The sequence below is a fragment of the Primulina eburnea genome, chromosome 16 (assembly GCF_022965805.1).
Source record: "Primulina eburnea isolate SZY01 chromosome 16, ASM2296580v1, whole genome shotgun sequence".
Taxonomy (NCBI): domain Eukaryota; kingdom Viridiplantae; phylum Streptophyta; class Magnoliopsida; order Lamiales; family Gesneriaceae; genus Primulina; species Primulina eburnea.
In genome coordinates this window covers 6,424,969-6,568,626 of record NC_133116.1, presented here as the reverse complement: position 1 = coordinate 6,568,626, position 143,658 = coordinate 6,424,969, and the positions used below count along the sequence as shown (strand labels likewise).

At 34.1% G+C, this 143,658-nt stretch overlaps 14 protein-coding genes, 1 long non-coding RNA gene and 2 pseudogenes across 23 annotated transcripts in view; 10 read left to right on the top strand and 7 right to left on the bottom strand.

Annotated features, from left to right (window-relative positions):
* The window catches only part of LOC140817203 (uncharacterized), a 2,801-nt gene extending 1,947 nt beyond the window's left edge, over positions 1-854 (bottom strand). The window contains exons 1-2 of the mRNA XM_073176843.1: positions 606-854; positions 367-487 (exon numbers count right to left, since the gene is read on the bottom strand). Coding sequence (XP_073032944.1) covers positions 367-487; positions 606-727 — 243 coding nt within the window. The 5' untranslated portion in view covers positions 728-854. The remainder of the gene's footprint in view (positions 1-366; positions 488-605) is intronic.
* A 1,202-nt stretch (positions 855-2,056) lies between these two features.
* On the bottom strand, positions 2,057-4,481 carry LOC140816610 (glycosyltransferase family 92 protein RCOM_0530710-like). The gene has a single exon (XM_073175993.1). The coding sequence runs from the start codon at positions 4,112-4,114 to the stop codon at positions 2,300-2,302; it is 1,815 nt and encodes a 604-aa protein (XP_073032094.1). The 5' UTR covers positions 4,115-4,481; the 3' UTR covers positions 2,057-2,299.
* A 5,280-nt stretch (positions 4,482-9,761) lies between these two features.
* LOC140816870 (uncharacterized) lies at positions 9,762-12,095 on the top strand. The gene is made up of 4 exons (XM_073176356.1): positions 9,762-10,050; positions 10,488-11,012; positions 11,122-11,347; positions 11,471-12,095. The coding sequence occupies exons 2-4, from the start codon at positions 10,488-10,490 to the stop codon at positions 11,911-11,913; spliced, it is 1,194 nt and encodes a 397-aa protein (XP_073032457.1). The 5' UTR covers positions 9,762-10,050; the 3' UTR covers positions 11,914-12,095.
* Positions 12,096-14,225: 2,130 nt separating this feature from the next.
* LOC140816849 (uncharacterized) lies at positions 14,226-16,287 on the bottom strand. Its single transcript, XR_012114654.1, has 3 exons — positions 16,152-16,287; positions 15,216-15,774; positions 14,226-15,116 (listed from the first exon to the last, which is right to left on the bottom strand). It is a non-coding gene; the product is annotated as an uncharacterized lncRNA (long non-coding RNA).
* Positions 16,288-19,544: 3,257 nt separating this feature from the next.
* Positions 19,545-21,945, bottom strand: LOC140817081 (TORTIFOLIA1-like protein 4). Of its 2 annotated transcripts, none has more exons than XM_073176651.1 (4): positions 21,057-21,945; positions 20,843-20,932; positions 20,005-20,397; positions 19,545-19,890 (listed from the first exon to the last, which is right to left on the bottom strand). In XM_073176651.1, exons 1-4 carry the CDS (start codon positions 21,849-21,851, stop codon positions 19,768-19,770), a joined length of 1,401 nt encoding a protein of 466 aa, XP_073032752.1. In that variant the 5' UTR covers positions 21,852-21,945; the 3' UTR covers positions 19,545-19,767. The 2 variants fall into 2 exon arrangements, with proteins under 2 accessions (XP_073032752.1, XP_073032751.1); XM_073176650.1 differs by having other exon boundaries at positions 20,005-20,405; positions 20,845-20,932; positions 21,057-21,944.
* An 18,691-nt stretch (positions 21,946-40,636) lies between these two features.
* LOC140815858 (uncharacterized) lies at positions 40,637-53,646 on the top strand. 4 transcript variants are annotated; one of them, XM_073174856.1, is made up of 10 exons: positions 40,637-40,738; positions 40,892-41,843; positions 41,938-42,551; positions 45,017-45,161; positions 45,303-45,390; positions 46,420-46,481; positions 47,352-47,394; positions 47,468-47,579; positions 47,700-47,863; positions 52,699-53,646. In XM_073174856.1, exons 3-9 carry the CDS (start codon positions 42,423-42,425, stop codon positions 47,832-47,834), a joined length of 714 nt encoding a protein of 237 aa, XP_073030957.1. In that variant the 5' UTR covers positions 40,637-40,738; positions 40,892-41,843; positions 41,938-42,422; the 3' UTR covers positions 47,835-47,863; positions 52,699-53,646. The 4 variants fall into 4 exon arrangements, 1 of the variants encoding a protein (XP_073030957.1); XR_012114459.1 differs by lacking the exons at positions 45,303-45,390; positions 52,699-53,646 and adding an exon at positions 43,137-44,765 and having other exon boundaries at positions 41,938-42,770; positions 46,420-47,394; positions 47,700-47,720; XR_012114460.1 differs by lacking the exons at positions 46,420-46,481; positions 47,700-47,863; positions 52,699-53,646 and adding an exon at positions 43,137-44,765 and having other exon boundaries at positions 41,938-42,770; positions 45,303-45,518; positions 47,361-47,394; positions 47,468-47,542.
* Positions 49,486-70,246, top strand: LOC140815860 (uncharacterized). 2 transcript variants are annotated; one of them, XM_073174859.1, is made up of 11 exons: positions 49,486-50,258; positions 55,716-55,854; positions 56,120-56,256; positions 58,337-58,379; positions 58,451-58,562; positions 58,678-58,814; positions 60,263-60,694; positions 61,042-61,180; positions 61,764-61,870; positions 63,376-64,606; positions 70,204-70,246. In XM_073174859.1, the coding sequence occupies exons 1-6, from the start codon at positions 50,249-50,251 to the stop codon at positions 58,810-58,812; spliced, it is 576 nt and encodes a 191-aa protein (XP_073030960.1). In that variant the 5' UTR covers positions 49,486-50,248; the 3' UTR covers positions 58,813-58,814; positions 60,263-60,694; positions 61,042-61,180; positions 61,764-61,870; positions 63,376-64,606; positions 70,204-70,246. The 2 variants fall into 2 exon arrangements, with proteins under 2 accessions (XP_073030960.1, XP_073030961.1); XM_073174860.1 differs by having other exon boundaries at positions 49,487-50,258; positions 56,120-56,247.
* LOC140815859 (uncharacterized) lies at positions 50,547-54,589 on the top strand. 2 transcript variants are annotated; one of them, XM_073174857.1, is made up of 6 exons: positions 50,547-50,708; positions 50,972-51,047; positions 51,579-51,794; positions 53,613-53,646; positions 53,719-53,854; positions 53,959-54,589. In XM_073174857.1, exons 1-6 carry the CDS (start codon positions 50,694-50,696, stop codon positions 54,091-54,093), a joined length of 612 nt encoding a protein of 203 aa, XP_073030958.1. In that variant the 5' UTR covers positions 50,547-50,693; the 3' UTR covers positions 54,094-54,589. The 2 variants fall into 2 exon arrangements, with proteins under 2 accessions (XP_073030958.1, XP_073030959.1); XM_073174858.1 differs by having other exon boundaries at positions 50,909-51,047; positions 53,959-54,586.
* Positions 70,247-80,756: 10,510 nt separating the features above from the next.
* Positions 80,757-82,217, top strand: LOC140815847 (probable galacturonosyltransferase-like 9). The gene has a single exon (XM_073174829.1). It carries the CDS (start codon positions 80,860-80,862, stop codon positions 82,048-82,050), a length of 1,191 nt encoding a protein of 396 aa, XP_073030930.1. The 5' UTR covers positions 80,757-80,859; the 3' UTR covers positions 82,051-82,217.
* Positions 82,218-83,812: 1,595 nt separating this feature from the next.
* LOC140815846 (formin-like protein 4) lies at positions 83,813-86,934 on the bottom strand (annotated as a pseudogene).
* A 6,785-nt stretch (positions 86,935-93,719) lies between these two features.
* Positions 93,720-96,436, bottom strand: LOC140815848 (two-component response regulator ARR5-like). Its single transcript, XM_073174830.1, has 5 exons — positions 95,744-96,436; positions 95,560-95,636; positions 95,392-95,469; positions 95,194-95,264; positions 93,720-94,359 (listed from the first exon to the last, which is right to left on the bottom strand). Exons 1-5 carry the CDS (start codon positions 95,916-95,918, stop codon positions 94,014-94,016), a joined length of 747 nt encoding a protein of 248 aa, XP_073030931.1. The 5' UTR covers positions 95,919-96,436; the 3' UTR covers positions 93,720-94,013.
* A 10,053-nt stretch (positions 96,437-106,489) lies between these two features.
* LOC140816449 (uncharacterized) lies at positions 106,490-110,601 on the top strand. The gene is made up of 8 exons (XM_073175721.1): positions 106,490-106,618; positions 106,733-106,811; positions 107,062-107,192; positions 107,449-107,486; positions 107,593-108,368; positions 109,202-109,282; positions 109,617-109,679; positions 110,313-110,601. Exons 2-8 carry the CDS (start codon positions 106,758-106,760, stop codon positions 110,367-110,369), a joined length of 1,200 nt encoding a protein of 399 aa, XP_073031822.1. The 5' UTR covers positions 106,490-106,618; positions 106,733-106,757; the 3' UTR covers positions 110,370-110,601.
* A 3,030-nt stretch (positions 110,602-113,631) lies between these two features.
* LOC140816762 (snakin-2-like) lies at positions 113,632-114,495 on the top strand. The gene is made up of 3 exons (XM_073176189.1): positions 113,632-113,777; positions 113,949-114,003; positions 114,167-114,495. Exons 1-3 carry the CDS (start codon positions 113,718-113,720, stop codon positions 114,349-114,351), a joined length of 300 nt encoding a protein of 99 aa, XP_073032290.1. The 5' UTR covers positions 113,632-113,717; the 3' UTR covers positions 114,352-114,495.
* Positions 114,496-115,345: 850 nt separating this feature from the next.
* Positions 115,346-118,125, top strand: LOC140817356 (DNA polymerase lambda-like; annotated as a pseudogene).
* A 906-nt stretch (positions 118,126-119,031) lies between these two features.
* On the top strand, positions 119,032-120,451 carry LOC140817355 (uncharacterized). Its single transcript, XM_073177009.1, has 2 exons — positions 119,032-119,047; positions 119,838-120,451. The coding sequence occupies exons 1-2, from the start codon at positions 119,032-119,034 to the stop codon at positions 120,449-120,451; spliced, it is 630 nt and encodes a 209-aa protein (XP_073033110.1).
* Positions 120,452-124,954: 4,503 nt separating this feature from the next.
* On the top strand, positions 124,955-125,926 carry LOC140817063 (protein PLASTID REDOX INSENSITIVE 2, chloroplastic-like). The gene is made up of 3 exons (XM_073176627.1): positions 124,955-125,290; positions 125,389-125,484; positions 125,707-125,926. Exons 1-3 carry the CDS (start codon positions 124,964-124,966, stop codon positions 125,887-125,889), a joined length of 606 nt encoding a protein of 201 aa, XP_073032728.1. The 5' UTR covers positions 124,955-124,963; the 3' UTR covers positions 125,890-125,926.
* Positions 125,862-130,289, bottom strand: LOC140817064 (uncharacterized). Of its 3 annotated transcripts, none has more exons than XM_073176629.1 (4): positions 130,010-130,272; positions 128,924-129,082; positions 126,588-126,668; positions 125,862-126,087 (listed from the first exon to the last, which is right to left on the bottom strand). In XM_073176629.1, the coding sequence occupies exons 1-4, from the start codon at positions 130,037-130,039 to the stop codon at positions 126,061-126,063; spliced, it is 297 nt and encodes a 98-aa protein (XP_073032730.1). In that variant the 5' UTR covers positions 130,040-130,272; the 3' UTR covers positions 125,862-126,060. The 3 variants fall into 3 exon arrangements, with proteins under 3 accessions (XP_073032730.1, XP_073032731.1, XP_073032729.1); XM_073176630.1 differs by lacking the exon at positions 125,862-126,087 and adding an exon at positions 126,094-126,448 and having other exon boundaries at positions 130,010-130,277; XM_073176628.1 differs by lacking the exons at positions 125,862-126,087; positions 126,588-126,668 and adding an exon at positions 126,690-127,032 and having other exon boundaries at positions 130,010-130,289.
* Between the last annotated feature and the right edge of the window lie 13,369 nt (positions 130,290-143,658).

Genomic DNA, 143,658 nt, shown 5'->3' with positions numbered 1-143,658 from the left:
AAATTAATGCCACTTTTACTCCCTTTAACTAATTTACCAGAACTTCATATCATAATTTAGGGCTGATGCTAGTAATTATCTGCCCATCTAGCTCTTTTAAAATCTATCATATTATTCTCCGCTTAAAGATAAGACTGCCTGATAAAACTAGAATGTTAAATCAAACTCTAGATTTATTAATAAAGGTCAGTAAACCCGACTAAAGATGACAGCATGTGCATAGAAGACCATAAAGTTTTTCTTTCTCGTGAACGACTTCTTATGATCGTTGTTTTGGATTTTATCGGTGCCGAATAATCGTCGGCGTCAACCTAATAGTTTTGGCTATCAAATACCCGGAAACTAAAATGAAACAGGGACCGAGACCTTTTCGGAGCGAGAGCAGGGAATGCAAGGACCAGAAGGAGAGCAATCAAACGTGACGTTTCCTCCAGCTGGTGTCTCTTTAATACCCATTAGAGTCCTTCTCTTAAGAACCCTTCTTTCACTGTAGATATGCAAAAATTTCACTCCAAGAACAAAGGAAAACATATAAATTCAAAAGTACATACTCCATACAGATCCAAACTGCAAAGGTTCCAGCAAAGGAAATTGAATAAACTTACGAATCGTGAGCTAGAGAATGATGAGTGAAAGAACATATTAGAGAATGATGATTGAAAGAACATATTAACATGAAGAAGAGTAGGAAAGTCCAAATTGCTGGGGATTGATTTGAACGAAGCATTTTCGCCCGTGAATTCCTCTCCTCTCCGCTTAGTCCCGCGATAGAAATCGCAGATCTCTGCTTTTTCTCGAATAGTTTTTATCAAACCCAATGGTTTTCTTTATTGTGTTTTTTCGCCCCCATATTGTTTCTTCTTTCTGCCATTAAAGTATATGCATATATTTTATAATTAGTAATCTCGTTATTTGCCATATTCCCGATTTATTCTTTCATTTTCTAATCGTCTCCAATTGTCATTTATTTTTCGTTTGTTTTTGGATTTGGTCCCCGTTAATTCGAATGTTAAAATGAATAAGGAATAATTCCCGATTTAGTCTTTTATTTTATCGTGACAAAAACTTGTGTGAGACGATCTCACGAATCGTATTTTGTGAGATGAATATCGATAGTGTTGACTCGTCTAAGAGATAAAGATTCGTGAGACTCTCTCATATGAGACTTACTATTTTATCTGACTCAACCATAAATTTTATGTAATTTTTTCCCAATTTAACCTAGTTTTTTTTTTAACTAATCGAAACATGTACACATCAGTAGTTTAACATACATAAAAAATTCATGTGAACGGTCTCACTGGTGAAATAATCACATCACATTATTATATTAATATAATGAGATGTCATAAACTCATTTTATATAATAACATGGTATTATTCAAATATATATACAATAAAATTATATAAGCAGTGTAATGATATAATCAAATCACGTTATTATAATGAGGTGTCATAGACTTCTTTTATATAATAACATAATATTTTATATTAAATATATATACAATAAAAATAAATAAACAGTAAAATAAATATTCTTACTTTTGAATATTATTACATTTTTCTTGTGTTTTGGAGATTTGAAAAATATGGAGAACCAAACATTCTAATATCGTGCTGATAACATGTTAAAAGAAAAAATTTACGATAAAAAGTAAAAATTTCAAACTCGCAAAATATATTAAATTACACACTTCATACAATTTTCTCTCTACTCATTTGTGATTTTTTTCACAAATTAAGAGAGCTGTTTATAAAATTTCTTTGAAAATAATCCAAAATTAAATATATCATCACATACTAATTTTAAATATTTACAACTCTTATTTTCAACATTCAAATATTCTAACTCCTGGTTTTCAACAAAAATGGGTTATTTTTCAATCTTCTCCCTTGTTCTCAAAAAGTCTTTTGTCCTTTCGTTTACTCACCATGGGTAATGCGTGGGATGTATATGTGGGGAATTGATACTTTTTATTAGATCAATTAAGGGAGAAAGACAAAAAACAAAAGAGAGTTAAATCTATATTCAAGAATCACAAGACCATAAAAGGGAGAAAGACAACAAACAAAAGAGAGTTAAATCTTATATTCAAGAATCACAAGACCATAAATTACACGATGTTTAGTTTCTCTAAAGTTTTCCAATCTGAGAAACGTATAGCCCTCTCTATCCTTTTTTTACTACAAAAAGCAAAACGTGTATAACAAATGTGACAAATTTTACAGACAAAAAATTAATGAATAATTTCACTAAGATCTTATCCTTTACAAATCTTCAAGACTTCAAAGCCTTTAATCAGTAGGAAGCATAACGGGACTCCCATGGCAGCAAACCGCTCGACAGATCAGCCAAATTCGACAAAACGAAATCCCGCAGCCCGAAGTCCCAAACTTCGCAAAACTTCTGAGGCCAGTCCGGCGGTTCGATGGCCTCGGTTCCCAAACCGGGAGCTCTATCTCTCGAGCCTTCTTTCTGATTTTCTTGCCAGTCGGCGACGTAAGTAGCAACTCTTCTGTAAAACTTCGAACGGAAAACCTCCCACACTTGGTATTTGTAGTGGTTTACTACGGCTGTACTCTGAGGTAAATTCAGGTATCTAAATCCCTTCTTTAAACGAAAATGGTGCACCACATTAAGTAACGTTACGTGTAGCGCATCTGGCCTGATGATGGATTTATGCCTCTCTGGACTTTGAAGGCGGCAAGTGTAACCTACAGTGACACCTTGTGATGGCGGTGAACTCAACCCAGAAGGCCCAAAACTATGGCAAGATGTCCTGATTTCTGCAATTGTAGGTGATGTAGATGATACATTTGCCACTAATGTGCGCAGAGATTGGTGACCAGCATACCCAAGATTCTTGAATCTTTGGTGCTTAGGCCTCGAGTATGGGAAGTAGAAGTATTCATCTACGTCCATAAAAGAAACCCAATTACATTCGTCTTTTGCTCGCAATGCACAATTCGAGAATCCAGCTTCTTGAGTCTTGATCCATGGCCATACGTGCCTAGTTACATTGTAATTGTCACGATCGAGTTCTTGAATAACTTCATCGATACCATCGTCGCTGTTGTTATCATATATGAACCATCTTTCCACTCCAAGCCAAGAATGATACATGATCCATTCACGTATGGATGAAGCTTGGTTCCACACCATCGTACACGCACAAAGCTTGTACTTTCCCTCCTTTCTCTTCTTACCCTCGGATCCAAAGTTTGTAATCTTGGCAACGGATGGGACAATTAGCTGTCTGTGAGCTCGCCCACGGACATAAGGTGTCACTCCAATGGTGACTCGAATACCGTTAGCCTTGATAGGATTATTTCTAACACTACGTGGCAACGGACATCTCACCACTTCTTGAGCAGCACTCAGAGCCTTCGTTGTGAGGGTAAACGTCTCATTTCTTTCCCATTTCCCTAACCCGAAATGACAACTAAATAGGCTTGGATCAGACTCCCTATTTCCCCTCAACTTCAACCCTTTCACAAACACGACAACTGTATCCCCATCCAAAGTAGCTGAATAAACCACTTTTTCCCAAGAATTCAGAGTCTGATTATGAACCAAAACCCCATTATTATTACCACCTACCCTCAAAGTTACCAAAGCTGAATAATTCATATTCATAGATGGAAGAGGGCACCTCACAATTGACCGAAGTCCATCAAATTCATCCACAGAAATAACCCTTTTCACCGCAAAATCGCTTCCGATTTCACGATAGTGAACACACTCCAATCCCTCAACACCCATCTTCTTCATCAAGCCAACTTTCTTTCCACCACTCACTAACAATAAAATATGATCAGGGAACAGAACCATGTCCTCTATATTCCAAGGAAACAAGAAACTATCAAAATTTTGAACTGGCTCAACAGTTCTTGAACTACTAGACGACAACAAAGATAAGCTCGAAACCACTAAAACAGGGCGAAAAGCTGAAGCATTAAAGGGAACGGTACTGAATAAAAGATAAAGAATCGTGAGGGAACCGAGGCACAGCGCAATAAATCTTACAGACAACAGGTACGAATGACAGTAGAAGGACGGATAAGGTTGTCTGAAAACTCTTTTTCTCTTCCGGCGTTGATCCGAAAAATCCATTTCTTTTTCTTCCTAGTAATATTTGGAAACTCTTTATATAATCAAGATTTAAGAAATATTACGGAGACTCTTTCTGCAAATCTGTGTTTCTCGCCGACAATAACTCGCGTTGTGTTGTGTATTTTTCAACTTTGCAAACTGTTCGTTTTTGGCAATTGGGTGTGTGTCGGGATCGAAAAGAAAAAGGTTGGAATTTTCCGAATCTTGAGGTCGTGGCACGCGCCTGCGGAGTTGCTTGGAATGGGGAGAGGCATTTTTTTTTCTTTCCATCGAGAATTTTATGACTTATAGTTGTAGATTTTGGAATAGTAGTTGTGAAGTCGTGCGTTGTTGCAGAGTTGCAGGACGTATCAACCCAAGGGGAGGCTGTTCGGTTGAGCAAATAATTATTCTGGAAGAATATTAAAATTTTATTTTATTGTAATTTGTAATTCTATAAAGCACTCAATTATAAATAATGTACCATGTAGCTAATAATTTTGACTTATTCGTTATCATAGTATCTGAGTTGATGAAATAAATGAATCATGAATTCGATTTCTAATACCAACATATTTTAGAACGAGCTTGTCGTACAAGGTTAATCTAATTCGACTTATTATCTAACTGCACGCCAAAAATAGTTTTTACGAATTCTCATGTCATCTAAAATATTTTTGAGTTATTCGTAACATTTAATCGGAAAAAACTATAATTTGATTTTCAGCAAAAACTCTAATGAATTTCAAATATATTTTTGTTGATCAGATTTCATACAAGTAAGATCATAAACTTCAAATCCAATACTTATATTTTTTGTGTAGTATTTCATATTAATTATGGATTGAGTCTCATGTGACACCGTCTCATGGATCATAATCTGTGAGACGGGTCAACCCTACTCATATTCACAATAAAAAGTAATACTCTTAGCATAAAAAGTAATATTTTTTCATGGGTGATCCAAATAAAAAAACCCGTCTCACAAATACGACCCGTGAGACCGTCTCACACAAATTTTTGCCTTAATTATGATAAATTTCAATTTCAGCCAACAATAATGTCATTTAAAATTCATTATACTTTATATTACTGATGTATAAATAAGTTATGCACTAGTTTAAGATATGATACATTGTTTTATCGTAAAAAAATAAAATTATAAGCAATATCATTTTATCTCTCATAGTGCAACCTAAAGAGATGGATTTCAAATGATCAATTAACTTTGAAATCATTGATTTTTCCACTTGAATATGTCCAAATATCAAAACAACTGTTTCCATTATATAAAAATTGGTCGTCGCAAGTGTGGGGGATTCCGCTTGGGAGTCAGAATTAAAATTTATAATAAGCCAAGATAAAGTTAATGATTTTGAACGTTGTATAATTAATATTTTTTATAATTTAAAAAGTGGGTTATACAATTTTTCTTTTTTTATTTTTAACTTGTTGTCAGAGATGGAGAATATGCCTAGTAGTTTCGCAAATTACATACAGTGCATGAACAGGTTTAAATCGTTGAAGTCAATGGAATCGTAAAAAATTAAATAATGTTGGGTTAATTTAAAAATAATTGAGATTGAGACTTTTTGCAAATTATTATATAATTATATTTGTTAGCCTATCATTCCATTTGGTAATATATTAATTCGGCCTGCAGTATACTTAAAAATTAAATAAATGTTTTTAAAAGCCAAGGCTGCATTAAATTAAATATAATGGAGACAGATGATCCACTAGTAATTGTCTGTTTATTAATTAACTAATAAATAGTAATTATTGATGGTTTAATTTATTTGTCACCGTAGTTTGAGCATAGGGAAAAAGAACCCAAGAGAACCAACAAAGGCCACACAGCCTGTTCAGAATTATTTGGGTCGGTTGTTTATTGTATATATATATATATATAAGACTAATTCTTTTTAGAATGATATCCACCACACTATTCATATATATATGTCATAAGACTAATTCTTTTTAGAATGATATCCACCACACTATTCATATATATATATATATATATATATATATATATATATGAATAGACAAAAACTTGTGTGAGATGGTCTCACGGGTTTCATGGATATATATATATCCATGAGATTGAAAGATTGGTACATATTTAGAGTAAAAAGTAATATTTTTGACGTAGAAATTGTTGGACTTATATAAGCTTATTGGGCTTGTTCTTTGAATGGGAAATTGGACAAGCTAGCAAGGCCTAGTAGATGGCAAGTGAGAAATGTCCCACATTGCAAAATGAACATAGCATTGGTGAGTTTATATTGTGTTACACTTTATGGAGGTGTAACAATGATTGGTCAAGAGGCTCTCTCTCGCGCACACTGATAAAGGCTTGACTTGTGTGCAAGCGTACGAGCGCGACCTGGGTGCGTCGAATGTCGGACCGATCAAGGCAAAATTTCCCACCAAGGTTCACCTGGCTTTTGCTATTTTTATTTTCGAAAAATTTAAATTATGGACCAAGACCTTCGGTGTTTCAGCTCACCTTTGGACCGTTCGCCGTGGTGGTACCTCGTGCTACGGTACTGCTAGTTGTTCCGTTATATCCTGGGAAACAGACGTCCAAGTTCATCCTCGAAGCACATCCCGGAGGGTACGAATCTGTTTTAAGGACACTGTATTTCATACAGGCCTCGGTTTGCTTTATTTTAAGCATTGTGCAACTGTTTTGTTCGCGATACTAGTTCATTGGTTTTAGTATACCTTTCTGTTTCTCCCTTGCATTTTATGTAACAGAAAATAATAGAGATATGTCTCATAAAATTGATTCATAAAATAATCTTACATAATTTTTGTGTTCTTTAAATCTTAAATTCATTTAGAGTTATCAGTCAAATCACAAAAACTCATATGAGATCATATTCCGAGTCAATTTTATGAGACATATCTCTTATTTAATCTTCATTTTTTCGAATCGGGAATTCCCCATTTAATACCCACGGGGATTAAGTCTCCATCATACCCTTATACCCGGTTTTATCTAATTGGCATGAAAATTCTCATTCTGACTTCGCGGACATTAAATCTTATTTATCATCCTCGCTTCACAAAATATAGAAATGGTAACGAGGTGAGCCAAATTTGTCATCATCATCCTCGACTTGATATGAATTAAATCAATATTCTCATCACCGTTTTAAATATCGGTTGGATTAACAAAAAATTCTTCAAATTTACTTAAAAAATATTGATACAATAATTCAATTACATATATATATATATATATATATATATATATATATAACTTAAAAAATTCAAAATTTTGTAAATCATTATTTTAATGAACAAAAAAATGAACACTTAGTTATTTAGGTGATGAGTTGGATTGTAAACGAGATTTGAATTTTATGAAATTGAGTTTTTTTTTAATTATCAGAAAAAATCATAATTATTAGTAGTAGTAATGATATTATTATCGAGGGTCTCGAGAAAAATTTGAAAATGGAAATAACAAATGCATACATGCCCTTGATTTACTTAGATGTTTGAAAAAAAATCCCCAAACCCGCACCATTTCGGGTTTTCCCCACAGTACCTGAACCTGGGAAAATTGCCATCTATAGAGGAGATCCACTCTTGTCAAATACTATACATTATTCTTTCCCACTTTTCTTGAAACGTCTCTAACTCTTTTTTCTTTAAAATATACTACAATTTTTTTTACTTTTTGAAAATCATTAAGCTTCGGCCTAACTCTTATACATACTTTTTGTATCGTTAAAATAAAGTCACCATCTATTTTACTCAAAAATCAGTAATTGCAGTAAAATTCATAAAATCGTAAACGTCCAACTAAACCTAAAACTAGCATTTTCAAAAAATAGCATAAACATCATAAATCCGCTCAAAAATCATTCTTACTTCCAAAAATCATGAAAATATTTAAAGTACTGTAAAAGCATAATTGTATGGAAAAACTAGCAAGGGTCCTCGGGTTAGTACACTATCAGTCCAGTCAGTTCAATCATCCAACCTTCTTGTCTTAACAGTAAAATCATCACCTGCATAATTTACACCTAGTGAGTCTATTGACTCAACAAACCTTAATCATAGTAGCAAGCAATACATATACATCCACATGCAACTATGAATTTTTTTTAATAAAATAACTTTAACATGAACATGCATAAACTTAAACATTTTTTTCATCATATACTTTTCCTTTCATTATATACATATATGTATACATTTTCTTTTGAGGTGAAATCCGTTCATTAATTGTGATCATCATTTCATCTTTTGGTCGATTGATCAATTTCAGCTGTAACCATGGTACCAGTCGACGGGACAACAGTAACCATTTTTCCATTCTGTGCATTGGCCTATAGTTGGTGGGAACACCAGCAACCACTTTTCTATTACTAGGCCTTGGCCTATGAAAATTCGATTTTGGGTTCCCACGGGGATTTGTCCCGTAAATGGGTTCCACTAGGGTTTTGTCCCTCACAAATCCCTATTTTTTTACGGTCACAATTAAGTCACTTCATTCCAAACATTTTCAGCATTTCTATCACTTTATAAAATACATGCATAAATAATATTTTCTTTTTAAATCAAGCATGCAACTCTCTTTTAGCATTAATCATTTTTTCATTAAAAACTCACATAACCTTTAAAAATAAACATTTAACATTTATTACATCATTCAGGACACTGTCAAGACTCCTAATATTTTTCATATGTAAAATGATCGTTTTGCCCCTCAAACTTTAGTTTTCTAATTTTACCCATAAACCTTAGAAATTCGACTTGAATCCATCCAAACTTAGCATAACACCTTCGGAAACGCATAGAAACCTAGCCATGCACGAGATCCTAGCCCTTAACCGACTAGACCAGACCAGACCAGACCCTGACCAGCTTTCCTAGGACCAAGACTGACCCCTTAAGACCACACAAAGATTAGCGAGCCGTGCACGAGGACGTGCATGGTTCGTTCTTCTTGCGCGTGGCAAAGGTTAGGTTGTGCCCTAGCTGTGCGCCTACCCTTCCTAACCTCTCCAGCAGTGCATGGACCATAATGGCTCAATGCTATGACCCTCACGAGCCCAGCCCCTCTCCTGGAAAGCAACTCGCGTAGCCTCCTACTTTAATTATTCCGAAACCATGCCCTGGACTTCTTGAACCCCAAAAATCGTGCAGCCCCCTTCCATTATTTCCCAGCACAATTCCCAACACAATCTAGAACTCCTAACAGCCCTCAAATTGATCCCATAACAACCCTAGCCTAGCATCCCCTTGTACACATCGATATCATGAATTATATGGCAAGAAAATTCAAGTTTTTCCATGTGTATAAAAACGAAATATAAATAAGGATATATGTATTTTCATACCAACATATATATTCACACCTAATAGGATATAAATGATGAGAAAAGAAAGAATAATGTGTGTCTTTGTGTGATTCATGCACGAATATTCAAGCCTTGATGCGAGAGAACGTTGTCGGAGAGACAGGGAAGACCTTGCTGCATTTTCTACCTTTAAAATCACGTGAATTGAGCCTTGTACATGAGTGAGTGTGTATGTGTGGGTGTGGCTGCTAGGGAGAAAACCCTAGCGCAGCGTTTGGTACTTGGGATAGTGGTAGGATAACACTTGTAATCAAGTGTTTGGTATCATTTTAAGGCAAGCACTTATAACCCTGGGCCCGGGAAAATCCCACTGTTCCAACGTGAAAAACCAAGATTTCAATCCCCTTTTGTTGAAGGTATTGCTTGTCCCAGTCGCTACAGTACTCTTGACAGCCTATTTTTTTTCCCCAAATACCCTTCGCCCTACTTAAACCAAACTTCCCTTAAAGAGACCCATCTGCTATCTTGTAATGAAATGCGCAGCCGTCGTCTTCAGATGAGCTTTACAACCGAATGACCATTGAAGTCCTCTTCCAACTCGCAGACTGTATCTGAATTGCTCCAAATTACCAGGTAATTTTTGTGGTGAAAGAAATTAACTTAACCTGTCCTTGAATCTATTGTATTTGTTACAATGGAAACTACCATAACCTGTACGCGAAGTTATTTCTAAAATCGGAGATAATAGATTTATCTGATGTACATTATTACCTTTTTGAACGCACGGGAAGGACGACGGCAACAGAGCATTGACACCTACTGTTTTGTTTGTTAGTACTTTTTACCTCCCGCCTGCGTTTTTCCTCAATTTTTAAGACAGTACTTGAACTGCACAATTTTGATCTGTTCAATTGTGATCAAATGCATATGTTTCCACGCAATTGTCGAAGTGTATCATTGGCCAAGAAGAGTTCCCTTTACTAACTGTTGTTTTAATAATTTTCTTTTCACATTCTGCTACTGTGAATCTAAATTTGAATGTGTTCTCGTTGGTTTACTGTTGTCTCAAGATGGACATGAAACGTAGAAAACTTCTACTGCTTATAATGGTACAACAAATATTGTTTACAAATTTGGTGATGTTGTGTCTTCTAATCCGACGACGTCCGAGGATGGTTGCCCGTCGACACCGTGGCACTCGTAATACACCTGTTTCGTACAGCATGACACAAAGAATCAATGCTCAGTTTTGCCATCTGAATATGATTATTGATGCGGGTGATGTTCAATGTATGTTGAACTTGAGAATGAATCGAAATGCATTTGGAAGGTTGTGCTATCTTCTAATGCATATAGGAGGACTAACAGATTCTCGGTATGTCCGCGTCCAAGAGAAGGTTGCAATGTTTTTGTCTGTTTTGGCACACCATAAGAAAAATCGGGTAACCAGGCACGATTACATGCGTAGTGGACAGACAGTCAGCTTACATTTCCATGAAGTTATGCGTGCGTTGTTGAAGTTGTATACGCTACTTCTTGTGAAGCCTACCCCTGTGGATGAGACATGTGACAGCGAACCGTGGAAATGGTTTGAGGTAATATTTTGTTCAAAATTTGTTTTATTGTTACATTGTGGACAAACTGTGTTTTATTTAAGTAGTGTCTTAGTTAACAATACTGACCTCTTATGGTAATTTTTACAAGGGTTGTCTAGGTGCATTGGATGGAACTCATATCGGCGTACACGTTCGTTCCATTGACAAAGCAAAATATAGAACCAGAAAAGGAATTATTGCAGTTAATGTTCTGGGGGTTTGTGATCGAAATATGAACTTTATTTACGCTCTGACTGGTTGGGAAGGATCGGCCGCCGATGCAAGAGTTTTAAGAGATGCATTAACTAGGGATGATGCATTCAAGGTTCCAAGAGGTTATTTGTAAATAAGATTCTTCTCTACATGCTTTTATTGTTTACATACAAAATTTTGTATCAATTTCACCGCTAATTGTTCCTGGTGAGACTACTTGTAAGTGATTTTTACTTATTCTGCAGGTTCTTATTATCTCTGTGACAATGGATACGCTAATGTGGAGGGTTTCTTGACTCCGTATAGACGCGTAAGATATCATAGGGATGCCTGGGGCAATCGTGCATCAGCGCCACAAGATCACAAGGAGTTATTTAATTGGAGGCATTGTCAAGCAAGAAACATTATTGAAAGAGCATTTGGTTTGTTGAAAAAGAGATGGGCTATCCTTCGAAGTCCTTCATTCTACCCCTTGCATGTTCAAAACCAAATAATTCTTGCTTGCATTCTATTGCATAATTTCGTCCGTAATCAAATGCCTGACGATCCTTTAGATGAATACGAAGAAGAAGTTGGCAGTCCGATTCAGGATACACATAATGATTACATAAGCAGTTTTGAGTCATCGAACGATTGGGTTAATTGGCGAGATCAGTGTGCAATGTCCATGTGGAACACCTACCATTAATGTCTTTTTCTCTGTAATCTGATGGAGTGCCATATCTTTACATATTGTAACTAGCAACTGTACTTCTTTTCATAGTGAGCAGTGATGTTTGAAAAACTATATTAACAATACGATTTTGAATGTGTAGCATTTTCCTGTTTTCAATAAAAAATGTGTTGTTCACTTATTAACATTCGCAATTTATGCACTGACTACTACTGCTGCATGTACTTACATGAAGTATATTTCGTGACAGAATTTTCATACGCAGCTTGCGTGTAAAGATGGATAGTGTGGCAACTTCTGGTAGCGGCACTGCGAGGTGCAAGAAAGCAGACAAGACACGGCGAAGTTGGAGTGGCCGTGAAGAAGATGTGTTAATTCATGCACTGAAAGACATTACGACCAAGGGTTGGAAAAGTGAAAATGGTTTTAGAGCAGGTTACTTAACTTTGTTGGAGAATGAAATGCAGACGACATTACCAGGAACAAATATACGTGGGAATCCTCATATAAATTCGAAAATACATGTATGGAAAAAAACATATAGTACTTTGGTGACATTGTTATCGAAGAGTGGAGTCGGTTGGAATGACACTGATAACACGATCGATGCTACAGACGAGACTTGGGAATCAATTGTGAAGGTATGTGTTGTCCATTAATTACCTGATTTACACAATTGTAAAGAGTACTCATTTATTTTTTCTTTTGAGTGCAGCATGATCCAACTTTCAGAGCAATGCGGCATAAGCAGTGGACGCATTTCAATGATTGGGCTGAAATATTTGGAAATGATAGAGCTACTGGAGAGCAATCGAAGACTTTTGAGAATGCTTTACAACAAGTTCTTAATCTTGGTGAAGAAGTTCCACACGGAGAGTTCATTGAAGAGAAACGTACATATATCCCGTTCGATGGTTTTGATGATTCCATATCTGACACGCATACGCCAACATCGAAAACAAATGCAGGTACGTCCGCTAAAAGTAAAAAAAGGAAGCACGTTAGTGAGCATGATGAATCAATAGTCCAAGCAATCAACAACCTCGCTCACATAACGAAAGACACGATGTCACAATTGATCAAGGAATTTTCCGCCGATGACAAACTCTCGGCTGTTCAAGATACGGTTTTGGAGGCTTTGCAAGCTCTTCCCGACCTTTCAGAAGATGAACAAGTTGCTGCAGCTAAGTTGTTATTCAACAACCATAACGATTTGGCCTTATTCAAAAGACTTGGCGAACGTGGGAGGATTTGCTTGGTTAAGAGGTTGTTGCGTAGCGAGTAACGGTTACAGCCGTAAGTATATTTGGGAACAATTTCTTTTGATTTTGTGGTTAGCCATAACTTACCTATGGGTTATGTTGGTGGAGAGGAAGGTTGTATTTTGTTTTTTGGGAGCAATGGTTCTACACTTGGTATGCAAGCATTACATATCTATAATCGTGGATGAGATGGAGTATTTAATCTCATATTTTGATTAGTGCTTGCATTTGTGTTAGACTATGTACGAGTCGGTTAAAAGTGTTGTAGACCATGTACCACAAGTTTGACAGATGCTTAATTACACCTGCTGTCAATTTACATTCTCATTTTTTTAAGTTCCATAAATATATAGCTTCTTCCATTTGTTTCATATAATTGGCCTGCTCTATCAGTTACTTGGTTTCATTGTACAAATACTTCAATGCTTTATGGAAGCCTAAGACATATGTTCACATCCAAATCCCTTTTTGAGGCATTCTTTTGTTATTGCTACTGTTTATTAGCTCCAAATAAGTTCTCTTTGCTGGTTGTGTTATTTTTTTTTCTGATGTACTCGACAAATATTGTTGTAAGCATGTCGGATGTAGATGAACAACAAGTTTTTGAAAAATAATTTGTGTATTGTGGGTAATGCATAAAAACTTCAGGTTACCAATTACCAAGACATTCGTACTAAATAAACATCCATAAAAACAGTCTCGAGCAGTACAGATGGGTGTTTGAACGAATGTGCTTTGTTATTCTGGGTAATGCATCAAACTTCAGGTTGTAGATGTTTCGGTTTTGGTAATTAAAGAGTAAATTAAATTACTGACCGCGGAGATGGTAAAGGATATAAAAGAATGAAATTGGAATGGTCGTGTGTACACACAAACACTGTGAGAACAAGGAGCTAAACACATCATAGGGGAACCTGTCTTACAATATGATTTTTTGTATGTCTCGGACATCAAAAACAGAAGTCAATTAGCATTACCATTGGATATTTGCATAAAATTACCATGGACATAATAAAGCCTTTTACATTGGAACACCTTAAAACAACTTATATGTACATCCACATGGAAAACACATTACATATAATGTGTTCAAAATGGAGAATGGACTACACAGTCGTACATTTGATCCAAAATAAACCTTACATTATCAGACTGTATCTTACTCCAGCAAAAGAACAAAAGGATGTGGACATAGCTGCACATAACATTGGGATAAAAATGTTAAACAGTGGAGTCATCTGATGACAACTCAACAACAACAACAACCTTCTTTGAGTTTTTTCCAGTTGAGTCCTTGTGGTTCGCCTTGGACTCGAGTTTGACATCAGCGTTCAAAGTCAGTGATTTACTCATGGGCGGATCATGACACTCATGGACAGCATCTTTGTGAAACAACTTCTGCTTTTTCGTTTTCTTTTTACAAACAAGCTCATTTTGATCTGATACTTCATTGTCGCTGCACTTAAATTGCTCATCATCAGATACGAGATCAATGACAGGTACCTGATACTTGCTGCTCACAGTTTCTTCAGAGGCATTTTGACAAGGAAAAGACATTTTACACTGTCGAGAAAAGCACCATGCGATCTACAAGTTTTCTATAGTACCGAATGAAGTAGGCTTCATATTTATAACACCAACAATTTACTGTCTTAACTCCTCCAACTACTTGTAATCAATGACCTGCAGTGCTTAGATATTGACTTGATACAAATCTGTTGTAGGTCAACCCCTACTAATTATGTGGAAACAAAAAAAGCACGAAAAATATTTACACCGCAACAACAACACAATAAATTCAATTTCTGAACTTACGCTAACTCTGAAAATTGTTAACAGTATGGAAGTATTTTACACAAGTGTAGTTAAGAGAAACACAGACTTTGTCAATATGCCATTACAAATTGAGAAATGACTTACCAACATAATGCGGTAGAAAATTAATGTTTTGCCAACCTGAAATTAATAAACAACATCCAAGAACTAGTTGACACAGAGAATTCGTGTTAAAGAGAAGGATGATGTTTCAATGGACGATGCACGAAAGTAACATACCCGCCTGAAAGAGTTTTCTGTGAATCGATGAGTTGTGGTTGTTTGACATGCAGCGAGGAAGGTGGAGCAGGTAACACTTTTAGATATAGCGTAATTTAAATGTTTGAAAGAAAGAGTGCAACTGAACAATTAAATTGAAACAATAATTTATAACAAACGCACGAGGCTTCGTGTAAGGACTTGTCGACGGCCCCTAATTAATTTTCAAATCAGCAAATAACTTTCCAACCTCGTTGGACAACTTCTCCATTTTGGTACATACGTCGCGAGTCTCACGAACTAAATCAGACACTTCGTTCAGAAGCTGATTTATTTTTTCACTTTGACTTGTTGTCGCCGCACGTTGTTCATCTGAATTAGAAGTGGTGCTACTGGAAGCATTAAATTTTGGATCGTCAACTGATCGTTTCACGAAACAGTTAAAGGCCTCCTCGGCAGATTTTCTACTTTCGTAACCTTTGTAACAAGCACCAGGAAAGCGATAAACTTGTGCGTTTGCCTCAGGCCATCTATCGTACACTCCGGGCTTCCAACCCACGAAGACGACGTATGTTTTTTTCTGCATCGAAGATAAAATGCACTCAATTGTAAATGCGAAAAATGTTCGGACGGAATACATTAACACACTTAAATAAATGGAAGGATATTTGAGGAATAAAACTTTCACATCTGCACAAGAAATAATGTGCTCCGATTTGAAGAAGCGCACCCAAGAAGAGATTTTTTGAGAACAGAAAAAAGAACCATGTAAAATAATCTAACACCGACTGCGTCGTAGCTGGCTTTGTTATCTCGTCAAAAATAATAATCAATGGTGTACAAGAACAAGTCATGGTTTAACGAACAGAAGTTTGTTTGACTAAGATTTGAAGAAGGAAAAGTACAGCACATACGAGTGCAAAAAAGAAACAAAATTACTTAACAGAAAAAAATCACCATCTAATTATCGAAATCTTGAACACAATTTTTCCGGATCTTTCGTGCGTAGATCCACTTCGCTTCTACATCTGTTGTCGGAAGTATAAGAGGGGGAGGATAAGGATTGAGTGAGAGAGAAGAGTAGTTACGGAGATCTGGAATTTGGGTGAGGACAAAAAAAAGAAGACACCATCTATGTACAGTAGAAGGGGTAAAAATGGTAAAGAAAATAATGTAGATGTCTTTGTCATGCGATAAATGAGGCGTACCAAACAAGAATATGTTTCAAAACTGAGACTAATTGTCCACGATTGCAAGTTTGTTATCACATGCATTAACTTCCAACTATTAATCTAATCCCAACTACCAAACGCAGCGTAGGTCTCTTGTAGTGTTTAGGCGTGATTTGAGTAGTTTAGGGCTTGGAAAAATCAAGTTTAGGTATTAAATAATAAAATAGATAATTGATCTCGATAACCTTAGTATAATAGGCCCTAAAATATAGGAAAAATATATTGTTTATGAGTTTTTGAAATATATTAACCGGGCCTCCAAAAGTCATTGTTTTTGTCAAAAAATCGATTATTGGTTTAAAATATGACTCAACGTGTAAAAACATCTCAAAGAACACCATTTTCAAAAATTACACCTTAAATATACCATATATTAAATAATTTAAAATAATCATTTAATAAAAATATTTTTCATTTACAGTCCCCGGACTCTATTCCTTGGTCGCATCTCGAATAACCCTTAAAACAAAGTTTTTATTATTCATTCTAATAGTAAACTATATTTTTAACATGTAAACATCTCTACCACATTTAATTAATACAATTAAAATAATTTAATTAAGTATTTTTCATTTTCTTAGATTTGCATGCAGTTAGATTATGTTATCGCATTTTACACCTTATATTTACAGTAACTTAAACAATAATATGTTTTTTTTTCCATTCGTAATTAGGTTTTCTCTATATTATCGACCTGGAATCTATTTTTAATGCAAAAGATTATATGATTTTTAAATATCTTTTCTGTTAATGTTAAATAGAATGGTTGATAATTTATTATTTGCATTTTTCATCTGAATTTTGAAAACTTCAAGCGATCAGATAAGTTTGAATTAATTTCAATGAACCACAAAAATTATCGACTTGAAGTTTTTGGCTCTTATTAATTAATTTTAACGTATGAGATATTTCAATTCACTTACTGTAAATTACCAATAAGACACGATAATATTGCAGATCAAGGTTATATATTAGAACATTTATTACTTAATGTAAAAATCTTAAATATAAAAGAGATAGGTTTGAGAATTTTCGTAAATATTAACCAATAACCATTTACGAGCAATATATACAACTAACAGTAGGTTTCTTGTGAGACGGTTTCACGAATCTTTATCTGTGAGACGAGTCAACCATACTGATATTCACAATAATAAGTAATATTTTTTCATAAATGACTCATATAATAAATCTGTCTTAGAAAATACGATCCGTGAGACCGTCTCACACAAGTTTTTGTCAACAACTAATATGCTCCTAATTATTACAACTAATTACACCCTAAAAGAACTTTAGTTGTGTCAATCAAATATACTTTTTCCTTTTAACACTTAATATTAATTAAATATAAATATAATATATTATTACTAGATCTAATCTTGATTCATAATATTGTAATGTCTTATTGCTAATTTATGAATTTATTTAATATAATATGAATATATAATTATTAATATATACATAAAAGACAAAAACTTGTGTGAGACGGTCTCACGGATCGTATTTTGTAATATGGATATCTTATTTGGGTAATTTATGAAAAAATATTACATTTTATGCTAAGAGTATTACTTTTTATTGTGAATATCGGTATGGTTGACCCGTCTCACAGATAGATATTCGTGAAATCATCTCACAGATAAATATTCGTCTCACACGAATCCTGCACTACATACAAATATATATTGGGGGTGAATCCGGACTTGTTACTTTTATCGGACCCGTTGATCGGGTTTAGATCGCCCCAACCAATTTGACTTATTAAATTTGGGGGCAGGTTTAAAGTTTAAACCGTGTATGTGAACTAGTTTTATTTTAATTAACTTTGGAAAACAAATTATCGAATAGAAACTAACGGAGGAAAATTGGATTCCTTTGAACTTGGGCCTCTTGAGCCATTTCTTAATTTAAAAAACTTTGGATCCGATTTCAGCAAGGCTCAACCAGGTTGTCTTCTGAAGGTATTAAGGCCCAACTTCTAAGGTACAAATCGAAAAACATACTTGAACCGCATCACACATTTGATTACATATTAGTGAATAAACCACACACATCTTACGTACATAATCAACAATTATTCTAAAAAAAATATTAAATGAAAATTTCTTAAAATAATTGTTTAAATTTTTTATTCAGTTCTTTTTTAAGAATAATATTTATGTACAACTTTATGAAACCTAAAAAATAACCACTTTCTACAAAAAAACATAAAAATTTACTGTAAAATAATATTTTTTGTTATAAATTTTCGTATGAAAGATATTCAAAATTATTTATTCTGATTTATAATTATTTTTAACATGTGTCTAAAATTCTATGTTTAGTTCTTATAAAACAGTTTTACCAAATGATTTGTATTCCCATTTTTCGATTTTTCAAATTGTAGGTTCCTTTTTAAAGTTGATTTTACTTTTGCGATTGCAAGTTCTTTTCTTAAAAAATATAAAAATTCTTATGAAATCTATAACAAAATAATTTTAAGAGACGGATCTCATATTCAATATGTAAAAAAATATTATTTTTCAGTTCAAATATAGATTGATTCGAGAACTTCCCATGAGGTCAAATGCTTACCTTTAGCCCAAAAACTATAACTATTAACCAAGATACAATTTTATTTCTTTATACTTGTGACAATACAGAGTGCACCTAATTAGGTGTTAATGATACACGCTGTTAGGTCCATGAGTCGAGAAAGTACATGTCTATCTGTCGGTACTGTTTCATATCCCTTAAATATCAGTCTTATCAGGTCCCTATCATCGGTCCGACCTCAACAGAGACATTAAGATCCGACGTTCAACTAAATCAAGCGAAACAACGTTAACAACTTGACAAACGATAACTTCCTAAAAGATCATTCATCTCAATATCACTCTCCCTCATACATGCTTAACTCAACATTTTTTTATTAGCAAAACAAGATCGAAAATATTTCTCACAAAATTGACCACGAAAACAATATCATATGAATTTTGTATGTTTTTATCAATCGTATTTTTAAGATAAAAAGAATATATTTGGAGTGAATCCAACTCAAATATTCGATGCACACTTCCTAAATATCTGCTTTCTGAATTCAATAGAATTATCAATTAGTTAAAGTCAATTCAATCTGTAATCGACTAGAAAAAAATAATCGCGACTGGATAAATCCATCAATTTACCATTATTTCGTCCACCAAATCAAAATGAGAAAGAAACCTTTATACATATATATTTTATCATTTTTACGACGACGATGTAACTCATGGAACTCACAGCTGATACACCGTGCTAACTAATTTCAGGCTTTGAAAACACTTGCGCTGAAAAGCTCGGTGGTAGCCTAAGCCATCATGCTACATATAATTCCAGGTTCCGGGGATTGCCAAATCCTGAGACATTTCGTCCACCACCTTCTCCAGCCCTTCCACTCGTTTTTCCAGGGAATTCAGCCCTTTCTGGGAGCTTCCTATGAATTTCTGAAAAATAAACCAGCAGATTATGTCAGATCAACTCTACTCGATTCAAAATCGTTAACGATATCCCGAACCCATGTACATGTTTTTCAGCTAGAATATGATCTTCTTACATACCTGAAGGATATCCAGCAAAGTAGATTGTTGATTCTCAATCTGTACAAGTTGATCACAAATCAAAGACAAATCCTCGAACTCCGTTTGAGTCCCCAGCTTTTCATGGATAGAATCTCCATAACCCACATCCAGATCATCACTATTAAAATTGAACGGGACAACTCGGGACCGAAAGTTTCTCCTCAATTCTGGCATGTTGGGATTCGAGGTACAAGGTTTCTTTTCCTGGTCATTTCTTACAATGCTCTTTTGACTTCTGCCGGTGGATGAGCAGCTCGACACCGGCGATTTCGTAGGAGTTACTTTTTTGAATTGGGGAGTTACCGAGCCCCTGTCTGCCGAAACACTTCTAGAAACCAGAACCGGGGAGTACCCACTGCTGCTGCAGCTGCTGCCGCTACCTGATCATATTGTATGATTGTAACATTATATTCGTTTCAATCTCGCAACAAATTTATGCATCCGCTAGGCGTAAGCACATCTGATTCAAACTTAGGACCACCCTAACCAATTTGAATTACATTCTTATTCAATGCTATATATATTATCATATTCAAAACTCTCACACATATAGTAATCATTTTTGATACACGAGTATACAACTATTTCAACACACAATTTCGAGTCTTTAATCTGAAAACAACTCATTAAATACAAGTCAAGTTCAAGCACAAAAATTATGCACCATTCAACAGCAGAATTTGAGATTTCAGCGAATTTGACCATCGGAATGCAATGAAATTCTGAGTATAGTGCTCAAATTCAAACCTTGGAATAGAAATTTAACAGAAAACAAGATTAAAAGAAATAGTGCTGACATATGAACAAATTCTAAATTACCTTTAGGGGATGTCACCTCTTCCAACACGTCAGGAACATCTCTCCACCTCTCCAGTGCCTGATTCATCGTCTCCCTAGTAACCTTTACCTGTCCCAGCGTTATAAATTAATCCAGATTATCAATCTTTTCAGATTTTGCATTTATAAATTATATAATATAATAATGTAAGTCCAATTATGAGACAACAAAAATTAATGTAAAAATTTGTTACCTTGTCAAATCTTCGGCTCTCCAAAGCAGCGACACAACTTCCCTTGAACTCTGCAGCCAAATCTTTGTCCGCCGTGGCCGCCGCTTTCTCTAAAACATCTGCCGCAGCTTTTCTCGCCGCCCAGTCTTCACTACTCAGGAATTCGACCGCGGTGTAAACCAAAGAACTCAACAGGCTCTTATTTTTCACACAACAAGTGTCTACAATGCTCCCAGTTAATACTAACAAAGAAGGCTTTGCCTTGAAACAGTCCTTTTTGATCAACTTCAGAACTCTCGGCAAGAGCTTTCTAAGCTCTGAAGCATCCACCTCCCTTGCCGCATCCACTGCGGCGGATACACAGAGCGCCACTCCCATCTGCGCGTTCGAATCCTGCTCCTGGAAGAGCGCGTCGACAAGGGGCTTGAGGATGACAGAAAACGGAGGTTGGGTAACATTTGTCGTGATTGATGAAATGGCGTCAACGCAGGCGGCGCGTACTGCGGAGTCCGGGTCTCGGAGACGGCGGAGGACGGCGGAGATCATGCGGGACACGTGGGGCGACAGGGCATCGCCATGTGCGGCGGAGAGGATGCTGAAAACACGCACGCACTGGCGGCGGACGGGTGATTTCTCCGACGAGTCTGTAGTAGAAATACAGTTCAAGAAAGGTACAAAATCGTCACTGGAGAGTGCTCTAGCGATGCCTTCGAGTTCGTTGGTGGCCATAGAAAGCGTGTCTCTGTCGGAAAGCTTATTAAGACAAATGTTAACTCTTGTCTTGAGGCTGCCGGATGATTGTTTCGAAACTCCCATTTCGCTACGTAACCCTGAGCTGTCAGGTGGCGGTGATCGGTGGAGTCTAGAATGGGGAAGACGAAGAGGAAGTGTCAATATGGGGAAGAGTTGAGTTGGTATCGAATATTTATATATAATTTCGAAAAAGAATTATTTATTTTGTACTTGTAAAGTTGGAAGTGAGTGTGAAAATAGAAGTAATTGGAAAAGAGTACTCTGTTTATTTACTGAAAAAAGTGAAAAAGGGCAATTTTTTGCCCATAATTTTGTAGTATCGTAACGTAATAGTGCCTGCGCCACGTTTGCGCACCGGTTAAATTTTATGGAACCCACTTTGCACACGTTCCCAATTTTTTCCTTTATTTTTTTTAATTTAAATAGATAATTTATTAATAATTTTTAAATGTTCATACTTTTTAGTATTATTATGAATAAGAAGTGATAATTGTAAGGTGTACAAAAAAGGTGGATTTCATGTGAGACCGTCATACAGATCTTAATTTGTGAGACTGTCACACGGGAGTCAACCCTACTCATATTCACAATAAAAAGTAATACTCTTGGTATAAAAAGTAATATTTTTCATAGATGACACAAACAAGAGATTCCTCTCACGAATACGATCCGTGAAACCGTCTTACACAAGTTTTTGCTATAAAAAATTATAAGAAGTTATATGAATTTTTACGGTTAATGGATGTAACGTAAGCTTGATACAAACATGATGAGATAGATGTAAAAAATGGTAAAGTAGACCCTACCCCTGCGGGCACTGTCCGCAGGGTAGATCTAACGGCTCGGAAAAATCCGAGCCAATTTTTTTTTTTATATATACATGAGGGTGGGCCCGGATCACTCATGTGGAGTGATCCGGGCCTCACCCTTCTCGTGCAGGCACTGCCTGCACGGGCAGGGTGAAATAATCCGTAAAAAATGTAATTCTCAAAGTTCGTCGTTAACCATGAAATTCCGATATCCAATAATCAACATCAAAATCGAGATGTATTAATATAAAACCAATAATATATTTAATCATACCAAAACTAATAAAAAGGATTCATCATCATGTCACATGAATGTTACCTTCATAAATTTCATTTTTAATATTATCCGGCGATTTGGTAATTTAAAATCAAAGTAATTTATACACGGTCTGATCAAATACGTAGAGAGGAACAACGACGAGGATAAGTTGCAAGGATTTACAATTTTCTTTAATCTTTTTATGATAGAGATACGTAAAAGAAATATCAATTATAATCACCCTCTCATGTGACATAATTATCAACAAATTTATATAATCTCTTATAAAAAGTTGATATATTCCATTTTAATATCGATCTACCACTAGTTTTATAACATAATATCAATGGCCAGCATAAAATAACATAAAGTTGTATTGTTTATATCTTTGTAATTTTGATAATTTATGTTGTACAGAACTCAAAATTGTGTCTTAATTATGTATATTTGAAGTTTTGACATTTTTAACGAAGTGTTATTGTGATATTTACTACACACGTGAGTATCACATCGACGTCAAATCAACATCATGCCGACATCACAAAGCATAAATTAGAAAAATGATTATAATTGAGAAAAACAAAAAACATATCGATTAAAATTAAAATTTGACAAGAAAAATAATTAAAATCACAAAGAACTAACTTATACGACCAAAATTGCAATTTCCCAGAAAAAAAAACATAAGCCTAATTCAAACTTTTCTCAGTCTCCTCGTTTTTCCGGTCTATCAAACTTTTTTTATGTACAATTTTATCAGCTTAAGATAGCATTTAGATTGAATGCATAGATTTGATTTCGAATACACATTTCCAATCAATGATAATCTATTCGACTCAAAATTTAGAAAAAGTGATATGAAATCTCATGCATTGCTCAAATTTGTTCGTTTGAAAATTGAAATGCATGCGTGCTAAATTATGAAATCCTCCCACAACTCCAAATTCTTTGCTCCAAAGTCCAAACTCAAACTTTACGATTTCATGATATTTCTAGGTTTAACTTGTCCTAAATAGATCCTATAATCATGTCTTATCATGGAGGAAGCAAGGGCAAATTACGAGTAATCAAGTGCTTAATGCGAAGCATGCGAGGGATTAATATCGCGGGATAACCGATTACGTGACATCGGAGGATGTATTTTTAAGATTCATTCATTGAATTTGCAATGATCGGAGATTCCTTGAACATTGTCCAATACCATTCAGATTTACTTTGCAATATCTATGGTCGATACATTACGTTTAATCCACTGTATATACAATATAATTATAAAATAATCTATTAATTTCGTTAATATTAATTACCTCTTCAGAAGTAGTATGGTTTTTTTTTTTGGTATGAAATGGAGGATTATGAATAATATATAAATTAAATATTTTGTGTCAGCCTTAAGAGGTGTATAAATTAGTGAAGTATGTGAGCGTTTGACAAGTGATCAGAAATTTGTTTCTGTCTCGATAAGTTATTGGTCGAGTCTGTCTTAAAGGGCATTCCTAGTGCGATTTACCTGAATAGCATAATTTGTAGACTAGTTCGGAGATTTGTTCAATATTTTTCGAAGGTAGTGGTTGCGTGTTCTCACATCATTGTATGCTAATAAAAATAGTTATTCCAAAAATAAATAAATAAAATTATTTTGTTTAACAGTTATGAAAATCTAATAGTATAATCAATATGGAAGTTTCTAAAGTTTATAAAATTGTAGCATAGCTTTATTAAGTGTGAAGACGAAGATTATTCTTTATTGAAGGAAATTCGGATTTTAAATTTTCGCTTCGTTTATTTTAATATAAAAAAACTTTTCGTTTTTGTTGATAAATTATGTTTAATTTCATGCTAAAAATCTCAAGTTACTTTTGCTGTGATAGATAATTTCTTGGGATGAAACCGAGGATGTGATAAAAAAAAAAAAATAGAATAGAAAATTATATATAATGCTTTGATAATAATTTAAAATAAAAACTATATGAATTCATTTTTTTTAATAAAATAATTAACCTGCGAAAACTATTTCTATTTGTTGTCCAATGACTTTGCCTAGATTAAAATCAAGGAATGTAAAACGCATAACTAAATGGTCTTTCTGAAAATATTATAGAATAAAGTATATTAATATTATTTTAACAATATGTTTTTTTTAGACGATCTCATAGACGGATATACGGACTGATCCGATTTATATTTAGAGTGAAAAATAATAATTTTTATATAAAAAATACTATTTTTTCATATGTCCGGTCGGATTGATGAAACGTAATATGTTTCTTTAAGATCGTGGATAAGGACAACAAAATAAAATATTCTAGAGTAGGTCTCTTGTGAGACTGTCTCACGAATCTTTATCTGTGAGACAGATCAGTTCTACCGATATTCGTAATAAAAAGTAATACTCTTAACATAAAAAGTAATACTTTTTCATCAATGACCCAAATAAGAGATCCGTCTCATAAAATATGATCCGTGAGACCGTCTCACACAAATTTTTGTCAATATTCTAATGATATTTATTTATAAAAGCATGAAAAAATATATAATTAAATGAGTTTTTGTAGTAGCCCGAATTCCAAATTGGGTAATTAACGGAGTAATGGTGATTAAGAAGGTTTAAGGTGTACTTTTGGCTATGGTCATGATCGGACGGACCGAAGAGGGTTCGGAAGCACCGAAGAGTTCGGACGATCCGAAGTCTAGTTCGGTGAATCCGATCATAGGTGTCAAGTGTTGATCGACACGTCATTTTCCATGCATGTTCGGACGGTCCGAAGTGTATGATCGGAGGATCCGATCATGAGCTGTCAAGAGCCAATGGACACGTAGCGTTCGGACGTTCCGAAGTGTTGTTCGGAGGATCCGAACATGGCCTATAAATAGTGCTCGGATTTCCTCATTTTGACTTGCCAATTTCTTGAGTTTTCTCTCATTTTGGAGAGTTTGGAAGGTTTCTAGGGTTAGTTGTTGGTCGAGCGATAGCCAAGAGCTGCCAGGAGTAGTAGCGTAGCGGCGCCTGAGTTTCAAGGCAATCGACATCAAAGGGCTGTCGACGGACGAAGGTAAAACCTAAACCTTTGGTAGTACTAGGGAGTACTGGTTTTGCTAGTCGAGCATGGTAGTATTGATTGAGTATGCTTTTGATGCGTAGGCTTGTGCTAAACCTGATTAGCGGTGTTGCGTAAGGCTAGGCTTGCTGCGATAGAGGTACGAAAGTACTATCCGAGATATCCTGGTTGAGTATACATTCTTATATGTGTTGCATGAGTATTTGCTGCATTGTTATATGTCATATGATGCATGCTATTATGTCACGAGTTGTGATGCATATTGCATATCATGTTGAGCCGTATCTCCTTCGAGATAGCCTTTACTGTTGAGCTGTATCTCTTTCGAGATAAGCTATATCTTGGGGCCGCTCAGCCCTGTCTTGTGGACGCATGGACACCGAGAGTACACAGTGGCCGACGGGTCGGGAGGGCTTCGGTGGTCCGGGACATTTTAGGTCCACGTCTGTCTTGTAGTGGATGCAGTGACCCAGAGGTTGGACCGCGCGGCACTATCCACTTGGCGCCTCTAGACTGAGCATTTTGAGATCCTTTGTGATTCCTGTTTCTTGACTACCCTGGTATCATATCATAGCATGTGCATTTCATATAGGTCTGTATACTCATATTTTTGTACTGGGCGTTCTTATCGCTCACGTCCTCGGTTTTATTTATTCTTGGACACCCCATTCCCTCGGGGCAGGCCTCAGGTTGGATGGCTCAGGAGGAGCAGGAGGAGGACGTTGAGTAGCTGGTTGGTTTAGTTTTCAGTGTTTTCCATTTGATTCGATATGGTTGTACTGGATATTTCATTTTGAGTTAGTCTAGACTTCGATTTCGATTGGGTTGTATAACTATTGTTGTTGGCCATATTTCCGCTGTTATCTCTGATTATAATTAATTAAGTTAGTTGCATGCTTAGTTCTTGACTAGTAGGTGATTCTGGAACGGGTCACTACATTTATGGTATCAGAGCATGCGTATGATTTTGGGATATAGATTCTGTTTTGGGATTTCCGTTGACCATTTTACCATTTTCCCTATTCTATCTTGTAGCGATGGCTGACCATTTTGATGACGGGAGTAGTCAGGGGAGTGTAGGTCGATGGGGTGACCAGGACGATCATAGACGTCATCGTGAGCATCGTCATCGTCGGGATGGTCCTAGGCGTTTCGATATGCATCGTTTCATGCAGATGGGGCCTAAGCCTTTAGTTGGCGGTGAGACTCCCGATGATGCGGAGGATTGGTTAGAGCGCATGGAGAGTTGTTTCCGCGCATTCCAGTGCACCGATGAGCAGAAGATGGAGACCCTTAGTTTTCTTCTCGAGGGCCGTGCTCGCAGGTGGTGGCGATCGACTTCTGCGCCGATAGTTCAGTCGCAGGGTAGAGCGACTTGGGTCGATTTCCGTGCAGCGTTCATGCAGCTGTACTTTCCTCCAGCCCTTCGCCAGGCCAAGACGATTGAGCTCCTGAACCTTAAGCAGGGGAGTATGTCTGTTGATGAGTATCAGCAGAAATTCTTTGAGTTGTTACCCTTCGCTCCTCATATCAGTGGCAGTTCTGAGGCCAAGTATGATCATTTCCTCCAGGGCCTTAATCAGGAGATCTTTGATCGAGTCACTGTCTGTGATAATCCTACTTCTTATGATGGGTTAGTGAACCGGTGTCGCCAGGCAGAGATCAGTCTCCAGCGTGGTAGGGCTATTCTTTCTTCTTCTAGACCTCCGAGTACTTTGAGGCCTCGATCTCAGTCATTCAAGAAATCTGGTTCATCTTCTTCTGGATCTGGATCTCGATCTAGTGGTGTTTTCCGCTTTGGTAAGAAGAAGGAGTCTTGTGCGCATTGTGGGAAGAACCATCCATCGGAGCAATGCCGAGTAGCCGCAGGAGCTTGTTATCAGTGCGGAGAGATGGGGCATATTAAGAAGAATTGTCCTCAGTTGCGAGGTGGAGCAGGATCCAGTTCTGGATCTCAGACAACTGTTCAGCAGAGGAGGCAGGGTCAGGCAGTGGGTAGTTCGAATCTTCGACCTCGTGCCCAAGGTCAGGTTTTTGCGCTGAACCAGGATCAGGCTGCAGATGAAACGGAGAGAGTCATAGCAGGTACTTTTCATTTATGCGGTATTCCTGCTTTTGTTCTTATTGATACAGGAGCCTCTCATTCCTTCATTTCTGCACGATTTGTTAAGCGTCATAGGTTACCCTATGTTTCTCTAGACGTCATTCTTTCTGTTTCTACTCCGATGGGTCATTCGGTGTTAGCGAAGCGTCTAGTGATGGGTTGTCCCTTAGATTTTGAGGGTAACGAGTTGACTGCGAATCTTATGATCCTAGAGATGGAAGATTTTGATTGTATCTTGGGTATAGACTTATTGACTACCTACCGAGCTACTGTGGATTGTTACCAGAAGCTTGTTCAGTTTCGTACGACTGAAAGCTCTAGTTGGTTTTTCTATGGTGAGGGAGCGCGACCTCCGATGCCAGTGGTATCTGCTCTGAAAGCCTGTCGTGCTTTAGAGTCGGGCGGGGAAGGCTACCTCATCTATGCGATTGATTCATCCACAGGTAGTGTTGGTCTAGAGGATATTCCAGTGGTTTGTGAATTTCCTGATGTTTTCCCAGATGAGATTCCTGGTTTTCCTCCGGTTAGAGAGGTGGAATTTGGCATAGATTTAATGCCAGGGACTGCACCGATTTCTCGTGCCCCCTATCGTCTTGCTCCGTCAGAGATGAGAGAGCTGAAGCAGCAATTGCAGGATCTTCTTGATAAGGGTTATATTCGCCCGAGTGTTTCGCCTTGGGGAGCTCCAGTCTTGTTTGTCAAGAAGAAGGATGGATCGATGCGGTTGTGCATTGATTATCGCCAGCTGAATCGGGTGACGATCAAAAACAAGTACCCTTTACCCCGTATTGATGACTTGTTCGATCAGCTTCAGGGTACTTCTGTTTACTCCAAGATCGACTTGCGATCGGGTTATCATCAGATGAGAGTCAGAGATGATGATATTTCCAAGACTGCATTTCGTACTCGTTATGGGCATTACGAGTTTCTAGTTATGCCATTCGGATTGACGAATGCGCCAGCGGTGTTCATGGATCTGATGAACCGAGTCTTCCGAGATTTTCTGGATCAGTTTGTGGTGGTTTTCATTGACGATATCTTGATCTATTCCCACAGTGTGGAAGAGCATGCCCAACACTTGAGGATTGTGTTGCAGATTCTTCGCGAGAAGCAATTGTATGCTAAGCTGAGTAAGTGCGAGTTCTGGATTGATCATGTGGTATTCCTTGGTCATGTGATTTCCAAGGAAGGAGTTTCTGTGGATCCCAGCAAGATTGAAGCAGTGCTGAATTGGTCACGTCCGACGACGGTGGCTGAGATCCGTAGTTTTCTAGGTCTGGCAGGGTATTATCGTCGCTTCATCGTGAATTTCTCTCAGATAGCCAGACCATTGACGCAACTTACTCGGAAGGATGTTTCATTTGAGTGGTCATCCGAGTGCGAAGATAGTTTCAGAGAGCTTCGTCGACTTCTGACTTCCGCACCTGTTTTGGCGTTACCGTCAGGATCTGATGGTTTCAGTGTTTACACCGATGCCTCCACTCAAGGCTTAGGGTGTGTGTTGACGCAAAACGGTCATGTGATTGCTTATGCTTCCAGACAGCTGAAATCTCACGAGGAGAAGTATCCCACTCATGATCTGGAATTGGCAGCTATTGTGTTTGCGCTGAAGATTTGGCGTCATTATTTGTACGGTGTTCAGTTTGAAATCTTTACTGATCATAAGAGTCTGAAATATCTGTTCACTCAGGCTGAGTTGAACATGAGGCAACGTCGTTGGATGGATTTGCTGAAGGATTATGATTGCGAGATCAAGTACCATCCAGGTTCTGCGAATCTCACAGCTGATGCGCTTAGTCGCAAGGTGAGAGCCTCTGCACTTCAGACTTGTGCTATGACTAGTGCCATCCAGGATAGTTGCTCGTTGGGGTTTAACTTCAAGCATCGGAAAGGTATGGAGAGCATTCGTGTTGCTACCATTTTATCTGAGCCCAATTTGTTCACTCGGATTCGAGAAGCTCAGATGTCTGATCTCAAGACTCAGAGATTAGCTCGGTTAGTTGGTGGTGATAGCAATTTCCATTATCAGTCCAATGGTCTTCTGTGCTTATCTAATCGGGTTGTAGTACCAGAGGATGACACTTTGAGGGACGAGATATTGTCTCAGGCGCATCGAAGCAAGTTAAGTGTTCATCCAGGAAGCAACAAGATGTATAGAGACTTGAGGCTGCGGTTTTGGTGGAAAGGGATGAAGCGCAGCGTGTATCAGTTTGTCTCCAAGTGTCTAGTTTGCCAGCAGGTTAAGGCAGAGCACCGTCGACCGGGAGGATTGTTGTTGAACTTACCTATTCCAGAATGGAAGTGGGAGCATATTACGATGGATTTCATTACTCACTTGCCATTATCTTCGAGGAACAGCGATGCTATCTGGGTAGTGGTGGATCGACTCACCAAGTCTGCTCATTTTCTGCCGTATAATCGTGATTTCACTTTCGATCGTATGGCTCGATTGTACATTCAGGAGATTGTACGTTTGCATGGAGTGCCTGTCAGTATTGTTAGTGACAGAGATCCTCGTTTTACCTCACGGTTTTGGGGTAGTTTCCAGTCAGCTTTGGGTACTACACTGAGTCTGAGTACTGCTTATCATCCGGAGACTGACGGTCAATCAGAGAGGACTATCCGTACGCTTGAGGATATGTTGCGAGCCTGTGTTATGGATTTCGGACCCGCTTGGCAGGATCATTTGCCTTTGATTGAGTTCGCGTACAACAACAGCTATCATCGTAGTATTGGTATGGCACCATTTGAGGCGTTGTACGGGCGACGTTGTCGTACTCCATTATTCTGGGATGAAGTCGGGGAACGACAGGTAGAGGGACCGGAGTTAGTCCAGCAGGCTATAGATAAGGTTGCAGTAATCAAGAAGCGGATTAAGACTGCTCAGGATCGACAGGCTAGTTATGCGAACACAAAGCGTCGACCTCTTCATTTTCAACCAGGTGAGAAGGTGTTTCTCCGAGTTTCGCCTTTTCGCAGGATTTTGAGATTTGGTCTCAAGGGTAAGCTGTCTCCGAGATTTATTGGTCCATTCGAGATACTGGAATGTGTGGGAGATTTAGCTTACAGACTTGCGTTGCCGCCGTACCTATCAAGTATTCATGATGTGTTCCACGTATCCTTGTTGAGACGTTATGTAGCAGATGAGTTGCACATCTTACATCCATCTGAAGTTCAACTTGATACGGATTTGTCTTACGTGGAGCGACCAGTTCAGATTCTAGATCGCAAAGATAAGGTGTTGCGGAATAAGATCATTCCTCTTGTCTTAGTGCAGTGGCAGCGTCGAGGCACTGAAGAAGCCACTTGGGAGTTAGAGAGTCGTATGCGTTCGGAGCATCCAGAGCTCTTTTGAGTTGTGCTTTGTATAAGTTTGTGTTTTCAGTTGTAATCATAGTATCAGTTGTATTCAACAACAATTGAGATGTATTAATGATGTTGTTATTTCGTTTTGTTCATTCTCTAAGCCTGATTTCGAGGACGAAATCTTTTGAGGGGGGGAGAATGTAGTAGCCCGAATTCCAAATTGGGTAATTAACGGAGTAATGGTGATTAAGAAGGTTTAAGGTGTACTTTTGGCTATGGTCATGATCGGACGGACCGAAGAGGGTTCGGAAGCACCGAAGAGTTCGGACGATCCGAAGTGTAGTTCGGTGAATCCGATCATAGGTGTCAAGTGTTGATCGACACGTCATTTTCCATGCATGTTCGGACGGTCCGAAGTGTATGATCGGAGGATCCGATCATGAGCTGTCAAGAGCCAATGGACACGTAGCGTTCGGACGTTCCGAAGTGTTGTTCGGAGGATCCGAACATGGCCTATAAATAGTGCTCGGATTTCCTCATTTTGACTTGCCAATTTCTTGAGTTTTCTCTCATTTTGGAGAGTTTGGAAGGTTTCTAGGGTTAGTTGTTGGTCGAGCGATAGCCAAGAGCTGCCAGGAGTAGTAGCGTAGCGGCGCCTGAGTTTCAAGGCAATCGACATCAAAGGGCTGTCGACGGACGAAGGTAAAACCTAAACCTTTGGTAGTACTAGGGAGTACTGGTTTTGCTAGTCGAGCATGGTAGTATTGATTGAGTATGCTTTTGATGCGTAGGCTTGTGCTAAACCTGATTAGCGGTGTTGCGTAAGGCTAGGCTTGCTGCGATAGAGGTACGAAAGTACTATCCGAGATATCCTGGTTGAGTATACATTCTTATATGTGTTGCATGAGTATTTGCTGCATTGTTATATGTCATATGATGCATGCTATTATGTCACGAGTTGTGATGCATATTGCATATCATGTTGAGCCGTATCTCCTTCGAGATAGCCTTTACTGTTGAGCTGTATCTCTTTCGAGATAAGCTATATCTTGGGGCCGCTCAGCCCTGTCTTGTGGACGCATGGACACCGAGAGTACACAGTGGCCGACGGGTCGGGAGGGCTTCGGTGGTCCGGGACATTTTAGGTCCACGTCTGTCTTGTAGTGGATGCAGTGACCCAGAGGTTGGACCGCGCGGCACTATCCACTTGGCGCCTCTAGACTGAGCATTTTGAGATCCTTTGTGATTCCTGTTTCTTGACTACCCTGGTATCATATCATAGCATGTGCATTTCATATAGGTCTGTATACTCATATTTTTGTACTGGGCGTTCTTATCGCTCACGTCCTCGGTTTTATTTATTCTTGGACACCCCATTCCCTCGGGGCAGGCCTCAGGTTGGATGGCTCAGGAGGAGCAGGAGGAGGACGTTGAGTAGCTGGTTGGTTTAGTTTTCAGTGTTTTCCATTTGATTCGATATGGTTGTACTGGATATTTCATTTTGAGTTAGTCTAGACTTCGATTTCGATTGGGTTGTATAACTATTGTTGTTGGCCATATTTCCGCTGTTATCTCTGATTATAATTAATTAAGTTAGTTGCATGCTTAGTTCTTGACTAGTAGGTGATTCTGGAACGGGTCACTACAGTTTTATTTTTGAAGAGGTTTTTATTAGTCTCAATACATTCTCTATTTTAATAAACACAACTAGACCCATGTGCAAGTCACGTGCTCCCGACTGTCACCATGTAAGAAAAATGATAATGAGTCCATTCCTTCTCTTCTTTGTTACATAAATTTAAGGAAGCTTATTATTTGCAATAGAGCCAACAGATGTCTTCCAAATGTGGAATACTTTATGTCAAATATTACTTACTACCTTCGTCAAAATTGGGATAGATTATACAATTGGTGTAACGAAGATATATCCGAATCGGAACACTCGTCCGGACAAATATTCCTCTCAATAATCGTTTCTTGTTAACTACGACAACTTATAACTTATGGTTAGTTATTGAACATATGAAATCAATCATAACATATATCATTAGATGTATATTGAAAACTGTTATTTTTTTTAAAATAAACCTATCGATCGATATTAACCTCATATCAGATATTATGCTATTACGTCCTCTCGACTCAGTTCGTAAACATATTCGACTCAATTCGTAAACATATTCCATTGCAGTCCATCATACATGCCAAAATCTAAAATTTGAATTTGCTAATGAAATAGTAAGTGGGAAAGGAGAGATGAGCAGGAGGTCAACAATACACACGGCAGTTATTAAATTTGGGAAATTAAAGGGTCCTTTTCGATAAGTTGGTGAAATATTAAAGACATGACTTAAATTGGAGGTACAATAATTCAATGGCCAAGGTACAAGTTTTTGGGAATTCAAAATATTCGGATACAATTTAGGGAGTACGTAGCTGTAAATAGAACACGCCGAACCACCTGATATAGAAAGTGTATTTGGGTTCAGAGTCCATGTGAATTGCTTCGGTTTTTGAGCAAATTATTTGTTACATTATCGTATGACATCAATCATCAATTCCGTGTAATAATAGAACTGGGTCCAATCATTAACATTTGTGAGACAATTAGTTTTTGGGTATGTCAAAAACAGTAATTATTAATTAAAATATAATTTTATTTTTTTAATATTAATTTCTCGTAACAATCAGTTTATTTTTTCTTTCTCCTATACTTGGTCACCAATAAAGATATTATTATTCGTTAAGATCCGTCGTTACTTTTTTTACGGACAACTTGATCAAATGACGCAACGTCAAAAACTTGATATATGAGAACTTCACAAAAAAATCAACTATCTATGACTATTTTTATTGATGTACACTTAACCCAAAAAATATTTTTAAATTTTTCTCGGGGAATCGGTTGGTAATTATATTTCACCATGAATTATATATTCAAAATTTTAACAATATTCATATTTATATGTATACATACACATTGTTGGGTTGCAATAATTGTCTATACTATTAGAGTAATCGAAACATGATATTTTAGCTGTTGTGCTTTTAAAAATAGGTGCAAGTTATATTCCTACAATTTGTACCAAAGTCAATATCACAAGTTCAATTATCATGAATTATAAATATTACAATTATCGGGATGTGATTCATGTTGATGTGCAATAATTGCTCCTGAACCACGATACTTGAGTTGTACTGCGATTTAAAATATTTGAGCTATACTGCTATTGTTATGTATAATTTTTAGCAAAACGACAAACACTCGTTCTACATATAATTCATATATTGTCTCATACCTTTTTTTATATAAAAAAACATATTTTTATTTATAAAATTTAAATTTTAAATAGTAATATAATCAAATTTAAATTTATGCATATATATATATATATATATATATATATATATATATATATATATCCATTTACATTATTGTCTCAAACAATTTACTTTTTTTTTTAATTTTTTGTTTATTTTAAAAAATAAAATTTTAATTGGTGATATAATCAAATTAAATTTATGCATACATGAAACAACGAGCAATATGAAATTTAAGTAAATTATAAGTTTTTTTTTCATTAATTTTTTTGTGTGGAAAAGGTGAAATATTATCTCTATCCAAATAATTAAAAACACCAAAATTAATTAGTCTAAAAAATGTTTCTTAATAATATAATAAATTAGATGTTGAATATCTATTTTATCACAAACTGATTTATGATCCATTTAGCTTCTATAATTAGATTTTTGTACGCAGCTTGCGTCGCACACCCCTCACATCTAAAATCCAGCCATTTGACATTAAATAAGAGTTAAAGAAACAGATAAAAAAATTACAAAATCACCTGCAACAGATGTGCTACTCCAGCTTTAGGTTTACTGTATTCGTCTTTACTTGACAAATAATTCATTTTTCATGGATTTATTGGTTTGAAAATAATTGAATCCAATGCTATTAATCTCAGCCAAAATAATTTTGAATAATTTAAATGGATGAAACGATATCTTGATGTTATTCATTCTTCCTCGCATCTCTCTTGGTTGGATCTGTATGATAGTTTTCCAGCTATTCTCTCTTTGTTAGAATTGTCGGGCGGCAGCCACTATGCCAAAAAACATTACGACCGTATCAAAAGTTAATATTTATGGGAAGTGGCAGTACATAACTTTATCATAAGTGAGAGATATATACGAGAGACTACACCTACTTGATGTCGATGGATCGGGATATTAGACTCATAAGTCCGGAGAGGAACATGTCTTAATGATGATATTGTTTCCGATCATACACGATACAACATAGAGATTTTATCATTCTTTGATGATGTTGATGTTTCTGCAACAGAAACCATTCTCACACATTAAGATCAGACACTTTCATAAGATATCTTTTGCGATTCACTCAACCAACCAACTATATCATACGACAATATAAGGCTGCGTTTGGTTTGGAGGATAAAATAAACTAATGATTAGTAAGTAAATGATAAAGAAAATGATTGTTGTAGGAATGTAATATATGGTGTTATGTTTGGTATGATTTTTAAGTGTAGGATAATTTTGAGTTTTTTGATGAAAAGACAAAATTGCCCTTTCTTTTTTTTTTCTTCTTCCACTCCGGCGGCGGTCCGGCGACGACGGCGTTCCGGCAATGACGACGGCGGAGGTCTGGCGGCGGCAGAGGTACGGCGACGGCAGAGGTCTGGCGGCTGTCGGCGGCGGTCCGACGGCGGCGGTCGGTGGCGTCGGTCATGGCGGGAAGTGGTGGTGAGTTTGGATATAGGAGAAGGGTAAAATTGGAAAATAAGAAGGATTAAGAGTTGGATAAATAATCCTAGGGGGTGAGGAGGTATTATTTAACCCACCTAATATAACCTAATCATTCATAGGAGGTATTGACTTGGTTAAATAATCACGCGTACCAAACGAGTGATAAGGTGGGTTAAAAAAAATAAACCCACCTTATCACCCAAACCAAACGCCCCCTAAGTCTTTTAACACAACCTACTGCAAGAATATACCGGACGCTCACTTAGATCAGATGCCTACGTAAGAAATCTTTTCTGATTCACTCAATCAACCATCTATATCATACAACAATATAAGCTTTTTCACACAACCTGCTGCAAAAACTTACCGGACGCTCACTTGTATTAAAACTACACATAGGTGCTTTTATTTTATTTTTTAGAAGGACAATTAATTGACGCCTAACAATCGATCGATATACACAATCTCTAGCAATTAGTATTCACTAATTATATCAATTTTAGATTTAAAAATGCGATTAGACTAATATTAACCGATTATGCTCGAAATTGGGGGTAGAAAAGGTATCAAATCCGAGCTTAGGACATCTCCCATAGTCCCTGAAGTTTAATACCCGGGTTTCACCATTAAATCTGGATTCCTACAACCGAGCTTCAGCAAACACACAAACAACTGATCTCGTGAATGGACATCGGAAGAGGTTTCCATGAGTCATCCGATGCTCAAGTAAGTGACGAACTTACTCGAAGAAAACTCTATAAAAATATCAGCACATCAGAATTTGTGTCGTGGAACTCCCGAGACCTTTTACATAAAACCTTCGTATTATATTTATTTACATATGAAGATCGATGCGTTTAAATTTTTATTTGCAAACTAGATTTTTTACCAAAGTGTAGCACGATTTGGAACATCACAATTAATCCAACAATTGATTAATTAAGATACACTCGTTAGTATAGATGTTTTAAATGAATAATGAAATCATTAAAATATGACGTAGCTATCTGGGGCATGGATCTCCCAACTGGGATGTTCCTCGACTCCGAGACATGAATATTCAAATTGTGTGCTACTTTTAATAGGTTCGTATTCACACAGGAAGTCTGAAATAGAATTAGGTGCATCGAATTTCAAGATAATTATATTGATACAAAAAAATTCAAAAATTATATAATTTATACACACAGACACCCACTGTCAATAAAATTACATTAAAACCCACTTCAAAAAAAAAAAAAAAAAACTACCCAAACTTCGAACTTTTGATTTATTTTGAGTAAATAAGTCTAAAATTAAATTGAACATAAATTATCTAAATGATTTATAATGAAAAATAATTTAAATAACACGTGCACTCCGTATGTACACACACACATATACGCACATACACAGTATATTATAAAGATTTTTTTCACTCTTTGATATGATACATGTAAGAATATATTGTGTTCGACAGATATTATTAAATAATAAAATATACAATACATTATCAAATGGTGACACTATAACTATATGTCATTAAACAAACTGAATTTCAGATGATCATGCTACTTTTACTAAAAAAAAATTCACAAATTATCAATAGAAATAAAAATTACTTTGTTGAAACAAATCAACTACATTTAATATAATTGTTCATAATTTTATATAAATCCAACTCTAGAAATAATTATTCGAAAAAACAAATTGTACAAGCACATAACACTTATATTATATACGATGCCATTATACAGCTAGTGGTAACAGTTAATTCAAAACTTTTAAAATCACACGATAGTTTAACCGCGAATAGAATCGCTACCGACCATAGATGTATCGACCCTTGTTTGAAACGTGAATACCACAAGAATTGCCATCAAGACATACGTACCAACAAGGGGCGCAATTTTATTCTGTTAATAATTTTTTTATTAAAAAAACATGCAATTTATGTAAAAATGAATGAATTCATGAAATCCTAAATCCTATATTTGTCGTTTTTAATAATAATAATAACAAATAATGGACAGAACCACATGCAGATACAACATTCTTGAAGGGATGAAAACCGAGTCACGTGGCCTAACAATTTTATTCTGTTAATAATTTTTTTATTAAAAAAACATGCAATTTATGTAAAAATGAATGAATTCATGAAATCCTAAATCCTATATTTGTCGTTTTTAATAATAATAATAACAAATAATGGACAGAACCACATGCAGATACAACATTCTTGAAGGGATGAAAACCGAGTCACGTGGCCTAACTCATGCAACCTTTAATATAATTGGATAATGGTCATCCCACTGGACATTGCTCTTATCGTTTCATTGTTCCCTTTCATTATAATTACAATACTGTCGCGTCATTTTTTTGTTCTTTTTCCATTCAATTTCCGCCATGTCTCTATTATCCTTATCTGTCTCTAAACTTTGTGGGCGAAATTAACACATGATGTTATGACATTTCTGCATGCTTCGTGTCATATATATATATATATATATATATATATATATATATATATATATATATATATATATATATATATATATATATATATATATATATATTCGATTTAAGAATGTTCGGCATATCCAGCAGGTAATTAGTTAATACTTCAACGAATCAAAACAAGTAAATTTATGGGTTGTTATCTACGACTCTAGGTTATAAAGAAAGGTGAGTTAGAGGCGTGGTGTCTGACATAGACATTCTAACGATCGAATAAATATTTGTCTGACTTAATCTTTGAAAACATTGGTGAAATGTATAGCAAAAATAGATTGTACTTTGAATAACGAGTGCCCTCGTTCTATTTATGAGATTTTTTGAGAGATTTGATATCATGTTAACGCGAGAACGTGTTACAACGATGATCAATACATCAACTGGTCATGGTTATATATATATATATATATATATATATATATATATATATATATATATATATATATATATACACACACACACACACACACACATTATTGTATCTTATGCAATAGTCTTGATGAATGACTTATACCCTCTTGATAGAACATGATGCAAGGTTCACGAGACTTTGACCCACGCGAAGCTAGACATGTGAGTAAATTATAGTTTAAGCTTAATAATAATAAATAATAATAATAATAAAAGTAACATATATCTTTGGGAATATTCTTATTCTTATAATTAAATATAAATGTGCTTCAATTGATGAATTTGATTTGAAATAATATGATTGACTTGGAGAATACATATCCAATGATATTAAATTTGTATATAATTAAAATCTACTGCAATTACTATTGAAATATTGAACTTGAGGTAGAGTGAATTTTAAATTCATCGAACTGTCCAAATACAAGCCTAAATCGATCTAAGATTTTATTAAATATATTATATCGTGTAATAGTTATTTACATTAAATTTTACCAAAAATGAATAGTTCTGTGTTCGAAAATAGCATGTTGAAAGTTTTTAATGTTGGGCAGCTAATCGGTTGGAGGTCATCTTTGGGCCTGAGCTGTTCGCTTGTTAGGAAATCAGGCTCTACTGGAGCGAGCCTATCTAATATTTTTCTGGAATAGGGTTTATCTTTTTTTATTAAAACCCAATTTAAAAATGTTAAGTTTTGAAAATATCAAGGCCCAAATACAACATGCACAAATATTTGGAAGGACTGTTTTGTTTTATAACCCTGATCAAATTTTTTTAAAAAAAATAGCCTCCAGTAGTGTATTTGTTCACTACATGGGAGGGTTATTTTTTTAAAAAAAAGTTTGACCAAGTCTATTTTCTCAAATATCCCATATTTGGAACATAAATTTTGAGATCTAAACTCCTTTAATTTGTTGTATTCTAGACTCTATTAAAGAAATTGCCATGTAATCAAGAAACCTAAACCTAAATGAGTGGTAAAAATTGTAGGAGTGAGTCTCATGTGAGACCGTCTCACGGATCATAATCTGTGAGACGGGTCAACCCTACCCATATTCACAATAAAAACTAATACTCTTAGCATAAAAAGTAATACTTTTTCATGGGTGACCTAAATAAGATATCCGTCTCACAATTACGACCCATGAGACCGTCTCACACAAGTTTTTGCCAAATTGTAGATTTGTTAATGCTATCCAGATAAGTAGTACTCCTCAATATATAGATCATTATCGTTCAATCAACCATCATGTATGGATGAGCGACCATGATTTATCACAAACCTCTAGTTATTAAAAATAATAATTTATAATTGTATTATATAATAAAATATTTGAATATTTAAGCGAAAATAATTGATTAAACTTAATTAAAACTTGGTATAAGCTCGTATGGCCCAATTTTGAGAGAAAAAATATAATTTCTTTATATCTATATATTAACAAAAATTTGTATAAGACGGTCTACATGTCATATTTTATGAGACAGATTTCTTATTTGGGATTATCTATGGAAAAAAGTTATTTTTTATGCTACGAGTATTACTTTTTATTGTGAATATTGGTATGATTGACTCGTCTCACAAATAAAAATTCGTGAGACCGTCTCACAGAAGACCATACATACCCAACCACCTTTCTTTCCTTGACTATGTATTCTTATTTATCTATTTCGAAACTAAAAAAAAAAGTACCCTCCGCCAAATTCCTCCTGCCATTTTCACGCGCACATATCTTGTACGTACAAACTGTGTGTACAGACACATACAACACACACTATTTTCCTGCTCGTTCGTTCGTTTAACTTCAATTTGTTTGTTGAATTATTATTTTTGCTTAATTCAAGTAATGTGATTTTTTTAGGTATTCCGCTTTCTGGTTTATTTTCAGGATTTTTCTTGATGATAAGGTAATTTGGAGGTGACCTGCGTAGATGTACGGGTCGCGGTTAATCATATCACGTTATTTACTGCTTATGTGTGTTTAATCGAAGTAGTTGTCAAGATTTTGATGCAATTTACTCTTTTTGGGTTTTATTTTTTCTTTTTGGCAGGTCTTTGGATTATAATTTTGTCAATTTGGATTAATAAAGTGTGATTTTTTTTCTTCTTCTTTTGGGGATCAAGGAGTATAAAAATAAGAATATCATTGCAAAGATTTAAGGTGAAGTGGTCTAACTCTAAAGATGTTTTGTTCATGAGGCCAATTATTCATTTTTCTCCAGCTGAACATTGAGTTTGTTGTCATTTCATATTAGCTCAGTTACTCTACTTTGTGTGCAGTAAATTTATTGTGATTTCATGCTTTGGTAGTTTTTATCTTACAATAAGTTTTTATTTCTTTAATTGTCTCTGAATTTTAATTTTGTTTAGTATCTAGAATAATTGATTTTTCACGTATTTTCGAGTTAATGGCTGTTTTATTGCGTAGAGTTTGAAAGTCAAGATCTTGTTAACTTTGCTTCTATGTGCTTTCTTGCTATGGATATTACTCTGGTTTCCTTCACCGCATTATTGAATGTATGAATCTGGTTACGGGATTGCTTTTTTTTTTTTCTTCATAGATGATATATGTTTTACGAATGTGGATTTTAATATTATGGGGAGGGGGCGATGGCTGTGATTTCAAATATTTATCATTTCTTTGGTGATATTTAAGTGTCACTAATGATTTGGCATTTGCTTATTGGGGGAGATGAGGTCTGGGCAAGACCAAATGTCAACCCCAAGCAGCAGGCATAGGCTGACAAAAGTTGATGTCGTGGCATACCGTGTATTTTTCAAGACGATAAGGAAAAATATGATCAATTTCTTGAAATCTTGAAATATTTCCATGCTCAAAGGTACAATAGGATTCTTCCTTTAATTTGTTATGACAGGTAACTCCAGTTTTTTATCTGTTAAGGATTTGTATCATGTTTCTTGTGGTGCTTGTAGAGTTGATACAACAAGTGTCATATTTAGAGTAAAAGAATTATTTGAAGGGCATTGAAACCTTATGTTGGGTTTCAATACCTTCTTACCAGGGGGATCTGAAATCATGCTCTCTGAGGAGGATGAACCACTGCAGATATGGAAGAAAGTGGAACCGTTAAGTGCATTTAGTTTTGTGAGAAAAATCAAGGTGCAACTCTGAAAGCTTGATTTCCTACAGAATCTGTAGTGAGAACTATTTCTGAATAATTGCAAACTAGGTTTGAAGGTCATGGTAATGTGTATAGTGATTTCCTAGACATAATGCGATTTTTCAGAAAAGGTGATATGCCAGTAGCCGAGGCTCAGCGGGAGGCATTTATCCATAATTTAGTATTAATAAATGGATAACCAAACTATTAAAAATCTGGAATGATGGCATTCAGAGTTTAAATTTTTCCTAGGTTTAAGTTCTTCTTCACGTCCATACTGATCTATTTGAAGAGTTTATGAATTTTTTACACGATGCAATGTTTGCTGAGTATGTCAATTATAATAATCTTGGAAGAGATTATATACTACGTCATGATTGTGGAGTCTCTCCCAAGATCAATGTTAGGTCCATGAGTGCTGAAAGTGTAATTTCATTTAATGATTATGTGTCAATTAATTTCAATGAAAGTATGCAATATCTCTGTCAGATTTTTCAAGAAACCTTCTCCTCAGATAAGTGGGATTGTATTGAAAAAGAAAACGAGAAGATTGTGACATGAATGATTGGGAACATTATGGTAATATGGACTACACAAGAAAATCTGCTCGCATAGATCATTATGTAACCGACCAGGTTTATCTAGGTAGAATAATTGCTTTGAGCATTAATGCGCACGATTAACCTAGTTTGATGATTCATTTTCCTTTGATAATTGCATGTCCAGTATGAATATATTAATCAATTATCTTCTTTTGGACATATATCAATTTATTGAAAAAGTTGAAACCATTACAATTTTGCTTGAGCTCATGTTTGGAATAGTCATTGTGTGGCCCATTGAATTTATTAGTCTGATTCAAACTCCAACAATTGGACTAATATACGCATAATGAACAGTATTAAAAATCACAAACTATAATTTCTTTTTCTTTTAAATTTCTAGGTGTCCTGTAAAATTAAATCAAGATCATTCAGATATATCTTAATGTTATCATCAACTTTAGCTCAGGTATGCAGAATCTAGTGTCATCTTTCCGTGAGAAAGTGAATGAAAAGTTACAGGATCCCGAGACCAGTGAAAATATTTCAGATTGCCTTCGTTCCTACACAAGAAAATTTTTCACATCGTCCGAGTTCCATTTGCTGTGAAGATTCTCTTATCACCTTGATTCTTTTTGTTTAACTTACATATGTTCTCCAGTTATGGGCAAGCTATGATTCTTTAGTATGCATTGCATTCTTACATTTCAATCTTTGAAGCTTGGATCAGTGCATAATGTTTCCAAATTATTGCACTTCACAGATCAAATATGGTGATCTAATAAAGTATTGTGCATCTGTATCGAATTTGACTTGAATCTGAAGATCAAAAGTCATTCTCCTTGAACCCTATGAGAGGATGATTACTTCTTTTATCTGAAAACATAAAAATGCTGAGATGTTCCTTGAGATTTTTATTTGAAGGTGGAGAGTACAAACTTACCACTAATTTAATGCACAATTAACTAGATAACAAGCCAAAGTCTGCAGTAGACTGCTCATACATTGATTTAATTTAATTCTTTACTAGCTGATAAATATGTTTAGTAAATGTATGATTCAAATTTCCCCCAAAAAGATTCAAATTGTGTATGTCCATTAAAATTTTAGTTTTATTTTTTCAACGATGCCTTTGTCAGGGTCACCAAATTAAATGGATTTTTTTATTATGTCAGGTGACTAGTTTACTTGGAAACCATGTAGACGTTATGAAAGAATGCAAAGGTTTCTTGTACTACTTTGAGAAAACTGGTAACTGTGGCGCTGATTTTTTGTTATCTAGTATGCTTTCTTCTTATGTCCCATGTATTTTGTTCACTTAAACTTTTATTTGTATATATGTTTTCTGGAAATGACTCAACTGTTAAGTTATTTTTCAGCATGAGATTTATATTTTTTTTCTGGAAATGTGCAGATTTATTTTTTCATCCTTCCAGTTATATTTTTATTCTAATTCATGATATGATGACAAATCTTCTGAATGATATCGCAACCCATAGAAGTAATCACTTGTTCACTGAGGTGTGATACATCTAGGCAGCCTTAAGTGTGATGAATAATGTGGATTTTTAACCCATTTAACACTTCTCAGGATGCTTGGAGAACGAAAAAATTATTGCTAGAATTTTAAAGGTAGAAGAACAAGATGAAAATGATCGTGTGAGGGATGACACTTATAAAGTTAAATGTGTGTGATCACAGAAAAACTGGTCGATATGGTAGAACTCTTGCCTTTATCCCTAGGGTTGTTTGTGGATGGAGGATGTATTTATGTGCAAGCAAAGAGAAGTTTATATTTAAACCAGTTTACGAACTTGATCTATCCAAATATGAGAGATGCACTCCAAGTTATCGTCGTCTTCCAAAAATGTAGGCTTATGCTGTAGTTTCATTTAACTGAATCTTCTATCTTCATACTCGTGTCTTACTGCCGTTTCCCAATGAAATGTCCAATTTTGTCAGCAAGTTGAACAGAGATAGGAGCTGAAGTGTTGAATGACTGCTGTGTGCCTATAACTTCAGGAAGTGAGGATCACTTATTCAAGCACATACTCAAAACCCTATATGAATAAATCTTGTTACAATGTGAGGATTATTGGTTAGATTTCTCCCATGAGTTTTACTGAAGTGATTTCGCCCTTGTTGATTTTTCTCTAGCATCCACCTTTCCTAATCTCTACTGTTTTTATTTCATGTTTGTGATTTCTGTAGCATTAGTTTCTAGTGTAAGCCCATTTCTAATAGCAATTAATGGTTATTTAGAGCTTTTTTCATATGTTATATTTTATTTATCAGGATATTAACTGAGTTTCTAAATACGCTCTAAAATTTGCAATTTACAATTTGCAGTCTGATTATGATACCAGGTTTGAACCTGACAAGTTGTTGGAATCCATAAATGCAACAATAAAGAGTGTTGAGGAACTCTCACCCAGTATTAATGCTGCTACGACTATGACAGAAAACTCATTTTGCATAGAAGATCATTTGACAGGTAACATAAGTAAATGATACCTGATGAATCCTCTTATTTATGCAATGCAACGAATTAAAATTTGTGCCTTCTCTCTTTTTTCCCTTGTAAATTTAGCTCTTAATGTGGTGCATTGAGCATTTATATGGTGACCTGGGCTAGATGTAATGGACGTGTTGCAAAAGAATGCTCCTCTTGCCTTGCCGGTTATATTGATTCGGTGGAGGCAGAAACACGAAGAATGGGGAAGGTTTTGATCCAACTTCAATAAAGTTTGGGATGAATTTCATGCTAAAGACTACCATAAATCCCTCGACCATCAGAGCTTCTATTTTAAGCATCAGGATACAAAAAATTTAATTGCTGAAGATAATTTAGGTTAACCGTACATGGAAGTACAAGGCTTCGTTTCCTGTCGTTCTTGAAGTTTTATCGAACAAACATTTAAAGACTACTACGTCGTATATTGGAAAAGTACTAAAATGGTTATGTATGTTCTCTAATACATTCATGCTAGAGAATCTCGTGTCAAGTTTATACATGTGTGTGTGTATGTGTGTGTGTATTTGTGTGTTTGTGTGTATATATATATAAATATATATTTAATGCAAGTCATGCTCCTTTTGTAAATGACAACAATTTAGAAAATTGTCTTGAATGTATGCTTTTGCTCATGTAATTATAAGATTGCATCTGGACCTGAAAATTTAGGATTCTTTTGCATGTAATAACTTTAGGATTGCTGTTTTCTTCGTCTTGATATTTTGTGACCATTGAATGATTTCTATTTAATAAGAATGCACAGTTTTTGCTGTGATTTCATGTTCTAACCAAGTTGTTTTGACAGTTTTTTGTATATATTATTGTAGCTGGTGCTTAGAGTTCTTTTTGCATTGTGTGGAGTTTGTTCTAGATTGCTGTAAACTTGGCGAGACCTACCTGTTTCCAGTTTAGCCTTTCCGCGAAATAAAGTTGTATTTTGCGTCGTTGATTAATGTTGTTCTTTATTGCTGGGCTTTTTTCGTTTTCGTTGTGGTCATTGCATGGAACGAGTCCCACGCCCATGTCGAGTTTGTGATTTTCCATTTTTGTCCTTTTGATATCGATTATATTACTCGTGTTGCTTCAGCTATGCATTTTTTTGTTTGGTATCTTCAGAATTTGTCCTTTTATTTCTTCTCTTTTTGCTTTTTTCACCTTTTTATTAGTCAGCATCATCCCAACCTTCTCCTAATTTGCTCTCATTCTTCTTTTGCCCTATTCTCGCCTGTGTCATCAGACCTCCTTTCTCATTATACATGGCAGCATCTCCCTCCCTCCCCGTCGATTTGGCTGAGCCAGGTACCCAATTCAGAGTACATTTGTTTTCTTCTTTTTGTGCCATCAATTGTCTTGTGCTTGTTTCTAGATCTGGTTGTCATCCGAGTTATGAATTTTTTTCGTTCTAGAGTTTTGATTGTAGATTTGATTTTGAAATCTAGAAAAGATACATGCGGATGAATGGTGATCCTTAATAAAGGTTTCCTCATTTGCGCTTATTTGGATCTAAAGCGTCGTGATTTGTGGCACTGTTATGTGCTGATGAATGATTGCGAATCGAGGTTTTGTCAAAAGTAAAAGTTTCGTGCTAACATTTAATAATCTATATTCATCAAAACTTTGGTTTCTTTTTTGGGTATAAAATATTTGTCTCTTTTTGGTTTCCATGTATTCAATTAAATAAATGATATGTAATATATCTTGAGTTTGCTAGAAAAAATTCTAGTTTATGGGAGTGTTTAAAATAACGACAAATGTCGAACACCTATTTTGGATTGTCTCTTGCTTCTCCACTCATTTGCACAAGATAAAACAGAGAGCTAAAAGGTTTTGCATTAGCATATTAGTCTGAATTATGATAGATGGGGTAGTTATTTTCTTTTGATATGGTGAGTATTGAGTATGCACATAACTTGAATCATTTGAGATGGCCTGATGATTTTCCTTTGGTTGCCTGCAAATTGCGTGAACATTTTTTCATTTATGTGTCCGTGTTTGTCTCTCATTTTCACTTGTTTATTTGGAAGTGTTTTAAATGTCAGTTTTGAAGATTGTTCCAGTTTCAGTTTTTGTTTTAGCACAAGACTACAATATTATATGGAATTTATTCAAATTTGTTGAATTTCTGCAATTACTAATAAGAGTTGGTCTTTAATGATGTGTTCCCATCAGTTCCTCCAGAAAGAAGAGAAAAACCAAGGGTATTCTTGCAGAGGTATGGATACGAAAGAAGGTATTTATTATATTTTTAGTGTTTCTAGGTCCATTAATCTCCAATCAATTTGCAGAAACAAAACAAAAGGCACAGTCGGAGACGAAATTGAAGATGTTCGTAGGTCCATGGAAGGACTCTTAACAAACAACGGCCTGGAAAGTAAGGTGGACTCCGACACAATGAAGGTACCTTCTATCCAGAATTCAAACGTGCTTGCGTAGCACGTGCATCATGGTAGTTAGATTAAAATTTTAGACGGGACACACTTTATACAATGTTTTAATGTTGCTATTTTTTTTTGGTAGGTATCTTACATCGCAGGTTCGGAAGACTTCATGTTTCGGACAAGGAGGAGGAGGAAGGCACTGTATCATAAGAGTTTGTGCAGTGGTTCTTCTAACGGCAGTAACAAGCTGAAGCGCAAGCTGATGTTTAGTTGATAGTTTGAAATTCCAATGGCAACAATGCAGTATAGTTTTAATTTATTTTTTGTTTTTTATTTTCATTTGAATGCAATTAATGCTTCAGTTTTACAACAACAATAGTAAGGTGTTATCAAAATTCTTGGAGTTTGTGTCGACCAAGTAAAATACACGTGCAACACACGTGGGAATACCCTGAATTAGAAAAAATATTAAAGTGCACGTGTGTTGCACGTGAGAGTAGTCTGAATCTGAAAAGAAAAAATGTAAATTAGTTAGGCAAAAACTTGTGTGAGACGGTCTCACGGGTTGTATTTGTGAGACGGATCTCTTATTTGGGTCACCCATGAAAAAGTATTATTTTTTATGCTAAGAGTATTATTTTTTATTGTGAATATGGATAGGGTTGATCCGTCTCACAGATTATGATCCGTGAGACAGTCTCACATGAGACCTACTCAATTAGCTAAGTGAATCCACTAATTGATATATTGAAAATCTGGAAATTTTGAGTGAGAGTGAATTCCATATGATACAAGGGAGTTGAAGTGATTTAAGTAACAAGATTTTTTTTCTCCTTAATTTATAAAGTCTAAATATAATCAAAATATTCATGAAATTGACATTTAATTTCTCATATACGTTATTAATTTTGAAAATAATATATCAGTTCAATTTTTTTTTATAAGTTTATCACTCCATCTTTTCAGTATATTTTGACTGATTATTAAATGGAGAAGCAAAAAATATATAATTATATTGTAATATTAACATAAAAATATAAATGTTGAAATGAATCGTTTTGCGTAAAAAAAATTCTTAAATCATCCATTATAATCTATATATAAAAAAAATGTATCTTAAAAATAGTAAAGAGAAATAAATAGATATATAAAAAAAATAAAAAAATCGATTACAAGAATTTAAATTTTTGTAATTGAAAAAATCATAGTAATTAAATTAAAATGTAACAAAATATATTATATAATTATCAAATTTATAAAATCGGTTTGGTTTCATTTAGTCATTCGATCAAGTTTCTAGTCAACCAAGAAAACACATTTTCAAATATAATTTCAATCATTCATAATGTTTTTTAAGACCACAAATTAATTTTTAAAATAAACAATATAACTTTTATAAATAAATACTTGATAAAATTAATGTTTTTACACTTGATTATGGTTTAATGATTTTTCTCCGCTTTTGTAAAAGTTTCGTTATCATCGTAACAAAAATAACTCCTAACGAGATTGTATTTAAATTTATATTTTAATTAAGTTCGATACATCTAATGTGCAATTAAGAGTGAGTAGTTAAGTTTTTATTGCGAATGATATATCAATGAAAGTAATTAGATATAGAGTATGTCTAATGTTAGACAATCTAACAGATTTATATATGTGAAACTAATCGACTTGGATCATACTTACGGTGAGAATAAGTACATCAATATACGTTGTATAAATTAGATAGTGCTCGATGAAGGCTCGATGAAAGGTTCAAGAGACTTCGAGCAAGACCACACGAAGCTAGACATGTGAATAAATTATAGTCGAAGATTAAATTCATGAGATATCTATCATTATCAGAATTATATAGGAAGAGTGCATCTAAAAATAAAATAAATAATAAAATAAAAAAAATTAACGTACATCTTTTTGACAGGTTGTTGGATTATAACCTTTTTTGTCAAATTGGATTAATAAACTGTGATTTTCTTCATTCTTCTTTCGAAGATCAAGAAGTATAAAAATAAGAATATCATTGCAAAGATTTAGGATGAAGCGGTGTAACTCCAAGGATGATTTGTTCAAGTTGCCCACTGTTAATTTTTCGGGCTGAAGAGCGAGTTTATCGTCCTTTCATATTAGCTCAGTTCCTCTACTTTGTGTGCAGTAAATTAATTGTGATTTCATGCTTTGGTAGTTTTAGTTTTTATTTCTTTAATTGTCTCTAATTTTTAATTTTTTTTAATCTATAGAATCATTGAATTTCATGTATTCTGTAGTTCATGACTATTTTATTGCGTGGAGTCTGAAAGTGAAGATCTTGTAACTTGTATGCTTTCTTGATATGGATATTACCCTGCTTTCGTTCACCACATTAGTGAATGTATGAATCTGGTTACGAGATTTCTTTTTTATTTTCTTCATAGATGATATATATTTTATGAATGTGGATTTAATGTTATGGGGAAGGGGGATGATGGCTATGATTTTAAATATTTATAGCATTTATTTGGTTATATTGAAGTGTCGCCTATGATTTGGCATTTGATTATTGGGGGAGATGAGGTCTGGGCAAGACCAAATGTCAACTCCAAGCAGGCAGCCGGCATATGCTGACGAAAGATGATGTTGTGGCACACCTAAAAGAGGTGAATGATAAGGAAAAATATGATCATTTTCTTGAAATCTTGAAAGATTTCCATGCTCAAAGGTATAATAGAATTCTTCCTTTACTTTGTTATGACAAGTAACTCAAATATTTTAGTTGTTGAGGATTTGCATTCTGTTTCTTGTGGTACTTGTAGAGTTGATACAAAAGGTGTCATATTCAGAGTAAAGGAATTACTTGAAGAGCATCGACACCTTGTTTTGGGTTTCAATACCTTCTTACCCAAGGGATATGAAATCACCCTCCATGTGGAGGATAAACCACTGCAGATAAAGAAGGAAGTGGAACACTTCAGTGTAATTAGTTTTGTGAGAAAAACCAAGGTGCAACTCTGAAAGCTTGATAGCCCTGCTCTCCACTTTTCCTACAGAAACTGTAGCGAAAACTATTTATGGATAATTGCAGACTTGGTTTGAAGGTCATGGTAATGTGTACAGTGATGATAGTGGAGTCTCTCCCACAATCAATGCTAGGTCCATGAGTGCTGAAAGGGTAATTTCCATTAATGATTACGTGTCAATTATTTTCAATGCAAGTATGTAATATCTCTGCGAGCTTGTTTAAGAAACCTGCTCCTCTGCCTCCATTGATGGAAATTGTAGGCTTATGTTTTTAGTTTCGTTTAACTGAATCGTCTATCTTTATACTCATGTCCTACTGCCGTTTCCAAATGAAATATCCAATTTTGTCAGCAAGTCATATAACAGAGATAGGAGCTGAAGTGTTGAATGACCTCTGGGTGTCTATAAGTTCAGGAAGTGAGGATCACTTATTCAAGCACATACTCAAAACCCAATATGAAGAAATCTTGTTACAATGTGAGGATTATTGGTAAGATTCTTCCCACGAGTTCCCACGAGTTTTACCGAAGTGATTTCGCCCTTGTTGAATTCTCTAACATCTACCTTTCCTATATCTCTACTGTTTTTATTTATTGTTTGTGATTTTTGTAGTATTAGTTTCTAGTGTAAGCCCATTTCTAATAGCAATTAATGGTTATTTAGAGCTTTTTTCATATGTTATATTTTGTTTATGAGGATATTAAATGAGTTTCTAATGTATTTCACGCTCTTAAATTTTCAATTTGCAGTCTGAATGTGATACCAGGTTTGAACTTGACAAGTTGTTGGAATACATAAATGGAACAATAAAGAGTGTTGAGAAACTCTCACCCAGTCTATGACAGACAACTCATTTGGCATAGAAGATCATTTGACAGGTGACATAAGTAAATGATACCTGATGAATCCTCTTATTTATGCAATGCAACGAGTTAAAACTCGTGCCTTCTCTCTTTTTCCCTTGTAAATTTAGTTCTTAATCTGTGGTGCATTGAGCGTTTATATGGTGACCATGGGCTAGATGTAATGGATGTGTTGCAAAAGAATGCTCCTCTTGCCTTGCCGGCTATTTTGATTCGGTTGAGGCAGAAACATGAAGAATGGGGAAGGTTTCGATCTAACTTCAATAAAGTTTGGGATGAATTTTATGCTAAAGACTACCACAAATCACTCAACCATCAGAGCTTCTATTTTAAGCATCAGGATACCAAAAAATTAATTGCTGAAGATAATTTAGGTTAACTATATATGGAAGTACAAGGCTTCGTTTCCTGTCATTCTTGAAGTTTAATCGAACAGCCATCTAAAGACTACTACGTCGTATATTGGAAAAGTACTAAAATGGTTATGCATGTTCTCTAATACATTCACGCTAGAGAATCTCGTGTCAAGTTTATATATGTGTGTGTGCGTTGTGTGCGTGTGTTTGTGTGTGTGTGTGTGTGTGTGTATAAATATATATTTAATGTAAGTCATGCTCCTTTTGTAGTTGGCAACAATTTAGAAAATTGTCTTGAATGTATGCTTTTGCTCATGCTAATTATAAGATTGCATCTGGACCTGAAAATTTAGGATTCTTTTGCATGTATAACTTTAGGATTGCTGTTTTCTTTGTCTTGATATTTTGTGACCGTTGAATGATTTTTATTTAATAAGAACACACAGTTTTTGCTGTGATTTCACATTCTAACCGAGTCAAATTTTGACATCATTTTTGTATATATTATTGTAGCTGGTGCTTAGAGTTCTTTTGCATTGTGTGGAGTTTGTTCTAGATTGCTGTAAACTTGGCGAGACCTATCTGTTTCCAGTTTAGCCTTTCCGCGAAATGAATTTGTATTTTACGTCGTTGATGAATGTTGTTCTTTATTGCTGGGCTTTTTTCGTTTTGTTTGTGGTCATTGCATGGAAAGAGTCCCACGCCCATGTCGAGTTTGTGATTTTCCATTTTTGTCCTTTTGATATCGACTATATTACTCGTGTTGCTTCAGCTATGCATTTTTTTGTTTGGTATCTTCAGAATTTTTCCTTTTATTTCTTCCGTTTTTGCTTTTTTCACCTTTTTATTAGTCAGCATCATCCCAACCTTCTCCTAATTTACTCTCATTCTTCTTTTGCCCTATTCTCGCCTGTGTCATCAGACCTCCTTTCTCATTATACATGGCAGCATCTCCCTCCCTCCCCATCGATTTGGCTGAGCCAGGTACCCAATTCAGAGTACATTTGTTTTCTTCTTTTTGTGACCATCAATTGTCTTATGCTTGTTTCTAGATATCCGAGTTATGAATTTTTTTCGTTCTAGATTTTTGATTGTACATTTGATTTTGAAATCTAGAAAAGATACATGCGGTTAAATGGTGATCCTTACTAGAGGTTTCCTCGTTTGCGCTTATTTGGATCTAAAGCGTCGTGATTTGTGGCACTGTTATGTGCTGATGAATGATTGCGAATCGAGGTTTTGTCAAGAGTAAAAGTTTTGTGCTAACATTTAATAATCTATATTCATCAAAACTTTGGTTTCTTTTTTGGGTATAAAATATTTGTCTCTTTTCGGTTTCCATGAATTCAATTAAATAAATGATATGGAAAAGATATTGAGTTTGCTGGAAAAAACTCTAGTTTATGGGAGTGTTTAAAATAATGGCAAATGTCGGACACCTATTTTGGATTGTCTCTGCTTCTCCACTCATTTGCACGAGATAAAACAGAGAGTTAAAAAGTTTTTGCATTAGCATATTAGTCTGAATTATGATAGATGGGGTAGTTATTTTCTTTTGGTCTGGTGAGTATGCACATAACTTGAATAATTTGATATGGCCTGTTGATTTTCCTTTGGTTGCCTGCAAATTGTGTGAACATTTTTTCATTTATATGTCTGTGTTTGTCTCTCATTTTTTGGAACTGTTTTAAATGTCAGTTTTGAAGATTATTCCAGTTTCAGTTTTTGTTTTAGTACAAGACTGCAATATTATATGGAATTTATTCAAATATGCTGAATTTCCGTAATTGCTAATAAGAGTTGGTACTTAATGATGTGTTCCTATCATTCCTCCAGAAAGAAGAGAAAAGCATGGGGTATTCTTGCAGAGGTATGTATACGAAAGAAGGTATTTATTATTTTTTAGTGTTTCTAGGTACATTAATCTCCAATCAATTTGCAGAAACAAAACAAAAGGCACAGTTGGAGACGAAATTGAAGATGTTCGTAGGTCCATGGAAGGACTCTTAATAAAAAACGGACTGGAAAGTAAGGTGGACTGCGATACAATGAAGGTACCTTCTGTCCGGAATTTAAACGTGCGTGCGTAGCACGTGCGTCATGCTAGTTGATTAAAATTTTAGACGACGCACTTTATACATTGTTCTAATGTAGCTTTTTCTTTTTTTGCTACATTTTGTAGGTATCTTACATTGCAGGTTCCGAAGACTTCATGTTCCGGACAAGGAGGAGGAGGAAGGCTATGTATCATAAGAGTTTGTGCACTGGTGCTTCCAACGGCAGTCACAAGCTGAAGCGCAAGTTGATGTTCAGTTGAAAGTATGAAATTCCAATGGCAGCAATGCAGTATAATTGTTTTTTGTTTTTTATTTTCATTTTTGAATGCAATTAATACTTAAGTTTTACAACAAATAATAATGTATTATCAGAGTTTGTGTCGACAAGTAAAATACACGTGCAACACACATGTGTATAGCCTGATTTTGAAAAAATATTAAAGTGCACGTGTGTTGCACGTGAGAGTATTCTGAATCGGAAAAAGTCAAAAAACATGTTAAATTAGTTAAATGAACCCACCTATCAATATATTAAAAATTTGGAAATTTTGAATGAAAATGGAGGGTTGAATTCTATATGATACAAGGGAGTTGACTTGATTTAAGCAACAAATTAAGATTTTTTTCCTCTTTAATTTTTAAAGTCCAAATATAATCTAAAATTCATGAAATTGACATTTAATTTCTCATATTTTCCATCTTTGTTTATATGTTATTAATTCTGAAAATAACATCTCTGTTCAAAATTTTCCTTTCTTGAGTTTATCATTCTGATCTTTCCAGTATATTTTTTGATTGAATATTAAATGGATAAGTAAAAATATATATCTATATTATAATATTAACATAAAAATATAAATCTTTGAAATGAATTGTTTTGCTTTCAAAGAAATTTCTTAAATCATGAATTAGAATCTATAACAACAAATATATCTTAAAAATAATAAAGAGAAATGAATAGATATAAAAAATAATAAAATCAATTACAACAATTTAAGTTTCTATAATTGAAAAAATCACAGTAATTAAATTAAACTAAATGTATTATATAATTTTCAAATTTATAAAATTGGTTTGGTTTCATTTAGTCATTTTTAATAATTTGTTTCCATCTTTGTACAAGTTTCGTTATCATTGTAACATAAATAACTCTTATCAAGATTATATTTAAATTTATATTTTAATTGTGATTTATACATTTCTACATTTAATATGCTATAAATATCCAAAATAAAAGAGAGGGTGGTTAAGTTTTTATTGAAATTGATATATCTACTAAAGTAATTTAGATGTAGAATTTGTATGGTCTCACGGATGAATATATATGAGACGAATCGATCCGATTCATATTTATATGAAAATAATTACACCAATTGGTCATGATTTTGTATATTTACGTTGTTGTATCTTATGTTCTAGTCTTGATAAATGACAAATCCCCATAATTTAGTCTTCATAAATGGATAAACACACTATTAAGGAATTATGGCATTTGGAGTTCCAATTTCTTTCCCTAGGTTTCAGTCCTTCACGGCCATACCGATCAACTTGAAGAGTTGATGCCTTCGATGTAATTGTTGATGAGTATGTCCATTATAATCAGCTTGGAAGAGATTATATACTACGTCATGATAGTGGAGTCTCTCCCACGATCAATGCTAGGTCCATGAGTGCTGAAAGGGTAATTTCCATTAATGATTATGTGTCAAATTATTTTCAATGCAAGTATGTAATATCTCTGCGAGCTTGTTTAAGAAACCTGCTCCTCTGCCTCCATTGATGGAAATTGTAGGCTTATGTTTTTAGTTTCATTTAACTGAATCGTCTATCTTTATACTCATGTCCTACTGCCGTTTCCAAACGAAATATCCAATTTTGTCAGCAAGTCATAGAACAGAGATAGGAGCTGAAGTGTTGAATGACCTCTCGGTGTCTATAAGTTCAGGAAGTGAGGATCACTTATTCAAGCACATAATCAAAACCCAATATGAAGAAATCTTGTTACAATGTGAGGATTATTGGTAAGATTCCTCCCACGAGTTTTGCTGAAGTGATTTCGCCCTTGTTGAATTCTCTACATCTACCTTTCCTACATCTCTACTGTTTTTATTTCTTGTTTGTGATTTATGTAGTATCAGTTTCTAGTGTAAGCCCATTTCTAATAGCAATTAATGGTTATTTAGAGCTTTTTTCATATGTTATATCTTATTTATCAGAATATTAAATGAGTTTCTAACGTATTTCACGCTCTAAAATGTGCAATTTGCAATCTGATTCTGATACCAGGTTTGAACTTGACAAGTTGTTGGAATCCATAAATGCAACAATAAAGAGTGTTGAGGAACTCTCACCCAGTATTAATGCTGCTACAACTATGACAGACAACTCATTTTGCATAAAAGATCATATGACAGGTGACATAAGTAAATGATACCTGATGAATCCTCTTATTTATGCAATGCAACTAGTTAAAAATCGTGCCTTCTCTCTTTTTTCCCTTGTAAATGTAGCTCTTAATCTGTGGTGCATTGAGCGTTTATATGGTGACCATGGGCTAGATGTAATGGATGTGTTGCAAAAGAATGCTCCTCTTGCCTTGCCGGCTATTTTGATTCGGTTGAAGCAGAAACATGAAGAATGGGGAAGGTTTCGATCTAACTTCAATAAAGTTTGGAATGAATTTTATGCTAAAGACTACCACAAATCACTCGACGTCTCGACCATCAGAGCATCTATTTTAAGCATCAGGATACCAAAAAATTAATTGCTGAAGATAATCTAGGTTAACTATATGTGGAAGTACAAGGGCTTCGTTTCCTGTCATTCTTGAAGCTTTATTGAACAACCATCTAAAGACTACTACATTGTATATTGGAAAAGTACTAAAATGGTTATGCATGTTCTCTAATACATTCATACTAGAGAATCTTGTGTCAAGATTATATAAGTGTGTGTTTGTGTGTGTGTATATATATATATATATATATATATATATATATATATTTTAATAAGTCATGCGCTTTTTGTAGTGGGCAACAATTTAGGAAATTGTCTTGAATGTATGCTTTTGCACATGCTAATTATAGGATTGCATCTGGGCATGAAAATTTAGGATTCTTTCGCATGTAATAACTTTAGGATTGCTGTTTTCTTCGCCTTGATATTTTGACTGTTGAATGATAACTATTTAATAAGAACACGCAGTTTTTGCTATGATTACAAGTTCTAACCAAGTTGTTTTGACATCTTTTTTGTATATATTATTGTAGCTGGTGCTTAGAGTTCTTTTTGCATTGTCTGAAGTTTGTTCTAGAGTGCTGTAAACTTGGCGAGACCTAACGTCGTTTTGGTTGTGGTCATTGCATGGAAAGAGTCCAAGGTCCATGTCGAGTTTGTGGTTTTCCATTTTTGTCCTTTTGATATCGATTATATTACTCGTGTTGCTTCAGCTATGCATTTTTTTGTGTGGTATCTTCAGAATTTGTCCTTTTATTTCTTCCGTTTTTTGCTTTTTTCACCTTTTTCTTAGTCAGCATCATCCCAACCTTCTCCTAATTTGCTCTCATTCTTCCTTTGCCCTATTCTCGCCTGTGTCATCAGTCCTTTCTCATTATACATGGCAGCATCTCCCTCCCTCCCCTTCGATTTGGCTGAGCCAGGTACCCAATTCAGAGTACATTTGTTTTCTTCCTTTTGTGACCATCAATTGTCTTATGCTTGTTTCTAGATCTGATTGTCATCCGAGTTATGAATTTTTCTCGTTCTAGAATTTTGATTGTAAATCTGTTTTTGAAATCTAGTAAAGATACATGCGGTTGAATGTGATCCTGAATAGAGGTTTCCTCGTTTGCGTTTATTTGGATCTAAAGCGTCACGATTTGTGGCATTGTTATGTGCCGATGAAAGATCGTGAATCGAGGTTTTGTCAAGAATAAAAGTTTCGTGCTAATATTTAATAATATATATTCATCAAAACTTTGGTTTCTTTTTTGGGTATAAAAAATTTGTCCCATTTGGTTTCCATGTATTGAATTAAATAATTGATATGGAAAATATCTTGAGTTTGCTGGAAAAAAAGCCTAGTTTAAGGGAGTTTTTAAAATAATGAAAAATGTGGGACACCTATGTTGGATTGTCTCTTGCTTCTCCATTCATTTCCACAAGATAAAACAGAGAGCTAAAAAGTTTTTGCATTAGCATATTAGTCTGAATTATGATAGATGGGGTAGTTATTTTCTTTTGGTATGGTGAGCATGCACATAACTTGAATCATTTGAGATGGCCTGTTGATTTTCCTTTGGTTGCCTGCAAATTGCGTGAGCATTTTTTGTCTCTCATTTTCACTTGTTTATTTGGAACTGTTTTAAATTTCAATTTTGAAGATTATTCCGGTTTCAGTTTTTGTTTAATACAAGAGTACAATATTATATGGAATTTTTTAAAATTTGTTGAATTTCTGCAATTACTAATAAGAGTCGGTACTTAATGATGTGTTCCTATCAGTTCCTCCAGAAAAAAGAGAAAAACCAGGGGTATTCTTGCAGAGGTATGGATACGAAAGAAGGTGTTTATTATTTTTAGTGTTTCTAGGTCCATTAATCTCCAATCAATTTGCAGAAACAAAACAAAAGGCACGGTCGGAGACGAAATTGAAGATGTTCTCAGGTCCATGGAAGGAGTCTTAACAAACAACGATCTGGAAAGTAAGGTGGACTCCGACACAATGAAGGTACCTTCTATCCAGAATTCAAATGTGCGTGCGTGGCACGTGCATCTTGGTAGTTGACTAAAATTTTAGACAAGACACTTTATACACTGTTTTAATGTTGCTATATTTTTGGTAGGTATCTTACGTCGCAGGTTCCGAAGACTTCATGTTTCGGACAAGGAGGAGGAGGAAGGCTCTGTATCATAAGAGTTTGTGCAGTGGTGCTTCCAACGGCAGTCACAAGCTGAAGCGCAAACTGATGTTCAGTTGAAAGTATGTTATTCCAATGGAAGCAATACAGTATAGTTATTTTTGTTTTTTAATTTCATTTGAATGCAATTAATACTTCAGTTTTACAACAATAATAATGTATTATCAAAATTCTTGTAGTTTGTGTCGACTAGTAAAATACACGTGCAACACACATGGGAATAGCCTGAATTAGAAAAAAATATTAAAGTGCATGTGTGTTGCACGTGAGAGTAGTTTGAATTGGAAAGAACATGTCAAATTAGTTAAAAGAATCCACCTATCAATATATTGAAAATTTGGAAATTTTGAGTGAAAATGGATGGTTGAATTCTATATGATACAAGGGAGTTGACTTGATTTAAGCAACAAATTAAAACTCCTTTTTTCTCCTTAATTTTTAAAGTCCAATTATAATATAAAATTCATGAAATTAACATTTAGTTTCCCATATTTGCCATATTTATATGTTAATGCCTATACATTATTGAATCTGAAAATAATATATATGTTCATGATTTTCCTTTCTTGAGTTTATCACTCTAATCTTTCTAGTATATTTTTTGACTGATTATTAAATGGAGAAGTAAAAAATATATATCTATATTGTAATATTAACATAATAATATAAATCTTTGAAATGAATCGTTTTGCTTAAAAAGAAATTCTTAAATCATCCATTATAATCTATATCAACAATATTATATCTTAAAAATAGTAAAGAGAAATAAATAGATATAAAAAATAATAAAATCAATTACAACGATTTGAAGTCTCTTTAATTGAAAAAATCATAGTAATTAAATTAAATTGTAACTAAATGTATTATATAATTTTCAAATTTATAAAATCGGTTTGGTTTCATTTAGTCGTTCGATCAATTTTCTAGTCAACCATGAAAACATACTTTCAAATATAATTTTAAAATATTTATCTCGTATGCAGTATCACTCATTATAATGTTTTTTAGACTACAAATTAATTTTTAAAATAAAAATATAACTTTTATAAATAAATACTTGATAAATTTTTTTACACTTGATTATAGTTTTGCATTTTTTCTGCACCTTTGTAAAAGTTTCTTTATCATCGTAACATAAATAACTCATATCAAGATTATATTTAAATTTATATTTTAATTAAGTTTGATACATTTATGCATTTAATATTCTATGAATATAAAAAATTGAAGAATGGGTAGTTAAGTTTTTATTGCGATTGATATATCAACGAAAGCAGTCAGATGAAGATTTTGTCTCATGTTAGACGGTCTTACGATTTATATATTTGAGACGAGTCGACCTGGTTCATACTTACCATGATAATAAGTACATCAATTGGTCATGGTTTTATATATACACATTGCAGTTCTAGTCTTGATAAATGACAAATCCCCATACTTTAGTCTTCATAAATGGATAAACACACTATTCAGGAATGATGGCATTTGGAGTTTCCATTTTTTTCCCTAGGTTTCAGTCCTTCACGGCCATACTATCTACTCGAAGAGTTTATGCTTTTGCTACCCGATGCAATGGTTGCTGAGTAAGTCCATTATAATCAGCTTGGAAGAGATTATATACTACATCGTGATAGTGGAGTCTCTCCCACGATCAATGCTAGGTCCATGAGTTATGAAAGGGTAATTTTCAATAATGATTATGTGTCAACTACAATGAAAGTATGTAATATCTCTGCGAGCTTGTTCAAGAAACCTACTCCTCTGCCTCCATTGATGAACAAAACATCCATCATCCGGATTCAGATCAGTGGGATTGTGTTGAAAAAGAAAATGAGAAACGACTAATATTGTGACATGAATGATTGGGAACATGATGGTCATATGGACTGCACAAGAAAATCTACTCGCATAAATCATTATGTGACTGACCAGGTTTATCGAGGTAGAATAATTGCTTTAGCATTAATGTGCACGATGAACCTAGTTTGATGATTTATTTTCCTTAGATAATTGCATATCCAGTATGAATAGATTAATTGATTATCTTCTTTTTGGAATATATTGAATTTATTGAAAGTTGAAACCATCACAATTTTGCTTGAGCTCATGTTTGGAAAAGTCATTGTGTGAACCATTGAATTTATTAGTCTTATTAAAACTTCATATACCCATAATGAACACTATTAAAAATCACAAACAAGAATTTATGTTTTTATTTTCTAGGTGTCCTATAAAATTTAATCAAGGTCATTTGGATATATCTTTATGTTCTCATCAACTTTGGCTCAGGTGGGCAGGATCTAATGTCATCTTTCAGTGAAAAAAGTGAAGGAAAAATTATAGTATCCCCGAGGCTGATGAAAAGCTTTCAGATTGCCTTTGTTCCTACATAATGAAATGTTTTACAAATTCTGAGTTCCATATGCTGGTGAAGATTCCCCCATCACCCCGATTCTTTTTATTTAATTTACATTTGTTCTCCAGTTATGAGTAAACTATGATTCTGTAGTATGCATTTCACTCTTACATTTCGAATCTTTGAAGCTTTGATCAGCACATAGCCACATACTGTTTCCAAATTATTGCACTTTACAAATCAATATGGTGCTTCTAATTAAGTATCCTGCTTTTGTATTAAATTTGTCTTGAATCTAAAGATCAAAAGTCATTCCCTTGAACCCTATGAGAGGATGGTTATTTTTCTCATCTGAAAACATATAAATGCTCGGATGTACCTTGAGATTGCATGTTGAAGGTGAAGAGTACAAACTTACCACTAATTTAATGCACAATTAACTAGATAACAAGCCAAAGTCTGCAGTAGAATACTCATACATCAGTTTAATATAAATCTTCAGTAGCTGATAAATGATTACGTGTTTGGTAAATCTAAGATTCAATTTCCCCCAAAAAGATTCAAATTGTTTATGTCTGTTAAAATTTTAGTTTTGTTTTTTCAATGATGCCTTTGTCAGGGTCACCAAATTAAATGGATATTTTTATTGTGTCAGTTGGCTAGTTTACTTGGAAACCATGCAGACGTTATGAAAGAATGCAAAGGTTTTCTGTATTACTTTGAGAAAACTGGTAACTGTGGCTATGATTGCTTCGTTAACTAGTATCCTTTCTTTTTTTTTGATAAGAAACTATTTATTAATACCAAATATTAAACGTTTACATAGCGTAGTGGATAAGCTATCCACGCTCAACGCCACGAAATGTAACTATGGTCTAGTCAAGAACAAATAAAACACCAATCCCTAACAAGATCCGTTAATAATAGATGCTGAAACGCGGGTATGGTCAATGTCCATCTCGCCACTCTGAGTCGAATTGTCTCCCACAAGCTATCTGAAGACTCTTCTAAGAGGTTGAAAATTCTGTTATTCCGCTCCAGCCAAACCGACCAAAATACGCAATGGACAATAATGCTCCAAAACGGCCGAGGTCCTTTCCTTGTAGGTAACCGTGATCCATAACGAACATATCTCTTGAATGTATTGGAAAAGTCCATTGAAATCCCAAATGTTCCATTACCTTGATCCAAATTCTTCTTGTGAAAGAGCAGTGGATCAATAGGTGATCTTGATTCTCTTCATCACTTTTACACAAGGCGCACCACTGAGGACATAAAGCGTTAGTCGGATTCCGTTTCTGCAATTTGTCACTTGTTTGTAGTTTTTCCAACGCAACTATCCAGGAGAACACTTTTACCTTTTGAGGGATAGGTACTTTCCAAATTTTTGCAATGAAGGGGAAAGGTGTACTAGGAAGATGATTAAAAAAAGAAGAATAGAGAGAATAAACGGAAAAAATACCCGAAGAGTCCCCTAACCAAACCCTGATGTCCCTAACCCCAACACTCAAAGAGACTGAATGAAGAATCCCAGAAAGAGAAGTGAATTCTCCCAACTCGATATCGTTCAACCCTCTCCTGAAACGCACATCCCACTGAATAACGTTATTACCCAGACTAGCAGAAACCGAGTAAAAATGGTCGATTGATTTATTAGTAGACACAGATAAAAGAAAAAGACGCGGAAAACAATCTTTAAGAGCACACAAACCCACCCATCTATCCTCCCAAAACCGAAAAAGATTCCCACCCTTAAGGACCGAGCCAATCAAATGCTGACAAAGCGGATGTGTCCGAGAGATGTACTTCCACGGGCTTCTAAACGTTGAGTTTCTTGTGACTCTCAAATCCCAACCATTTTCCTGAAAGCCGTAAATACTTCCCACCACTCTTTTCCACAAAGGACTATCCTCGACCGTGCATCTCCACCACCATTTCCCGAGTAATGCCTTATTCCTTAACCGAATGTTACCTAAGCCTAAACCTCCATGTATTTTGTTCACATTAATTAATTTATATTCTTTCTGGATATGGCTCAACTGTTAAGTTGTTTTTCAGCATGAGACTTGTAATTTTTTCTTGAAAGTGTGGATGTGTTTTTCATCCTTCCAGTTATATTTCTATTATAATTCTTAATATGGTGATAAATGTTCTGAATGGTATCAAAACTCATAGAAGTAATCACTAGTTCACAATGGTGTGATACATTTAAGCAGCCTTAAGTGTGATGAATAATGTAGTTTTTTAATCAATTTAGCACTTCTCAGGATGCTTGGAGAAAGACAAAATTATTGCTAGATTTTTTAAGGTAGAAAAACAAGATGCAAATGATCTTGTGTGGGATGGCACACATGAAGTTCATGAGTGTGATGACAGAGAAAGTGATCGATGTGGCAGAGCTCTCGCCTTTATCCCTAGAGATGTTTGTGGACAGAGGATGTCTTTATGTGCAAGCAAAGAGAAATTATATTTAAAGTAGTTTATAAACTTGATCTATCCAAATGTGAGATCTCCACTCCAAGTTATCTACGTCTTCCAAAAATGTATGCTTATGTTTTTAGTTTTCATTTAACTGAATCCTCTATCTTTATACTCATGTCCTACTGCCGTTTAGAAATGAAGTATCCAAATTTTTCGGCAAGTCATAGAACGTAGATAGGAGATGAAGTGATGAACGACTGCTGGGTGTCTGTAACTTCATGAAGTGAGGATCACATATTCAAACACATGCTCAAAAACCAACATGAAGAAAGCTTGTTACTATGTGAGGATTATCGGTAAGATTCCTCCCACGAGTTCTATTGAAGTGATTTCGCTGTAGTTGAATTCTCTAACATCTACCTTTCCCATCTCTCTAATGTTTTTATTTCTTCTTTGTGATTTCTGAAGAATTAAATTCTAGTGTAATCCCATTTCTAATAGCTATTAATGGCGATTTAGAGCATTTTCATCTGTTATGTTTTCTTTATTCTGGTACTAATTAGGTTCTAGCATATTTCATGCTCTAAAATTGTAAATTTGCTATCTGATTATGATGTCAGGCTTAAACTTGACACGTTGTTGGAATCTGTAAATCCAACAAAAGAGTGTTGAGGAACTCTCGCCCTGTATTAATTCTGCTACAACTATGGCAGGCAACTCACATTCCACAGAAATCATTGGACATGTAACATAAGTAAATGATTCCTGAGGACTCCTCTTATTTATACAACGAAACAAGTTAAAAAAATCCATGTCTTCTCTTTTTCCCCCCCTATAAATTTAGCTCTTAACCTATGGTGCATTGAACGTTTATATGGTGACCATGGGCTATATTTAATGGATGTGCTGAATAAGAATGGACCTCTTGTCTTGCCGGTTATATTGATTTGGTTGAGGCAGAAACGAGAAGAATCACTAAAGTTTGGGCTGAAGTTTATGCTAAAAACTACCATAAATCACTCTGCCATCAGAGCTTCTATTTAAAGCATCATGATACAAAAAATTTAATTGCTGAAGGTAATTTAGGTTAACTGTACATGGAAGTACAAGGCTTCGTTTCCTTCCATTCTTGAAGTTTTATCGAACGGACCCTCATAAGACTGCTACATTGTCTACTGGAAAGTTTATATATATATATATATATATATAACTCTGTGTCAAGTACATATATATATATATAGGATTGCATCCGAGCCTGATAATTTAGGATTGCATCATAATATATTGTCTTCAGTGTATGTTTTTGCACTTGCTAATTATAGGATTGCATCCGAGCCTGATAATTTAGGATGCTTTGCATGTAATAATTTAAGGATTGATGTTTTTTTCCTTGATATTTTGAAACCGTTGAATGATTTCTATTTATTAAGAACGCGCAGTTTTTGCTGTAATTTCACGTTCTAACCAAGTTCTTTGACATCTTTTTTTTGTATATATTGTTGTTATGTTGTAGCTGGTACTTGGAGTTCTTTTTGCATTTTGTGGAGTTTGTTCTCGAGTGTGCTGTAAACTTGGCGAAACCTACCTGTTTCCAGTTTAGCCTTTCGCGAAATGACGTATTTTACGTCGTTGATGAACGTTGTTCTTTATTGCTGGGCTTTTTCATTTTGGTTGTGGTCATTGCATGTAAAGAGTCCAACGCCCATGTCGAGTTTGTGATTTTCCATTTTTGTCCTTTTGATATCGATTATATTACTCGTGTTGCTTCATTTATGCATTTTTTTGTTTGGTATCTTCAGAATTTGTCCTTTTATTTCTTCTGTTTTTGCTTTTTTCACCTTTTTCTTAGTCAACATCATCCCAACCTTCTCCTAATTTGCTCTCATTCTTCTTTTGCCCTATTCTCGCCTGTGTCGTCAGAACTCTTTTCTCATTATACATGGTGTAGTTTGAGAGAAAAGAGAAAGGTAAATACTTCACTTGTATTATTCCCTCTTCAAATAATGGTTAGATACAATGAATTTATAGACTCCTAAGTTAACTAAAAAACTAAAACAAAGGGATAACTAGATACAGATAATATTAATCCTAACTAATCAAATATAAAAGATAATGAACAAGATCTTATCAATCTAGATAAGCTGATTTGATGATAATCCTATCAATCTTGATAGAGATAATCCAATATTCTACACTCCCCCTCAAGCTGGGTCGTATAGGTTCATCATTCCTAGCTTGAAACACAAATCTTGAAAACTTGGTCTATGGAGTGCTTTTGTTAGAATATCTGCCACTTGTAATTGAGTAGGGATATAATTCAACACCACTATCTTGTTTTCAATCTTTTCACTGATAAAATGTCGATCTACTTCAATGTGCTTGGTTCGATCATGATGGACTGGATTCTTGGATATGCTGATGGCTGCTTTATTGTCACACATAAGCTCCACGGGATGATTTTCTTTTATCTTTAGTTCATACAGTAGTCTCTTGAGCCACATTCCTTCACAGATCCCATGTGCTAGCGATCGGAATTCAGCTTCTGCACTACTCCGAGCAACTACTGTTTGTTTCTTACTTCGCCATGTCACCAAGTTCCCCCATACATATGAACAATATCCAGACGTGGATCGTCTATCTGTGAGTGATCCTGCCCAATCGGCATCGCTATAGACTTTGATTGTTCTGTTGGAGGTTTTTCTAAATAGTAGTCCTTGTCCAGGAGTCCCCTTTAGGTATCTTAGTACTCGGTAGGCTGCATTCATTTGTTCTTCCCTCGGGTCATTCATGAACTGGCTAATGACACTCACAGCAAAACAGATATCTGGTCGTGTGTGTGATAGGTATATTAGTTTCCCAACTAGCCTTTGATATCTTCCCTTGTCCACTGGGGAACTATCTTTTTCATTTCCTATTTTTATGTTTGGATCCATGGGTGTATCAACCGGTTTGCAACCTATCATGCCAGTTTCTTTCAGAAGGTCAAGAGCATATTTTCTTTGAGAGATTGAGATACCTGTGGATGATCTTGCTACTTCCATTCCAAGAAAGTATCTAAGTTGCCCGAGATCTTTCATTTCAAATTCTTTCGAAAGATGTAGTTTCACGCGGGTCATTTCTTCTTCGTGATTCCCTGTGAGGACAATGTCGTCTACATATACAATGAGTATTGTAATCTTGCCTCCCTCCAAATGTTTAACAAATAGCGTGTGGTCAGCTTGACATTGAGTGTAGCCATCCCCCTTTACAACATTGGTAAACCGGAAAAACCATGCCCTAGGTGATTGTTTGAGGCCATACAATGACTTCTGTAATTTGCATACCTTATTCTTTGTAGCCGCTGATGCAAACCCAGGAGGTAAGTCCATGTATACTTCTTCTTCGAGATCTCCATTAAGAAATGCATTTTTCACATCAAGTTGGTATAATGGCCAATCCATGTTGATAGCAAGTGATAATAGAACTCTGATGGTATTGAGTCTTGCTACAGGAGCGAATGTTTCTTGATAGTCAATACCATATGATTGTGTATATCCTTTGGCTACCAGACGTGCTTTGAACCGATCTATGCTTCCATCAGACAGGTGTTTGACAGTGAATATCCATTTACAACCAACTGTTTTCTTTCCAAATGGAAGATCAACAATATGCCATGTTTTGTTCTTTTCAAGTGCCTTGATCTCATCTAAAACTGCAACTTTCCATTTAGGTTCCTTGAGGGCTTCATCAATAGTTGATGGAATCTGTACCTGATCTAGGTGTGATAGGAATGCACGATAATTAGGAGAAAAACGTTCAAGAGAGACAAACTTCCCAATGGGGTGTTGTGTGCATGTTCTAACTCCTTTTCTTAAAGCAATCGGTCTGTCATCCAATTCATTTTCCAATGTATGAATATCATGCTCAAGGTTACCTGAATTTGGTGTCGTGGAAGACTCATGAGCAGGCTGAATTTGTGTTGGATCTTGACTCTTTTGATGGTCTTGTTTCCGTCGAGAGTACACCTGAATCGGTTGTATGGGATTTTGGGCAGGATTTTGGGCATTATAGATAGGAGGGTTGCTACTCACAGGAGAAGGTGTTTCTGTTTCAGTGTGGAGTATGTTTGGTTCAAGGTATTCTGTGATGGGATCCCAATTCTGCACTTCTGTATTTGACATCTCCCCCGGAAGTGTAGAATTAGGATAGAAAGGGTCATTTTCGAAGAAGGTGACATCCATGGAAGTGTACAGCTTCTTTGAGGTAGGACAGTAACATTTGTAACCTTTTTGGTTTGGGGAATACCCAAGGAAAATACATTTGACAGCACGCGGGTCGAGTTTGTTGCGGTTGTGAGAGTGAATGTGGACAAAAGCAGAGCACCCGAACACTTTGAGAGGAATATCATGAACTAGGTGTGAGTTGGGGAAACATTTAAGGAACGTTTGGATAGGTGTGTGGAATTTGAGGACCCGTGAGGGCATTCGATTGATGAGGTAGGCTGCTGTGAGAATGGCATCTCCCCAATAGCATTTAGGAACATTTTTCGTGAACAACAAGGATCGTGTAACTTCTAAGAGATGACGGTTTTTCCTTTCGGACACGCCATTCTGTTGAGGAGTGTCAACACATGAGCTTTGGTGAATAATGCCATGAGAGAGCAGGTATTCACCCAGAACAGTGTTGAAGTAATCAAGAGCTCTATCTGTACGTAAAATCTGAATTTTGGTAGAGAATTGAGTTTGAACCATGGTGTGGAATTGTTTGAATATGTTGGATGTTTCAGATTTGTCTTTCATTAGAAAAACCCATGACAGACGTGTGTGGTCATCGACAAACAATAAGAACAAGCGTGTACCCCTAATGTTTGTCACACTGGAGGGACCCCAAATATCACTATGAATGAGTGAAAACGGTTTTGATGGTTTGTAGCTTTGTGGTGTGAAGGTGGACCGTGTATGCTTGGACAATTGACAAATATCACATTGGAAAGAATTAGAATTCTTATTATTGAACAAGGATGGAAATACTTTGCCTAGGTACAAAATGTTCGGGTGTCCTAGACGATAGTGCCATAACAAGATCTCATTGTCTTTATTGAAAGTAGAAACAGAACATAAAGGAATAAGGGGTGGCGGATTGGTGGTGTACTTATTCAATCTTCTCTTGGAACCATCCATCTTTAGGAGATACAATCCACCACAAAGGTCAGCACTGCCAATCATCTTCCCCGATGCCAAATCCTCGATGTACCACATTACCATGTTAAGATTGGAAATTGGACCTAACTCAACCCATGTTAAGATTGGAAATTGGACCTAACTCAACCCCAAAAGCTAGCTCAAGGGGGGAGGATTGTCCAAGCCAATATATGCCACTCAAAGGTTATTTATCTAACCGATGTGGGACATTTAACACACCCCTCTCACGCCCAGGAATGAACATCTGGAGCGTGGAGTTTACAAATGACCCAATTGTGGGCAGAATGGGTGGCCTAATTGTAGGCAGTCCAACACATAACGGTGAAACCCGGGCTCTGATACCATGTAGTTTGAGAGAAAAGAGAAAGGTAAATACTTCACTTGTATTATTCCCTCTTCAAATAATGGTTAGATACAATGAATTTATAGACTCCTAAGTTAACTAAAAAACTAAAACAAAGGGATAACTAGATACAGATAATATTAATCCTAACTAATCAAATATAAAAGATAATGAACAAGATCTTATCAATCTAGATAAGCTGATTTGATGATAATCCTATCAATCTTGATAGAGATAATCCAATATTCTACACATGGCATCATCTTCCTCCCTCCCCGCCGATTTGGCTGAGCCAGGTACCCAATTCAGAGTACATTTGTTTTCTTCCTTTTGTGACCATCAGTTGTTTTATGCTTGTTTCTAGATCCGATTGTCATCCGAGTTATGAATTTTTTTTGTTTTAGAATTTTGATTGTAAATCTGTTTTTGAAATCTAGTAAAGATACATGCGATTGAATGGCGATCCTGAATAGAGGTTTCCTCGTTTGCGTTTATTTGGATCTAAAGGGTCGCGATTTGTGGCATTGTTATGTGCCGATGAATGATTGTGAATCGAGGTTTTGTCAAGAATAAAAGTTTCGTGCTAACATTATATATTCATCAAAACTTTGGTTTCTTTTTTTGGTATAAAAAATGTCCCCTTTGGTTTCCATGTATTGAGTTAAATAATTGATATGGAAAATATCTTGAGTTTGCTGGAAAAAAAAGCCTAGTTTACGGGAGTGTTTAAAATAATGAAAAATGTGGGACACCTATGTTGGATTGTCTCTTGCTTCTCCACTCATTTCCACAAGATAAAACAGAGAGCTAAAAAGTTTTTGCATTAGCATATTAGTCTGAATTATGATAGATGGGGTAGTTATTTTCTTTTGGTATGGTGAGCATGCACATAACTTGAATCATTTGAGATGGCCTGTTGATTTTCCTTTGGTTGCCTGCAAATTGCGTGAACATTTTTTCATTTATGTGTCTGTGTTTGTCTCTCATTTTCACTTGTTTATTTGGAAGTGTTTAAATGTCAGTTTTGAAGATTATTCCGGTTTCAGTTTTTTTTTTAAGTACAAGACTACAATATTATATGGAAATATTTAAATTTGTTGAATTTCTGCAATTCTAATAAGAGTTGGTACTTAATGATGCGTTCCTATCAGTTCCTCGAGAAAGAAGAGAAAAACCAGGTGTATTCTTGCAGAGGTATGGATACGAAAGAAGGTATTTATTATTTTTTAGTGTTTTTAGGTCCATTAATCTCCAATGAATTTGCAGAAACAAAACAAAAGGCACAGTAGGAGACGAAATTGAAGATATTCGCATATCCATGGAAGGACTCTTAATAAACGACGGTCTGGAAAGTAAGGTGGACTGCGATACAATGAAGGTACCTGCTGTCCAGAATTTAAACATGTGTGCGTAGCACGTGCGTCATGCTAGTTGATTAAAATTTTAGACGACACACTTTATACACTGTTTTTAATGTTGCTATTTTTTGGGGGCTACATTTTGTAGGTATCTTACATTGTAGGTTCCGAAGACTTCATGTTTCGGACAAGGAGGAGGAGGAAGGCTATGTATCATAAGAGTTTGTGCAGTGGTGCTTCCAACGGCAGTCACAAGCTGAAGCGCAAGCTGATGTTCAGTTGATAGCATGAAATTCCAATTGCATCAATACGATATAGTTGTTTTTTATTTTCATTTGAATGCAATCAATACTTCAGTTTTAAAACAATAATTATGTATTATCAAAATTCTTGGAGTTTGTGTCGACTATTAAAATGCACGTGAAACGCACGTGGGAATAGCCTGAATTAGAAAAAATATTAAAGTGTATGTGAAACTAGTCTGAATCGGAAAAAATATTAATTAAGTTTGTTAAATGAATCCACTTATCAATATATTGAAAATTTGAAAATGGAGGGTTGAATTCCATATGATACAATGGAGTTAACTTGGTTTAAGCAACAAATTTTCTTCTTCTTAATTTTTAAAGTTCAAATATGATAGAAAATCATGAAATAGACATTTAATTTCCCATATTTGCCTTCTATATATGTTAATACCTACGCGTTGTTAATTTTGAAATTAACATCTATTCAAAATTTTCCAACTTTCCAGTATTTTTTGACTGATTATTAAATGGATAAGCAAAAAATATATATCTGTATATATTAACATAAAAATATAAATCCTCGAAATGAATCGTTTAGCTTAATTTTTTTTTTTTAAATCATCCCTTATAATCTATATCAACAAATATATCTTAAAAATAGTAAAGAGAAATGAATAGATATAAAAAATAATAAAATCAATTACAGAAATTTAAGTTTCTATAATTGAAAAAATCGTAGTAATTAAATTAAATTTTTAGCGAAATATATTATATAATTCTCAAATTTATAAAATAGTTTGGTTGCATTTAGTCGTTCGATCAAGTTTCTAGTCAATCATAAAAACACACTTCCAAATATAATATTAAAATATTTATCCCGTAAGCAGTATCAATCATTATATTTATAATTTTTTTAGACTACAATAATTTTTACCCACTTTGAATTTTATTATCATCGTAACATAAATAATTCCTATCAATATTATATTTAAGTACATCAATTTTTATTTTAATTAAGCTTGATACATTTATGCATTTAATATGTAAGAAATATCCAAAATAGTAGAGTTGGTAGTTAAGTTTTCATTGTTATTGATATATCCACAAAAGTAATTAGATGAACATGAGACAGTTTAAGATTTATATACGTGAGACGAGTCGACTCGGTTCATACCTACCGTGAGAATAAGTACATCAATTGTTCATGGTTTTATACATATAAACACACACACATTGTTGTATCTTATGTTCTAGCCTTGATAAATGACAAATCCCCACTTGATAGAGCTTGATGCAAGGTTCAAGAGACTTTGAGCCTGGCCACACAAAGCTAGACATGTGAATAAATTATAGTTTAAGATTAAATTCATGAGATATGTATTTGCACATACTAATTATATGATTGCTTCTGGGCTGATAATTTAGGATTCTTTTGCATTTAATAACTTAAGGACGGCTGTTTTTTTCGCTTTGATATTTTGTGACTATTGAATTATTTCTATTTAATAAAAATACATAGTTTTTGCTGTAATTTCACGTTCTAACCAAGTTTTTTTGGCATCTCTTTTTGTATATATTATTGTAGCTTGTGATTAGAGTTCTTTTCGCGAGTTTGTTCTGAGTGTGATGATGTAAACTTGGTGAATTTCAGATTAGTCTTTCCGCGAAATGGAGTTATAATGTACGTCGTTGATGAATGTTGTTCTATATTCATGGGATTTTTCGTTATGACTATGGTTCATTGCATGGAAAGAGTCACACATCCATGCCAAGTTTGTATTTTCCCTTTCTGTGATCATATTACCCGTGTTGCTTCAGCTATGCATTTTCTTGTTTGGCATCTTCAAAATTTATCTTTTATTTCTTCTGTTTTGCTTTTTTTTTTTCACCTTTTTCTTAGCCAGCATCATCCCAACCTTCTCTTAATTTGCTCTCATTCTTCTTTTGCTCTGTTCTCCCTTGTGTCATCAGACCTCCTTTCTCATCATATATGGTAGCATCATCCTTCCTCCCCATCGATTTCGCTGAGCCAGGTACCCAATTCAGAGTACATTTGTTTTCTTCCTTTTGTGACCATAATTGTCTTACGCTTGTTTCTAGATCTGATTGTCGTCCGAGTTATGATTTTTTTTTTTGGTTCTAAAAAATTTGATTGTAGATTGGTTTTTGAAACCTAGTAAAGATCCATGTGGTTGAATGGTGATCCTGAATAGAGGTTTCCTCCTTTGCGTTTATTTGGATCTAAAGCAGTAAAGCATCATGATTTATCGGAATTGTTATGTTCTGGTGAATATTCTGAATCGAGGTTTTGTCAAGAGCAAAAGTTTTGTGTTAACATTTTATAATATATATTCATCAAAACTTTGGTTTGATTTTTTGGGAGTCAAAATTTTGTCCCCCTTGGTTTCCATGCATTCAAATAAATCACTGATAAGGAAAATCTCTTGCGTTTGCTGGACAAAACATAAACATCCGTGTGGAGCATGTGCGCCATGCTAGTTGATTAAATTTTTAGACGCACAATTTAAACATGGTTGTAATCTATTATAATCTATATCAACAAATATAGATTAGAAATAATAGAGATAAATAAATGGATATAAAAAAGAAATAAAATCAATTACAAAAATTTAAGTTTCTGTAATGAAAATTATATAGTAAATTAAATTTTAAACAAAATATATTATGTTGTTTAATATTTATAAAATGGTTTGGTTTGATCCAATTCGTAGTCAACCATAAAACCACACTTTGGCATTTCTTTTAAATCATATAATTTAAGTTTAAGATAAAAAAAAAAACAAAACAAAAAAAATTCAGGAATTTCTAAAAATATTTTTTCTCATTTTGCTTTGATGAAATAAATATATTAAACTAATGCATCATTACTAGATGTAATATGTTCATTAAAAGTATATGCAATGTTGCAACAACGACTAAACGGGAGGTACAATAATAATCATCGGATATTAGTCACTAGCATCAATTAAACACTTTTAAAATTTCACAAATACTAGTGCATATATTCAATTGATTTGAAAACAAATAAATATTATGAGCATGAACATGTTGATGAAAAATGTACATAATAAATGTTTATATTCAAAAGACAAATTGAATTATAATGTATTGGAATGTCATGTGCAAACTATTTAGGTATCATACAATTGATTTTGCAAAATTTACCTAATTGTTTCATAACTTGGAATGTGTCCATAAGTAATAAATTGTTGACCTAAATGTTATAATATGATACTCTAAATTTTTTAGTCCATTTTCAACACAAAAATTTAAAATATGACACATGATAATAATATGAAAAAATTTACCACATATTGATAGTTTACGTATTTTAATTAGCTCACTAACACTAGATGTATTTTTATTAGCATTATCAAAAAATTGAAAAAATCTGAGAAGTTAAACCATATTTTTCTAAAATAATAAATACAAGTTGAGAAATATTTTGTGTCTTATCTGGTTTGTTAAAATATCTATATGCAATCAATCCTTTTGAATGTTCCAAAAACTATCAATCCAATGATATGTAATACTCATATATTAATAACTTTGCCAATGATCATTACAAATATCCAAACACAGAGAAAATTTATTATTTATACTAGAAATCTAATAAATTCTTTTTTTTGTTCAAGACAACTCTTCTCTAGTCCCTGTAAATGAACATCATATGACTACTAGATCTAAAGCTGGAACGTTTAAGCCAAAAGTTATTACTGCTCAATTATCTATCTTTCATGAGCCACAAACAATATGGGAGGCTAAGAACAGTCGAGACTGGGTTAAGGCAATGAATTCAGAATATGCAGCATTGATGAATAATCATAAATGGTCATTGGTTCCTTTACTTTCTGAGATACCTGTTATCGATTGCAAATAGGTTTATAAACTCAAAATGAATCCTAATGAGACTGTTGCTCGTCACAAAGCGAGACTTGTGGCCAAAGGTTACTCACAAACACCAGGTTTAGATTATATTGAGACCTTTAGTCCAGTTGTTAAACCGGAAACAATTCGCATAGTGTTAACTATTGATATCTCGAGGGGTTGGCTTGTTAAGCAACTTGATGTTAACAATGCATTCTTGAATGGATCTCTCGTTGGAACTGTGTATATGAAGCAACCTCTTGGGTATGAAGTTCAAACTGGTTCCAAACTTCTTGTTTGTAAATTACACAAAGCAATTTATCGGCTCAAGCAAGCACCTAGATCGTGGTTTGATAAGCTCCGAAGTACTCTTCATCTCCTCAGATTCTTCAATTCAAGGGCTGATTCGTCTTTATTTATTAAACACGACTCCAAGTTTATTATCTGCATTCTTGTTTATGTTGATGATATTGTCATCACAGGCAGTGATCAAGATCGAGTGATCGAAATCATTTGGCAGCTCAACAAGCAATTCTCTGTGAAGGATCTTGGTATTTTATCATATTTTTTGGGTATTGAAGTTGTCAAAACTTCTAACCACTCTTTGCTACTCAAACAAACCAAGTATGTTCACGATTTTCTGGTCAAAACCAAAATGAATCTTGTCAATGCTTTACCAACACCGATGTCTACTGGAGCTAAGCTTTCCTCTAAAGATGGTGAGGCTTTTGAGGATGTTACACTTTATAGAAGCACTGTAGGAGCCCTGCAAAACCTTACAATCACCAAACCTGATATTGCATACAGTGTAAATTGAGTCTGTCAATTTATGCAAACTCCACTCTTAACTCATTGGAAAACTGTGAAACACATACTTTGATATCTCGCTGGCACATTAGAATATGGCATTAGTTTAAGTGCGTCCTCACCCCTTTCTCTTCATGGTTATTGTGATGCTGATTGGGGAAATGATATTGATGATCGGAGATCAACTTCTGGCTTATGTTGGTTCTTGGGAAATCCTCCTATATCGTGGAGTTCGAAGAAACAACCTGTTGTTTCAAGGTCTAGTACAGAGACAGAATATCGGAGCTTAGCTAATGCCAGATCAGAATTGTTATGGATTCAATCTCTTCTGACAGAAATTCAGGTTCAATGCTATGGGCCTATGGCATTCCCATTATATGTTGTGACAATATTAGCACTATTGCATTATAAGTACTAATCCTATTCTTCATTCCAAAACAAAGCATCTTGAGTTAGATATTCATTTTGTTCGGGAAAAGGTTACATCAGGGTCGCTTAATATCCAATATGTTCCATCGTTTGATCAAACAGCAGATGTTTTGACCAAACCTTTGACAGCACTCACTTTTACTCGCCTACGTTCCAAGCTGTGTGTTGTTCTCATAACTCCGCCCAGCTTGAGGGGCAAGATAATGATCAAGCCCAACTAGCACAACGCCCAACTCTTGACAAATCTATTTCAGCTAGCCCATAAAGTTTGAAAAATGATCCGATTCAAGTCTAAGAAGAATCCAGAGAACCTAGTAGATAGATTTTATCACTTGTAGATGAATATTAGTTAGTTATTCTTGTTGGAACAATTTAGCAGATTAGTTCCACCGGTCAGTTAGCTATTAGTTATAGGAGTGTATAAATAAGAGAGAGCTTTGTTTGTAACTGCATGATCAGAAATATTATGGTTTGGTTTTCATAATGCAGTCTATTTCTCTTTTCTTTATTTTCTAACTTCGCCTGACCCATCCGAACTCTTCACCTATGTGGATGTGAAGGACTTGGGGCTGGAGGTACCATTTTTCTTTCAGTCCAAATTTGCCTCGCCTTGGTGGATTAAGCATCCCAATTCGAATTACCAGTTAATGTGCCTGCTTTTTTGCAGGTATTTGGAGTGGATCTGAAAAAAGTTACAACTGTGCTTCCATGAATATTTTTCAGATTTTTATTGATATATAATCTGACTAAATATTAACTTTTTTGTTAGGTAGAATAATTGTCCATACTTGGTAGAGCGATCGAATCGTGGTGCTTGAGCTGCTGTGCGGTTTAAAAGATTTGAGTTGCACCATTACTACTACTATATATAGCTTTTGGTAAAGCGGCAAGCGCTCGATCCTACACTTTTTGATTTCATGTCCAACTTCTATTATTAAAATACATAGGATATTCAGATTTATCAAATTAATATTTTGCCACGTATTTTCGAGCAAACCTAGATTAACTTGTACCTAGCAAACACATTTTTTGGTATCGTATGTTTGTAAGATGTAATTAACAATTGTATTACTTCTTTGAAATAATTCATCAGACCAGCCGTACAAGGACGTCAAGTGAAAATTTTTCATATTAATTACGGGACCCAAAAAAATATTCCTTTTTCTTGAAATGACTAAAAATCCCCGGAAGGGTCACTCGAAATTCAGAAAAGTTCGCACTCCAAAAGACTTGACACAGTTTTTTTTAAAATAAAAAATGTACTTTTTCCCAGTTTTTTATATTTAAATTTATTTTTTTTTCGCACAAACTAAAAAATTATTAAAAATATAAAATCTATTCTATTTTATTAAAGTTGAGGACATGATAATAACTACTTAGGAAGGACACCAATATTTTCTTCCAACTTTAACCTTATATGATACTAATATTAAACTTTTGTTTTAAAAAAAAAAATTCAACACACACTTTTATTTTTATTTTTTATTTTAACAATTCAAATATCAATTTAGTCCCTGTATAATTTGTCAAATTCACTTTAGTATATCGATAATGATAAAAAAGACTGTACACAGACGTATCGCATGTGCAGAGTAACTAGTATACAAGTAAGTTTTATATATTAGCTTAATTTATTCAAAATTTAGTTAATAGAAGTATATTGATAAAAATAAATATTATTAAATTTAGAAAATAAATTCAATATTTGAGATAATTGATAATAAAAGTCTAAATAATGAGTAGGGATGGATGAAGTATAAAACTACAGCAACGAATAAAAAAAAGACCAATGGCAGCTCAACAGAAGTCGTGGTGCCTTATTAATACATACTAGTGTGCACTCGTACACGCGGTGCGTCCTTGTATAATATTTTTTTACTAATTAATTTGATTTATATTCAATAAGAGTGATATCGTTGTTGCAAAAATTAATAAATTTAATAAATGACCAGTCTTTCATTTGAATTGATTATATTTATATGAGAGCCATATCATAATTTAAAAAATTATCGAGAGACTACAGTACAATTTGGAATGTTGAAATAAAAACAAAAAACAAAAAAAATTGTAATATGTAGATCATAATTTTGGGATTAAAAAGATCTTTTTTAGTTGAGATTCTTTATATACAAGTATTCACAAGTTTTGAGGCCGAAAATTTATGTATCATTCAATTTTTTAGTAGAATCCTATGAGTTGCTTATGATTCGAGTCTCCACCGTCAGATTCCTTGTTCAAATTCAATGTATTTATATTCTAGCCATCCATCCCCAAAACAAAATAAATAAAGAGTTTCATATATCAGTATAAGTAAATAATATATTATTATATAAAAAATTCATAATATACATTTTATACATTATTGGAAATAAATAAACAAGAAAGACTTTTAATTTCATATTTAAACTGACTTGGGGGAGCCAAATCTAATGCTGAAGAAAATAAAATATTTTTATAATTTTCGAAATGTTTTCATTAATAAATAGAATTATTTTATAGCTAGAGACTATTCAATTCTAAATTTTATACCTAGTTTGAAGCCAGAGTAGTTGGTGACAGACATGCATTATGCTGTTTGTACAGATTATATTAAATATTGATTTGAGTTTTGGTATAAATATTTTATTAGGACAGAACGTTTGTCGCTTTATCAAAAACTATAGTTGATGGTAATTGTGCAACTCAAATCTTTTAAACTGCACAGCAGATCAAGTATCACGGTTCGGTCGCTCTACCAAGCAATGATAATTATTGCACCCAACAATCTCCCTCCCAATAATTGTACTTTTTCCAATCAATGAGAATCGAACCCGTGACTTTGGCTCTGATATCAATTGTAGGAGCTTCACCAAAAGTTATACCTGGTGGTAATGATGTAACTCAAATCTTTTAAACCGCACAGCAGCTCAAGCACCACAGTTCGATCGCTCTACCTAAATTGAGTTTAAGTTCAGTTGTCATTAATAAATATAATTATATACACACTTTTGTTTTCAAGATTATTTAATTTATTTTATTGATTAGTTTTTTAGAATTTTATATTTATTTAAATTCATATTATGATAAATAATTATCAACTCAAATATACAACTAATTTTTTTATTATCGTATCGATAAAAATATAATAAATAAATATTTGTCACTGTAGTTCATATGTATTTTTTTCGGACAATTCAAGCAAAAATAATCATCATTCTAGTTTTCAAAATCTGATATTGATCATTTACAAAATTTTGTGTATAATTTCTCAATAGTTTGTGTATTAAAATGAATTATACTATTGAATATTTACTTATAAGACGAGCATAATATTATTTTTTTAAAAAATAAATTGCCAACGCATGTTTTAACATAAAGGGTCATTTCTTATAAATTCCATGTTACATTTTCATGTGAATTAGGATCTTCACACGTGGAGGCATTAATGGAACCGCAAGTTGACGATAATTCTATTTCCCTCAATCTTATTATTAACAAAAAATATATAAAAATTATACATTTTCAATAACCTTCCCAGTGGTAATATACTACTTTATCTCATAATAATAATAATGATATATATAGAAAAAATTATTTGTCAAAATATTTTACGATCACAAAAAAATATAATTTTCCATAAAAAAAGTAATAATAATAATAAGGCCAAGTATATATAATATTCAAGTTTCTCATTTTGTTATTATTTATTAATTAATTATGTAGATATCAAGTTATGCATTAAAAAAATTGGACATAACATGGAATGTGAACAGTGGGAGCAGGTCGACCTCTTAAAAAATTATAATTATATTATTCAATTATATTATTTAAAATTAATAATAACAATAAAATTGTAGGAATTAATTAATTTTAGATTTATCCTGTTAAAATCATTTGATTCCAACCAAGTTAGCACAAAGCAAATACATTGACTAGATTACAGAATTCGTTCAATTCCAACCAAACAGAATTCGTTCAATTCCGACCAAGTTAGCACCAAGCAAACACATATTTTATACACTCTCAAAATGTCCAGACGGCTGAGAGTTTTTTTAACCAAAAATAAAACACACTAAAACTTTCGCATTAGGTGTCATGGCGTGGTTCACGTCCTCGCAAACACGACATCATAATGAGATATTATAAAAACTACTTTGTATGTATTTTCATATTACGAAAATAATTAATTCAAGTTATTATAAGTGTACGTAATGTTTATTATTATAAATTCATTTAAATATCTGTATATCGGGGTAATTACATTAGGTGGACGGACAAACTTATTTAACAAAAATTCTTGCGTTGAGTGGTTTTTTTTTTTTTTTTTTTTTGCCAAATGTGCAACCGAAATTGTATTATCAGTAAGATGTGTTAAATATATACCGCATTTAGTAAAATATAAATTAAATAATTATTTTATTTAACTATGTGAGAAATTACTTAGATATCATTTAAATTTTTATTATATCCTTCCATACACATTTTCAAAAAAAAAAAACTTTTGCAGAATCTCGACGTGATATGAGCGTACAATTTGGATATGATGATCATATATAATAAATGAGTAACATCTTATTGATGAACATAAGTTAGATACGATGGATACGTATCATATCGGAAACTATATATATAATATAAGTTTCTTAATAACTAAGAAAAAACAATTGTTTTTAACATCATCTAATGGGAACAGCTGCCTATGTGGGTTAAATCTAATATGAATATATATATATATATATATATATATATATATATATATATATATATATAATTGTATTCATTTTGATTTGCGTAGATTATCTGTCCTATGGTAATAATATCAAAGTTTACAGTTGAACCAGTTTTCCATTGGGTCAAATGTCAAATCTTCCGTTACATCGTCACCTCTTTATGGTACTCTGTATTACCATGTCAGGAAAGATAACAATACCGTGTTTCCTTGCACAGTCTCCACACACACACACACACACATATGTACATATACGCGTATGTTTCTCTTTACCCTGCTGAGACCCACCAAATCTCTCTACCATTCTCAAATATGCATTTACATTAAAGATACCACTCCCCCCTTTCCCTCTTCCTTCGTGAAAAAACCATGGAGAAAATGGTTTTTTCTTGGATGTGTCCGCTTTCGATCCAAGTGGTTGCTCTGGCTCTCCTCCTTTGCTCACCATTAATGTGCCTCGGAATCCGTTCCTTGCCCACCGGACCTGTGACGGAGCCGGACTTCAACAGCCTCTTCGGGTATTCCGAGGCGCCGAACTACCGTAACGGAGTGCACTGTCCCAAGGCGGCGCCTTTCTCCGATCATCGACCTGGGAAATCGTTCTCCGCCTGTGATCCTTCTCTGGTGCACGTCGCGATGACCCTTGACGCGGAATACCTTCGGGGTTCCGTTGCGGCGGTGCACTCGGTCCTCCGCCACGCGTCTTGCCCTGAACACGTGTTCTTCCATTTCATCGCCGCCGAGTTTGACTCCGTCAACCCGCGGGTTTTAACGCGGCTTGTTCGATCTATATTCCCTTCTCTGAACTTCAAAATCCACATTTTCCGAGAGGATTCAGTGGTCAACCTGATTTCTTCGTCCATCCGTTCTGCGCTAGAGAATCCGTTGAACTACGCTCGAAATTATTTAGGCGACATGGTGGACCCGTGTGTGAATCGGGTCATTTACCTCGACTCGGATCTTGTCTTGGTCGACGATGTTATGAAGCTGTGGGAAGTGAAACTATCGGAGGAGAGAGTAATCGGAGCTCCGGAATATTGCCACGCAAATTTCACCAAGTATTTCACGGACAATTTCTGGTCCGACCCAGTTCTGAGCCGGGCATTCCCGTCGAGGAAACCGTGCTACTTCAACACCGGGGTGATGGTAATGGATTTGCAGAAGTGGAGGGAGGGGAATTACAGGAAGAAAATCGAGAACTGGATGGAATTGCAGAGGAGGAACCGGATATATGAGCTGGGTTCGTTGCCTCCATTTTTGCTCGTCTTCGGTGGAAATGTGGAGCCAATTGACCACAGATGGAACCAACATGGGCTGGGTGGGGACAACGTGGCAGGATCCTGTAGGTCGCTGCACCCCGGTCCAGTGAGCCTGCTGCACTGGAGCGGGAAGGGCAAGCCTTGGGTTAGGCTAGATCAGAACGAGCCCTGTCTGTTGGATCATCTTTGGAAACCGTACGATTTGTACAAGGCGAAATCGAGGGTACAACATCATCAGCATCATGTACAATCAAGGACTGTGTCCAGTAACTTGGTTGGTTATTCTAGTTATATGTTTTAATCGATTCTTTGATTAGAGAGAGATACGCAATTGGGGTTTGATTCTTTGATTGAAGGAACCAATTTTGGGTTTACATTGGTATTGTATTTAGCGAGGCATTTGTAATTCTTGAGAACATTTATTTGTTGTAATAAATATTATTGTACCAATCGGGTTATATGTGTTTATAGTCTTTGTAATAAGGCCAAGGCAAGTCGTTGACGTGGTCATATTTTATTTTAATTAATATGAAAATATACAAGTTGACAATGTTTTATGGAACTATGTGAACTAAGATTATGTGCTTTTAATAGCTGTAAACTTCATAAATAATGTAGAGTTATGTTCCAATGTACAGACGGAAATTTCATCAACGTGCAGTGTTTTTGTTTCGTTGTAATTTGGCCATTGACTTCAAAAGTTTATTCAAAAAGATGATTTGATGTGGAAGATTCACGTTCTCGTGGGTTTTTGAGTTGGTGAAGTGTACGAGCGTTCTGTCAATAGTCAGGAATTTGATTTTCTTTTACCAACATCTTCTGACGAGCCTTATCCGGTTTACTTGACTAACGTTATTTGCAGGTTATTGGGTTACTCGAATAGTTTATCAAATGTGCACGGGGTAAAGAGTGTGCATTTGTCATAAAAAAATAATAATAATTACTCTTCATGATTCACATTTGTTGACAAACATATAATGTCACATGCTATTTTGATGTTTAAGCTGTACTAATCTTATGCAAGATCCAACCATCTCGATTTATTTCAATGATTAGGTATCTTGTGACATGGTCTCACGAATCTTTATATGTGAGACGGGTCAACCCTACCGATGTTCACAATAAAAAGTAATACTCTTAGCATAAGAACATAAAAAAAAATATTATTTTTTCATGGATGATCCAAATAAAAGATCCGTCTCACAAAATACGACCCGTGAAACCGTCTCATACAAATTTTTGACTATTTCAAGTTATATCGTTCACATATTCAGACTTGAACTTCATATTTCCAAATACATTGCATAAAGGTCGAATTTTCCCTATTTTGATTGCATGTTCATAGTTATAATAAAATGGTCGATAGATTTTGACGAGGGTCGTGAAGGGGAAAAATTTGCCAGATTGATGTAGCTAAGAATGTAATACTAGTAATGTCACGCCCCGAGTCTGGGCCCACGCTTGCGTGACTGCACAATAGACCCCTATAACAACTACTTCGTATTCGTCATCGCTTTACTAAACTGATTAACCCAAGTTGCTATAAAAGTCCATTGTAAGCCATTATAAAAGTTACTATAGAAGTCCATTGTAAGCCATTATAAATCCATTTTAAATCTTTCATTTTTAAGATGTTGGACAAGGGTATCACAATCACTCATCCTTCAGAACGCGACGTCCTCGTCGCGGCCTGACCTCTCGATCCACCAGCACCGAGAATCTAGAGGTGGCTCCTACATGTTCAAGAGGTGGCTCCCGTCATGTAGCACTTTGTCCCGCAGGTTCAAGAGGTGGCTCCCATGCACGTATCACTTTACCCCGTATAGCACTTATTTCTCGGTGTTCCATGCCGGTGACCGGCTCTGATACCATTCTGTCACGCTCCGAGCCCGGGCCCGCGCTTGCGTGACTGCATAATAGGCCCCTATAGCAACTACTTCGTATTCGTCTTCGCTTTACGAAAATGATTAACCCAAGTTGTTATAGAAATCGATTGTAAGTCATTATAAACTCATTTTAAATCTTGCATTTTTAAGATTTGGGACAAAGGTATCACAAATAAGTCCTGAAAAAGGAGAAACGAACGCTGCTCCGTTGAATCTTGCATTAATTGTGTGATAAAAAGAACAATGGCAAAGAATCAAAAACTTGAAAAATGAAATAACGGAAACACTCAACAGTGTCGAGAGCTTTCTGTTTTTTTTACCTATGTACAAAACTCGAAATCTTGCCACTTTCATTACTTTACCTCTGAATCATCGTCCGAATCACTTGAACTGCTCTTCGAGTTCTGTGACATAAAATTAGCAGGCAGTTTTGGGAACCTGAAAACTCGAGGAGATTCAGGTGACGATGGTCTAACAACAGAAGATGACAACGACGATGTTGCTGGTGATGATGATGATGATGTTGATGATACAGAATTCTTCTTCTGCGCGCTTCTTGCAATGTCAATACAAACTTGATCGACCATTCCAAGAAAATCTTTAACGATGGTGAAAAGTTGAAATGTGTTTGTCCCTCGATCCTTGGACGAGAAGCCCGGTTGATAATAATCTGTTGTCTTCTTCACAAGCTGTATGACGCTTGTCAGTTCATCTTTAACTATCTGTATCTCTAATTCTGCAGTATCAAGAAAACCTGTCATTTCTCTGGCAAATCCACCATGATTACCGCATTTCACTACTATTTTACGCGTCTCCACCACTTGTTTTGCTAATTCTGAGCTTGTTTTTAGCAGCAGATCGTAGTCTAAAGTGGCTGCCTTCTTAACGTTGGAGAATTCCGCACTTAGGCCACCAACAAGGGGCAAACCGAGCATCATGTATTCCCTTTCTCTATCATCTTTTGATAGGAACCTATCAGTGTTTTGATTCTCAGCGGCGTTTGATGGTCTGGTTATTTGTCCTGCTTAAACTACGGTTTTTGTTAAGCACAAAGCGTTTACCCTCTGCACGAACTACTTCCTGTACGACAAATTGGAGAAGGGTTGTTTTTCCATCAGAGCTTTTCACATCAGATAATTTTGTTAAAGCGGTAAGGTTAAAAGCCTGTGCATTTCCTCTAGATGTTCCGGCATTTAACCGATTCCCGGCTTTGAGAACAGCTTCCAAAAGTTTCAAGAAAAGCCCTCGAGTTTTCATCTCCTTGCAAGCTGATTCTAGGGATTGCAACGACTCTTTGATATGTTCGTACTCGGAATCGTAGTTGCACTTGAAAAGCAATGCCTTGAAACGAGTGAATGCGGATGGAACAGCTTTGAGTAGATGGTAGAGGAAGGATTCGGCATCAGCAAGTCTTGTGGGATCGTCATGAAATGCGAGGATTTGGGATATTTCTTCATCAGTTGGAGCTATTTTTACAAGTTTTTCTATTGTGTCGTCGATTAGACCTCGTCCCTCGAGTAAACCGTTGATTAGATCTTGGCGTGTGATTCCAAGAGATTTGAGTACTATGGCTATGTTCTGAGACTTTCTCGCTTCTAGGATGAAGATCTGTTGGGGAGGACCTGACTTTATCCCCGTTTCCTGTAATCGAGCCAACGTCTCCTCTTGGAGATTTTCGGTTTGTTGCAACGAATCCAAAGAGGGCTTCCATAAGATCACCATCAAACCTGAGTTACATAATTTAAGAATAAATTAGATATCACCTAAGATACAACATATGACAGAGAATTATTTTATAAGAATGGTATTTGAGGTTCCTTACTTGAAAGAACCCTTGTCCATTTCATCCCACACCATGGAATGCTTGACATCTGGATTAACTTTATCCCAATGCAATGGCTTCAGTTTCACCTGTCCACTCCCATTGCTCGACGAGCCTTCTGCCGCTAAGGACAGGTGCTTACCAGTCCATTTCTTTCAATGCTGGTGGTGGTGGTGGTGGAGCAGGTCCATTATTTGACGAGGTTTGTGGTGGTGGAGGAGGTGGTGCATGCATTTTTCCTTTCGGAACAGCCCCGGATGCTAATATTGATTGTGGTTGCCGTGATGGTGCTCCTGGAGGTGGAGGCAGTGGTGGTACTCTCGATGGTGGGGGCAGTGGTGGTGTTAGCGTTGATGGCTGAGGTGGTGGTGCGGCCATTTTTCCTTTCGGGACGGCCTCAGAAGCTAACACAGGCTGCCGTGATGGTGGTGCCAGTGGTGGTGTCAAACTATTCGATACTCGAACCGATGAATCACGATTATCGGAATCCTTAAAAGTCACATTAGATGAAACAGTAGGGACCTTCATCATTCTCTGGTCTGACGGTTTTTCTCCCCAAAGAGGACTTTCAGAAGCAGAAGACCTCCCTTTAAGCAAAGGAGCTTCATGTAAAGGCTCCTCTTTCCTCACTCTTTCATTAGCAAATCTTTTCTCTTCTCCATTATGCTCATCTTTCAAATTCCGATATTGCTGATTCTTGAAACTAGTCCTCTTATCTCCTTCTTCCAAGTTTCTCCAATACAAAACGTCCAATCCATTCTCATCAACAATCAACCCTTTAAGATTACCATTAAATCGACTAAAATCATCCGCTCGAGGAACAGAAAACACCATGGCACTAGTTGTCGGATTAGTAGTAGTGGTAGTAGGATTGATATCTCTTTCCCTCTTACGTTTCGAATGCCTCAAAAGCAAAAAGAAGAGAAGCCCTGATAAAACCAGAGTGCTCGCAGCTGTCACACCAATGGCCTTTCCCACAGCCGATTTCGTCGACGATTTCCCCGTCGTAGATAGTACTTGTGGTGGCGGAATCACTGTCGTTGGAGGGACATTAGGCGGCTCGTTGGTGGGGGCCGGAGGCGGTCGGAAAGTAGGTCCAGGTGGAGGATGAATGGGATTGGAGAATGGATAGTGAGTTTGTATGTTTTGTGAATTTGATAGAGAAGAGGATGGAGGGATTGAAGAAAAGATCAAAAGGATGAATGGACAAAGAATTATACATTTTGCAGCCATGGTAGGATGTGGCAAGAACTGAAGAGTGTTTGGAAATTAATGAATTTTTTTGTGATGAATTGTGATCATTGCTTAATGATTTTGGCTCTCTTTTTGGTTTTTGTCTTCGGAAATATTAGTTTAAATTTTGTTTGGTTTGGTTGCTGAATGTTTCAAAGGGGAGAAGTTAGGCTTGTTGATTTGGTATATGTTTGAGGCTTCGTGAAATGACCGTCCTGCCCTTGTGTGGAGATTCAGATTGGGAAGAAAGGGTGGACTTTGGGAACGATTCATTGTTGGCAAAAATTACGTCTCACGGTTCATATTTTGTGAGACAAATATCTTATTTAGGTCATCCATGAAAAATTATTATTTTTTATTATAAGAATATTACTTTTTGTTTGTGAAAAATTAATTTATTTAATATAATTTGACATAAATCATGTAAATAATATGTTTTTTAAACAAATAAAGAAATTGATTCCTCATGGCTGATCATTAACATATATATTATCTCGCGGGATCGAAATATTGGAAGAAATCTTTAACGCGTAAAAAGTCAGAAGGAAGACTTCATCAACACATGTATTTCAGCGATTTTAGGTCAAAAGCCACTGAAAGTGTCATTTTGTAGCCTAATTATTGTTATTATTGTTATTATTATTAAATTATGACAAAGTCCCATTTGAATAATTTTGGTGTAATTGCTTAGAAATCTTATTTTAAAGTGTAGTAGGAAAGGTGATTGCTACTTTTGGTGTAGGCAGGTCGTTCCTATTTGGAAGTAAAAGAGTCTTTCGCTCGGATTTATTTTTTCTGGGACCCTAAATTTTTTTAAAAAAATATTGTATAGTAATGTAAATTGACATAATATAAATTTATTATTCCTTGATCTATTTTCCCTTCCTATCATAAAAATTTATTCGTCGGCCCGATATAACTTTTTTTTTTATAATTCATGGACATCTCGAATTCCTATGTCGCTTAATAAAAACTTATTCTCTAATGGAATAAAATAGATAAATATTTCTCAAAGTGCTCACATTGCTTATAAATTCTTGTTGGTTATCACTGATTTTCTGATTACATTATTAAGTATAAAATGAAGTTTTTCAAAGTTAAAATTCATCAAAACTTTTCTCTCCAATTAACCATGCCAGAAGAAAATATAGAATGGATTGTTTATGTTATCAATTGACAAAGAAATTACTGAACAATTTGATTAGTATTTTTAGCTCACTCTAAGTTGAGTTTTTTTTATTGATCGTTTTGTACATATTTGATTTTATTACTCAATTGTAATATATATATTTTTTGACTATCGTGCATTTTTTAGTCTTTATATTTTGTTTAAAATAGTGATTTACTATAAAATAAATTATGAGTCTAAAATAATATTAATGTACATAATGATTTAATGATCTCTTTTTAAAGTTAGACTCAAACTTAAAAGTTGTTAAAATCGGCCTGAGTGTTGATGCAAAGAAGTTATTCCGGTATGAATCTCTTCAAAACCATAACGATATATCGAAAATCGATGGGCTAGTATATATGGAGAATTCATCGATATTTTATAAATATTTGTATTCGAGTGCACACGTTCAATTTTGTAACGAAAAAACAAAAAAAAATAAAAAAAAATAAAAATGGTAAAATGAGAAAAAAAATACAAAAATTAGAATGTAGAAATAGAATGCAAAGAAAAATTTTGAAAAATGACATTTTCATAAATCAATAATCATCAAAGAACAATATATTTTCATCAATTTTACAAAAATAACATTTTCATAAATAAATAATCATCAAATTACTAAAAAAAAGTTGGTCCCCCCTAAAAATATATATATTCTTAAATATGTTGAGTTGTCCTACTATAAAGACACGTCATGTTGAGTAACGTTATATTGTCTTGTGTAATTTATGGTACAAGTTTTAGTAAAATATATTTTGATTATATATTTATATATACATACAGCAAGATATTCTAAAAATAAAAATCTTATTTAACAATCGTGTTTTTTGGGTAGATGAGATTCTATTTATGTGGGCACTACTCTCACTTTATTTCAACGGATAAGATCTTGTCATACGTATAATTTCAAAAAAAAAAGTGGGATCCTATATATGCATGGACAAATCTTGGTCATTCCATCCTATCATGAGGAAAATACTCACATGAATAAGATGAAATAAACCGTATTTTTTGATATAGTCGCAAGTTCAGTAAGCCGTTGAATTGGTCTTATTCAGAGTGAAAAGTTGGAAGTACGAAGATAGATTTATTTTTAAAATTTAATTTTATACTCATTATTATCTTTAAAATTCATGTCATTTGATGCAATCATTGAGTTTGTACGTTTTTGTGAGATATTTTGCGAATTTTTAACCATGAATGGTTGATCCGATCAATATTTATAATAAAAAATAATATTTTGATATTTTTTATGAATTGAGTCGAGTCAAAAAAATTTCTTGTAAAATTGATCGATGAAACCGTCTGTATAGTATTTTGTGTTTATTTGTCTAACTCTTGTTTGGTAAACTTTGACTAGTTGTATTTAATTAATCGTTATACATGTTCTGACCCGACGAGTGGAGGCTAATTTCGTCAATTGCTTTTAATGAGGTAGGTGAAAAGAGAAGTGCAACGTGTTTTTTTAAAAAAAAATTCAATTAATTCGAATTGAAGTCTGTGTCTCGCTGGTTCTAGTCAACCTTGAAATTACATCCTTTTTTCCCTTTATTTTTCGGAGTGTTTTCTCTCTTGTTTTGAGCATATTAAATTTTGAATTTGTGGTGTTAAAACTTCATTTTCATACTTGAATTGGTTATTGATAGCCATTTAATTTACATTTTTAAGGTTGGTGGGTTGATCATTTCAGATTTGGTTGTTGCACCAATTAATGTCAATACAAAATAAAATAACTCTACACGAGTATTCAAATTAGGCAAAAATTTGTGTGAGAAACTCTCACGGGTCGTATTTTGTGAGACGGATATCTTATGGGTCATTCCTGAAAAAATATTACTATTTATGCTAAGAGTATTACTTTTTATTGTGAATATCGGTAGGGTTGACATGTTTCACATATAAAGATTCGTGAGACCGTCTCAGAAGAGACGTATTCTTCAAATTATTAATAATCATATATATATAGATATATATATATATATAGAGAATATATATCTTGCGAGGTAGTCTCATTGTTAACCATATTCATATTTATAATAAAAGGTAATATTATTTTATGGATGACTCAAATAGAATAGAGTAGGTCTTTTGTGAGACGATCTCACGAATCTTTATCTGTGAGACGGGTCAATCCTACCGATATTCACAATAAAAAATAATACTCTTAACATAAAAAGTAATATTTTTTCATTGATGAACCAAATAATATATCTGTGTCACAAAATACGATCGTGAGATCGTCTCACACAAGTTTTTGTCAATAGAATTTATATTTTACAAAATTGATCTGCGAGATGATCTCACATAAGTTTTTGCGATATAAAAACAACATGTTTGTAATAATTATTACTGGTGTATTATTGCCCACTTTAGGGGTGGGAAAAATTATCGGTGCATATGATAAGATATTAAATTATATATTTTTTCGTTATACCTAATATCAGACTCAAATTACATAAATGATTAGAATCATACATTATCCTGTTATCTAAATATATTGATCATCCATATATTTTACATCGGACATCATTAACCAAACAATACCATATGAAATTATCTTAAAAAGGTAATTTAGATTTTAATTAGTTTCACAACTGAACTCTTGATTCGAGCTCGTTGTGCTTCTTCGATGGAGCTCTTTGTTAATTTATTTCTCTAATTGAGCTCTTGAATAGAGTCCATCGCACTCATGGTTCAAGACCTTCCTAGAGCTATGCTTATTTTGCATATTTCTTTGATCGAGCTCTAACCTAGACTAACTTATTAAATTATATTATATTTGATCAAGATCTTGATATAGCGGTGTGTATGATAAGAAAGATTAATATGTTGATTCAAACAAAATCGTCATGAGAATTTTTAAACTCAAAAACTCATATGAGATTGTCTCATGGGTCGATTTTGTTATACGAATCTCTTACCTCACTCGACTCATAAGAAACATTATTTTTTATGTTAAAAGAATTACTTTTGACTTTAAGTATGGACAAATCGATTGAGTCTCACCTATATAGATTCGTGAGACTGTCTCATAGAAGATATACTTATCTTTAAAATATATTAATGCTTGTAGATTAATTTGACTTGTTGGATTAACAAAATTTACGTGAATTTCAAGTACATTCTATAACAAGTTCCTCACTAGTAATAGCAATCGGGCAGGTTTGGTCAAACTCGGACCCTCTCGCCTCACATTGGCCCTTTTTTATTTTTTAATACAAAATAAAACGTTTAAAAATTAATTAATCATTAAAACTATTTTTCAACTTTATATTAATAATATTTAGAACAAAAAACATTATCACAAATTAAAATGTATCAATTGTTATTCAATTATTAATAAGAAAAAAAGTCTAATATATATTTACATATTAAATATATCGTAATAAAAAATTTATTTCAATTTTAAAATATTATAAATAAAAATATGGATAAGATATTTAATTTTCAATATTAAAAAAATTAATATTATTATTAAGATATATACATATATACAGTATACTTGCGGGACGGGTCCAGCTAAATCCGGAACCCGCTTGAGACCCATTTTACCGGTCTAAACCCGTTCAGCCAACGGATTTAATTCGGAGTTTGAGTTTATACATGGCTAATTATCATATCTATTCCTCACCTCTCATTTAAAAAAAAAAAAAAAGAAAAAAATTGTTTGTTATATACATAGTTACTTTTTTCTATTTTCTCAGTGGTTTTACTCAAACAATTTTAAAGATTTGTCGCATAAAATTGATACGTTCATATTTATATCGATCTTCAAATTATTTTATATCTCGTGATCGTATGTGGGACTAATAAGAACAGTAACTATAAATAATGCTTTTTCAATATTTTAAACGAAATAAATTTCATTAAATTTGTTGTCGGATTTAAAAATTATTAACGGCGCACGGCATGAATTCTGTTTTATAAAAATATCAACACAGACAAAATGGCATTCTCGATGGAGGTCCTGATCATATAGAAACGATGATGTGCACATTCTTATTTTGAAAAACTATTACACACAAACATTAAAGAGTAGGTCTCTTGTGAAACAGTCTCACGAATCTTTATTTATGAGACGGGTTAATCCTAACGATATTCACAATAAAAAGTAATACTCTTAGCATAAAAAATACTACTTTTTCATCGATGACCCAAATAAGATATTCGTCTCACAAAATACGATACGTGAGACCGTCTCACACAAGTTTTTGTAAATATTAAAACACCATATTTGAAAGTGGCTAAAAAAGTATTTTAAAACATAGGTACAAAATATGTTGGATCTTGTTGACATCTTCTCGTAAAAAACCTACTCTTTTAAACATGTTACTAGAAATCAATTTTTTTAAAAAATATTTGTCTGTTTGCGTAACTCTTTAATATTTCACGCACGGTTTCTTCTTCTTCTTTACTAATTAATATTCATGATATATAAAATAAAAATAAAAATTTAACAGTAATATATCTTCGTTGATCATTGATAACATTATAAATAAAATAATTTTGAATTTTGATAAGCTCTAAATATATGTTCTTGACTCATGGAGAATCGAAAATTATAAAGAGGCATATCATTGTTTGGTGCTGTTTAAAGGACCCAAAGGTTAATCTCTTCACAACATGGAACTAAAATGTAACTGATTTACCTTGTAAAAACAAATGTTTAATTTTGGTCTTGTACAGAATATATGGTCTTTTGACCAGAATCACAACAACATCATGTCGTACCAGATACATCGTCTATTGGTCGACATGTAACTACAAGTCGATCCGATGCATCATCCACCTATCGACAGATAACCACAACTCAATCGGATACATCATCCATCGATCGACAAATAACCAAACTTCGACAAGTTTTATGGCTAAAACCTAAAACAGACCAACTTACCGGACTACAATTCAATTTTCCCTAATCTTTATAAGTTATTCATATAATGGCTAATCCATTTTCACTCTCAACATTAATCTCCTCTTAATACCAAACCAAATAATTCCAATACAACCCAAAGTCCTCAATTTACTAATGAATCAACACTTTGAATACAATATTTATTCCGAAAGAGCCTCCACACATCACAAATTAGATACATATTTTCTTTTTCTCTCTTACAAACTCGTCTTCATCACTTATTTTATTCGAATTTCTAAAGTAGTTTATCTATTACATCTTAGTAAGTTCCAAAAATGAAATAAATCATGTCAAAACAAAATATTGGTTTGGACACAACTTCAATGCTACACTATCTCAATTAAGGTATAAAAGAGTCAAATTCAGTCGAATGTGAAAAAAATTCAAAGTTGAAGTCGATTCGAAATTCGAATATTTAACTGATTTTTTTATTTAAATGCTAACTATGTTTAAATTTATAATTTGAATTCCATCTCAAATAAAATATATTCGAATAGTATATTCGAAGTTGAGCTCGATTATGAAGAACCCGACCTTAAATAATTATTATTCTCAAAATGATTATAGCTAGCTTCATTAACAAATTATAAAATGGGTCAATTTAACTAGGCCAGTGGGTAAAATAATTAGAATAATGTTCCGAATTTTCGCCTAGTTATTGAATTCAATCATTTATTATTTTTTAAAGGGCCGACACATATATTTACAAAAATAATATATAAAAAACAAAAATTTGTGTGAGACGATATCACGTATCGTATTTTGTGAGACAAATCTTTTACTTGGGTCATCCATGAAAAAGTATTATTTGTTATGCTAAGAATATTACTTTTTATTGTGAATATCAGTTAGATTGACTCGTCTATAAAGATTCGTGAGATCATATACTCTTTATAAAAATAAATTTTATTCATTGCCGTTACGCCTGCCGAACAAGAAAATAAATTAAATAATGGCTCGATCAATAAACCCACCAAAACACATAATACGTGGGGTTCAATTCCGAACCCGATATTCCTTTAGCAGACAAGAAATAACATCAAATCACAACCCCCGTATCCGAATCAAATCAATTATAATCCCATATATTGAATTCCAACAACAATGTACCTGTCACGTAATCTTTCAATTAGGACCATATCTCTCCAAAAAACATCTTTCGAAAAAGTCAATTTACTAGTAATTGTCAATTATTTCAAGACAAATCAAATCCTGGTGACGATTTCTTGATATTAGTTTACTCGTCAAACCTCGATTTAGTCCGCCTCGTGGGAGATTCTAGCGATGTAGGAGAGCAAGGCGTAGTTTGTCTTGACGGGAACGAAGAAAACGATATCGGGGAAGATGGCGAGGAGGTGGACGGCGGAGATGGACTCGACGAGTCATCGACTTGGGATGGTGACGATGGTGGAGATGGAGATGGTAAGGATGACGAGCCGGGACTTTCACACGATTTTCTCTTATGAAAGCAACTCTCGTGTCTTTGGATCCGTCCCTCCCCTAACATGTAGTTCTTCAAACGTTCCACATCGGATAATTTCACAGGCTTTACGATGAAATCTTCGGCTCCTTCTTCCAAACATCTGATATCGAATAAGGACATTCTTAGAATCGAATACTATATATTTCCAAGTTTTAGTTGATAAAAGAGATTCAACCATGAATTTTTCTACACATTTTTGGCACATTTTTTTTTATACAAAATCTGCAGCAACTTTTCTTCAATTCACATTGGATAGATCTCCGGATTTAGTAAAATATACTAGAAAAAATTTATGTGACATACTCGTCGAAAAAATATTTATAAAAAGAATCGAACTCATGATCATAAATCAATCACCATATATTCCACCAACTAGAATGTAGAGCCATTACTTATATGAAGATTTGTTCCCACAAGTTTATGGACTTTGCATACTTTATCTATCAATTGGACCAATGCTATTATTTTGTAAAAAAAAAAAGGATGAACCTCACCCTCGAGGTCCCCACATAGAGCCACCCTAAACTCCAGCGTGAATCACAGTTATGCATCGATAACAGGTACCCAGAGAAGAAGTTGGCAGGAGAAAATCTCCATAAAAAGAGAGCAGAGACTCGATCCCTCACCAACATAGATTAAATGATGCTATTATTTTGTAATACACACTAGAGATTGTCTCCCACATGATAAAATTTTATATGTTGCAATATATTAGAATAACTTGTTTTATATCAATGGTTCATTGAATTTAGAGATTCGGGAAGTTGGTTCAAATCTACATATTATTTTAGCACACAAAGTCCACTCCTTTTAACATTTTTTTTTAAAAAAAATAATTTTTTTCTTCAACATCAAATAATCAAAATTCATCTAATCAATCAAAATTAAAATCCGAGAAAATATATATATAAAAAAAAATGAATGAGGTTTTTACCTATCGATCCGAGCCAATACATTTTCGGAAGACATAATCACCACTGGTATTTCTCTAAAAGTAGATGAACCCTGTTCAAATATTAGAAATATTTAGCTAATTTAATCTTTAAATTGTTTCTCGTTACTTCAAATGGAAAATAATCGATTATCTCAATTTTTATAAAATTGTAAACTTGAGCCGTCCAGAAAATTAAACCTTGATTTTCTTCAGTAATTCGTATCCAGTCATTCCCGGCATACAATAGTCTGTAATTACCAAATCTACCTTTAATCCCTGAAACAAAAAGATCACCAATTCATAAACATGACAACATTCTCAATCCAAAATTAAACACAAATATTTTTTGAAAAAATCTGAACTTACCTCGAATTCTGCAGGGTTTTCCTCTTTATCTAAGCCTAAATATTGCAAAGCCCTCCTCCCACTGTCTACTGCTGTCACTGCGGGAAAAATATTTTCCAAATTTTAGAGAATTTAATTAATAAAGAATACAACCCAAATAGTTTCCATTGCAAATTCAAGAGAACTGTACGTAATTTATAATTACCTTTGCAAGAAGTGATTTTGAGGAGCTTCTCAATTACTTTCCTATCAATTAAACTATCATCCACAGCAAGAACATGAACTTCATGAGAATCAAAACATGGTGGCAAAGGCAAATCCTCCGACCCCTCAGTTCCCTCTGCTCTCTTTAACCTCGAAAATACTTCATTGTTTGCCATCGTTTTCGAGAAAACTCGACTGCCCGGGTGGGGAAATGGCCCAAGATTGATTACAAATAACTACAGCTGATTAAAGAGCTCATACAGTAAGTTTTTCAAGAAAACTCAATAGCCCAGATGACAATAACTTCAACTATAAAGCTCGTATATACAATTTCTTGAAGAAAGCTCGGTACAGCTCAGATGGGTAAAAATGGCCAATATTTATACTTTGGTGGAGGATCTTCAGCTCCCAAGTTCAGACAACTTTTACACCTGTTGCTATGGGTAATTATAGAGGAAGGAAATGAAATGAAATGAAATGAAAAGAAATGCTGTGTATGTAGTGGAAAGAAATGTGCACACATATCGGCCAAGGCGTCTGCATCAAAATAATATATGATAAAAATGAGTCCTCGAAATCAAATCTGGAGAAATCTACTTTTTTAATGAATAAAAAAGCATTGGCTGAGATTCTGAAATCCACTTTGTTGGTGATACGATCTCCCAAATCCACGAGAGGTTATTCAAGCTTTCCACGCTTTTGTATTTTTTCGTGGGATTTTTGGTAAAAGTCGCGTTTACTACTTTATAAAGGCGCGGACCGCTGATTTATATACATAATACATGTATACCTTCCTTTACAAAAAATTTATAACGATTTTTAATATAATTGCTGAGCAATTAAAAAGCTAGCTTTCACATTTAATGAATAATAATAATATTGAATTTAACAAAGAAATCGATGTTTCTACAAACACTGAATTGACTAAAGACCGATAATAGTTTACGTACTCATTTATGCTAATAAATCGCCTAAAACTAAAATAGTAGGTCTCTTGTAAGACGGTCTTACGAATCTTTATCTGTGAGACGAGTCAACCATACTAATATTCACAATAGAAAATAATACTCTTAGTATAAAAAATAATAATTTTTCATGGATAACTCAAATAAGAAATTTTTCTTACAAAATACGACTCGTGAGACTGTCTTACATAATTTTTTGTCTAAAAAAATAATTGGATTCGCTCTAATATCTTAAGATCACACAAGTCATTGTTTATTTCAATTACGTTGGAACGGATGGAATTTTCTGATATATTTTATGTTTTAAATTGTGTTATATTTTGTTCAAACAAATCTCGTTTGTTCAAACACATCATGTATGATAAGATAAAATAAAATAAATCGCAGATAAAATTTTTGTCATATATTTTTAAATTAAAATAATCAAAAATGTATTCTTTTAATCATTTATTGTGTTTAGATACAATTTATCGATTTCTTAAATAAAAAAAAAAACAGAGGAATCAAATATTTTATCAACGATTAATTATATTTTATTCATACATGATATTTACTAAATTTGCTTTTAAATAATTTATATACACAAGACTTATTTAAACTAAATATATTACGATTTAAAACTTAATGTAAAATTTCTTTTCTTGAATCAGACGACTTTGGAATAGATGGAGAATCTTTGGATATTCTAGATAAAGATTTCCATTTTTTTAATCAAAAGTTATTGATTTGACTAGTTATATATTTTGCTTGGTACTGTGGATTTCCCATCGTACGGCCAAAATTAAAGTTGGGAAAGGGAAAATGGTGTTTAAAATCAAATTTATTCTATGATAAAAGAAGATATAAATCGCAAAATATGGGAAAATAAGATGATCTCCGATGTATTTGTATATTATCTACAAACATATGTACGTAGGGTTGCATTAACATATATAAAATATTAATGTCATTGTGATATGTAACTTTAAAAAAGTAATTTTATTTTATTCTATATCCCCATCATATCAATTCATACGTAATATCTATTATAAAAATAGATTTAATGTGAAACGATCTCACAAATCTTTATATGTGAAACGAGTCAATTTTATCGATATGCATGATAAAAGTAATATTCTTAGTATAAAAAGTAATATTTTTCATGGATGACCTAAATAAAATAGATATCTGTCTCACAAAATACGATCCGTGAAACCGTCTCACATAAGTTGTTGCCCAATTACAATGGCCCGAACAAAAGAATGGCAGCCTTATTTGTATACTTCAATTTAAAGACGATTCATTGAACTGATTCATATATGCAAGAGACTTGTCTTATAAAATTGACAATTAAGACGATCTTATATAAGTTTTGGTATATAATAATTGGCAAAAACTTATGTGAGACGGTCTCACGGGTATTATTTGTGAGACGAATATCTTATTTGGGTCACCCATAAAAAAATATTACTTTTTATGCTAAGACTATTACTTTTTATTGTGAATATGGGTATTGTTGACCCGTCTCACAGATTATGATCTGTGAGACGGGTTTCACATGAGACTCACTCATAATAATTTGTTATCATATTAATAATTTGAAGATTAAAAAAAAAAAAAAAAAAAAAGAGGTAAGAGAAATGAGATAGAGATATTGGGGATCCTAGAAAAATCTTTTGTGGGTCCTTTAACAATGTCCCTTTTATTTGATGTTGGACCAGTGAAATTCATATAATACAAATTCATATCACAATATCATCTCCACAGTTTGATACATATACAATGAATATTATTATTGTTCAAAGTTCAAAATATTGAGAATAGTAAAAAAAATTTAATAGAAAAATAATTTATCAAATATAAAATAGATGTAAATTTTTGTTATTTTTCATGTTATTCAGATGTTTTATTATATATTATAATATAATTATAAAACACCTTCAAAATTATTGAAAAATGGTGAAGATTCTGTGTAAACAACAGGCCCGATCGATGAACTTTGTGAGTGTGATTGGTTGGATTCTGACGAAATATGGGCCATTCATTTAGGGATAACTACTTTGTTGGATGAGTGATGGCCCATTAAATAAATAAGCCCAGTAAAATTATGTATATTGGGTTGTCCAATCTCGAAATTTTGACAAATTTTGACTTGAAAATAGATAGTATCTACAATTGTTGTTATTTTAAAAATGGTTAAATTTTGCTCTTAAAAAATACAATTTAGAAACCTTGAATTAAGTTGATCAACATATTATCCTTGATATTCACTTAAAATTTAGGGTTCAATTCCAACAGATGATATTAGCTCGAGTGCAGACTTTGAATTTACTCTAGCTTGAAATCACAAAAGAGACCCTAAGAAAAGTGCTGAAAAGGTGTCCAGGCGTAGTCCCTCTGACGGTCAAGTCGAATATTGAGAATGAAAGAACAATTAGGGACTCTGCTAAGAATCCATATATTGAATGGTTGAATTAGAAACTCCAACCAAATATATTTATAGGAGAGTATATGAGCTTGTCATGAGTCCTACTTTGGCTAGGAATGGGCCGGGATCCAAAATCCGGTTTGGGCCTGATCTTGATGGGCCTAATCATGGGGTATCAATAATCAATTCAACTTTTAATCATGCTAGGAGTCGCGCGTGCTTATCAACCGAATCAATCTGGAACGGGTCTGAAGCGGTTCAATATCAATCTAGACCGACAACCGGAACTGAATCCAACATCGAGGTTGTATCGGGTTGAACTACTTTATAACGAATCCGGAACAACTTTAATCTGATGCAGATGAATCCGATCCATATATATGTTTAATTTTGATTACTTTGTTTGATAAAATAACTTCTTTTTGTAAATAATTGTTGCAAAATAAATAAATTTTGATTTTAATTAGGTTTTAATCTAGTGCGATTTGACTCGGTTAAGAATGGATTATATTCCTAATTCCCTAAAACCAAATCGGTCTGATCTAGCCTACATGATTGGATCCATTATCTCACAATTGGGGATTGGATTCTATTATCTCAAATCCATTATCGGTTTATTCCGGTCCGAAACCGGTCTAACCTGGTCCAATAAAATCGTGTCAATCACTTGCACTCACAAATCTAAACCTCCCATCATTACAAATCCAACCCCAAAAAGTAACGGTTTATCATTAATTATACAAGTTAGATCGATATTCATTGTGTTTGACATTTAGCCATTTAGGGTACGTTTAATTTGAGTTGAATTTCAAACCTCGCGTGTTATTAATTCACCTTTGACATTGTAGAACTCGCATTAACTATTTCAAGACCATCAGTATTTCTATTGAGATCTAGTCTACATTTAGAAGAAATTCATTGGATATAATCATCAATTTCCTATGCATAATAATCTGATCTTCTCTGTTTTCACATTTTAACAATTGAGTTTCCATGTTCAAACACTTTGAGGCACACACCAATACCAATGAGCACGAGCACGAGCATGGGTACGAACACATTCATAAGATTAACACTAGCGTGTGAACCTTATATTTCTCGATACAGCTCCGAGCTCGAGCTCGAAATATATCTTACTCAATGTTTGTAATATTTAGATTTTATACCATGGTTCCATGTGAAATTACTAAATAAATTTTTTAAAGGCTCGGATCTCTGTATATCATAAAACAGACGAGTATGACATGATTCATCCAAATTTATGAATAAGATTGACATTATTATTCATTTAAATATATAATAATATAATATAAGATTTACTTGTCAGCCTTACCCCAAATAATAATCATAATTTGCTAAATATGCTGAGCCGACTTATACCACGGACTGACAATAACGCAAGATTTTCTCTGTTAATTTGAGTTTCACACAGAAAATTTTAAGAAAATAAATTATAGTTCTTGATCATGAAGAAAACGGAGACTAGAAATTGTATATCTATGAACACGAATCAATTCTATATGAAACAAAGTACCAGAAGAGAAAAATCAAGGAACCGTACCAAAAACGTTAAGCAGACAATTCATAGCCCTAATCACTCAGAAAACCGTATAGAAACTTTTTTTTTTTACTATTTCTTCTGCAACTTGACTTTAATCCAGCTGACTCCGACGGAGGCGCCTTCCTTGACTTTTTTCGCCACCACCTTGGTCTTCTCAAGTCCGACGGAAGCCACCGCCTTGGTTTTCTGAACGCCAGTGGCGGCCACCTCCTTGGTTCGACCGAACTTCTCGCTAAATTTCTGCGACATCTTGGGATTCGATCCGCCCAACCGCGACGGATTACCGGCGCCGTTCCTCCCTGCCCATGGATTATCGTTGGATGCCATGGAATTTCTTCTGGATTGCTTGATTAAGAGAGAGCTTGGGAATAGGTTTTGTAGAATTGTGGCAAAGGGGATTCTCTTTCTGTGGGGTTTTATACAAGAAGGATTGAGGCGGGTCACGAAGTTTAGAAATTCTTACGCGTTAATTTTCAATATGAATCTGTTACTAGTTTTAACTTTTAACTAATATTATATCAAAAATATTATTTTTAAATAATAAATATAAATAACATCAACTCATCATATATATATATATATGCATATAATATATATATATATATATATATATATATATTTATATATATATATATATATATATCTTCATTTGTAATATAAATTGTGCTTCTAAATGCCCAAAACCTCCTTTAGAAAAAAAGATTGTGTTTCATGTGAGACAGTCTCACGGATCTTAATCTGTTAGACGGGTCAACCCTACCCATATTCACAATAAAAAGTAATACTCTTAGCATAAAAAATAATATTTTTTCATGGATGACTCAAATAAGAGATTCGTCTTACAAATACGATCCGTGAGACCGTCTCACACAAATTTTTGCTTAAAAAAAAGTTCAAAGTCATAGTATAGAGTAGGGGTGGGTACGGTACGGTATACCGTACCGAACTACAGGTACCAGTATACCGTACCGAAAATATCGGTATGGAATTTTTCCATATCGATATCGATACCGAAAATTCGGTATACCGAATGTGCGATGTACCGAATTTTCGGTATGAAAAAAGCTTATACCGGTATCGTACCGACACCGAAAATTTTATCGGTATATCGAACTTAAATTTTTTAAAAAAATAATAATAAATTATTTTCGATATATACCGAAATACCGAAAAAAAAAATATATTTCGTACCGATACCGAAAATTTCGGTACGGTATCATACCGTGATACCGTACCGAAATTTTCGGTATACCGATTTTTTCGGTGAGTTCGATATTTTTTTCGGCACGATTTTTCGGTATTTCAGTATTTCGGTATTTTTTCCCACCTCTACCATAGAGGTATGGTTGAACCATCAACATTGCTTTGCCTCAAAAAGTCATATTACTGCGTAGACTAATTAATGTTACTTATTTGGGGAGAAAAGTCGTGACAATATTATCTATAAAAAAAATTGGAGTTGAGATTTTAAAGTTTTTCTCGAATAATCTAGCATATTCCCCATTTTTTTCTAGGTTTGAACTCTCAGAATTGGTGTGTTTTTAACCCTGTCAACTATTTTTTCAAAAAAAATAACAGTCTCAAGTAAATTTGAAATGCATTAGAAGAATTCATTTTTTGATCGTGTTTATTTTACAAATTTTTTCCACTTAAAACCATTCCAATATGTCAAACTATCGTACAAGTCTGAATTGGTCTAGCAAAAGAAAATATGATGAAAACTATTCCAAGTTATTGTTAAGTAGAATTAGATTTTTCATAACACTCGGTATCTATACTTTTCGTAAGCGGTCCATCTGGAATATATAGGACCAACTTGAACATTTGTTGTTTTGGGGAAATAGTTCTTTTTGGGACAAGTTGTTGAGTATTTGATACAAATAACTATGATAAAAATTTATGTGAGATGATTTTACGGGTCGTATTTTATGAGACAGATCTCTTGTTTGGGTCATTTATGAAACAATATTAATTTTTATACTAAGAGTAATACTTTTTATTGTGAATATCGGTAAGGTTGACCCGTCTCAAAAATAAAAATTCGTGAGACCGTCTCACAAAAAAACCTAGTCAATAACTAAATGAGAGTCCCGTTGGATAAAAAATTGGAGGATAAAAAAGGTGTTTTTTTTAATAAAAAAATGTTTATATAATTTTATAAGTATTTGGATGGGTTTTTAATGCTTTTAAAAAGCTTATGTTAAAATAACTGTTTTTTTAACCCAATTTTATAGTTTTTTTAAGTGCTTTATTAATAAAAAGCTAGGAACACCGAAAACAAAATTAAGAAAGTGTTTTTATTTATTTATTCAAAAACAAATTTAGTATAAATTCTATTTTAAAAAACACTTTTTTGAAGAAAAATGCTTCTTATTTCAAACTACTTTAAGTCATTATTTGACTCATAAATGAGATTTAAAAAAATGGGGTTGGACAAAAGCTTTTTAAAATTCTTTAATGCATATAATGTATAGTTGAATATCAAAGTAAGTTTTAACCTTTTAATCAAAATAAAAAATTTTCAAGTTTTATACAATTTTGTCAATTTGTATTTGACGATTTTCTTTTGGATGATTTTTAAGTTATTTATTTTAGATTAGTTTTTTTTTTAGATATAAGTTTTGAGTGTGTCTTGTATATAAATTTTGTGATTTACGTTATAATTTTATTAAAATGTGGTAGTTTTTATACAATCAATTGAAGTTTGAAGGTCTCTTTTTCGTCTTTTTTTTTTAATATGTTTTTTTTTTTTTTGCTTTTATTGTTATTTGATGGATTATTTGTTAATTTTATTTAAAAATGAAGTTATATTTTGTTATATAAATTTAATTGTTATATGTTACATAAAGAGCTATGTTTTTCACTAACATGTATATTAGGCTATTAGTGACTGGTGATCAATTTTTTTATTAACCGTCGGACCGTCCGAACCGAATTGCACTGTACCGTTTTTTATAATATTTTATAAAAATCACGATTAAAATTAGTAATCATAAACCGCACCACATACGTGATTCGATTATTTTTTTGCCAAGAACCGCACCAAACCGGACCGCCTAAACCGCTTGCCTAATATTTGACTTAAAATTATAATATATTCAATTAAAGAAGTTGTTATTCATTATATGTCAATTCTCTTCAAAATTATTAATTCTACAAAGAAAACTTTATCATTTTCTTTATTATTCTTCATATTATTCTTTTATTATAGTATTTATTTATTTTACTATAATATTTTGTTTGAAGTTTGAAAGAAAAAAAAATAATAGTGTAAATCTCTCTTTTTTTTAGTGTGTTGCGTTGTTAAATTATTAACTTAGTTTTGAATCTTAATTATTGTTTTATCTAGTTTTTATATTTGTATGATTTAGCTATATTTTATATTTGAAAACACTATACTGTTATTGTTTTCAAATAAATTAGAATATATGTTCTAATATTTTTCATTAAAAAACCGTAAATTTACCGCAACGCCTGAAACCGCTCAAAATCGTATGACTAATTCTACATGTAAAACTGCGATTATTTTTTTAAAATACTAACCGACCGTATATGGCAATTTGGTTTGAATTTTTTTTTTAAAAAACTGTAAAACCGTACCGTGATCACCCCTAAGTGACTGAATTTGCCGTTAATTAATTTTGATAATATAATTAAGGGTAAATTATTTATTAAAATTTTGTTTTTCTAATATATTTTTGATCTATATTTATTTTATCTCACCTTTATGAAAATTCCCAGTTAAGCCCCTATGAATGTTGCATGATATAAAGATTATAAAATAATATAAATCGATAAAATAATGACACATGACATTAACTTTTTATAGAACTTGAGAAAAATATCGAACAAGACAAAAAGTGTTCATCTACATATTTAATTTGGAGTGAGTCTCATGTGAGACCGTCTCACGGGTCATAATCCGTGAGACGGGTCAACCCTACCCATATTCACAATAAAAAGTAATACTCTTTGCATAAAAAGTAATACTTTTTCATGGGTGACCCAAATAAAAGATCCGTCTCACAAATACGATCCGTGAGACCGTCTCACACAAGTTTTTGCCTTTAATTTGATGTAAAGTACAAAGTTTATTAATTTCGTCTATTTTCTGTTGCCAAAATATGGGGACGTGTGAATTCAAAGTATTGGACAACTAAAATGTGAAAATCACCATTTCAAAACATTGGACTTAATCAAATTATGAAATAGAGCTGACGTTTACGCGGAATGTTGACCTAACCAAATGATGAAATATAGATAGATTCCTTTTGTAGGATAATATGTCGATTTTATTTTTAGACAAAAACTAATGTGAGACGGTCTCACAGATATTATTTGTGAGACGGATCTCTTATTTGGATCACCCATAAAAAAAATATTACTTTTTATGCTAAGAGTATTATTTTTTATTGTGAATATGAGTATTGTTGACCCGTCTCACAGATTATGATCTGTGAGACGGTTTCACATGAGACTCACTCTTATTTTTATTTTATTGTTGTAAAAATGATATTTCACTGCTGTAATGAAATACATTGATTTTTCTTATTTTATTGTCTTGGCATTCGCTTTATTTTGAAGTTTAGTTTTGTCATAAAAAAAAAAAGAAATGATTGGATTGTAATTTCTTAATGTAGATGATAACAAACATTATCTAATTATTATTGGATCTAGCGATCATTTTATGTATTTATAAGCGTTGGTAGCCAGGTATGGAAGCTCAAGCAGTCCAACTGATTCAACTAGATTTTTCATGATTGAATTACAGTTCAACCAAAGTAGATTACTTTTGTGTTAATATCAGATATTACGATATGTTATTGATTTTGGGTTTTAATACGATAAAGATTAATTATTAGAGAAATATGGAGATTAACGATTAAATTTAGATATTTAGGTTGAAAAAAAACCAACAATTAGGCGCTATGCATATGCATTTGGTAGGTGGTCGTTCGTCTATTGTTTTTTATAATTTTAAAGTGCTTATTCGTCCCACTTAAAAAAAAAACATTTCCATCCTAACATATATATATCTTATCTATTATTTATATTTTTCATTGAAAATTGATTTTTAATAAATAAAATCCAAAAAAAAAAACTCATGCGATTTGTCCATTGAAACTTAAGGGTGATCACGGTGCGATTTTGCGTTTTTTTTATAAAAAAATTCAAACTTAATTGTCATATACGGTCGATTAGTATTTTAAAAAAAATAATCACGGTTTTACATATAGAATTAGTCTTACGGTTTGAAGCGATTTTAGGTACTTGCGTTTGATTTACGGTTTTTTTTAATGAAAAATATGTGAAAATATATTCTAATTTATTTGAAAACAACAACGATTAATGTTTTCAAATATAAATATAGTTCAAATCATATAAAGATAAAACTAAATAAAAAAATAATCAAGATCCAAAACTAAGTTAATAATTTAACAACACAACATACTCACAACAAAAATGATATTTACATTTTTTTTACTTCCAAATTTCAAACAAAATATTGTGACAAAACAAATAAATATTTTAATAAAAGACTAATATGAAGAATAATTAAGAAAAAAATAATTTTTTTTTGCAGGAGTAATAATTTTGAAGAGAATTGAGATATAATGAATGACGATTTATTTAATTGAATATGTCGTTTACAAATTATTATAATACTATGTCAAAATATATGACAAACGATTCAGGTGGTATGGTTTGATGTAGTTCTTAGTAAAACAAACTATGATTACTGTTTTAATAGCGATTTTTATAAAATATTAAGAAAAACAGTACTGTTAATAAAAATATTTGATCTTCCCTAATTATATTAATCATTTTAATTGGCATTTAGACTATCACGTTTTTCTGTGAATGGTCCGAGAACGAGTCAACGACGAAAAGTTTCGCCTGAAAATTATCTGTCAAGAACGCGAAAATCGAGACCCTAATCGAGTTGAGCATTTAATCGACAACAAAGTCTCGTTAAATTCTTCTAAAATAGTTTTTTTGTGAGTGTGTCTTCCGAGTTTGCATTCGTTTTTCATTACTGTTGATTTTTCGGAGTAGGTTTTGGAAGCTTTGGCCCATCGGAATGTCAGAGACTTCGAGGTCTCGGGTCACAATAACCCTCGGACGCACCGGTCAGGTAGTAATTTTTCAATATTTTCGAAATTTATTAATGATATCACGGATTCGCGCTGCCAATATGATGTCAGTATTCATCCGAGTACAGATTTTCTCAATACTTTGATTGATTATTTGTGTTTAATAACGCCGATTGGAAATTGTGTAAAAGATGTTAGGGTGTTCTTTTCCTGGATTTATGGTTTTTATGGACTTCTGCATTTACTTGGTGATACGTATTATCATATTCTTCTATTGCGTATGTTTTGTAGGTAGTGAAAAGGGATGGAAGTTCATATGATGGTGGTTATATCAATGCACTGCCACATGCTGGAAACAAGCGATCCGTTAGAGAAAGGCTTGGAAATTCCGTAGATTCATCTGCACAGTTCAGTAACAAGAGGTGTGTGACATTTGCTCCTTATCTATCAGTAGATAAAGTGCTTAAATCAACTATTGATCTTCCCTAGTTCGACAAGTTTTTGTTTTTCTTTGCATTTTGTTGCTAACAGGAAATTGTGATACTTCTCGGTTGTTTTACATTTGTTGCCAATGCTAATTTCGCTTTTAGCAAGAATGCAGAACACTAAAAACTGTAGATATTGTTGTAAGATGTTTGCTGGCCAGATACGCATAATTTTTGTTATTATGCTTTGCAGAATGAGGGGAGACGGTGGAGCTATGATTGATGCTGATGGTAATTGACTTGCTTTTGAATGGTTAAGATTCCTTGTTGTCGCTAGATTTATTGCTAGTATATAATATGATTTGTTTAATTGTTTCTTATTTGGACCAAATAAAAGATATCCGTCTAAGTAGAGATGATCTCCGGCACAAAATCATTCGAAAAAATATGCGCAAGCAAAGTCATAACAGACTGCAGGATGGGGAAGATCTTCGCAACATCCTCTCGAGGCCTGCACAATCTTCAACAAATAGTGTATCTGCATGGGAAAAGCTGTCTGAAACAAATGATACTAGACCACGTTATTTGGAACCGAAAGATAGTAGACATCACATTCCAGCCTCTAGGGATGATAGACAGTTAATATCAGTCTCCAGGAGTTCTAGCCAACATTTACCATCATCGAATGTTCAGCTACTTCTCAATCCTAGGGTACAACACGTGCCTGATGCCAGAGAAAGTGGACGAATCCGTCTTGAGCCAAAGGATAGCAAATATCGTATGCCAGAACTTAGTCGTTCTAGTATGATATCTGATGTACATGGCCCAAGAACTACAAATAATGTATCCAAGATGGAGCCAGGGATAAATTCTTCTTCTCCCTGGACCTTGGATCATTTAAGGCGAAGATCACCACCCGATGAAGCTTTGATGAGCTCTAGAGGTCTTCCTGCACCTGTAAGAGATGAAGAACCAAATAGAATATATGCTGTTAGGACATTGGGTGATACCAGATCGAGTGCACTTAAAGATGCTTTTGAGTTTTCAAGACCCACAAGTTCTTCATCTTATTTGACAAAAATGGCTCCACCTGTTGGACCGATGAAGACCAGGGCACCAATTGTCTCTACACATCTTTTACCAAGCAGTCACGCACAAAATACTTCATATGTGGTACAGTGTACATAAAGTTTCTCGTCCTCTCCTGAGATAAATTTTTCGTAGTACTTCCCACGAAGCTGAGTTTTCTTAATCTCTTGAATCTTCATTCATTGGTATACTACATAGTTGAGTGTGGCTGTCCAAGTGAAAAGTTTGTCTTTACCTGTTTGAAAACCATAATATGGATTATCGATTAGATGTTTACGGTTTATCAAGAACTATGAGAACAGTCATGTTGTTTCTTCACCAGGGAGGAGATTATTTTTAGGCTGCTAGTACATGGCCAGCAATTCAGATCCGCTGCACAATACACTATCAATCTGTAAAAAAGCATGGTCTTGTCAAAATCCTATTTATTTTATCTAAGATAAGTTTAGGCAGTTGCTGGGTAGCTGTTTCTGGGAGCATTAAAAAATCTTCATATTTTTTTTTCAAATTTTTTTATCATCTCAAAGCTTGCATGTGAGAGCATCTTGTACTCTGTGACTTTATAATTTTAAAGAGTATACTCCCTTTGACTGTATAATTGTATATACGTGTTAAAGAGTTTCATTTCTTATCAATCAAGGATCATAATCAATTCTTCTCAACATTTTATATAATTTGAGCATATATTCATATCCGATGCTGTTATTTTATTATTGATGATCTATGAATACGGGGAAAATGAGTGTTCCCAACCCCACCCACACACACAAGGAAATCCTCCACAAACGAATGGAACAATGAATGACAACATTGAAAACTTCTGATATTCAAGAAAGGTTTTAAGATACGGTTGTACTTTTGCAACTTTACAAAAAAGGATTCCACGTCGGTTCAGTCATTATATTTTATGCTTGCAGGGGGATGATCACCCTACTGTTGACATCTTTCTAAGGTCACTGGGCCTTGAAAAGTTTGCCATTCTTTTTAAGGCCGAGGAGGTATGTAATTCCTGAAATTTGAATACTTCTTTCTTTTAATTAACGGCACACTCTTTTTCTCTCACTTCCCAGAAGCCTTTATTTATTTCTAAGAACTAAAAACCTGAAGACAGATTATTATATTGCAAGAATGTTGAAGTACCAGTTTTTTATTTGCCTTCACTCCTTGTTGATTTTCTAGGCTGAATCTTATCCAGTCAATTTATTGTTCATTTATTTTTTGGGTGCGCCATTTATCATTCTAATCATTTTAATTTTCTAGTTTCTTTCCATTCATTTATAAAATAAACGTACTTCTATTCTCTATTACCTCAATGTAAATATCATTCTGCAGGTGGATATGTATTCTTTGAAGCAGATGACTGACAGTGACCTTAAAGTGTTGGGAATACCCATGGTAATGGCTTTGTCAATATCTGATATTTCATACCTTATTGCACGTAATCCATGGTAATTTTTAGATTTGTTGTAAATTCTTCTTCAGATTGTGCTATGTAGGTTGAAAGACGAGAATCCGAGTGAATAGCAATTATCAGTTGCAGACAGTGGTTTACCTAGAAAACTTGCTATACTTGGTGGTTAAATCACATTGCAGACACTCACAAACGAAAACAATTTCAAATTTTATGTATGATATTTAATGAAAAATCAAGTCTTGACCCTTTCTATCCTTGAGATATTAAATCGTCCACATCCCCAAAAGCCAACTGATTCGCTCATGCACTCAGTTGGTCTCTTCTGGATGCATAAAAACAGGTGTATTCTAAGTAAACCGCTCTGTTATAAATGTATAGCTTTCTTGTGGGTGTTATTTAGCCTCTTTTGTGGTTAAGATGTTAAAAATCAGTGAATATTATAACAGCTTTTAATGAGCATCTGAATCAACAGGTCTTCAAATCGTTTTTTGTGAGAAAATGTAAACCCTTCCTTCTTCAGAAAGATGCATCTCGTGAATCAAATTTTTAAGAGAAATCGTGTTTCGTTGGGTCTATCTTTCAAAATGTTCTTATTGACGGCTTTAAATTTGCAGGGACCAAGGAAGAAAATCATGCTCGCACTGCAACCTCGTCTTAGAAGGCAAGCATGATACGAACTCTTGATGCTAATGAGATTTGTGTGAAGCAATTGCGCCATTCAACGACGATACAAATTTTTATTGCAAACCTTGTCTTGATTTGCCATTCAATCGTGTTGTTGATCCCTAAGATCATTTTATCGAGGTTGGTGACATAATCAAGAAATAGGATCGAACTATAACTGACTTGTCATGGTATTTACATTGCTAAAAGTTATTGTTTTGATTCTAACTTCGTGTGACATATGAAGAGTGTTTACTTCTTTAATGTTGCGTGCAAAAAGTGTTCTTAACCTTAAAAAAATTATATTGCTACTTACGTAAGTATTGAAAATTTAACCTTTTAAATTGATTGTGGTATGTTTGTTGTCTAATGTCTAATGAGATGTTGAGAGACTAAAGTGTGTTCCTGTTCTCTTTCCAATCTACCTTAGTGTGTTATCTTTCGCCCATGCCTTGAGGGCTGGACTAGAACTTCCCCCAATCACCGTCCCTGAATAGGCGGACATGACGGACAATTTAAATTACTGTCCTTACCACATACGTCTGGGTCATACTCTGGGGATGTGCTATACTTGGAAGTTGTGGATTCAGAACCAAATCAATCAGGGGAATATTGTCCTTGTTCAAAATTTCTATGAAAAGATTTTACGCTCAGAATTCTGCTCGGTCTTATCGACGATTAATGTAGATAGATGTCGAAGACATTTAGATTGAATGATATCCTCCGTGAAGGCAATATTCGCTCGGAGTTGTGAAGTTCAAGAAATGTGGTCGTTTAGTATATCATTTGAGGCAAATAGGAATGTAATGAGAAATTGCTCTTTCTTGTTACTTGCAATGATTATTGGTTGGATATGAGTAGGTTTGAGCTTTCTCGGATTATGTCAAGTTGAGCAGGTTCATGAGCCTGTTGAGTTGGCTTGACCTCAGGTCTAACAACTGGTGTTTCCCTAACTCGATTTCTGCTTTCACGCTATACAAGTCGAAGTATATGCGGTATAACGATCTCAATGAGTTTCTATCGGGTTTACGGTGAGAAAGAAACAGAAACGTGATCGAGTGTAGGCTGATATGGACTGAAAGTTGGGCCTAGAATTAGGAATCGAGCGAATCCGGGTAGACACAGTCGTAATTATGGCTGCTAGCGAAAATCTTATCTTTTTTATTTTTATTTTTGAAAAAAACTGAGATATATAATATTAACCCAAATCTGGTATAATTACATACGAAATTAAAGTAAGAGAGGGGATGTCCTTCCTAGCAGACCAGACATGGATACAGCTTCTCTAGCAAGAGTGTGGATAACCACATTTACTGATCTAAAAACAAAACAAACTGGCACGGAAAAAATTCCCTAACTAGGAATTTACACCCTTCTACAATTAAGGTTAGACCAGAAGAATCTGGTTCCGAACTATTCAACGTTTCAATTACCGAAAGAGCATCAGCTTCAATAATGATATTTGGGGCAGTCCAAGGTTTTAAGCAAACTTGGGCTTCTCGAATGTTCAACGCTTCTGCAATAGTGGAGCTAAACTGTCCATGCAGAGTACCATAAGATGCAACAATTACAACACCATGAGAATTTCGTGCAATGCAACCGTATCCAAATAGCCAATAGCTCTCAAATACAGCAGCATCAACATTACACTTGATAACATTATCTGGAGGTTTTTTCCTCTGTCGAAGCCCAAATTGAAGTGAAATCAAGCAACCAGCAATAGCAATATGAGTAGCCTTTAGCCATTAAGAATAGAGATTGAAGCCGATTGGAAATTGACAGTAGCTATCTTGCTCTTGTCATTCCATACCACATCATTTTATTTTGTCCAATACACCATAGAATAGTTGCTGCTAGCTCAAGAACTTGCTGCTCACATTGTTGTACTAAGTTATCCCACCACATTGACGGAGAATGCAAAGAAGAAAAATGACTACCTACAGGAGAAAGACATCATATGTTTCTTGCAAAAGGGCAAGATACCAGAGCAATGAAAGTCATCTTCTATCTCATTATAGCAAAGCGAACAGCATTGGGTCACTGCCACCCTTCTTGACTGTAATGCCTTCAAAGTTGGCAAGCATGAAGAAAGGATCGCCATAGGAAGTTGCGGATCTTAGCTGGTACCTTAAACCTCCAAATGCACCTCCAAGTAATACCATCTGTGTGATAGGATTGAAACCTCTTGCACTCAATAATAATCTGTAACCACTTTTAACTGAATATGTGCATGGAGAGTTAAGAAGATCCCAAAATTCATGAACTCGTTATAAAGTAGCATATGCTTCATTATTTAGGCTTGCATGATTTTTTAAGTCATAAATTTTGGCCACCTAACTGAAGTGTTTTAGGGATGTGAAGAAAACACACTTCACGACCATTATATTTTTTAGACAAGTTTGTCTTATAAAATTTGTTTATTGTTATTTATCTTATCAACGTGATTTGCATATTCGTTGAAGCAATACAGAAATATCGTTTTAATAGCGGTGAGAGAAATCTGAGTTTTTAATAAGAACCAAAACCGATATAATAATGATAATAAAAAAAAAGTATGGGAGGTCACTGTGGAATGGAGACCTTGGATATCGTACCTCTTGGTTCACCTTTCACAAAAATCGAAGTAGTTGAGTCCAGCTCAATTCGAGTGAGCAAATCTGGCAATACTATTTACGCCGTTATGATTCAACTTGTGGAACTTGATATAAATTCGAAGGACACCCGAGTTACTATTTAAATTTAGCAACTCGGTGAAATACTTTTGATAAATATTTTTCAAGATGCAATGTAGTATAAAATTAAAATTAAAATTTAAATTTGGATTTAGTTAGTATTAGGAAACCCGAAACATCGATCTAAAACATTGGGATCTGGGATAATTTGTAAAAATCTCGTGTTTACAGGCCACACGCCCACACCCACACCCATTGAAACAAAAAATAAATGAATGTGTCTTATAAAAAAAAAAATAAATGAATGTGGAGAATCCAACTGGAATATGGCTGTATTCCTCCGAGATTATCTGTAAACTTAGTACAATATTTGCCGGTACGTGCGGGGACACTAGTCGACCTACTACCAAACTTTGAATCAATATTTCCTAATTACTATACAGATTAACCCATAAATTTGAATATTTAGTTGGAAAAAACAAAGGATGATGGGACTGATTTTGGCCGATTCACAGAAGTGGGGCCTAAGAAATGATGACGCAGAAATGGACAAGAGAGACGCAGGTCGCAGAGTACCTCGTTCAATGCACCCCGCAAAATATACTCCTATAAATCATCAAGCAGTCGAAAGAAGAAAATCATCCAAGTTTGCAAAATAATAACAAAAACGAGTAATAATAATTAATGGCTTATTCTTCTCGTAAGATAATTCTAGCTGCCCTTTTACTCTTCTTCCTGGCTCAGGTAACCAATGTAGATTATTCTTTAAAGAATATATATATAAATCATTACAATTTTGGATTTTGAAATTACATTTATTCCCGCATTTCTGGTCTCTTGGTCATTATGTTCTTGTTGCTTTTGTTCTCGAGTTTTGTGTGTTTACCATGTTTGCCCTGGTTTTGATTGTCAAAGGTTGGAATTGAAGAAGTGAAAGGTGCTGTTAAAAGAAGGCTTTTACCGTATGTAGGTATGTTTTTGTTCATATTTTTGCATTTTCCCTTCGTATATCCAGCGTATTTTTTAGTGGGATGTTAAAAGTATGTGAGAAAAGAACGTAAATAATACTTCCATGTATAATTGAATGTTTCTTCCCAAGCATTCTTCACATTTTTGCACTCACAACTTTGCAGATTGTGGAGGATTATGCGAGGCGAGGTGCAGCTTACACTCGAGGCCCAATGTGTGCACAAGGGCTTGCGGCACTTGCTGTGCCCGCTGCAAATGTGTGCCGCCGGGCACCTCCGGCAACAGGGAATTGTGTGGGACATGCTACACCGATATGACTACACATGGAAACAAAACCAAATGTCCTTAATGGTCGATTATTATATAAACAACCTATGATTTCCCATGTTTACTTTTCGGAATTTTATATTACAATGTAAAGTAGTTATTTTCCCTATGTCGTGATATTGTTGAATCATAGTGGGATCAGTCCTGAAAACTTTGTTTGGCTCTACTTCAAAGTCTCCGTGTTGTTCTAATTTTTCATATATTAGTGATTATGAAATTCCTTTTACCTTTTAATATTAACAGTCAATTGGTTCGACGCGTTCCAACAGACCCGATACTTTTTCGGGTCACGTAATATTTTGAGTTGGTAGGGAATCCAAATGTTTGAGGCCCAACTAAGTTTTCTTCCAAAGCCCAATATTTGTTGTTGAGACAAGTCCAAGCATATTTTATCGAGCTGCTCTCAAGAGGCCCAATTGCGATTGCAAAAAAACTCCTAAAAGGCATCATGAACTCCATCCCCGCGAAAATTTTTATCATTATTGACTATAAACTAGAGTGGATTTAAAGAAACCAATCAATTTTAATTAGACTTTGGAATATTTTAATATATATTGTATGATTTACTTGCTTCTTATCCAATAAAGAAAACACCATAAAATATAATTCAAACACAACATTTCAATTGAAAAGATAATTTCAACATTATTATACTTCGTTTAAACCAATACACATAAACTTGTGTGATACGGTCTCATGGATCGTATTTTGTGAGACGAATATGTTATTTAGATCATCTATAAAAAAATATTATTTTTTATGCTAAGAGCATATATATATATATATATATATATATATATATATATATATATATTGAAATTTCTTATTTTTATTGGATGTCAGTACTAACAGTATTACCTTTATTGTGAGACGAATTTCTTATTTTTATAGTATTATTTTTATTATGAATATCGGTAGAGTTATCTGTTCACGTATAAAAATCGTGAGACTTTCGACTCATTCGAAACGAGAGCCCACTGCCATGCAGGCATCGTACAACAAAGTCTACTATTTACGAACTCGCTGTCATTTTCCACTCCAGCGACTACCAGTTGAGAAAGCCAGCAGAAATGGCGCCAATGAGGAGCAAATCTCCACCGTCTGATCCCCACGGAATGTTTTCTCAAATGGTTGCCTTCCTTATCGAAACCGGAGTAAAAGCTGGTCAACTGCAGGTTGTTTGCTCGATTCATTCGCGGTTGGAAATGATGTATATGTCCATTTGAACGAAAAATGAGCTGTTAAACATGTTAATTGTAGATATGGAAGCAGAAATTAGTGCAAATGGGTGCGAAAATCGAGGCTCGTTTATCCAAAAAAGTTACGCACATTTTTTGTGCGGATTTCAATTCTCTTCAGGTTACGTGATTCGAAAATGTAGTGCAAATACGAGGTTCAGAAATTGCTGGTATATGACCTGTCAATTGTGTGGTGTTGGTTTTGTTTGTACTTGATTTATTGTGGAATGTGGTTATGCTGTGTGTTTTGACTCAGCTTCGTAATTTTATGATCCCCTTGGGAATTTTGCTGAATCAACGCACTACTTTGAACTTTTTTACAATCGTACGTGAGATATGTTTCGTTTTCATGTAATTGCATAAAGTTTGTTGGTTCTATTGAGGCGATGCTAGTCAGTCGTTGTGGATATTGCTATAATGGGGAGAACAAAACCTTGAGGTTGTGTTAATAAGCAACATTCATGAGGAAAATCGCACAAAGTTAAGTCCTTTGAGAGAGTACAATCCCTCTCAACAGAAGAAGCTTAAAACATCTGTTGGGTCAGAAGAAAGCAACGAAGTTTCAGAAAATGCCCATCGTCATTTTTCCAAATCAGATATTGCAAGTGGTTCACCTGGTTCCTCACACTCTCTAAGCTCAGAAGTGACAAGTTCAACTGATTATGATCAAAGTAGAGATGTAAGATCATAGACATTTTATACATCTGAATTGAATAAAATTGTGCAATGCTTATGTATTTTAGTTTTGCTATCTGATGCGATCCGGGTGAAATGGATGAGCAGGGTCGGGTGCTCCACCGGATCAAATCAAGAATTTATAGTGTTGTTTAGGAAAATGAACAAGGTAGATGGCTTCGATCGTGACCTACAAACAATAAAAGGAACTCGTGAATGGGCGCCGGAGGGGTGTACGGCGTGACCACTCCGATGCTTAAGTCAGCAGGATACTCAAGCAATAAAACCAATGTAGCCAAGTGATGGCTGTGATATTGGTGTGAATGAATCCAATGTAAATGTAAAGAGAGAACCTGATATTTATAGTATGAAAAGTAATGATGACCTCGTTCTCCGTGCTACCTACTAATTATAGTAGGACGGCTGAGCACACTCTATATTCTGACATGTCAACCCATCGGCACGGTGTCAGAGATGGGACAGTCGCCCACATCCTATTCTGCTAGTATACTCAAGTGCGGTGCTCATATCGAGGTGGCCGGGTAGAATGCCTCCCTGGAGATTTATACAAGAGCCCGGGCCTATGACTATCCGGAGAGTAGAACATGGGCTTGCACCTGTCCGGCTCCAGAAGAATCCATCTGCAGACTTACTCGGATTTGGGAATCCATTTGATATTCCGGGTCATCCATGACTCGAGCTCTTACGGGAGTATCACTGTCGATGGATCTATGGCAACACTCAGTTGCAAATATTTAAATAATATTTTCTGATGGGCAATTTTTTATCAAACTTTTTTAAAAAATTACCGACAAAAAGTATGTTCTTTTTAAAAAAAAATTCAGCCAAAATAATACCAGACCTTTCCCATGTACAAGCTAAGCCGTTAGTAGAACTTATATTATGTCACTGTTTGTGTACTGAGCAATCTGTTTTGAAATGGATTGCACATTAATTTTTGCAGTTCTCATCATCCAAAGCATCATCGCTTTACAATCCTCCAGATTTGAACAGGAATATAACTGATATATTTAAGAAGCTCGTCGAAATTTACAGAGGTGAAAACTTGTTCAGCATATCATATGTATTATTAGTTTTTGGATATTGGCAATTTGAAGGCTGAATTTGTTGCTTTATCTTAATGATAGCCTTGGGTGATGATAGGAGGTCTTTTAGCTATTAGAAAGCTGTTCCAGTCGTTGAAAAGCTACCTTTTAGAATCGAAAGTGCAAACCAGGTCAAACACCAACCTGGGATTGGAAAGTCATTGCAGGATCATGTAAGAATGTAGTTATACCATCAAGTTTTGGATGCCTTCAATTCACTATTATTTCTCCAGCCATCTTTTATCTGCATTTTATGGAACACTATCCGGGTTGTATTTGGTCATCACCCTGCATGGTGATGGAGATCACAGATTCAGGAAATAGTAAACACTGGAAGGCTGTCCAAGTTGGAGCACTTCGAGAAGGATGAAAAAGGTGTTGTATTGTTGTTCTTGAAGCCGAATTTTCTCGCTGAAACTACCAGTCTGTCAATACAATGTGACATTTTGTCGAATCTGAATTGTAGTCTTTTTGCCATTTTGATGCTCGATATGGATTTATTATTCCAAATGGAAAGACACGTGGATGTGAAACCACTTGGAATGGTTACGAGCCGTTGTGCATTTACTATTTAGGCAGAGGCGGATCTATAATGAGGACATAAGTGAGTATTATTCCCGGATGATCTTTGGCTCGAGACATTTCAAAAGTTTAGCCTCCAACATTAAGATTCTTCCATGTTAGGTTAGTTAGAGTTGGTGGAAAAAGAAAAATAACTCAAACCTACAAATATGCATGTTGATTCTGAGTTTAGAATCTAACCTAGAATACTAAAAAAAAAATACATATTTGTATAATCCTTTGATGACATCAGGACAAGAATTCCTCGTCAAGAGGTGAGCCTTGATGGTTGATTAATTAAATCTTGTCGCAGGTACTTTAAAATTTGCAATGCATATTTTAATACCCTGTCTTAACCTGTAAAGACAATAGGTTCAAGAAATGGAAAATCTTTTGCAAAAAGTTGGAGAAGAGATTTAACCTTCAAATATAAAATCAACTAAAAATTATTCAAAATAATTATTCACTCACAAAATATCATCTAAAAAATATATAATATATAAACTATTAATTTAATGAAATTTTGGTTTATTCCGTCGGTTCAGTTTTGATATATATAATCCGAAACCGAAACAATTAAAATTCGGTTTAAATATTTATATATGAATTACAAAAATCGACTTTCGTTTCGATGTTTGATTTTTTCAGTTTGGATTTTAGATTTTTTCTGTTTTATACGAAGTTTGAACACCTTCAGTTTAAGCTTCTCGATGGAACTAATATATGTCGCATGTTTTTAATTATAAAAAATTGTTTATGTGCCACCACCTTAGTATAAACTGTTAGTATTTTTGGGACACTTATATAATTAAATGAATGTATATGGTCATCAATTATAACAAGTCAAACATTATGTGATCTATTTTAAAATAAGGAATTTGACTTAGGGCATAAATGTCATGAATATTTATTGTGGATACCATATGCAGAATTTCTAATTTGATGAAGGGGCTAAATTAGAAATAGGCAAACGTTATGTAACTGCTTAATAAATGCAGTAAGGTAATGGTCCCCAAATGTAGAAAAGAAACGTAAAAGATATCTCTTTATATCCCCATCAACAGAGAGAATTAGGAACCTAAGGAAATTCTACATTTTGGAAGATCAAAACCGCTATAAACCATGGCTAAAGATTCAGGTACGCTTCCGTATTCGTTTTTCACATTTAATCAAGAGCATGATTGTGATTTTCTGGTGTAGTTTCATTTGGGATTAGAAACACAGAAAATCTAGAGAAATAATTTAACAATTGGTATCAGAGCCGATTAATCTTGTTCTTGATTTGAGAATAAAAAATAAAAAATAAAAAAAAATTCTGTTGATGAAATCCTAAATGATTTGTGTTTATCGGTCAATGGTGGATGAAATAATAGTCTTCCTATTAATTTTCATGCAACTTAGACCACTAATTCAATTTTTGGGATTTATTTATTTTATTATTATTTAATTAATTCGATTGAATTCAATTAATTGGCATAATATATAATAAAATTATTATAGTTCATCATTCCGATTGGATTAATTAAAATAAGATGTCGCCAAAGTGACCTCTCTTTTGTAGATTGTTCATGACGAATTTTGAATGTTTGTAAGTTTGTAAGTTCATGCGATTATTAATCGGCTCAAAGGAAGGTTAATAGTTGGCCGGACTACATAATTACATGTGATAGTAAACACGTAACGATTATAAGGATTTTACATGAGAATAATAAATCAATCCAAGGAGGGGTTTGTTATTTGTCATGCATTATTGTTAGTGTTTGATTATTACAACAAGAGTATCAATTGCAGTTAATTTTACTGTCCAAAGACTTGAAATTAATGGTGCTCTAGGTATCTTGAGATGGGATTTGCCAATTAATTTTGAATTTTATTGATAATTATGATTGTGAGCATGTTATTTATTTATTTTTAATGTTCTCTTTCAGTGAATGTTGCTAATATTTCTGCCAACTTAAGTTCAGTACCGGTCCTTAATGGTACTAACTTTAAGGACTGGAAGGAGAACGTTCAGATAGTTCTCGGGTGCATGGACATGGACCTTGCGATTCGGACGGAGAAACCCACTGCTCCTACGGCAATTAGCTCCTCTGAAGAGAGAGCTATATTTGAGAAGTGGGATCGCTCCAATCACATGAGTCTGATGATCATCAAGCGTGCCATTCCGGAGGTGTTTAGGGGTGCAGTGTCTGAGGACATCACCAATGCCAAGGAGTACCTTGCAGAAATCGAGAAGCGCTTTGCCAAAAGCGATAAGACAGAAACAAGCACTATTCTAAAGAGCTTGATTTCAATGAAGTATAAGGGCAAGGGAAACATAAGGGAGTACATCATGGAGATGTCTAATCTTGCTTCGAAATTGAAGGCACTAAAGTTGGATTTGCACGAGGATTTACTGGTGCATCTCATCCTCATTTCTCTTCCGGTTCAGTTCAACCACTTTAAGGTTAGTTTTAACTGTCAGAAGGAAACGTGGAGTTTGAATGAACTGATTTCTCACTGTGTCCAAGAGGAAGAGAGATTGAATCAAGAGAAGACATAAAGTGCTCATTTGGCAAGCACATCTAAGGACAAGGGTAAGAAAAGAAAGAATGTAAATGCTGTGGGTCCGAGTGAGAAGAAACAACATAAAGTTGGTGACCTTTGTTTCTTCTGCAATAAACCCGGACACATGAAGAAGGAGTGTGCCAAGTATCGCGCGTGGCGCGAGAAGAAAGGTACATTTCTTAATTTGGTTTGTTCTGAAGTTAACTTAGCTTCAGTACCTAGAAATACTTGGTGGTTAGATTCCGGTGCTACTACTAACATCAGTATTTCAATGCAGGGTTTCCTGAGCTACCGAAAGCCAAGTGATGCTGAAAGAAGTATCTATGTAGGCGATGGAAAGTCGGTAGAAGTGGAAGCAATTGGTCATTTTAGATTGTTGTTTTGTACTGGTTTCTATTTGGATTTAATGGATACTTTTGTTGTACCGTCATTTAGACGGAATTTGGTTTCTGTTTGTTATTTGGACAAATCTGGTTACAATTGTTCCTTTGGAAACAATCAGTTTATGTTATCTATTAATTCTAATGTTGTTGGAACTGGTTTACTTATGAAATATGACAATCTCTATTTGCTTGATACAAATGCTTCATATCATGAAACCCTAAATGTTGAATCGAAAGGTACAAAACGAAAGCTAAATAATGATAATTCGGGTGCATTATGGCACAAGCGCTTAGGTCACATCTCTAGAAATAGAGTTGAACAACTTGTGTCGGATGGAATTTTAAATTCCATTGATTTTACGGACTTTAATGTCTGTATTGAATGCATTAAAGGAAAACAAACCAAAGGCAAGAAATTAGGTGCATATCGAGCTACGAAAGTCTTAGAATTGATACATACGGATGTTTGTGGACCGTTTCCAACACCTTCTTGGAATGGTCAACGCTACTTTGTATCATTCATAAACGATTTTACGAGATATGCATACATATTTCTTATTCATGAAAAGGCTCAAACATTGGACGTGTTCAAGTCATTCAAAGTTGAAGTTGAAAATCAACTCGACAAAAGGATAAAGAAAATAAAGTCCGATCGTGGTGGTGAATACTATGGTCGGTACGATGGTTCGGGTGAACAACGTCCAGGGCCTTTTGCCAAATTCCTAGAGGAGTGTGGTATCGTCCCACAATACACCATGCCGGGCTCTCCAAGCATGAATGGTGTAGCAGAAAGACGAAATCGCACTCTACAAGACATGGTAAGGAGTATGGTTAGCCATTCATCCTTGCCGGAATCACTCTGGGATGAGGCACTAAAGACGGCAGCATACATTCTAAATAGAGTGCCGACAAAAGCAGCTGCTAAAACACCTTTTGAGCTTTGGTTGGGGCGAAAGCCCAGTCTGAAGCATTTTCACGTTTGGGGATGTCCAACTGAGGCGAGGCCTTATAGGCCACATGAGAATAAGTTGGATCCCAAGACTGTGAGCAGCTACTTTATTGGCTATTCTGAGCGATCAAGGGGCTATAAGTTTTACGATCCCAAATCAAGGTCAATTTTTGAGACGGGTACAGCTATATTCTTCGAGGATATTGAGTTTGGGGGGAAGAATAAAATAAAGGACTTTGTCTTTGAAGAAGAATCAACTTCCACTACGGTTAATGAGGAGTTGATTCCTATTCCGATTGCTTTAGACAATGATCATGATTCCACTCTGGTCATTAATAATATCGGAATTCCAGAAAATCAAGACATCGTTGATCTCCCAGATGTACAAACTCAACAACCTCTTAAAGAAGAGATTGAGGTCCAAGTGCCATTGCGGCGGTCCACGAGAGAAAGGAGAAGTGCTATTTTGGATGATTATGTAGTATTTCTTCAGGAACATGAGGATAATGTTGGCATGATGGAAGATGATCCTATCAACTTTCGTCAAGCCACAGAAAGTTCCAATTCGGTAAAGTGGGTCGAAGCAATGAATGAGGAGTATAAGTCAATGCAAGACAATAAAGTTTGGGAACTTGTCCCACTGCCGGAAGGTACAAAACCTGTTGGTTGCAAGTGGATTTTTAAGACCAAAAAGGATTCAAATGGTAATGTGGAGAAGTATAAAGCTCTTCTTGTGGCAAAAGGCTTTACTCAAAAATACGGGGTTGACTATAAAGAGACTTTTTCTCCGGTTTCAACTAAGGACTCTTTTAGGACAATCATGGCACTTGTTGCACATTTCGATATGGAGCTACATCAGATGGATGTAAAGACGGCGTTTCTCAATGGCGACATTGATGAAACAATTTATATGGTGCAGCCAGAAAACTTTGTGTCGGGAGACCCAAAAAATATGGTTTGCAAATTAAAGAAATCCATCTATGGACTTAAACAAGCGTCTCGTCAGTGGTACCATAAATTTCACGAAATAATTCTCTCATTTGGTTTTGAAGGGAATTTAATTGATGATTGTGTGTATCACAAGTTCAGTGGGAGTAAGCACATATTTTTGGTTCTATATGTGGACGACATTTTGCTTGCCACAAACGATATAGGCTTATTGCACCAAACCAAGAGTTTATTGTCAAGAAATTTCGAGATGAAAGATCTTGATGAGGCCTCATTTGTATTAGGAATTCAGATACATCGAGATCGTTCTCAAGGTGTTCTTGGATTGTCACAAATGAGCTATATCGATAAAGTACTTAAAAGATTTGGCATGCAAGATTGTAAACCAGGAAACACCCCGGTCGCTAAGGGAGATAAGTTTAATCTCAAACAATGCCCTAAGGGAAGTCTTGAAATTCAAGAAATGCAAAAGATTCCCTATGCTTCGGCGGTAGGAAGTCTTATGTATGCTCAAGTTTGTACGCGTCCGGATATTGCGTACATAGTAGGTGTGTTGGGCAGATATCTAAGCAACCCGGGTATGGATCACTGGAAAGCAGCCAAAAGGGTTATGAGATACCTGAAAAGAACTAGGAATTACATACTCACATATAGGAGGTCAGATCATCTTGAGATCATTGGATATTCTGACTCCGATTTTGCGGGATGCCAAGACAGTATGAGATCCACTTCGGGATACATTTTTATGTTAGCTGGTGGAGCTATTTCATGGAGAAGTGCCAAACAGACACTTACAGCTTCCTCCACTATGGCGGCAGAATTTGTTGCTTGTTACGAAGCATCAAATCATGCGATATGGCTGAAGAACTTTGTCACTGGGCTGCGTATTCTGGAAGGGATAGAAAGACCCATTGGATTATTTTGTGACAATAGATCAGCTGTATTATATTCCAACAACAATAGGAGCTCGACAAAGTCGAAGCATATTGACATCAAGTTTCTTGTTGTGAAAGAAAGGGTACAAAGTGGACAGATTTCTATAGAACACTTAGGTACAAACTCCATGGTAGCGGACCCCTTGACAAAGGGTTTGCCGCCTAATGTCTTTCATGAGCATACTGCTCGTATGGGTGTCATAGAGATGGATGATCTCTAGTTTGAGTGGGAGTTTGTAGTTTGGTTGTTTTATAGACAGTTATTTATGTATTTTTATTCTGATCAGAAATGAAGTATTATTCAGTTCATTACACTTTGTACAATTATGTTTAAAAGTTTGATCTCACTAAAGTTGAGTAGGACCAGTTGAAAATTAACATGAACAGATCACCTTGCATGTAATTTTTCATGCCACTAATTCATGTTTGATCTATGTCATTTAGTGATGTTGATGTACGTGACCATGGATGGGTTTAGTTGTGATTGATACAATTAAGACCGCTTAGATTCTATGTCAATATGATTAATGGACGAGATTGTTTGGAATGTCCTCAGATTTGATGACACGACATGTGCACACTAAGGATATCACATTCATTATATTGTATATGTGTCCCGTGGGAGATTGTTAGTATTTTTGGGACACTTATATAATTAAATGAATGTATATGGTCATCAATTATAACAAGTCAAACATTATGTGATCTATTTTAAAATAAAGAATTTGACTTAGGACATAAATGTCATGAATATTTATTGTGGATACCATATGCAGAATTTCTAATTTGATGAAGGGGCTAAATTAGAAATAGGCAAACGTTATGTAACTGCTTAATAAATGCAGTAAGGTAATGGTCCCCAAATGTAGAAAAGAAACGTAAAAGATATCTCTTTATATCCCCATCAACAGAGAGAATTAGGAACCTAAAGAAATTCTACATTTTGGAAGATCAAAACCGCTATAAACCATGGCTAAAGATTCAGGTACGCTTCCGTATTCGTTTTTCATATTTAATCAAGAGCATGATTGTGATTTTCTGATGTAGTTTCATTTGGGATTAGAAACACAGAAAATCTAGAGAAATAATTTAACATAAACCTCTACCCAACCGCCCCAAGTTGTGCTAAAAAAAATCAGTCTATATATTTTGTCAGATCAACGAAGAATTAAAAGAAGATCGAATCATACCTCCTTTCATTGCAATTCTTAGCTTATAGTTGCCATTTTTTGTTGGTTTTAGGTTCTTCAAACCTTTCTCTTATATAGAATATTTACGTGAACGCAGAAGATATGATAATGGGCCAGAGCCAAAGTTACATGGGCTTAATCCCAAAGAAGATTAAGCCCCCTTTTCAAAAGCTTCACAAAAATAGATCACTGAAACTGCGACGCAAAGACATGGCTTCCTCCATATCTGCTGCAACATCAATCCTCTACAATTCTCCTGCTTCGAAATTATTATCTTCAAATATTCTTCCCTCTTCTCTAAGTACACCCGAAACTCCTCTCCTTCATCTTCGTTCTTCTTTAGCTTGTGTCAAAAGAAGGGACAACTTCATTTGCCGGGCCGAGAAGGAGTACAAGTTCCCAGACCCCATCCCAGAATTTGCTGATTCTGTACAGATTTTCTTCTTACTCTCAACCCGTAGCTCGATAGACTTGAACTTGTAAATTACTGTTTTAGTTTGCTTATAGATGATGTGTTTTGGTATCAGGAGACTGAGAAGTTCAGGACTCATTTGGCTAAGAAGCTGTCCAAGAAAGATATGTTTGGGGATTCAGTGGACGAAGTTGTCGGAATCTGTACTCAGGTACTTCTTTTTCTCTACCCATTTTTCCTGTGTTTTCATGGATTTTCGTACTTTTTCTCCTTGTTGGCTGAATGTGTAGACTGATGTTTGCAAATAAGCTGAAATTATAGACAATAAAATTTTAGACGCTACCAAACTGGTCTCGTGCATTTCGACACTTCCTCCTCAATTTGCATATTCGTACAAGTGTGAGGTTACTAAACCCCCCAGTTTTTTTAACAGATCTTCAGTGATTTCTTGCACACGGAATACGGTGGTCCAGGAACTCTACTGGTGATTCCTTTTATCGACATGGCCGACACTCTAAATGAGAGAGGTTTACCTGGAGGACCTCAGGCCGCTCGAGCAGCCGTAAAATGGTCTCAAGATCATGTCGACAAGGATTGGAAAGAGTGGACTACATGATAGCATGTTTGTATAATGCCTTAGATGGATGGTGCGCAATTCTTTCTGTGAGAGCTTCTTGAATTCCTCTCAAGAGTGAGTTGAGTTGTTTCTGCCCTTTCGATTCTATTCGTATTTATTGGTAAAAAATTCAAGATTCAATCACCAATGCGAGACAATAGCCAAAATCGCTCAACGTGGTCCAGATCCAATAATCTCCTGAAATATATGATTATGCCGATTGCTAAACGATAGTGAACATAAACAGTTAGAAATTTTTGTACGTTTATATTGACTCTTCAAAACAGATAGAGCAAATTGCACAGGGTTAATAACAAAAACACAAAATAAGATCGCAGAGCTTCACGTTTTATAGAACATCAATCCCCTGACTCAACTTCCCAGTCAGTTGATTTGGCATCCTAAATAATAAGGAATGGAAAAAGAACAATAGCCAATAAATTTCTCTATATCAGAGCCATTTCATTGATGATGGCTCTTGTCGGAGTTCATTTTGTTGCAAATATTCACTTGTGGCATACACAAGTTTTTTCACTCATTTTCTCATCAACGGAATGTACTGTTCATAAAGGTCAAGGAGGCAGTATTCATATTTTACATCTCATCACACCATAAATTATTTTGGAGTATATCAGAAACTATGTAGCAGAAAGTTAGTTCATAGACCAAAAATTGAATCAGAAAATATCAAAACTCACCCCATAATACGACCACAAAGCTTCCTGTGGCCTCCTCTCTGTCACAGGTTCGCTAGATGTGTCACCTCTTGAAGAAGAAAGCTGCCATGAAAAATAGGTTCTTCTAACTCAACAAAATTCCTTTGTTACGGAAACAACCCCCTCCCATGACAATGAAAGTTAAGGAAATAACATACGCGTAAGCATCACATTTTAAAGTGGAAGAATAATAAACTATTTACATAATAAACGTTTTCAAACTTCTGTAAATATCCATTCACAAAATAACATCAAAATATAGCCAAAAACTACCACCATCCTTCCCATAATTCATTTAACAAAATACATGATACCAAAAACTCCCAACGTTCATTTCACCAAATACGAGTGACAAGACAAAAGTTTTTCCCTTATCTATCCATATGACTTCTTCTCCTGGACAATCCATTTCATTCCTTTTTGTCACCTGCATCACATGACATTAACTGGAATGAGATAAAACTCAGTAAGTAGAATGCTATATATAACAAGTACATATATATAGGCTTGGCTTGAAACATGGCTATGACAATGAAAAACAATAAAATACCATCTTCAATGAACAACAGATATCAAGACAATACAGATGGTATATCATGACATGAATTAAAGGAAGGAATTGATAGTTCTGTGACCTGTGATAATTATCTCTTTGATATAAATATCAAAGCTGTGAGAGATACTCGTAATCATGAAATTGGTCGATGACATGCATGTAATTACTATCAATCTTTGTCTTTAATCATAGGGACTTTATTGAGGCAACTGAACAAACACTTGGTAGGCACAATGGATTACTATCTCCTTTGTCAATCAATTCAAGAATATTCTTTTGATCGATGGATATACAGCCATAACAATGTCAAAACTACAACAATGGAAGGAGCTAGACATGAATAAATATGACTTTTATACATATAAATATCATGTGAGCACAAATAAAAGTTTCTACTTCCAACCACAAACACTTGGTTGCTATGATAACTTTGAAGAAATTTCTACAAGATAACACATGTAATCAACCATCAATCATCACCAAAAATCATATGAATCAATCAATCCAACTTAACCCTTCAATTTCTCAAACCCTTAAAAAACCTCAAAAGATATAACCCTTACCTTGAAGCTTGGGAATTTAGTAGGAAAAGCTAAATAAATTCACTAAATCCTTGACGTTGGAGTGAAGCAATGAAAGAGAGAAAATCTTGTAGAAAAAAAAGCCTGGATCAATTAAGAACAAGGAAGGAGAAGATAAGTGAGTAGAAGAATCTAGACATGGGGAATATAAGTTTTTGCGTTGCCGAAAATGGGAATATTAATCGATGAGCCTAAACCAACAAATACATCACTCTCATGATCATTAATAAAAAACTTCACTGTCTTGTATACACAATCAATCACCGCACGATAATCAGATAGCCAATCCATACCCAATATAACATCAAAAGCAACCATCGTAATAATTATGAAATCGGCAAACAATAATCTTGTACACATTTGTACAGGAAAGCCTTAAGGATACTAGTGGGACAAATTTCATCTCCAGAAGGTAACACAATATTGAAATGTAAAGGCATGACAGTAGGCTCAACAAATAAAAAGTGCATAAACACTTCAGACATAAAAGAATGAGTCGCACCAGTATCAATCAATCTAATTGATTCCTTGCTAGATACTAAAATATTACCTGATATTACCGAAGAATCGGGATTAGCTCCTTCTTTTGTCATTGCAAAATTCTACCTTGCACTCTTCCTTGATTCGAAGAAAGAGGACACTTCTGTGTTGTGTGCCCCATTTCCTTGCATCTGTAACATCGGCCACTTCCAATCAAACATTCTCCCTTGTGTGGCTTGCAACACTTAGGACATAATGGTCTATCAGTATCTGAGGAAGGCAAAGGAGGTTTATTACGTTGTTCCATCTTGCCTTTTCCTTTGTGGCCACCTCGAACATTAGCACTTTCCCCTTGACCTCTTGATTGGAAAGCTTGCCTTCTTAACTGCCGCTACTTCTCGATCTCTTGCTCATCATGCTCAGCAAGCAATGCTCTCTCAACAATGTCTTGATATGTAACCACTTTGGACATATGAACATCCTTTCTAATTTCCGGCTTCAAACCACGAACGAAGTGCTCTCCCTTGTCTTTATCATTTTCGGCAATAAAAAGAACAAAGACGCACCATTCCTCAGATTTCAGAGTATACTCAGTGACAGACAAGGAATCTTGCCTCAATTCAAGAAATTATGGTTATTGAAAGGTTGAGATATTACAGGAATCTTGCCTCAATTCAACAAATATGTGCAGATCATCTAACCTGAGGAGGGCAATGCACAAGGGTGCCAAAAAGATCTTGAGTAAGATCGAAAGCTCTGATGTAATAAACAGCATTTTTAAGCCCACAGGAGAGAAGATACTTCTCTGTGTCCTTGGGCATGGAGTAGCCTTTGTACACACTAACAGGTGGATCACATATCTGCCACAAAAATAATATAGAAGAGGCTAGGCTAGTCAGTTTGTTAGTTCACATGAATTACATACTACTTTATTAATTTTGTCATAGAATTGTTAAGGAAACAAGTGAAATATATTAGATTAATTGTATCATTCAGTTACATCTGGAAGATCCGATTCACAAGAGATGGTTGAACAAACAAGACATATGACAGGCTTTTGAGTTTACATTATAGTTTAAGCCAATCTGATGATTTTGGTAGGGAGAATGAAATCTATCATGTGGTAGCAGCCATAATCATGAAACAGCATTAAGGGGGAAGGAAGAGATTCAAATGAAAAAAAGGAAATAACCATTTGAGAGCTACTTGACTTGGAAAATCTGATTATTTTAGTAGAGAGAATGAAATCTATCATGTGGTAGCAGCCATAATCATGAAACAGCATTAAGGGGGAAGGAAGAGATTCAAATGAAAAAAAGGAAATAACCATTTGAGAGCTACTTGACTTGGAAAATTAGATGGGAGTCGCTTGAAACAGCATGAATCACCACAAGATCATATGCAATGAATCTAAAATTTCTCAATCTATAATGCCATTCAGGATATACCCACTTTAGCAATAAATCTTTTCACTCATTTCGACATTTTTTTATCCACAAACCCCCAACCTTCGTCGACTATATGAATTTTTCTCCTTTAGTCACTCCTCCGCCAAATTCAGACGGGAAAAATAAAAAAGGGAAAGCATAAAGGGCACTTTCAGCATTACGTGAAGTCAACAGCAATTATTTTGATATACCTCATTCCAACAATAAAGTAGAAATAACTTCAAAATGATTAAAACACCCATTAAAAAAAAAAAAAAGAACAACAACAACACAAGCATCAGAAAACACCGTAAAAATCAGCAGAAAACACAGAATCAACAGAATACAAGTAAAGACTACCGGTAAATCAGAACCCAAATGAGTGATCATCTATACTTCGAGGCAGAATGAATGAAAATATCGGTAAAATAACGATGCAGCTTCAATGAACAGCAAAGCTATTGCCAATCTAGTGTTTGCTGTAGGCGTGGAGGAAGGGGTAGACTGGCGCTTTGCCTTGCAGTGTGTGGAGGCCGGGGGAGCTTCAATTGGGCTTGGAATTCTATATTTGTTAATGGGCTTTCATATTAAATCAATAGGCCTAATTTGTCGTGGAACGCAGCTTTTTTATTCAGCGATTTTTGGCACGTAATATGTTGGTATAAATCTTTTTTATATGTTTTTTTCTCATAATATTTCAATTTAAATGTATATCACATATTTATGTTTTAAAAAATTTTAAAATAATTTGGTGTATTATTAATCAGGTTAAGGCAAAAACTTGTGTGAGACGGTCTCACGCGCCGTATTTGTGAGACAGATATCTTATTTGGGTCATCAATGAAAAAATATTACTTTTTATGCTAATAATATTACTTTTTATTGTGAATATCGGTAGGGTTAATCCGTCTCACAGATTAAGATCCGTGAGACGGTCTCACATGAGATTCACTCTCAGGTTAGATAAATATTTTAGAAAATTGGAAAAAAAAAATCCAAAACATTAAAAACGATTTTTGTGTATTATTAACCAGGTTAAATAAATATTTTAGAAATTTGGAAAAAAAAATCCCAATATTGACGATTATTATCTACATAGGGGTATTTTAGGAAGCATAAAAACATACAAGAGATCCATTAGTTACTAGGCGGTACTCTTCCATTAAATTAGTGGAATAGTGAAAGAGGGTGTGAGAAGTTTCTGAATGATTAAATTATTTTTTCCCCTTAATTATTAATATAATTGAAAAATGGAAAGGATAAATTTGGACATCCATTGATTTTATCAAATATAGTTTCTCTAATAAGTGATTTACTTATCATAATATGATAAAAGATATATACACACAGAGTAGTGCATCGAAGTACATGTTTCATGCATGTATATTATTTTTATAATTAATTAGATTTATATTCTGTTGGGTGCAATAATTGTCTTTGTTTGGTAGAGCGATCGAACCATGGTGCTTGTGCTGTTGTGCGATTTAAAAGATTTGAGTTGCAACATTACCACTAGTTATAGCTATTGGTAAATCGGTAAGTACTCGGTCCTACAATTGGTATCAGAGCCAATGTCATGGGTTCGATTCCCATTGATTGCAAGGAGTGCAATTATTGGGAGGGAGATTGTTGGGTGCAATAATTGTCCTTGTTTGGTAGAGCGATCGAACCATGGTGCTTGTGCTGATGTGCGGTTTAAAAGATTTGAGTTGCACCATTACCACTAGCTATAGCTTTTGGTAAAGCGGTAAGCACTCGGTCCTACATATTCAAATATGAGTAATATCATAATTGCAAAAAATAGTGGCGGTCCAAATGCAATATGAAATTATTACATGTTGTAATTTGAATTAATTATATTTAAGTGAGGTCACGCCATAATTATAAAATTAACAAGTGAGCTTTGAAATAATGAATAAAAAACCCAAAAAAAAGGGGAAAAAAAAAACAAAATAAACCATTATACCAAATATTTGTCTCTATCGTATGGATTCTTAACAATATTGTATATATATAATAAATTTTATAAATAAGAAATTTAATTGCGTTATTTATTTTTTATAAAATTTGTTTTACAAATCTATTCATGAAAAGTACCCAGCTACTGGCACAAATAAAGGTGACAAGCTAATTAGAAAATATCTGAGTTGATAAAATATGTGAATATTTGATCAATGATTAAAAGTTCAATTTCTCATACCAACATTTTCGGATGACAAGACATGTCCATTGCGATTTACTGATCAGCGTGATTTGCATGTTACTATATTAGCCCATAAGTTTATCCAATACGCACCAAATTAAGTAATAGCGTTTTATGACATTTTTCTTAAAAAAAAACGCTTGATTATTTATTTATATGGATTCAAGATTATACAAAGATACAAATGATCAAAGCCCTTTTACGCAGTAGCATTTCCTTTATATATCTTTTGGATCGCTTTATCATCATCTTTCAATTAGATTTGACAAATTGGGGTTCTTAATCAAATTGACTTTCAAATGAATGTCATTTTCTATTGTTTAATCAATAATTATATGAGTAGGTCTCTTATGAGACGGGTTCACGAATCTTTATTTGTAGGTCAACCCTACAGATATTCACAATAAAAAGTAATACTCTTAGCATAAAAAATAATACGTTTTCATAGATGACCCAAATAAGATATTCGATCCACGAAATTGATCAGTAAGACCGTCTCACAAGCTTTTTTGTTTAATTATATAATAATTAATGTGGTGTGGTCATTATGTTTTTGAAAAAATATATACATTTAATGATGGTCATTTTCAATGTTAGGAACACTGTAGACTTTGTGCCATAAAACACTCTCCTCCATTTGTGATTGTTTTCATGTCACCACCCAATAAATTAAATACTGTACGTGTTTATATTCTCTCAAAACTATTACATATAATAACATCCGATTTTATATTAAGAGTAGCTCTCTTGTTAGACTGTCTCACGAATCTTTATCTGTGAGACGGGTCAACCCTATCGATATTCACAATAAAAAGTAATACTCTTAGCATAAAAAGTAATACATTTTCATAGATGACTCAAATAAGAGATCCGTCTCACAAAATACGACACGTGAGACCGTCTCATACAAATTTTTACCTTATATTAATTATTAGAAGAAAAAAAATTTGATATAAGTGCTAAAAAGCTGAGTTTATCTTAAATGTTTGGTGTGATGAGTGTAAAAATTGAGAGACTCAATTATCTAGGGATTATTTTAGACAGGAAAATGTTGTCGTGCCGTCGGAAATGCTAGCATATGAGAAATTACGTCGGCGCTTTAAACTAAAATTAACAAAGAACCAACTTACATTATCAATACGTAATTTTGATTGATTCGAAAATCAAAATTCAAAATAGTTCAAAATTTTAATAATGGACTTATCATCTATCTAGAATTTTAATAGGGAAAAAAAACAAGCATATAGATACACATATAGCTTATAATAAGGTATAATTAATTAATCAATTGACACTTCAGGAAGAGTCTGAGAGTTACGACAACTTTGTGCCCGAACAGAAAATTGAAATTCAGCTTTCTAATAATAATAATAATAATAATAATAATAACAATAATAATAATATGCGGTTTAAGAAAAAGACATGAATTTTAATAAAGATGTTTCTTGTCTATTGACCTTTGGCAGAATACGTAAATATACAAATTTATTAAGTAATAAATTATTAATTATTATTGTACTAATCATGGATCAAATTAAACGACAAGCTGGAATTTTATTTGCGTCATTTTATAATTTAAGGGGTTTTAAAGTTTGAGCACGGATCTTAATCTGTGAGACGGGTTAACCCTACTCATATTCACAATAAAAAGTAATACTCTTAGCATAAAAAGTAATACTTTTTCATAAATGACCCAAATAAGAGATCCGTCTCACAAATACGACCCGTGAGACCGTCTCACATAAATTTTTGCCTTAAAGTTAATTCACATTAGCATATCTTTTGAGTTTTGAAGGCTTTTTATTTTGTAAGTACCTTTCACCTTTAATATTAATAATAAATATAACACACAGAATTTTAATTTGCAGTGTTGCATACACTCCACTTTATATATAAAATAGAGTGTAAATAACAATTATCAATATTTCGATATGATAATTGGAATGATTATTTTCTTAAGCTAACTAGGAATTGATTAGTAATTAACTTTATAAAAAAAAATACACGAGATAGAATAAGAATGATAATTTTGTAACAAAAATTTGTAAATCACAACTTATTTTGACATCAATCATATGAATAATACAAAAAATCATGAGAGATCATTTCACAAGTCAATATTATGAGACATATCTTCGACCCGATACGACACGTGAAAAGCATTACGTTTTATGTCTAAAGTATTATTTTTATGTAAAAAAATTGTGTAATATATGCTTAATTCGAGAAGTGAAAATTTCATAATTCTAGATGTTGGGTGCAATAATTGGTATCAGAGCCAACATCGCGGGTTCGATTCTCATTGATTGCAGGGAGTGCAGTTATTGAGAGTGAGATTCTTGGGTGCAATAATTGTCTTTGCTTGATAAAGTGATCGAACCGTTGTGCTTGAGCTGTTGTGCGGTTTAAATGATTTGAATTGCACCATTACCACCAGCTATAGCTTTTGGTAAAGCGGCAAGCGCTCGGTCCTACACTATAAAAATCAATGTTAATTTTTAATACTCCGCTGTTACTTAAGATCCACTCCCCCGATCACGTGGAAGGAATTAATTGGTTCGACTACGACCCAATTAAATTAATAATTCTACACTTGGAGGTTATATATTATACTGAAAGTAACAAACAATCTTGGCGTGTGATTTAGGGGTTAAACAAATTACGACGGGAAAATTATTTTAATAAAATGGGCAATAATCAGTAATAAAATTAATATTCTAATTTAGTTTGCATAAGAAAACAAATATTTTGCCTGCTATGGACGAAACACACGGGGCCTATTAATTTGATCGACTGCCCTAGGAAAAATGGCACAATGTATATAAACATGAATAATGTTAACGGTACAACTAAAAACTCGTATAATTATATCATGAGATTTTGTTATTATTTCGTGATATTTTGTATTGAATTTATCATTAGATTTTGATAAATGTAATTTTGATAATGAATTTATTGTGTGGTAAGAATTGATATACAAATTTGGTTGTACATGTATCATTACTCTATAAATATACATACATGCAAAATTGCGTATGTATACATTTTTTATGTATTATAATGGAATAAGGTCCATAAAAACTTATTTTTGGTTTTTTATGTTAACATCCTAAAATGTCCTTAATTTTACTAATTAAAATTATTTTAAAAATAGATACAAGAAGGGTAAAAAATAATGTTCCATTTTGACTGTTGTACTTTTCAACAGATCTTTTATTTAGATCATCAATAGAAAAATATTATTTTTATGTTAAAAGTATTAATTTTTATCGTAAATATAAGAAGAATTGATCCGTCTCATGAATAAAAATCTGTAAGACCGTATCACAAAATATTTATCCAATAATAAATATACAAAAATGTATATGTATATACATCCCACATCCAACACAACCCTGTATCTCATCCACAGGATGCGCAAAATAACTATGCCTTCCCTAGGACGTTGACTAAAATTATTTCCTTAAATAATTCCAACTTGGAATCGCATCTCACTTTTTCCTTAAATTTAATCGATCTCAAATTAGTTACCGGAGCGGGAAGTATGTTATTAGCTCAAATCGATTTTTAATAAAAAAAAAATTTCCTACATAATTTGCCTTTTTAAAATAAAAGACAGATTTAAAATTTGTAAATTATTGGGAATCTATCAATTTTTTTTAAAAAAAGAAAATCTGATATCTTGTTTTAAATTTGAGATATCGATGTTATCGACGAATGTCATGTGAATTCATGGGTAGATCAAATGATAAAGGTGAGCGTACAATATGATCCCTAACTCTGGATGGAAATATTTTCTAAATTAATATATGATTATTTATTTATTTATTTATTTATTTATTTTTTTGCATAACTCGAAATCTCTATATAAGACTCTTTTAATTGAGAACGCAAGCTGTTTTTTGCGCTTAAGTCAAGCGGAGCCATGTGCATTTACTGTCATTTATTTAGTGTAATGTAATAAATTCAGCCCAAGAAAAATTCGCCAAGGCTTTGACTCTGTAAAACTTGTGTTCATATGATTATGTTTTTATGAGAGCATATATATATATATATATATATATATATATATATATATATATATATATATATATATTTTAGTATATCCCAAATTTTACAACTTTTTTTTGTTTTTCTATATTTTTTTTGTTTTATTTTTGTTTTTTTGTTAGTTTTATTTTATTGATGTAAATTTAAAGAGTTTTTGTTAACTATGTGTAATTTTTTAAATTGATCTTCTGCAAATACCTATAATCAAATTTGATTTCCGCTCGCGTTTTGCTCAAAAGGTTGAAGAACTTAACGTAAGTTGATTTTTAAAATTAGCTTTAAGTTCCAAATATACTTTTAGACTATATTTACAATAAAACACAAATATATTAAATTTAGCTAATATGATAATATAATTACAAATATAATCGTTCACAAAGCTCAACTCGATTTACCCGATCAATATCATTTTACTTTTAAAAAATTTCAAATTTTTATGTAATTAATAAGCAAAGAAATATTACTTAAAAAGAAATAAAAAACGATAAATAAACAAATATTACCCGTGTTGAAAATAAATGATTTGAATATTGAAAAGTAATAGTTGAATATTTGAATGTTGAAAATAAGAGTTGTAAAATTAGAAATTTGTGTGTGATGGTGTAGGTAATGATGTATTTTATTTTTTGGATTATGCGCAATGAAACTCTATAAATAGATCTCTCATTTGTGAAGAAAACCACAACTGAGTAGAGAGAAAAATATTATAAAGTGTGTAGTTTGATAAATTTTGAGAGTTTGAGATTTTTTACTTTTTACCATAAATTTTTACTTTTTCACAACACGTTATCAGCACGAAGCTCTAAAAGTCCTACATACTTTTCCAAACTCCAAACAGAAGAAAAATGTAACAAAAGTAATAATATTTATTTTACTGTTATTTATTTATTGTGTATTTATTTAATATACAATATAATGTTATTATTAGAAATAATAAAAATAAATTTTTCATAAACTTGTTATAAATCCTGGGAGGATGTTAAGACGACATCCCACACTCCCGGTAAGGGATACGACAAGTATAAAAGCCTATAAGGTTTTTAAACAAAATAAATTATGACACTCATTATAATATTATGATATGATATACATAATTATTTAAACATGTCTAATATTATATATACCATATTATTACCATAAAATTATACAAGTACATACCTTTATTTTTTTGTACACTAACGATCATAAATGGTAAAAAAACGGCTAGTTTTTGCCCTATAAATATGATCTCACAAATACATTCAAGCACTTCAACTTTCTCTTCTTCTCTAAAAATTATTCATCATCAAATTTTTCGAAGAAAAAAGAAGATGACTTTCTCAAGAATATTTTAAATTATTTTGGTTATCATACTCACGAGTCTTGTATTTATCGGAGAATATCCTTCTCGTGTGTTTTCTATATTTCTACAAATACTTGTACATGTTGTTTATCCGTTACTTTGTATTGCAATATTTATTAACTAATAAAATGCATCATAATTTTTTTAGTACCACCACTGTCAAATTTAACAAAGCTCGAATTTGTTGCGCTCGACATCACGGGAAAGAATTATATGTCATGGACTCTAGATGTAGAAATGCATCTTGAGTCATTGGGTATAAGCGAGACCATTAAAGAAAATGGCATATGCACGTCACAAGAAAAGGCAAGAGCCATGATATTTTTGCGTCGACATCTCGACGATGGATTGAAATGTGAATATCTGACTGAAAAAAATCCCATGACTTTGTGGAAGAGATTAAAAGAAAGATTCGAACATATAAGAGAAGTTATACTTCCGACCGTCCGGGATGAATGGAATACATTGAGATTCCAAGACATTAAAAAAGTCAGTGATTACAATTCGGCGATGTATAGAATAATCTCGCAATTAAAATTTTGTGGACATGAGGTCACAGAATCTGAGATGCTTGAAAAAACATTTTCCACGTTTCATGCAACAAATATTACTCTACAGCAACAATATAGAGTACGTGGATTCGCGAGATATTCTGAACTCATCGCCTGTCTTCTTGTGGCGGAAAAAAACAACGAGCTATTAATGAGAAATCATCAATCCCGACCCACTGGATCAACAACATTTCCAGAAGTAAATGTTGTAAGTAAAAATGAATTTCAACCTGGAAACCAAAATCAATTTCAAAGACAAGGTTTTGGTTTTGGTCGAGGTCGAGGTCGTGGACGTGGACGTGGACGTGGAATTGGTCGGTCGTGGACGCAGCCGTGGTTTTGAAAATAATAGAGATAGTTATTTTTATAACTCATCTCAAAAGAGCGTCCCAAACCATCCACTGAAAAGGCATCATGAGAATACAAGTGTTAATGAGAATCACTCAAAAAATATGAAAGTTCTTGTTATAGATGTGGTACTCCAGGACATTGGTCCAAAGTTTGTCGAGCCCCTGAACACCTTTGTAAACTTTATAAAGAATCATTAAAGGGGAAAGAAAAAGAGACCAACTTCACTGAACGCAGTGACCGTTTGAGTGATTCAACTCATTTTGATGCTGATGATTTTATGAATGATTTCTCTGGAAATGATCAATATGTTGGTGGGATAGAATTGAACAATATTGATGCTGCAGATTTTCTCAACGATTTCTCTGAAAATGAACAATATAATGGTAGAATATAAATGTACAATAATTTATTTTTCATGTATTCATAGAATAATATTTTATTGTATAATTATGATATGTGTTATATTTAAATATATATTGCCAGTAATTTATTTCATTGCATATTTTTTTTGAAGTTCAAATATGGAAAATGCTATGAGCACAGCTGAAGTTTGCATACCCGATAGTGGTACAACGCACACTATCCTACGAGATAAAAGATATTTCTTGGAACTAAAACCAACAAAAACAACGGTGAATACAATATCAGGTCCTGTAGACTTGAATAAAGGATGTGGTAAAGCAAAATTTTTGTTACCTAATGGTACAAATTTTTTATCAATGATACTTTATATCCACCACAATCGAAAAGAAATTTGTTGCGTTTTAATGATATATATTCCCATGGGTATGATACTCAAACAATGAATGAAGGGAATGAGAAATATATGTGTCTTATCACATATAAATCAGGAAAGAAATATGTGATTGAAAAACTACCAATGCTCCCTACTGGATTGCATTATACACATATATAACTCCCATTGAATCAAACATGGTAGTTGATAATTCTTCGATATTAACCAATTGGCATGATCGATTGGGATATCCTGGTTCAACAATGATGCGAAGAATTATAGAAAATACACATGGTCATCCACTGAAAGACCAGAAGATCTTTCAGAATAATAAGTTTCAATGTAAAGCATGTTCTCTTGGAAAACTTATTATAAGAGCATCACCAGTCAAAATCCAAACTGAATCACCAATGTTTCTTGAACGTATTCAGGGTGATATTTGTGGACCAATCCATCCACCATGTGGACCATTCAGATACTTTATGGTATTGATTGATGCATCCAACAGATGTTCACATGTATCTTTATTGTCAACTCGAAATGTTGCATTTGCAAGATTACTTGCTCAAATAATAAAATTGAGGAAGCAGTTTCCCGATTATACAATCAAGAAAATTAGACTTGATAATGCTGGTGAATTTACTTCCCAGACTTTCAATGATTATTGTATGTCTATGATAATCATTGTTGAGCATCATGTTGCTCATGTACATACACAAAATGGATTGATTGAATCATTGATTAAACGTCTGCAAATGATTGCTAGACCAATGATTATGAAAACAAAGCTCCCTATTTCTATATGGGGACATGCAATTTTACATGCTGCTTCATTAATTCGCATCAGACCAAGTGCATATCATAAATACTCCCCATTACAGCTTGCATTTGGTAAAGAACCAGACATTTTTCATCTGAGAATTTTTGATGTATGGTGTATGTGCCTATTGCACCACCACAACGAAAGAAAATGAGACCTCAAAGAAAGGTTGGAATTTATATCGGTTATGATAGTCCATCAATCATTCGATATCTTGAACCTAAGACAGGCGACGTGTTCACAGCACGTTTTGCTGATTGTCATTTTAATGAGGAAATCTTCCAAATGTTAGGGGGAGAACAGAAACATATCGAAAAGGAAATTACATGGTATGTATCATCATTGTTACATCTGGATCCATGAACAAAACAATGTGAAAAAGATGTACAACAAATTGTACACTTGTAAAGAATAGCAAATCAAATACCAGATGCATTTGCAGACACAAAAGGGGTAACTAAATCATATATACATGCTGCAAATGCTCCTGCTCGAATTGATATTCCAAAGAAACAAATGGAAGATACTCATGATGTCATTAAACGCCTGAAGCGTGGAAGGCCAAGTCATTTCGAAGGATAAAAATCCTCGAAAAAGAAAATTCATAGAGAAAGCACGATGATCAAAAAATAAAGAATGATGTTTCTGAAGAAACACATGATGATCAAAAAATAGAGAATGATATTCCTGAAGAAACACATGATGATGAAAATGTTCTTTCAGAACCACAAACTGACGAGAATCATGAAATCTCTATCAATTACATTAATACTGGAAAAATATGGAACCGAAAAGATATAGATGAAATTGATGATATATTTTCTTATAATGTGGCAATCGACATCATAAATGATAACGAAGATCATGAACCAAAATCTTTTGGTGAATGTAAAAATCGGCAGGATTGGATAAAATGGAAAGATTCCATCAAGGTTGAATTAGATTCGCTAAATAAACGTAATGTTTTTGGACCTATAGTCCTTACACCTGAAGGTGTAAAACCTGTTGATACAAATGGGTTTTTATTCGAAAGCGAAATGAGAAATATGACATAGTAAGATATAAAGCTCGACTTGTTGCACAAGGTTTTTCTCAAAGGCCTGGAATTGATTATGAAGAAACGTATTCTCCTGTGATGGATGTAATTACGTTTCGGTATTTGATTAGCTTGGCGGTATCTGAAAATTTAGAAATGCGTCTTATGGATGTTGTTACAGCTTAATTATATGGATCACTTGATAGTAATATATATATATATGAAAATCTCTGAAGGATTTAAGATGTCTGAAGCACAAAGTTCAAAACCCAGGGAATGTTATTCTGTGAAATTACAAAGATCATTATATGGGTTAAAGCAATCAGGTCGAATGTGGTATAATCGACTAAGTGATCACTTGATGAAAAAGGGATATGTAAATAATTCAATACGCCCTTGTGTTTTCATTAAGAAAACAACATCTGGATGCGTAATTATTGCTGTATATGTTGATGATTTAAACATCATTGAAACGAATAAGGAAATTCAAGAAGTTGTGTCATACTTGAAGGAAGAATTTGAAATGAAGGATCTTGGAAAAACCAAGTATTGTCTGGGTTTACAAATTGAACAAAAAGAATGTGGAATGTTTGTTTACCAGACAAATTATACAGAAAAGATCCTTAAACGTTTTAATATGGATAAAACAAATCCTTTAAGTACTCCAATGGTTGTTAGATCATTAAACATAGAAAAGGATTCATTCCTTCCATGTGAAGATGATGAAGATATTATTGGTCCAGAAGTACCATATCTAAGTGTCATCGGTGCCCTTATGTACCTTACAAATTGTACAAGGCCTGATATATCTTTTGTCGTGAATTTGTTGGCAAGATTTAGCACATATCCAACAAAGAGACACTGAAATGGAATTAAACATATATTTCGTTATCTACGATGAACGACATACTTGGGACTTTTTGTATTCAAAAGATGCTAATCCAAGTATAATTGGTTATGCTGATGCTGGATACTTATCTGATCCACACAAGGCACGTTCCCAAACTGGATATGTATTTACTCGTGGAGGCACTGCAATTTCTTGGCGTTCACAAAACAAACGCTCGTAACAACTTCATCAAATCATGCCGAGATTATTGCACTACATGAAGCAAGTCGTGAATGTGTGTGGTTAAAATCAATGACCCAACATATCCAAATCTCATTCGGATTATCATTCAACGAGAAGCCTGTGATACTATATGAAGATAATGCTGCATGTGTTGCTCAAATGAAAGAAGGATACATAAAAAGCGACAGAACTAAACATATTACTTCTAAGTTCTTCGCATTCACCAAGGAGCTTGAGAAGAATAAATGTATTGATGTTCGTCACATTCAATCAAGTGAAAACTCATCAGATCTCTTCACAAAGGCACTTCCTACGTCAATATTCAGAAAGCACATATATAATATTGGGATGCGCAATCTACGAAATTTGTGAAGAATTGTTCATGTCAACATCAGGGGGAGTTTACGTGACTGCACTCTTTTTCCCTCACTATGGTTTTTATCCCAATGGGTTTTTTCAAGTAAGGTTTTTAACGAGGCAGTACAAAACACGTAATGAAGACATCATCGTATCATGATCATCATCACAAGGGGGAGTGTTGAAAATAAATGATTTGAATATTGAAAAGTAATAGTTGAATATTTGAATGTTGAAAATAAGAGTTTTAAAATTAGAAATTTGTGTGTGATGATGTATGGAATGATGTATTTTATTTTTTGGATTATGTGTAATGAAACTCTTTAAATAGATCTCTCATTTGTGAAGAAAATCACAATTGAGTAGAGAGAAAAATATTATAAAGTGTGTAGTTTGGTAAATTTTGAGAGTTTGAGATTTTTTACTTTTTACCATAAATTTTTACTTTTTTACAACAACCCGAACATTTTTGTATTTTAAAAAAAATCAATTTTGTTGAAGATGGAAAGAAAAGAAAAATCCCGAACGTCGACCCGAACCCAAGTAGCCGAAATGTCCACCCCTGTTTAATTGACATGACAAGCATGTGTTAGCAGTCGACCCACCCATGGTATTAATGGAATGTGTTACATATATGTAACCATTGGATTTATGAAGACAGCGCATAATTGATAAATACATTAATTCCATGATGTCCCACCCGAGGGAGCAGTTTCCTTGTTTGAGATATCCTAAACAATAATTGATTTTAATGAGAATTATAAATTAGGTATTTCAAATATATATTTAAAAATAAAGCAAGACTCAAACATAAAAAAATAAAAAAATAAAAAATCAAATTTCTATTGAATCTTGCCAAATTGTTACTGATAATATATAAATTTATGGGGCTTCACTCCATTTGAGTGTATGATCGTCTCTTTGTAATTTCAACTCAGAGGTGGTGGTGGGAAGGGTATGCACCATCACGAATGCATTCAATAATTTAGTATTCCAGCTCTCAAAGTTATTTGAGTTGATATAGTAGGTGGACATTTGACCAATAATCAGAAATTTCGATTCTCTCTATCAATACATTCTCATACAAGCTCGTCACACCAAGTTTGGGAAATGTGGTTTACAAGTTATTACATTAGTTCGAGGATTTATCTAATGTACATCGAAAGGTAACGACTGTAGTTTAATATTTAAGATTTAGAAATTATGAGTAATATACATAAAAATAATTATATTTGGGAGGGTGCCAAAATACGAATCATGTGAGTAAAATGGATAGGATTTTTATCTTTTAGTATTATCGATTAATCGGTTAGTAAACAACGTGATAAGACAATACAGTTATAATTGATGTTATTTACACTTTTGTTTTATGTTAAATGTACTTTGTTTTATGAATAAAATAAATTTTAAATTTACTCAAAATAATTTGCAATTTATTTTATATATGTATTATTCACATGCATCCAAGTATTTTATTTCCAAAACTATTAA

What these genes read in the sequence shown, in the direction of transcription:
- LOC140815859 (XM_073174857.1), top strand. An exon ending in TTACAATGTGAGGATTATTG is followed by an intron (nt 51,048 to 51,578) that starts GTAAGATTCTTC and finishes ACCATGGGCTAG; the next exon opens with ATGTAATGGATGTGTTGCAA. An exon ending in AATTGCTGAAGATAATTTAG is followed by an intron (nt 51,795 to 53,612) that starts GTTAACTATATA and finishes TCATTCCTCCAG; the next exon opens with AAAGAAGAGAAAAGCATGGG.
- LOC140815848 (XM_073174830.1), bottom strand. Translation starts at nt 95,918, where the DNA reads ATGGCAAACAATGAAGTATTTTCGAGGTTAAAGAGAGCAGAGGGAACT. An exon ending in CAAAATCACTTCTTGCAAAG is followed by an intron (nt 95,637 to 95,743) that starts GTAATTATAAAT and finishes TTTTTCCCGCAG; the next exon opens with TGACAGCAGTAGACAGTGGG. An exon ending in AAAACCCTGCAGAATTCGAG is followed by an intron (nt 95,470 to 95,559) that starts GTAAGTTCAGAT and finishes TTTTTGTTTCAG; the next exon opens with GGATTAAAGGTAGATTTGGT.
- LOC140817064 (XM_073176628.1), bottom strand. Translation starts at nt 130,039, where the DNA reads ATGATCACTCATTTGGGTTCTGATTTACCG. An exon ending in ATTTGGGTTCTGATTTACCG is followed by an intron (nt 129,083 to 130,009) that starts GTAGTCTTTACT and finishes TTTTTGTGGCAG; the next exon opens with ATATGTGATCCACCTGTTAG. An exon ending in TTGTGCATTGCCCTCCTCAG is followed by an intron (nt 127,033 to 128,923) that starts GTTAGATGATCT and finishes CATGTGATGCAG; the next exon opens with GTGACAAAAAGGAATGAAAT.
- LOC140817063 (XM_073176627.1), top strand. Translation starts at nt 124,964, where the DNA reads ATGATAATGGGCCAGAGCCAAAGTTACATGGGCTTAATCCCAAAGAAG. An exon ending in TCCCAGAATTTGCTGATTCT is followed by an intron (nt 125,291 to 125,388) that starts GTACAGATTTTC and finishes TTTTGGTATCAG; the next exon opens with GAGACTGAGAAGTTCAGGAC. An exon ending in TTGTCGGAATCTGTACTCAG is followed by an intron (nt 125,485 to 125,706) that starts GTACTTCTTTTT and finishes TTTTTTTAACAG; the next exon opens with ATCTTCAGTGATTTCTTGCA.
- LOC140815858 (XM_073174856.1), top strand. Translation starts at nt 42,423, where the DNA reads ATGAATTTTTTACACGATGCAATGTTTGCTGAGTATGTCAATTATAAT. An exon ending in AAACACGAAGAATGGGGAAG is followed by an intron (nt 45,391 to 46,419) that starts GTTTTGATCCAA and finishes CTGTGTCATCAG; the next exon opens with ACCTCCTTTCTCATTATACA. An exon ending in CGTCGATTTGGCTGAGCCAG is followed by an intron (nt 46,482 to 47,351) that starts GTACCCAATTCA and finishes TGTTCCCATCAG; the next exon opens with TTCCTCCAGAAAGAAGAGAA.
- LOC140816870 (XM_073176356.1), top strand. Translation starts at nt 10,488, where the DNA reads ATGGACATGAAACGTAGAAAACTTCTACTGCTTATAATGGTACAACAA. An exon ending in AACCGTGGAAATGGTTTGAG is followed by an intron (nt 11,013 to 11,121) that starts GTAATATTTTGT and finishes AATTTTTACAAG; the next exon opens with GGTTGTCTAGGTGCATTGGA. An exon ending in TGCATTCAAGGTTCCAAGAG is followed by an intron (nt 11,348 to 11,470) that starts GTTATTTGTAAA and finishes CTTATTCTGCAG; the next exon opens with GTTCTTATTATCTCTGTGAC.
- LOC140817081 (XM_073176650.1), bottom strand. Translation starts at nt 21,851, where the DNA reads ATGGGAGTTTCGAAACAATCATCCGGCAGCCTCAAGACAAGAGTTAAC. An exon ending in AGAGGTGACATCCCCTAAAG is followed by an intron (nt 20,406 to 20,844) that starts GTAATTTAGAAT and finishes CAATATGATCAG; the next exon opens with GTAGCGGCAGCAGCTGCAGC. An exon ending in CTTTGCTGGATATCCTTCAG is followed by an intron (nt 19,891 to 20,004) that starts GTATGTAAGAAG and finishes TTTATTTTTCAG; the next exon opens with AAATTCATAGGAAGCTCCCA.
- LOC140816762 (XM_073176189.1), top strand. Translation starts at nt 113,718, where the DNA reads ATGGCTTATTCTTCTCGTAAGATAATTCTAGCTGCCCTTTTACTCTTC. An exon ending in TACTCTTCTTCCTGGCTCAG is followed by an intron (nt 113,778 to 113,948) that starts GTAACCAATGTA and finishes TGATTGTCAAAG; the next exon opens with GTTGGAATTGAAGAAGTGAA. An exon ending in AAGGCTTTTACCGTATGTAG is followed by an intron (nt 114,004 to 114,166) that starts GTATGTTTTTGT and finishes ACAACTTTGCAG; the next exon opens with ATTGTGGAGGATTATGCGAG.
- LOC140816610 (XM_073175993.1), bottom strand. Translation starts at nt 4,114, where the DNA reads ATGGATTTTTCGGATCAACGCCGGAAGAGAAAAAGAGTTTTCAGACAA.
- LOC140815847 (XM_073174829.1), top strand. Translation starts at nt 80,860, where the DNA reads ATGGAGAAAATGGTTTTTTCTTGGATGTGTCCGCTTTCGATCCAAGTG.
- LOC140816449 (XM_073175721.1), top strand. Translation starts at nt 106,758, where the DNA reads ATGTCAGAGACTTCGAGGTCTCGGGTCACAATAACCCTCGGACGCACC. An exon ending in CACAAAATACTTCATATGTG is followed by an intron (nt 108,369 to 109,201) that starts GTACAGTGTACA and finishes TTATGCTTGCAG; the next exon opens with GGGGATGATCACCCTACTGT. An exon ending in TTCTTTTTAAGGCCGAGGAG is followed by an intron (nt 109,283 to 109,616) that starts GTATGTAATTCC and finishes ATCATTCTGCAG; the next exon opens with GTGGATATGTATTCTTTGAA.
- LOC140815860 (XM_073174859.1), top strand. An exon ending in TTACAATGTGAGGATTATTG is followed by an intron (nt 55,855 to 56,119) that starts GTAAGATTCCTC and finishes TTCTGATACCAG; the next exon opens with GTTTGAACTTGACAAGTTGT. An exon ending in TGGACTCCGACACAATGAAG is followed by an intron (nt 58,563 to 58,677) that starts GTACCTTCTATC and finishes TATTTTTGGTAG; the next exon opens with GTATCTTACGTCGCAGGTTC.